The following is a 144179-nucleotide window of genomic DNA, read 5'->3' as shown; positions in this document are numbered from 1 at the left end:
ATTGTCACTCTATGGGAAAAGACAAGCAGGATTTTCAAGAACGCATGCCACACTGCTTTGCATTCTGCCTGCCTTTGGCCTTCTTCCTGCCACAGTGTAACTGGAGAGTCTAAACCAGGTAAAGCAAATCCTTATGGATGCAAAGGCAGTGCCTCTTCCTCCCACGTGTAAAAGTCATCATGGCGAGTTGACTCAAATATATTTACACTGGCAAATGCTTGTGCCTGGGCCGTGGCCACACCCTCCAGCATACCTCCCCGGTGAGCTCAGGATTACGGTGTTATCCTGGATATTTCCCTTTGCCCGTTCCTGCTTCTAACTCTGATACGAATTCTGTAGGTGCAGAGAACAGGCAATAGATTCTGTAAGGCTACAAGACTCTCAAAGGTGAGAAATTAGAATCAGTGGCGCTCCCTAGCCCTCCCATGCCTGGGCCCTACATACTGGCTTCCCTCTACTTGGCAAAACAATTAAAAAGGGCTTTTGCTTGAGGATCTAAGAGTCGGGACTGCAATAATATCTCACTCTAGCTGACTGACATTTTACTGCTATGCTGATAACTCCGAGCTACTCAGGAATTTAACTTATAGATGGGACTGAGAAAGGAGGGTAACCTCTGTTTACTGGCCCAAGGAGCTCCGATTAAGAATTTTATAAGTATTTTGGTTCGTGTGATGTCATGCCTGAGAATAACTACTACAATAGACTGGATGATAGCTTTGTACCTCAGGCCCACATCTCATAAGACACATGGGCACAAAATTATATTAACAAATGCAATCAACAAAAACTACAAAATCTAACATTAACTAAGCAGGTGTTTCAGGAAGGTGATATAGCCCCTCAACTGCCACCCCACTGGGGAGTGCATCTGGCTTTGTGGGTGAGCTGCCACTCCAGGGAAAGCTGGGGATCAGGGAGGTTCTCACACAGGCCACCTTCCTGGATCTCTCCCTTCTATGGGTCTGCAGGCCACCCAGCAGCTCCCACTACCTGCTGGCCACCTGCCAACTCTCAAAAGCCCAGAGCCACCTCTGGCTTCACCAGATCCTTTCTTTTTTAAATTTATTTGAGAGAGAGAGAGAGAGAGCAAGCGAGCGCACCCAGGAGGGGCAGAGAGAGAGAGGGAGAGGGAGAATCCCAAGCAGGCTCCACACTGCCAGCACAGAGCCCGACACAGGGCTCGAACTCTCAAACCGTGAGATCATGACCTGAGCTGAAACCACGAGTCAGACGCTTAACCAACTGAGCCACCCAGGTGCCCTTTCCCAAGAGCCTTTTACTTTCTTTTAGGTATTCCCTCAGCATCTGAGTCCGTTAATTTATAAAATAAGAATAATACTCCCAACCCCATACAATTCTTTTGAGGTTTTTTTTTTTTTGAGATAACATATACCAAGCACTTAAAGTACCTGGCACATTAGCAGATCCTCAATAAATCATAATCTAAGAGAAACAGAAGGGTGGGATGTACAGGTTACTAGTCGAAATCTAGTAACACGCTTTCATTGGTGTTCCTCCTCTGGGCTTGCTAGAATCCCAGAAGCTAAAGCAGAAAGGGGGCCTCTTCTTGCTGCATACCAGAGGCTGCATGTGGGTAAAGGCCTGTGTACTGAACACTTGCAATGAAGATTCCTTTGTATTCACAGCATTGTGGGACTGGAGGCTGAACACAGCCTGGAGAAAGGTGCCAGCTCTTGACCTGCAGAAGCAGGTGAGTCTCTTGGAATAGTAGATCTTCATCAATAATAAAAGGCTTTTTATACAGATAGGGTAAAAGATACATAACCACATTTTTTTTTATCTGCTCCAAAGAAAGGACAAGAAGCAACCTTTAAGGAAGTGCAATCTGACAATAACACAAACAAAAACATTAAGGGAAGAATAACCGTCAGGCTCTTGTCCAAACCCTCATGATGCGTCTCACAGCAGGGAGAGAAACCCAAGCTGTCGGGCTTACATAGCAGAGGGGAAACAATTCAAGTACCTTGTGCAAAAGGAAACAGAGGATCCTGCAGATCAAATGTTCAAGGGTGCCTCTGCTTATTACCTCTGAAAATTGAGTTAGAAAAGCTTCATTAAGGCCTTGGAGTCAGAACCGGCTCTCATTTTGCAAACCTAAATGAAAGTGAAAATTGGAGGAGAAGCCATTCCCCTCAGTGGATCTCGAGCCCCAGTCACAAACCAAACCCAAATGTAAACTGTTACTGTCACTGGGGGAGATAATCCTGGAGTGGACCTGGTCTCCATATTCGGCCCCTAGTTAAGTTTTATAAAAATCGGGGCTCCAGCCAAGGGGAAACACAATGGGCTGAGCATGAGAAAGGCTGATGTCTCTGAGGAGGCTTGGTACAAACCCTGCCCCACCAGTCAGGAGTCTCCCCTTCGCAAGTAACAGAAACCCAGCTCTAAAAAGTGTGAGCAGAATAGGAGATACAAACATTGGATACAAACATTTGTCTTTAAGGTCTGCTTTAGCATTCCATCTCTCAGCTCTGTTTCTCCTTGCACATTGGCTTCATTTACTCCAGAGATACGACTTCCTCCATGACTCTCTATCCTGGAGGAGAGGACTACACACAACTCCAAAATTACCCACCCCGTTGGGTAGCCAGAAGGAAGGCGGAGCAACTCTCCCCTGGCTTCTGTATCAATGCCTGAAGCAGACTCAGATTGGCTGTGCTTGAGTCACGAGCCTAACTCTGTACCAATCACCGTGTCAAACACAAGAGGGCTATTCTCATTGGCCAGGCTGAAGGCAGGTACAGGAAGGGGCCACCTGACCACGTGGAATAGGTTCCTCGAAGAGAAAGTGTGGTTTTATTTCCTGGAGAAGGGAGAGGTAAGCTGGGCAGGCAAAGACAACAAAAGTTCTCCACTTCAGGTCAATAGGAGGGCTCCGTTTGGAATCCAGGTTTCCAGGAAGAGTACTGAACCCTCTCTCCACCCCCACGCCACTTCCCCCGCACCTTGGAAGCACTAGGACCCGGAGTGCTGTGATTGCACTGTTGGGATGGCTTTCGCTCCCCCCCGCCCGGAGTTGGCTTGCAGGTAGCCTGGGCACATCCACATCCCGAAAGAACCAAAACAGCGTAGCAGGCCCAGACAGCCTGACTTACTGACAACGGCCCTTCTCCATTTTGCTTGCAGTGCCTGAATTCCCAGCTCCTGATGCTGTAGGCTCTGTGCCCTCCCTGTGGGTCAGGCAATGTGTGTGTTTACTAAATAGGACTTGGATTCATTCCACTCCCCAGCACAGGCCCAGGCACCAAGGATGTCCTTGATAGAGGTTTGTTGAGGCCCTTTCCTAGCAGTTAAAGTAAATACTTTGGGAAGAATTTGGAGGAAAGGTGACCGGGCCTCCCTATTGGTAGTTTATCCTTCAGCTGTTGAGAGCTTCTTATAGGATGTGGATGGGGTGTTCCAGAAGACACTCACACGTGTAAACAGATACAAACATCCACACCTGTTTCCCAGGTTAGTAGCTGTTAACTGTTGACAGTTCCTTTGGTGTACAAAAGCATTCCAAGCCAAAAGGAAGACGGGTCATTTATTTGCTAACAAGACTGGAGGCAGAATAGCCTTGGAAGATTCCAGCCCTTCAGCAGCAGGGAATAAGCTCAGAGTTTCTGGCAGGTATCTTGTCTGTATCTTGATGCTATAATGGAAAACAGTCAGCAAGGCACCAAATGCTGAGTAAGTCCAGAAAAATATATGTGCTGCTATAGGCTGAATCTACCCAAAATTCATATGGTGAAGTCCTAAACCCAGGACGTCAGAATACGACTATTTGAAGATGGGGTTTAAAATGAGGTCATTAAGATGGGTCCTAATCCAAATAGGACTGCTGTCCCTACAAGAGGAGGAGATTAGGACACAGACAATGGAAAAACCACTTGAAGACACAGAAGGTGGCCGTCTATAAACCAAGAAGGGGTCTCGGAAGAAATCGGTGCTTAATCTGACCCCTTAACCTCAGATTTTCAGCTTCCAGAATTATGAGAAAATAAATTTCTGTTGTTTAAACCACCCAGTCTCTTGTATCTTGTTTTGGCAGCCCTAGTAAAGTGATGCCTATGCTTTGCAATTTACAAAGCTATTTTTCATACCTGAGCTCACTTAGTTTTCACAACAATCCGGTTGAGCAGAGAGTATTCTCATTTTATTGATGAGGAAACTAAAAAATCCTTTTAGCCTGAAGTGTTAATGAGTAGCAGAGCCTTGGCCTGAACCCAAACTTCCTTTCTCCAGGTCCCATGTTCTTTCCAACAGACTTGCTTCCTATTTGCAAAGCACTCAGTGCCCTTGTTGTCATTCATTTCTCTGCCCATCAGTATTTAGAGGCCAGATACAATGGTTCCCCTTAATCTGAAGAGTGGCTGAGCGATTCCCTCTGCTTTACACAATGGGTTGGTGGCAGAAATGGTATTAAAGTGGCTCCTGAAATTCTGGGTCACTGTTAAGTGATGATTTCTTATTTCTCCTGTTTACTCATCAAATCCAAAGTGTCAAGAGCTTTCCAGCCAGCAGCTCTGTTCCAGTGCGGGACAGTAATGGGCCCCACCTCTCATGGCTGCATCAGATGAGCGTGCTGTGGGTGATCCTGGACTTCAGAAGTTCCTGTGTTTCCAGCTACATTGCAAAGGGTGGGATTGATTTGGCCCTTAAGGAGCTGCTTTCATCAGTCACCACCCACTGAGAGGAGAATTGAATAGGCAACCCGGTTCATCTGGGGTTTGCTTTCAACCTAAAATAGTCCTGTCTTTTCCTGAGAATATTGATTGAAAAGTTGATATCAAAATAAGCAAAGGAGACAGACTAACAAATTCCAGTGGTTCAGGTTCTTTTTCCTTTTTTGGGGTGGGATGAGAGTATATGATGAGGGCAGTAAGCAAGATTTTAAAACTACTTTTGTATTTAATAGTGCACAAACAGCAGGAATCGTTATCAGAATACATTTTAAAAAGGGGAAATTGTACCCACGATCTTATCACCCCATTTTTTTTCCTCTTTTGGTGTTCCCACCTGCCCTTGCCCAGATGCACAGATGCACAGATAATTTTTACATTACACTCATGGCAAAGACAAGAATTCATATTTTCATTTAACCTTACAACGTAAGGAATTTTCCAAGTCGCCACGTAATTTTCATGATTATATTAAATGGCTCGCTGTTAAAAAAAAAAAAAAAAAAAAAAGGCTGCCTGTTATCACTACTCAAAGGGACAGAACCATCATCTGCACATTCTTCCCTTAGCCATTTAGGTGGTTTCCAATTTTTTGTTTCAAGCGATATACTCCCTTATAGACTGCAGAAAAACAGCAGATCTTCACCTAGCTGGGAGTTTTCTGGTATCAAGCAGTAGCTTCATTTACAGGTGGGGACACAGGAGGAGCCCCGCAGCCACGGTAACCATTGGAGGGGTCACCCTGGAGCGAAGGCTGAGTGCGAAGGGCACCCTGGGTGCTGCCAGGTGAGAGCAGGGCCATGATCATCCATTTCCTCACCCCCACCTCCAGTCTTTCTGGCCTCGCAGGGACCCCTGGCAGCTACTTCAGCTAGCACGGAGGTAGGAAGCAGCCTGTGAACACAGAGGGTCCCAATTCAGCTCTTGCAAGAAACAGGGCCGTCAACAAGCTTCCTGGGAGTCTCTGTGCCTTTGATTCTTCCCACTCCTCCGAGTGCTGGGTCTTCTGAGACTAAACACACAGGAGCCTTGAGGGACCTAACCGTTAATCCTAGGAGCCCAAGCAGAAGAAAAATGGCATGTTTTGCTCATTTTATCAAGCTGCAGTCTGTCTGACCTGATCCTGGCATATTTTCTGCTCCCCTGCAACTTCTGCCTGAGGGGACAGGAGTCCCAGCGCAAATGCAGCCTGAGCACAGCCCCCCAGTCCTGCTGGAGCCAGAAATTTTTTCTTGGGATTCCTCATCCTGGAGCTTCTTGCCTGATCCCTTTGGGAACCCCCCCCCCCCCCCCCCGTAAATGAGAGAATTGCTGACCGCTCTGGAAGATGAAAATAAGCAGGAAGGCAGAGAACCTTCCCGTTGCATTTAAAGTCAGCTCCATTTGGAGATGATTCAAAATGCAAACGTACTAATGCAGTTACTGTAGGCCAAATTAATTATTGCCTCCTGGTTACAAAATTGGTCCTGCCCCCTTGGGATGAGTCGCATTTTGGGCAGAATCCTAAAAATCTTCATTATCCTCCTCATGGCCAATCTCAGGGCTTGCTGTGACTAGTAATAATAGAAGACAACATTGACAGAATATTTTTTTTAATGTTTATTTATGAGAGACAGAGAGAGAGAGAGCAGGGAAGGGCAGAGAGAGAGAGGGAAACACAGAATCCTAAGTAGGCTCCAGGCTTCGAGCTGTCAGCACAGAGCCCGGCGCAGGGCTCGAACTCACGAACCATGAGATCGTGACCTGAGCCGAAGTCAGACACTCAACCAACTGAGCTACCTAGGCGCCCCAACACTGACAGAATATTTATTGCTAGGTGCTATGCTAACTACCTTACATAAAATATGTCAATCCTCACAACGACCCTATGAAGAAAGAGTTATTATTACCCCCATCCTATAGATGAGAAGACCAAGGCTCAGAAAGGTGAAGTAACCCCAGGTCACAGAGCAGGTGAACAGTATTGATTACGACTCAGGTTCAGGCAGGCTGACTTGAGTGCACAGGCTCCCTGCTGGGAACAACTCCTCCAGCCAGCCTAGCCACACCAAGTCCTAGCTGAACACTTAGGAAATGCCGGGCACTTTGCTAAGGTATTTGCTTGCATCCCCTTAACTCTTGAAGGAGGAAACTGAGAATCAGAGAGGTTAATTCACTTCCCCAAAGTCACACAGTAAGTGAGTATAGCAGAGACTGTTTTTCTCTAAAATCTAGTTTCTCCTTCTTCCAGAACCACAGATTCCCATTACAAGCTGAGCACATGGCCTTCTGGAATTAAGACATTTTCCAGACTCTGTTGAAACGAAGCATGTCCATGTGACTAACTCGTGGGTAACAGGATCTAAACAAAGGCGACTTCCTGGCCTCGTGAGCCTTCTCCCCTTTCCTCCTTCCTGCTGGTGGAATGTAGTTATGAGAGCCAGAGCTGGAGGGGTGCCAGCTTGAGCCATGACATGACAAAGGGTACACAGCAGAGCCACAAGGTAGAAGGAGCCTGGGTCCCCAGAGACTCCGCAGAACTGAGTCAATTCAGCCATCTTGAGGTGACCACCCCGAGACTTTTGACATGAAAGAGAAATGAGAGAAATGAACACCTAACCAGTTTGAGCCACCACTGCTTTGGGTTTTCCGTCCTTTACAGCGAAACCTAATCTTAATTGACATCGTAGTAGAGCTGGAATTTAAACCAGTCGGACTCCAAAGGCCACACACTTCACCACTTGGCATGCTATTTCTACTGTAAGACTTTATGCCCACATTGGTTCATCTTATTATTCCCAACATCTTCCATCCCCTTCATCTGGAGAGTCACTCGATAGATAATTGCCAAGTGCCAAGCTCTGTGCTAGTGAATAAGCCAATAATATAAATAAGAATAAGATTTGGTCAGTGCCCTCAAGGAGTTGGCGGTCCATCTCGAAAGGCAGATGGCTAGGCAAATAAATAAAACACAGTGCAGTGAGTCCTGTAATAGGGGCATGCGCCAAGAGCCGTGGAGCACACAGGGTGTAACTCACTGCCTGAGGGTCAAGAAGGCTTCAGCAGAGCGCAGCAGAGGAGCTGGGCATGACAAGTGGCTGCAAGAAAAGTATGAAGCGTACTTGGTTCTCATACACCAGTATCGCTGAAACCACTGGCCTGTGGTGACCACCTTCGGTCTAGAAACGCAGCCCAACCCTCCTTACCTGGAATTTTCAACGAGTTCTTCAGCACCGAACACCCCTCCAGCGCTTTGGGAATCCAGACTGCTTCTGGTCCCGCGCCCAAGGTCATGGAGAAAAAAGAATGTGGATCCTTAAGGCCAGCAGCCTCACAACGTGGAAGAAAATGGAAGCGGGAAACTGGAAGGCCCCAGTGGCAGGGCTGGATAAATACAGATCCTTCAGCAGAGCTGCAGAAGCCAGAAAGAGTTCTGTCTGTAATTACCCCGTGCTTGAAAACAGTGTTTCCAACGTGACCTTTCTACCTGCAATTCTAACGGTGGGGCTGCTGTCACTGTTAATAAAGCCCAGGCCTGGCTCTCCCTGATTGGAGCCAATTAGAATTACCTGGAGAGGGCAGTCAGGGCAGCTGATGGCTAATGAGGGCAGCTGAGGTGCTGGCGTTGGTTTATTTGCCCGGCGACGAGGGGATGGAAAGCTTACCCCACCAAATGGTCCTCTTCTCCCTCCCCCTGCCCCCCGTGCATCCAATAATTCTCCTCAACCATTCCATGAGCACCAGCTTTAAATTAAAGCAATGGGGGGCGCCTGGGTGGCTCAGCTGGTTAAACGTCCGACTTCGGCTCAGGGCATGATCTCACGGTTCGTGAGTTCGATCCCCACATCAGGCTCTGTGCTGACAGCTCTGAGCCTGGAGCCTGCTTTGAATTCTGTGTCTCCCTCTCTCTCTGCTCCTCCCCCATTCGCACTCTGTCTCTCTCTCTCTCTCTCAAAAATAAATATAAAAACAAATTTAAAAAATTAAGGCAATGAGATCTACTGGGGGAGAAGAATATCTCCTGAATAATAAGGCCAAGCAACACTTTTCCCTCACTCAGCATGTATTTAGTAAAGCAACTACTATGTGCCAGGGGTGGTGCCAGGGGGAGCACATAACAGTGAATAAGATACAGACAGAGACAAACTCACCACGAAGTTAAAGATGCTCAGATTTTAGGGCCTCCCATTGGCACAAGTTCTGAGAGGGGCCTTAGCGGTGTGTTCCCATGGCAACATGTTTTTGTAAACTTTGCAAAAGCAAGCTATTGGATTAGAAGAATAAATATTGTTAAAATGTCAATACTACCCAAAGCAATCTACACCTTCAATACAATCCCAATCAAAATTGCACTGGCATTCTTCTTGAAGCTAGAATAAGCAATCCTAAAATTTGTATGGAACCACAAAAGACCCCGAAGAGCCAAAGTAATATTGAAGAAGAAGACCAAAGCGGGAGGCATCACAATCCCAGACTTTAGCGTCATCTACAAAGCTGTAATCATCAAGACAGCATGGCATTGACACAAAAACAGACACATAGACCAGTGGAATAGAATAGACTCCAGAATTGGACCCACAAAAGTATGGCCAACTAATCTTTGACAAAGCAGGAAAGAATAGCCAATGGAAAAAGACAGTCTAACAAATCGTGCTGGGAGAACTGGACAGCAACATGCAGAAGAACGAAACTAGACCACTTTCTTACACCATTCACAAAAATAAACTCAAAATGGATGGAGGACCCGAATGTGTGACAGGAAACCATCAAAACCCTAGAGGAGAAAGCAGGAAAAAACCTCTCTGACCTCAGCCGCAGCAATTTATTACTCGACACATCTCCAAAGGCAAGGGAATTAAAAGCAAAAATGAACTATTGGAACCTCATGAAGATAAAAAGCTTATGCACTGCAAAGGAAACAATTAACAAAACTAAAAGGCAACTAACGGAATGGGAAAAGATATTTGCAAATGACATATCAGACAAAGGGCTAGTATCCAAAATCTACAAAGAACTCACCAAACTCCACACCCGAAAAACAAATAATTCAGTGAAGAAATGGGCAGAAAACATGAATAGACACTTCTTTAAAGAAGACATCCAGATGGCCAATAGGCACATGAAAAGATGCTCAATGTCACTCCTCATCAGGGAAATACAAATCAAAACCACAATCAGATACCACCTCACGCCAGTCAGAATGGCTAAAATGAACAAATCAGGAGACTATAGATGCTGGAGAGGATGTAGAGAAACAGAAACCCTCTTGCACTGTTGGTGGGAATGCAAACTGATGCAGCCACTCTGGAAAACAGTGTGGAGGTTCCTCAAAAAATTAAAAATAGATGTACCCTATGACCCAGCAATAGCGCTGCTAGGAATTTACCCAAGGGACACAGGAGTGTTAATGCATAGGGGCACTTGCACCCCAATGTTTATAGCAGCACTTTCAATAATAGCCAAATTATGGAAAGAGCCTAAATGTCCATCAACTGACGAATGGATAAAGAAGATGTGGTCTACATATACAATGGAATACTACTTGGCAATGAGAAAGAATGAAACATGGCCTTTTGTAGCAACGTGGATGGAACTGGAGAGTGTTATGCTAAGTGAAATAAGTCATACAGAGAAAGACAGATACCATATGTTTTCACTCTTATGGGGAGCCTGAGAAACTTACCAGAAGACCATGGGGGAGGGGAAGGAAAAAAAAAAGTTAGAGAGGGAGGGAGCCAAACCATAAGAGACTCTTAAAAACTGAGAATAAACTGAGGGTTGATGGGGGGGTGGGTGATGGGCATTGAGGAGGGCACCTGTTGGGATGAGCACTGGGTGTTGTATGGAAACCAATCTGACAATAAATTTCATATTAAAAAAATAAAATTAAAAAAAAAAGCAAGCTATTTCCGCCCACTTGGTTAAGAAGGCTGTCTCCTCCCACTCCGCTTTTCCCTCTGTCATGTTTCCCCTGGTGTAGGGTGGCCCTGAAGTGACCAGGGGCTCTTGTGGGATTTGGCACAGGGGAAGTGAAGTCGGGCATGTATGTGGGTTTGTGTTTCGCGGGCTGTATTTAGGTGGTGGGCAGTCACTTTTGCGTATAATCATTTATGCTGGCCCTCTCAGGGTGGTAACAGCTGCCAGGAATCTTCCTACTGCTCATGGTGCCGACTCACTGGGTGCTGTGGCACAAGGAGCAGGGCCAAAGATCGTAGCAGATTGAAGAGTGTCCTATGGAACCTGGCCACCGGGAAGCATGTGGGTAGTGGGGAGAAACACAGTTTGCATCGTATAGCACCAAACGCTAGTCTAGGGGAATTTCTTCCAATCATCAGATGTGCAAGATTTCGTTCTCACAGCTACCTAGTCATATATACTAGGAATATTCAGTAATACAGTGATACAACTCCATGCTATACCTTTTTCTTTCTCCATGGGAATTATGTCAAATAAGATTTCTCGTTTGTAGAGTACAAACAATCGCAGTCCTACAAGCAACAAGTAGGTCTGGTTGTGAAATCACATGTTTTATGCATCCCAACTATTAATAATAAATACCATTTTTGGCTATTTCAAGGGAAAGACTTCATTTTCTTTCCTATCTCTGTATACAAATCATTACAAAATTGTTGTCATATGAAGAGAACCCAGATAAAAGGGTAGCCAGCAAGGAAGAAAGTCTTATAGCAGTGTGCTAGGCAGTTAATTAATAAAAACATTGTTGGAGTGCCCGGCTGGCTCAGTTGGTGGAGGGTGCAACTCTTGATCTTGGGGTTGTGAGTTCGAGCCCCATGCTGGGTACAGAGAATACCTAAAAACGTAAAATCTTTAAAAATAACAAGAAAAATAAAAGCATTGTGTTATTTTTCTGTATTTTGTGATCTTTTCAGTATTTTCAGCTTTGAAAGCCTTATGATTTAATTGTCCTTTCTTTTCCCCATCCAATAAAGGTCCACTTTCAGGCCTAATTTTTTTTCGTATTTTACTTAACTAGTAAAATTTACTTTCCAGTCCTTATTCCTTGTCACGGTCTAATGGGAGAACCCTATTGCTCCTCTCCCCTCGCCACATATGTGATCAGTGCCCACTGCCTGCCGGGCTGTAAGCTAGAGATGGGCACACTGTGGTGGATGAAGCAGATCTGGCACCTTCCCACGTGAAGAGGGGGACACAGATATCAGATAAAACAAATCAGACAGGATGCTGTTTGGCAGAATAAGAGGGGAGAACTCCTTGTAGGAAATAACATTTCAGCTGAGACCCAAAGGCTAAGAGTCAGTCAGATGAAGAATTAAAAAATACATCAAGCAGAAATAACAGCATAAGTGAAGGCCCTGAGGTGGTAAGAGCGTGAGGCATTACAGGTATTCAATAAATATCTGTTGGATTTTAAAAGTAAATATTATGGTTTGGGCAGGGCCAGGGTGTTATGGGAACATATAGGAGAGGCACTGAAGCCTTGCCAAGGGTAACCAGGAATGAAGGAATGAGGAAGAAGAAAAAGGTTAGAATTGACTTCCTGACTTTCAGGAGACGAAACAGCAGGTGCAACGGCCTGGGGGTCAGAGAGAGATCAAAGAGTAGCTCTGTATCACAGTGGGCTGGATTTGGGGAGAAAGGTTTGGCTGGGGGGAGGTTGAAAATAGACAGGGAGGAGAACTGGGTAGAATTGGCAAGAAATGAGGCCAGACCATGAAAATCTGAATAAGCCATGGTAAGATGCTTGGACTTCATGTTGGCTGCTATGGTGACATAGTCTTAGGACAGGAAATGACAGGCTCAGATCAGCATGTTGAAAGGATCTGGTTGCAGGATAGAGAACGGACTGGATGAGGGGTCAAGGCAGGAAGACCAGTCAGGAAGCTGTTAAGAGAAATGCAGTCATGAGAAGGTGGTGGCCAGGGGCAGAGGCAGTGGGGATGGGAAGAAACAGATCCAGAGAAGAAAATTGTGGTACCATTAGCTAGGCAAGATAAAAGAATCACTCAGGGGCTGGTACCAGGCTGACTTGTAGTTCCTCTTCCATCATGAACCCAGCTGGTCTCAAGGGAGGCAGCGTTCTTGTTTACAACGGACGGTTTCTTTCCAGGAATAGGACTGCCTGCGCCTTTGGCCATGGGTCACCGTGTGCTGTTTACCTTCTGGACCCCTTGACCCTGCTCTGTCCTCTCCCTTTTCTTGCTTTTTTTTGAATTTATAACTTGCATATTTTATATTGCAATAAAAGGAACATTCACAGCAGACATAAATTTTAGTAACAGCATATCATCTTAGAAACAAACTCAGAGTCCCAAACTCCACTATAATGGACACAGATAGGATTAGCTGCCTAGCACCCTTTTTTTTGTTGTTCTCTTCTTAATTTAATTTTATTTTTTAATTTACATCCAAGTTAGTTAGCATATAGTGCAACGATGATTTCAGGAGTAAATTCCTTAATGCCCCTTACCCATTTAGCCCATCCCCCCTCCAGTAACCCTCAGTTTGTTCTCCATATTTATGAGTCTCTTCTGTTTTGTCCCCCTCCCTGTTTTTATATAGCTTTTGTTTCCCTTCCCTTATATTCCTCTGTTTTGTCTCTTAAAGTCCTCATAGGAGTGAAGTCATATGATTTTTTTCTTTCTCTAATTTCACTTAGCATAATACCCTCCAGTTCCATCCACGTAGTTGCAAATGGCAAGATTTCATTCTTTTTGATTGCCGAGTAATACTCCATTGTATATATATATATACCACATCTTTTTTATCCATTCATCCATCAATGGACATCTGGGCTCTTTCCATACTTTGGCTATTGTTGATAGCACTGCTATAAACATTGGGGTGTATGTGTCCCTTTGAAACAGCACACCTGTATCCCTTGGATAAATACCTAGTAGTGCAATTTTTGGGTTGTAGCGTAGTTCTATTTTTAGTTTTTTGAGGAACCTCTGTACTGTTTTCCAGAGTGGCTGTACCAGCTTACATTCCCACCAACAATGCAAAAGAGATCCTCTTTCTCCACATCCTCGCCAACATCTGTTGTTGCCTGAGTTGTTAATGGTAGCCATTCTGACAGGTGTAAAGTGGTATCTCATGATTTGTATTTCCCTGATGATGAGTGATGTTGAGCATTTTTTCATGTGTCGGTTGGCCATCTGGATGTCTTCTTTGGAGAAATGTCTATTCATGTCTTTTGCTCATTTCTGGATTATTTGTTATCTGTCCTCTCCCTTTTCACTGGGTTTGACCAAGGGGGAGCTGACAGAAGACTGGAGAGCAAAGAAGTAAGGTCACAGTATTCTCCATTGCATCCCTGTGAGGATGCCCCAGTATCTCTCAAGACAACCTTCTCACCTCTACCTTTCTCTGTCTGATTCTTCTTCCTGGTTTCCTATCTACTTTCCCACCCTTCACTCTGGGCTGACACAGGAGTGGGATCATCCCAACATCCCTGTGGTTCCCCCACGACTTACCCACGCCTGTGTCAATTCCCCTTCTTCAGTTATTCCAATGAAGATGTCATCTGTTTTCTGTTGGGGCCCTAACCCAGTCACGCATGTCCCCGCCCTTCTCCATAACACCGCCTTGTTCTTTTAAACCAGGCCACACCCCCACACGCCTGGCAGCCAATGAGGCAAAGACCACGCCCATCAGCCCTCTCCTAGTAGCCAACCAGGATTTTCTGTGCCCCTCCTCTCGGGTCCCGCCCCACTCCACCCCTAGACTGGAGTTTGGCTCCACTTCCCTGGCTCTGACCCTTGGGTTTTTCCTAGTGTTTAGCTTCACCCTTGGTCAGCCCCTCGGGGCTTTCCTCCAGCCCTGGTGAGACCTGGGAAACCAGTCATCAAGTGACCAGTGATCAAGATCCTGCCTGTCCCTCCTCAGAGGGCTGGATAAACCTGCTGAACTGTTCTCAGACTCACGGTCTCTCTAGGCTCCCTCGCTGACCTGTAACCATCTTCTTGATGCCTGTCTGGATACACACGTGTGTGACCTATGACTGTAGCATTTTTTCCTGTTTCCTCCTCCCCACCCTGAGAGCAGGGACACCACCTTGTTCATGCTGTATCCCAGCGCCCAGCCCAGTGCCTGGAACATAGTAATTAACTATTTGTCAGCTAACAGACTGACCAACTGGCTTCCCATCATCTGTTACAGTCTTCCCCCAAACAAGATAAAGCACCATTAATTAGGCTTTAGGTTTCCTAACTAGTTTTTTCCAGTCTTGCCTCCTAAGACCAACCTCTTTGGCAATGGGAACTATTTCTAGCAACTGCTCAGTCATACATGTATAGGATTCTTCTGGGACACTCCCAGGGCCCAATTAATGGCTTTATCAGCCCTAATCCCTGATAAATTCACAGGGACTCCTGTCACATGAAATTCAAAATAAAATTTTATCTTTTTGATCTAACAATAAACATTAATTTGTGTTAAAATTTAAAAAACAACAACTTTCTAGAATTTGCAAAATCATGCCTGCAAAATTGTGAGTAAGCTCAATGCAGCTGAACTGACCCTTCTTTCTGGCTGGGGCCCCGTGCCATGTGTTTGAGTCTGTCCATTGGGCCCTAGTTACCATGATACAAGGGTGATTCCATTCACTCTGTGTGGGTTTTACTAGTGTGACTTGGCAAAGTCAAGCCAAGGTGGGGTTGGGGGGAGGAGGATCCCGTTTTTCAATTTCTTGGGAGGATGGAGGTGGCAAGGAGGAGTCAATTATCACATGTGTTTTTCAACCTTGGTGCTACTGTCAGGACGATTCTTTGCATGAGACTAACCTCGTCACTGCAAGATATTTATCATTTCTGATTTCCAGGCACTAAATGCTAATAGCACTCCTCAGTCATTGTGACAGCTCACCAAAAAAACCCTCCACAATCTCCCTAGGGGAGCAAGGTAAAAAAACGTGAAGAAGTGTTGTGACCTATATGGTTGAATACAGGTGGAAAGAATGTTCTCTGAATGGTCTTGTCTTCCCCTATTCTTGTCTGAAATGAACACCCTTTTCTGCCCCTCCCTACTGAACTTGCTGACCCACGTTCTGCAGGACCTTCCTGGGCAAGAGCGTGCCCAGCTTCCCCCCCCCACCGCTTCTCCCCCCAGTCCCCTCCCCATTAGCAATGGTATTGGCAATACCACTCATTTACCATTCTGTCGTGTGGTGTGACTCTTGTTATATCAGCACCTTTAATTTTAATTAAGTCTCAGGGTTTGTTACAGAACATTTCAGGGGCGCCTGGGTGGCTCAGTCGGTTAAGCGTCCAACTTCAGCTCAGGTCATGATCTCACGGGTTTGTGAGTTGGAGCCCTGCGTCGGGCTCTGTGCTGACAGCTCAGAGCCTGGAGCCTCCTTCGGATTCTGTGTCTCCCTCTCTCTCTCTGCCCCTGCCCTGCTCACATTCTCCCTCTTTCCCTCTGTCTCTCTCTCCCTCAAAAATGAATAAACTTAAAAAGAATTAAAAAAAAAAAAAAAGAATATTTCGGAACTGGCACATGTATCTCTCTGACCAAATTATAAGCTCCCAGAGGGCAGAGCCCACGTTTCATGCCCCTTTCCTTGCGGGACGAGGGTTTAGGTGGAAGGTGACCCAGGCGGAAGCATCTGGCAAGCTACTTGGACTGCAGGACTGCAGGCCGAGGACAACAGGGAGCTTGGAGCTGCCCACAGGGATAGCTGACAATGTGGTAGAAGAAGGCATGTCATTGGCCCAAAGACACTGCTTGGAGGAATGACCACCTTCAAGGTGTGGGAGGAAAAATAAAGCCCATAAAAGGAAAAGCGTTGTGGGAGGTGACAGGAATGTTGTGGAGTCACAAAAGTCACCAGAGAAGGGACTGGTCATCAGTACCAGAGGAGGCAGGAGGAAAGCTACGAAGTTCACGGTGGCCTTCTGGCCCCTCACAGTGCAGTGGAGAGGGTGGGCCATCCTGTAAGGGCCCAGCAAGTGAGGAAACTAAGGCAGAGATGGCAGGCTTCTGGAAGGGAAGGGAAGGGAGGGCAACCACACGAAAGGACAACTTGGCACAGGTGGACATTCCATAAACGTGTCCATTTATATAAATGTGTAATCGATCTGTGTGTTTATTTTTGTAACTGGGTCTGAATATTATAGGAAAGATAGAAACAGTGTTTGTGAGCAGAGTTGGAAGAACCATTTGCAGTGGAGGCTATGCAGATTGAGCCAACTCTGGGAGGGAGAGCATGGGGTCCAGACAGCATGGGGGCCTCAGCCTTGGGAAGGAAAAGGACATTCCTGGGAAACAGGGATGACGACACGCAGGGAAGTTTATTTTAAAAGTGGGTACTTTAGGGGCGCCTGGGTGGCTCAGTCGGTTGAGCTTCCGACTTCGGCTCAGGTCATGATCTCACAGTTTGTGAGTTCGAGCCCCGTGTCAGGCTCTGTGCTGACAGCTCAGAGCTCAGAGCCTGGAGCCTGTTTCGGATCCTCTGTCCCCCCCATCTCTCTCTCTGCCCCTCCCCCGATCTCTCTCTCCCCATCTCTCTCTTTCTCAAAAATAAATAAACATTTTTAATGGGTATTTTGAAGTGAATGGGTTGTTTTCCTGGTAATTTTACCAAAAACATGAAGTAACTGACCCTTTCTTATTTATGCAGAGACATTTTGGTGAATTGCAGCAGCCCCTAAGCCTTACAGAATGCAGAATTTCTGTCATTGGATTTAAAATGCTTTTTCTTAGTACATCATAGCTCTAGCTTGGATAGGTCATGTGAGGGCAAGCTCAGAAAAAGGAGGTAACATTACCAAAGTGTCCAGAAAACGAAAATGCTTCCTTCATTCCAAGCACGGAGGTCAGTAATAAAAAAGCGCTTATCATAGATTAATCCACAGCCTGAATGCAAAGGTTTGTTGGGGGAGCAGGCGGGGGGGGGGTGCGAAGCAACCCTAAACTATATGACATGCACTCTGCCTTTTTACAACCTTGGCAAAAACAAGCAGGAAACAAATCCCATTTACAAGGACAGCAAAAGCCCAGTCTCCTCTCTGACCCAGGCCCTCTCCATGCATCATAAATATTTCCATAGTCATAAATATCGCTGATGAGGAAGCAGAAGGCTCTTAATTGGCTTCAACTCATTTCATGGTGGAGGAAGCTAGGAAGAATGCACTGAATAAGAATAAGACAGGGTGAGAGATCTCCCAGGAGGAAACTAAAATCGATTCTTCCATCAACATGATGCTCTCTATGTGCACTGACTTCAGCCAGGAAAGAACCGGCTGTTGTGAGGGGTGCCTTCTCCTGCCGGCCCAGGGCCTTCCTGTCCCAGAGGTGCCAAACCCCTTCAGGTCGAGTTTTGTGGTGGTTAATGTTGCTGATGACAAGCTGATCGTAAGGAAAGAAGGGAGATAACTAGCATTTATTAAAAATTAATAGGAGCATAATGGATAAACAAATGGGGGTGTATTCATCCAATGGAATCCCATCCAGCAATAAAAAAGATGAACCACTAATCACACAACAGCATGGATGAGCTTACATAGAGTACAGACTATATGATTCCATGTATATGACTTTCTGTAATGGGTGATCAGGGCCGAGAAAAAAAAAATCCAAACAATGGTTCCTTCTATCAGTGGGTGAGGGATGAACTGGAAAAGGGTTTGAGGGAACTTTTGTAGGGATGGAAAAGTTCTGTATATGTCGACGGGGGTGGGGGTGGGGGGGAGCGGGCTGGATTACACAGGTGTTTGCATTTGTAAAAACTCAGTAAGTGTACAATTAAGATTCATGCATTTCATTACAATTAAATTCTACAGCAAATGAAAAACTAAACAAATCTCGAACCCTACTTAATGATATTCATGCTGAAGTATTTAGGGGGAAGTGTCCTGATGTCTGCAATTTCCTGTGAAATGCATCACTAAAATAAAATAGATTCATGGCTGGATAGAGGGATAGAGAGATGGACTGATATGTGAAGAAGCAGTTTTAGATGTCAATGGTGGGATCTACGTGGTTAGTAGACAGCTGTTTGTTGTACAGTTCTTTCTACTTGGTTGCGTGTGTGAAATTTCTCACAACGAAATGGAAGAAATAAGGATGTTGCAATAAAAGACAAGAAAAGAAAACAAACATCTATGAGTACCTAGGTGTACCAAGTGCCGTAGGTACATTTCCCCAATCCCCATATGGGCTTGATTTTGCAGACCAGCAGGTTGACATTCAGAGAAACACAGCCTCAGGATGGAGGGATGTTTCTTCTTTCACAAGCGCCCTCCAGAGGTGGGATCTGGCACTTGTACTTTGGGTAGCAGACAGTCTCGTCCACGGCTGCTCCCCCTCAGCCTTCCTCTCAGCGCTGGCTTCTGATTAACTTCACAAGCGAAGAGCCAGCTTCAACCACCAGCTAATCAATGACTCCACAACTATTAATTGAACACCTACTATGTGGAGGGGATTCCAAGAGCTGTAAAACACAGTCTCTGCCTTCAAGAAGCAACCAGAGTATTAAACCCAGCCTGGAGATCTGGCCCCTAGATGTGACTTGGGCATTAATTATCCGTGGGACCATGAGCAAGTTACACCAGCCCTCAAGCTTCCACCTCCTCATCTATGAAATCAGGGCTTGAACTAGACCATCTCTCAGGTTCCTGGCACCCCTCATGTTTCTGTGACTTTTGATCCGTCAGAATTTTGAGGGTCAATGGCTGGTCCAGGGAGTGTATGCTAAAGGAACACTGAGGAGGAGAAGTCGCCTTGGACAGGGTGTCGCCTCATAGGAAGTGGGGTCTAAGTGTGCCTGGTGGATGGGGGGAGGAGATGGGGTTCCAGGTGGAAGAAATGCAAACACAGGGCCTAGAGGCAGGGGGACACATGGGGACAGTAAGGAGAAAGTGACTGGAGAGGGGGCTCCGTGTTCAGGCAGTGGAGATGACACTGAGAAAGACACTTTGACTTTAGCTTCTGAGAGAGAGGCAGCCTCCCGTGAGGAACATTAAGCACGGGAACTGTAGACGAGATGGTGTCTGAGGAAGATTCATCTAGTTATTTGCAGTCATGGAGGAAAACGGCAGGGCAAACGTTCACAAATGACAGATTATTAAAACAGTGTGGCAGACTCTGGAACATCCTCAATCTGTGGTTCCCCAGCTATGATCTTCGGAATGTTAGGTTTCCTGGGAAGGGCCTTAGGGACAGTAAGGGGGGGGGGGGGTGGCGAGGGCAAGCGGAGGGAAGGCCGGGCCCAGCACCCTCTCTCATCCTGGCCTTGACCTCACCAGCACAACTTGGATTGGATTGATACCTGGAAGCTCCAGATCAAATTTATTTTCAAACGAGAATTCAACAGACCTCAACTGAACCGTATCAACTCATTACAGAAATAAGTAGCCAAACAAACGTGGGGGCTGTTTGAGGAGAATTTGCTGGGCATGCGCCTCGCACTGCTACTTGAGATGATTGCACATTTTCACCAGTGAGATGCCAGCTCTGACAAAGGCGGGGAGTCTCAGGAAGAAGGCAGATTCGGAGGACGGCTGTGCCTGGGCCCCAGGAAGTTACTGAAATGGTCTCATTCTGGGCATCACCCAGATGCAATGGGCTTTCAGCTGTGAGGCCCTGCAGGCCTGCCTCTCGGTAGTCCTGACTTAATTCCCTCAGCAGGGTCTCCCCACCCCCACCCCCACTCGGTTCCCCTCCTGGTGGGCCCCACCATTGGGTGGGACAGAATCTCTCCCCGAATCTTTGTTGTTTGTCGTCCTAAACAGATATTCAACAGCATCTCACCCCATAAAACTGAACCAGGAGAAAACAAAAGCCGCCAACTTGGAGAAGTTACACAGGTTCTAGATTCTTACAGATATATTTTGGTTGAATCCCCTGGCTCCTGGCTCCTTCACAGGAGACAATAACTGATAAATTCTGCCCTCCACATTTATTCTTAAATAATCTCATTAACGGTCTCTTCTTACCGACCTGCTCCTAGATGCCCACAGGGCAGAGCATTTGCCCTCCCCTTACCTCAGGTGTCCCTCGCCCTCCGTTCCACATGGCAGGGCCACAGTTGAGCACTTCCTCATGGCTGTGCTCCCACCCGCAGTAGCTACTGCGTGCCTGACCTTCTGCGAGGCGTTCTGGTTATCTGTCACCGCCTAACAGATCACCCAACACTCAATGGCTCAAAAAAACCAGCCTCTATTATCTCTCATGGTTCCTGTTAGTTAGGAATCTGGGAAGGATTCAGCTGGGTAATTCCGGCCCAGGGTCAGTTTGCAGTCATGTGTTAGCAGGGACAGGAGGATCTACTTCCAAGGTGGCTCACTGACAGGACTGGCAAATTGTCGCTGGCTCTTGTTGGGGGGCCTGAGATCCTGTCCACGTGGGCCTCGCCACATCGCTGCTTGAGAGTCCCCGTGGCATGGCAGCTGGCTTCTCTGGGAAGCCAAGAGGCCAAGCCAGGTGCTGTGATGACTTCAGGGCCTATCTTGAGGCTCATACATTACGCCTTCTACTTCATTTTACTGGTCACACAGGGCAAGCCCTGACTCGATGTGAAAGGAGGTGACACAAGAAGGCAAGGGTCTTTGGAGGCTGTCCCACCACACGACAGAAGGGTCAGAAGAAGAGGGATCCCTGTTTGAGCCATTAAGTAGTTTGCAACTTATTTGCAGGGAGAAACCTTACATACTTATACCTATAATACTAAAGGGATTAAAGAAAAGAAGAGTAATAATGACAAGGCAGACAGCACACGTCCTGGAATGCAACCTAGGTATTGAGTGAGCAAGATCGATACAGACTCTGCCCTCTGGACGCTTGGAATCTACTGGGAATGACAGGTTTCACATGCAGAATTGCACTTGGAATAAAACCCTATCACCTTAACCTTACCTTTCTCCATTCTTTTCTTCTACTACTCATCTCCTTTTTCACTGAGCTCCAACCACTTAACCTGTTCTCCATTCCTCCAACAGATTAAGCTCCTCCCTCCCTCGGGACTTTGCACTTGCTGTCCCCCTCCCCCCCCCCCCCCCCCCACCAACCCCGACTGTCCTCCAGGTCTTTGCACAACCAGCTCTTTCTCACCACCCAGGTCTCTGCGTTTAGTTGCCACCTGATCTTGTCCTCCACTTCCCCCAACTAGAATGCATGAGAACAGAGACTGTGAAACCTCCCTCACTGCTGTGTCTCCAGACAGACCTGGCCGGCACTTGTTCCATAATAAGTGACGAATATATACTACAGTGAGTGAATGAAGTACCCCCTTTCGGACCATGTTCTAAAACCGTATAAAATCCTCTCTTTAGGATATCAAAAGCTTAAGCTCCAGACCTGTCACTTGGCCATCTCGTAATCCAAACCAAGGTCGGTCAATTGTCTACGTGGTGGTGAGCAAACAGCATATGCCACACCTGCCTTTTCCCCCACTTCTGGTTTCAGCGGATCCGGCCCAGGCTAACCGTGTTATTTGTACTTCTCCTCCGGGACGGTCCTCAGTCTCTCACTGCCTTTGGTTGGCTTCCCAAAAGCGTCCCTCTCCTCCAGGGGAAGGGCAACTCCAGCCTTGTTTTGCTGCACTGGCACTCGGGGGTTCGGCTTTCCTGGGCAAGAAAAATATTGAAAACGGTTGTTCATTAACATCCCAGCTTTCCCGCTTTTCGGGAGAAACCACATGACAAACGGAGACCCCACACGTATTTATTTTGAAAATACGTTTTTTAATTTGAAAGCAAATGGACGCTGCTGGTCTGCAGGTCATTTCACCTGCTGTGGCATGTGATTAGCGAGGCCTTTTCTCGCTGGGTGGTGGTGCCGGCTAATGGACTCACGCTCCCTCTGTATGTTTATCTTCAGTTAATTAAAATTTTGCCAAGTCTTCCTCGCAGCCCCTGTGCACAGCAAGGCTGAGCCTTGGCTTGTGGCACCGATCTGGGCTGGCAGGCTGGGAGGGGGGCGGTCATCCTATTAAATATTAATCCGAAAGGGCAATCGGGCCTGTGGGCTTCCACCCCTGAGGTTCTCTCAGTGGGAAGGCACAGATCGATGCCAAAACCCAGTGCCTGTGACAACTCTCCCTGCCAGGCCTGAGTCAGCATCAGATGCAATTTTTCAGAACTGTTATTCGACAATAAATCTGAGCAGAATTCTGGGAGAGCTCTCTTAAAAACTGGAATGAATTACACGCACATCCACCTTTGAAGGGAATGTTAGCCATCCTGCGAAACTGTGCCTTATAAATGATGAACAGGTCAATTTGCCAGATGAATTTTGAAGTTACGGGTCAGGTTAAGACTAGCGCTTCAGATGTTAGTGTTGAAAATCTGCCTTTGCCAGGAAGAGGGGAAGATAGGAAAGACTGAGCTGGCACTCAGCCTTCCGTTGCCCCATTTTTGAAAATGCAGAAGCTGCTCCCCACAAGTCCACCTTCCCACCCCCATCCCTTCCTTCCATCACTGCTAGCTAGGTACTACCTACTGAATCACTTCAGCAAACACCTTTGCCAGGAAACTTGGAACAGCACCCTGTTGGGGCGCCTGGGTAGCTCAGTACGTTAAGAGTCTGACTTCAGCTCGGGTCACAATCTCACGGTTCCTGGGTTGGAGCCCCGCATTGGGCTCTGTGCCGACAGCTCGGAGCCTGGAGCCTGCTTCGGATTCTGTGTCTCCCTCTCTCTACCTTTCCCCCACTCGCTCTCTGTCTTTCTCTCTCTCAAAAATAAATAAGCATTAAAAAAAATTAAATAAGGAAGAGCACTCTGTTGTGGGTTCAATTGTGTCTCTCGGAACAGTAAGTTGAAGTCCTAATCCCCAAGACCTGTGAATGTGACCTTTGGGGGGGCTCAGTCAGTCAAGAGTCTGACTTTGGCTCGGGTCATGATCTCAAGTTTCATGAGTTCGAGCCCTGAGTCAGACTCTAAGCTGACAGCGTAGAGCCTGCTTCAGATCCTCTGCCTCCCTCTCTCTCTGCTCCTCTCCTGCTCACATGCACGTGCGCACACGCGCTTTCTTTCTCTCTCAAAAATAAATAAACATTAAAAGGAAGAAGAAGAAGAAGAAGAAGAAGAAGAAGAAGAAGAAGAAGAAGAAGAAAGAAAGAAAATAGAATCTTTGCAGGTGTGATTACTTAAGGTGAGGTCATCCTAGCTTGGGTGGGCCTGATCCAATGATCGGTGTCCTTATAAGAAGAGATAACAGAGATACAGAGACACACAGGGAGACCACAATGTGACATTAGAGGCAGAGGTTGAAGCGATGTGTCTACCAGACGAGGGACACCAAGGATTCCTGTCACCACCGGAAAGTAGGAAGAGGCAAGGAAGGATCCTCCCCCAGCACCTTCAGAGAGAGCATGGCCCTGGCAGTGCCTTGGTTTTTTTTTACTTCCAGCCTCTAGAAATGCGAAGAGGAACGTGTGTTGCTTTAAGGCACCACGTCCGTGGTACTTTGCTGCAGCAGATCTAGGAAACTGATATACACTCTCCTCCGGGTCCTACTGCTGACCGTCTTCCCTGGCTTGCCTCTCTGCCAACGCCATGGATAGGCTTGCTCATTCTGATTCCCTTCCCTTCCCTTTATCTACAATGAAGTCCCAACTTGCTGGGAGGCTTAGGAAGTGGGACATCAGGCCAAGAAGAAAACCTTATCACGTCCCACATCTTGCAGATGAGTTTTGAAACATCTCAGTCTACGTTCTTGCCTGAGCAGAAGTCAACGTACATAATAAGATGGCTCTTTGATGATGGAGGATATCACTCTGCCTCAGGGGTCATCACTCTAAGTTCAGGTCTCCCTGGCTGGCATCACAGATACACAGAGAGCAAGACTTTGGCGTGAATTTGTACTGACCCCAGCATATACTCTGAAGACTGTCTTTGTCTCTTCTGAAAATTGAATGTAACAACAACAGAACTAGGAATCAAGATTCTACAATATTCTGTTGTCTTGAAATACCTGTGGGCAGGCATGTTGCACTTGAGGTCAGAAAGCTTGGACCTGAATTCCAGCTCTACCCATCCTCACAATGCATTTGCACAGTAAGTATTATCATCCCCCATTTACGTGTGGCAGGTTGGACAGAGGTCACCTCATCCCACCTGTGGAGAGACACAGTCAAGGACAGGAACTTCTGCTTGGTCTTTGTTTTGCTGAGTGGGCCACACCAGCTGAGGGTAGAGATGAACTGCTCTGGATGACAGAAGGGGTTTAAAGAAGTCATAGAGGTGAAGGGAAGGAAAGAGAAAACCACTGGTAAGAAAGAGGAATTTGGGAAATCTGATGGAGAATTTGACTTAATTTTTATTGTGTGGTATGATCTGTATCTTCTCCCCCGTATCTGCCCAAAAAGATTTCTGGTTAATACATTATGGAATTGGATCCGGTTTGGGAGATGGGCATCAGATAAGAAACAAAGACCACTCACAAGGATCCAATCATCCCAAGGCTGATTAGGAGCTGAAGCTCAGAAACATCGAGTGCCCTGCTCAGGGTTACACAGCCTTAGGTTCTGAAGTCAGATCTGTCTGACTCCACACCTATGTTCCTCCCTCTAACATATGGGTTACTCTCATGGTGGACTTGCCAAACTATTTCAGGCCTAGGAGGTAGTCCAGATTGAAAAGAAAAATATTCCAAAATTATTTGTATAAATGCCGTGGCCAAAAAGCAATAATAACTTACTGATTGTAGTTTTCATATGGCTAGAGCTTTGCAGTCTGGAAAACTGCCTTCTGTTTACTGAGCATTTAATAAATGCCAAGCTCTTTTCATGTGCATGATGTGATCTAATCTTCTGAGTAGGACTGAGAGGCAGACACTTTTATCCTCATTTTACAAATGAGGAAACATTAAAGAGTGGCTAGCCCAGGTCACTGTTGGGAAGCAGCAGACGCGTGACCTAAATGCCAACAATCATTTAGTTTATTTACTTTCTGAGTAGGTAAGACACACACATACTACGATGTTTAGCAAGGAAAGGGCCAGCAGTGAAAAGTGTCTGTTTCTTCCTCCCCCTCAGTGGCCAGCCTCCCTTCCCTGGCACCCTCAGATCACCGTCTATGACCAGTGTCCTTCAAAGATATACTTGGTATTTACAAATATGACCATGTTCTTCTGATACCACAGTTGCCTCCCTCGGGGAAAAAGAACATTTGAAGTTAACCTGAGGAGACAGTGCCTTCCCTCAGCCTTCCTGGTAAGCTTCTGTTTAAACTTTTAGAGCTGAAGTACCGAAGGAGTAAATATCCTCTTTTTTTAATGTTTATTTATTTTTGAGAGAGACAGAGAGAGACAGAGTGTGAGAGGCGGAGGGGCAGAGAGAGAAGGAGTCACAGTCCGAAGCAGGCTCCAGGCTCTGAGCTGTCAGCACAGAGCCCGACGCGGGGCTCGAACTCACAGACTGTGAGATCATGACCTGAGCTGAAGTCGGATGCTTAACCGACTGAGCCACCCAGCGCCCCTGGAGTAAATATCTTTTTATGTTTTTCTGGGAGCTGGCGGGGGTTGGGGGTGTACTGAAAAGAGCATGGGGTCTGGAATCTCATGGCACTAAGTTCAAGTTCATACCCAGAGGTGACTTCACCTCTTGGAACCATTTCTGCATCTGAGAAATGGAGGCAAACCTCCCTACCTACCTGCTGTGAGGACAATCGAAGGGAAGAAAGTAAAACGCATCTGGCGCCCTCCTTCCTTCTCCCCCTGAAGGAGAGCCTACCATTTCCCTGGGCTTCTTTAAGAACACAGAGACAAGGAAAAAGCAAACTCCCCAAATCTACACACTGTTTAATGATCAGCTTTGACCTAATTCTACTTCAAAGCGTTTCCGTCTCCTTCCTACCTCCCACTACCTCCCACCCAGCTGCCAAGTATAGAGAACACATGAAAACTTAGGCCAAATGGGAACCTGGAATGTTAAAGCCTTTGAGAAAACAGCTGTTTGTTTGTTCATTTATTGCCCTGTTTTTGGCCCTGTCTTGTTTGATTACAAGGGCCTGTGGGGAAGAAGAATCCTTTGCACTTTCGTCTACGCGGTACTCGTACACCCTTCGTTTCACTCCACAACAGTTCTTGTGAGAAAAAGCCAAACTGTGGTTCAGAGGTTAATGCTTTGGTAGGAGGCACAAGGCAGAAACGGGGCTAGAACCCAGGTCTTCCCTCTGATTTCCTCACCTTTCACTGTCTCCATATGTAATTGTTTCTGCCTCAGTTAGGGTGCCTTTGGCTGCCAGCAACAGACCATCCAAGTAACTCTCGCTCATGTACCTGGAAATCAGGCACATGGATAGCTTCAGAATCAGCTTAGGACAGTGGCTTGGCACTCTTTCTCTGCTCCCTTCTTGCTTCCCCCCCCCCCCCCCCCCCCCGTCCTCTGTGTATTGGCTTCATTTTCAGGCTGGCTTCCCTCATGCCAAAGTGATTTATTGCTCTCCAGACTCCACATCAACACATCACAATGTCCGGAGAAAAGAGTCTCCTCTTGTGTCCCTTTTATGAATAAAGAGGATCCTTTATAAGAAGTCCCAACAAACAACCCCCTTGTGCCTCATTTTCTCAAACTGGAACAAATCTTGTGGTAGGCATCTGTCATGCTTGCGGTCACCCTGGCTCTTTTGAACACTCATCCTTTGTTACGACAAGTTCAAAATTATAAGTTCCACCTCTCCAAGGTAGAAGCCAGATTTTGTTCTCCCTTTGTTAGGACAAGTTTGAAATTATAAGTCCCACCTCCCCAAAGTAGAAACTAGATGATTCTGCTCTCCCGCTACAGCCTGCCACACACACACACACACACACACACACACACACACACACACACATACACACAGCAGAGGCATTTGTGGCTGCAGAGTAAAGTCAAGCTCCTGGCACAGATGCATCTAGAATAGTCTGTAGTGCCTTCATCCAGAGCTTGGTGTTGGTGGCACCTGTCAGCTGTGACCTGTGGAATGGTTTGGGCCAGTTTTCCCAGCAGCCTGGCTTTCCAGCTCTCCCTATGATCTTGTGAGCCACCCACTGTCCTTTCTATAAACTTTCCAAGTGCTGAATCACCCAGATGGGCTTCTGCTATTGCAGCTAAGAACCTGATTGATGCATATACCCATTCCTGAGCACATGGCTGGGGCCAGCCCTGTGCCCTCTGTTGACCGGCTTACACCTGAGTTCCTGAGCCAATGGGTGGCAAGAGACTTGGGATTTCCCTTATGCCAGTCACAACTGGCTCTGAAGTTCAGGGTGTGGTCAGCTTCCCAGGGAGCACAGGAGGACATATGGGAAACCTAAATAAAAACTGGTGTAAGAAACGGGGGAATCGATGCTTTGTGGGCAGCCAAAAACGTTACCAAGCCCTGCTGTGTGAGAGGCTCTGCGCCTAACCACGTTCACCCTCAAGCAACTCTATCCCACCTTAAAGACGTGGAAACAGACCCGAGACATTAAGTAACAAGATGATAGAATTAAAAAGCTGGAATTCAAACGAGGCATGTTTGACTCCAAAGTCACTTACACGTTTATACACTGATGTTTCTGCCTCACAGTTCTGTGGATCATCTGTGGCTCTTTCGGGTTGGGCTCCAGGTACAGGTTGGGTTTGGGTTGACTCCATGAACCTCCTCGTTTTTCTTGGACTGGTGGCTACTCAGCGGCTACCCAGATTCTCAAGGTGACAATGGAAAGTTCTAAAATTGGATTGCGCTGTTGGTTACACAACTCTATGAACTTCCTAAAACCCACTAAATTAGACACTTTTAAAAGGTTGCATTTTATGGTATGTGAGTTCCATCTCAATAAAACTTTTAATAACAACAACAACAACAAAAAAGAACCCTAAGGAAAGTACCTTCTAGTGTAGGTTGCCCAACGAAGTGAGAGAGCCCTGGCTGCTCAGAGGAGCACCACCTGGAGCTCCGAGGATCTGGTTCAAGTCCCAGGTCTGTTTCTTGACCTCAGTTTCTTCGCTACTAATATAAAGAGGCTTATTAGATCAATGTTCCTCAAATTTTAGTCATTTGTGAACCCCCTTTATGATTTTTCTTCTATCACTGTGCCAGATGAACAAGCATTTACCTATTTTTTAAAATTAACTCACCTTTTGGGGCACCTGGGTGGCTCAGTCAGTTGAGCATCCAATTTTGGTTCAGGTCATGATGTCACGGTTTGTGGGTTCGAGCCCCGCGTCGGGCTCTGTGCTGATGGCTCAGAGCCTGGAGCCTGCTTCGGATTCTGTGTCTCCCTCTCTCCCCGCCTCTCCCCCACTCATGCTCTCCCTCTCTCTCTCAAAAATAAACAGTAGCAAAATTTTTAAAATAAAAATTAAAAAAAAACAAAATTCTTTTTAAAAACCTAACATCATTCTAAACAAAAATATTCATACAATCTTGAGTTTGCTATGCTACTTGTATTTTCCCAAAACACATCAAAATCACTGATAGATTGCAAAATCAGAAATGTTCATCCACTCCCCATGTCACCAGTGTTACCCCTACCATATGGGAACCCTGACCTAGGGTCGCTAAGGCTTGTCTACAAACTAGCCCATCAGGGAGAGGACAAGCTTCTGCCTTTGCTTGTCCCTCAACCAACATGGACATTTAATCATTGCTTCTTAGGACACAGCCTTGTCTGTGGCCTAACCTTGCTCTGGCTGTGGGGCTTTCTGGTCTCATAGAAGAGGAGGGCTGTCCCAAGGCTGACTTTGTTTAGTAACTCAACTTCCAGTCCCAAGAGGTACCCGCTGAGTCACTAAACAGAGTCAACCTTGCTGGGGATGGTTATTGTTATTCAAATTTTACAGACGGGGAAGTTTCTCTCAGAGACATTAACATACCAGAAGAGGAAGAGGAAGAGGCAGAATTCAAAACCAGATCTTTTCTAAATTCCCATAGTTTTGTAACTGTATCCTACTAGGCCCTGGACCTGGACGTTTTTGGGGTGGATGCATTTGTAGTCTCCATGAAATCAGGCCATGCACATAACTCCCACCTTTGCCTATGGGCGACCTCAGCATTGAGGAATGGGACACAAGTGTGGCTTCTAAGATAAAAATTGTATCCATTGGGAGCAACTGGGTCTCAGCAGATTAAGCGTCTGACTCTTGATTTCACCTCAGGTCATGATCTCACAGCGTGTGAGTTCAAGCCCCACATCATGGTGTGGAGCCTGCTTGGGATTGTCTTTCTCTTTCCCTCTCTGCCTCTCTCTCTCTCTTTCTCAAAAATAAAATAAATAAGCATTAAAAAAAATTGTATCCATTGAATTTCTAGTATTTCTATGTATCAGCAGCAAACAGTGACAATCTCCCCTGTACTTGTTCTTTCATTACACGCATCCCCCTTGTAGTTGCTAGTGCAAAATCTCTACTCCCGCTAGTCAGGGACCATGGCTTTCTCATTAATTGCTGTGTCTGCAACACTCAGCCCAGTATTTGGCACAGAGCAGCTCCCTAATAACTCTGAGTGTAATTCACTAATAGCCCCTGGCCTCCAAGATCCTCTAGCCCAGGGAGGTGGAATGGGGTAGGCAGACTCAAGCCCGCAGACAAGGGGCAGGACTCAGCACTGTGTCCAGGTGCCCGCACAGCAGGCAGGAAGACACTGGTAAGCCGTCAGCCATGTATCCCATACAATCGACATGTATCCCGCATCCTCTGGCCTGGAGCAGACTGCTGCCACCACCTGAGTCCATCTGTGGAGATGGCTTCGATCTGTCCAGACAGGGGAGCAGAGCGGAGAGCAGTGATGCATTTATTCCATCCAACAAGTAACTATTGACAACCAGCCCCATGCAAAGCCCCGTGCCAGGCACCACAGAGGAGACAAATGTAACTCAGGCCTGCAGTGAGCCCCACGCAGGGCTTCTGAGTACACAAACCAGCAGCCTCGGCCTGCCAATTCCTTGTGCAGTGTTCTTTCCACAAGAGCACCGCCTTCCAAAAGAGATGCCCTAGCTGCCAGAATCAGGAGCTTTCTTCTAGCAGTGTGCTCCAGGAGGCTGCAAGGGAGATTTCTGTATTCGCACAAAAGAAACAGGACTCCTCCTGCTTCAGGGAGCTTCAGTATCTAGATGAGATGCGGGGGTAAGAGGGATCTGCTCCCGGAGACCTGCCAGGCAGATGTGGGGTTCAGTGCCTGGGATGCTGGGAGAAAGGAAGCCACAGGCAGAGTGCGGGGGCGAGGACCAGGTGTGCAGGGACACACAGAGCACTCTGTGTGGGGCATCAGTTACCTGGGGTTCTCCGGCCGGCCCTTGTCATGGGATGGGGCGCTGCTCCCCATGTAACAAGCCCAGCAGCTCCTTCTGCAGCCCCTGCCCCTCTTTGGACCTGCAATAACAATGGACATGAAGGCTTTCCGGGTTTCGCTTCCTGCCTTCAGAAATCGTTTCCTGTGAGGTCTGCGCTCTTTGGGCTACGTGAACACCTGCATGCGTCCCCTGGAATGCCTGCACTCCCTGACCTGTCAGCATGTGTCGCTCTGGCTACAATCGCCCACCCTATCCTGAGGCATTTTCAGTTAAACAGGCAGATCAAGGACAGAGAACCTGGCTAAAGCGCTTTGCGGAAGCCCAAGGAGATGATATACACTAATGGCTGCTCTACACAGGGTTCCTCAGCCTCAGCACTATTAACTTCTGCGCCAGACCATTCTTTGTTGTGGGGGCTGGCCTGTGCACTGGAGGATGTTTCGCAAGGTCCCTGGGCTCTACTCACTACATAATAGAAGCCACTCTCCAGTTGTGACAATCAAAAATGTCTCCAGGGGCACCTGAGTGGCTCAGTTGGTTAAGCGTCCCACTTTGGCTCAGGTCATGATCTCGCCATCTGTGAGTTCGAGCCCCACGTCGGGCTCTGTGCTGACAGCTCAGAGCCTGGAGCCTGCTTCAGCTTCTGTGTCTTCCTCTCTCTCTGCCCTTCCTCCTCTCATGCTCTCTCTCTCTCTCAAAAATAAACATTAAAAAAAATTGTTTTTAAATGTCTCCAGACATTTCCTATATTCCCTGGAGGTAAAAGTTACCCCTCATTAAGAACCACTGGAGTAGTGGGGCACCTGGCTGGCTCAGTCGGTTAAGTGTCCAACTCTTGATTTCGGTTCAGGTCATGATCTCACAGTTTTGAGTCCAAGTTCTACATCAGGCTCTTTGCAGTGTGGAGCCTGCTTGGGGTTCTCTCTCTCCCTCTCTCTTTGCCCCTCCCACTCTCACTCTCTCTCTCAAAATATATAAATAAACTTAAAAAAAAAAAAGGAACACTGGTGTACTGTCTTTCAGTTTGCATCCTGGCTCTACCATTTGTTAGCTATGTGAGACAGCAAGTTATTTAACTAATCTGTGCCTCAGTTTTCCTATCTGTAAAGTGGGGATGATAATAATAATCACCTCATAAGATTGTTGTGTTGTTTTCTGCCCTGCTTATTTCTGGTAAACTATTTGAGGCAACTTAAAATAGAAGCACATACACTAACGGGAAATTAAAAAAAAAAATTTACAACACAAAGGTAAATAATTTTAATACTTGAAGAATTCATACACATTAGTGAACCACTAATTTCACCTAGATAAGAAAGACAGGAGATAAACATAAAAGTTTATAGGAGAAAATAGCTTAACATGGAAAAATGCCCAACAAAGACATAAGAATTTAAATAGCCACCAAAAACAACCTATTAAAAATGTCAGATTAGCAGATAAGAGGGCAATGAAACAGACACTCTCATATGTTATAGTTAGAAACATGGCAAATTAGGGGCATCTGGGTGACTTGTGTGGCTCACTTGGTTGAGTGACTGACTCTTGATATCGGTTCAGGTCATGATCTCACAGTCGTGGGACTGGGCCCGTGTCGGGCTGATCATAGAGATTGCTTGGGATTCTCTCTCTCTCCTTCTGCCCTTAGCCCACTTGCATGCACGTGTGCACACTTTGTCTCCATCAAAATAAATAAGTAAAATTGAAAGAAAAAGAAACATGGCAAATTAAAATTAGTTCAGAGGTTAAATAACCATTAAAACTGGAGGAAAAACTATAGGGAGGAAGCTAATTTTGTCACCAACTCAAAATCAGATGGAGCATTCACTTAAGCAACAAAGAGAATCCTGAACTTCCTAGCAGCCACTGCAAAAATAAGAACACAGCTAAGAGAACTCACCACCGGCACCTCCAGGAGAGAGAAATTGTGTTCACTAGGCCCAAAAGGAAACATGTGAGTTCTAACACAGGGGCATGACTCACAGAATTAGACAAGGTCTCAACAGTGATACAACATGTGCCTCAGCTGTAATAAAGCTTATCTAAAGCGCCACACACAACTCCCCTCTGCTCTAGCCAAGAATGTGCCCCTACCCAGCCACTCCCCACCGAAGAATGGATTCCCCGACAAGGGAATGTGGCAGCAAGGGGGGGCCGGCAGGAGAAGCGGCCTCTCTCTCCTACCTGCCTGGCTGAGCTGCAGTCCCCTCCAGGCTCACTGGCCTCAGTAAAGGGAGGTCTATAGTGGAGCTTGGCACCGGGGGAGATGCTGTGGCCAAACCACCCACCTCCCCCAGCTCAGTTCTGAGTGGCTCCCTGGGCTGACGATGAGGGCGGTGTGGAGGGGAAGGAACCAGCTCTAAATGTGTGGAATAAAGGAAGTAGAGGCTCAGAGTGGCCCAAGGAAGGGAAACAATCACCTGAACGTGACATGGTCAAAGTAGCTCCTTGCCCTCTTAGCTTCCCTGTGCCTCGGTTTCCTCTTCTCTAAAATAGGGAAAATATTCACCTCATGGGTTAATGTGAGGATTAAAAGAGTTCGACATGTAAAGTGCTTGGAGCAATGCCTGGCACACAGTAAATGTTAGCTGCTATTATCATTATTATTGTTATTACCCTCAACATGCTTCTGTGTATGTCCTAGACCTAAGCAACATGTCTCCTGGAGGACCGCACAGTGTGGGCGATAGGAGAACCGTGTGAACCATTTAATCGCTGTATAGCTCTCAGCCTAGAGCCAAGCAATGGGACCAAGTACTGGTCCATGATGTGCCAGAGGAGGCCTGAGCCTGGGGATTAGTCCCAGCCCTGCCACTAACTGGTGCCCTTGTGCAAGGGCCTTGGGCAAACCCTGGCTCCAATGTGGGCCTCAGTTCACTCACCTGTCAAATGTAAGGACGGGACTAAATATTTCCTAAATTTGATATCAGAACCACTTCAGGACATCGTAAAATGCAGATTCCCAGTCTCTACCAATTGAATCCAAGTCTCTAGAAATGGAGATGAGAATCTGAATTTCAATGAGTTCTTTGGAGGATCTTTTTTTAAATTTTTTTTTCAAGTTTATTTACTTATTCTGAGAGAGAGAGAGAGGGAGAGAGAGAATCCCAAACAGGCTCTGCACCATCAGCTCAGAGCCCCATATGGGTCTCAAACCCACAAACCGTGAGATCATGACCTGAGCCAAAACCAAGAGTCAGACGCTCAACTCAATGAGCCCCCGAGGCGCCCCTCTATGGAGGATCTTGAGGTTCAGTCAGATTTGAAAGCCTCTGACCAGCTGAGCTCTAAGGCCCCTCAGACATTCACGTGCTAATAGTAATTACAGACTCTCCGGGAGCAGGATGGGGCCGGTGAGAGAGCTCCACAAGAGTCAAGCTAGTGCCCTTGGGGCTCTTCCAGGGTTTAACCGGCTCTAGCAGCAAGAAGTTTTACTTTCTGCCTAATCAAACACTCCATCTCAGCATTCTACCTCCCACTCTGTGGGGTTCACTCTCATGATTACAGGAAAGTTCTGGTCAGTGTCCTTGAGCACACGCCTCATGAACTTGAGGGCTACTTGAAGCCAGCCTGGTCCTGCCAATACCACCGGTGAGATGGCTCTTGACTCTGGCCCTCCCTTTCCATTCCCATCGCTACTGCCCTCGGTCAGCGTGTTAAAACCTCTTGTTTGGACCATGTAACAGTTTCTTAGCTCTCCTTTCTTCAATCTTTTCTTCACAGTATCAGCAGTTATTTCCCTAACCCCAACTTTGATTGCACTATGTCTCTAGCACACAACCGTCCACATCTCCAACCAAAACCTAACGCCTCAGACTGTCTCAAGGCCTTTCAGAGCCGAAACCAACAGACATTTTTGCTTTCATAGCTTATTACGTTTCTCTTCTATAACCTCCCCTGGCCAAGAGCCACCTTGGGCTACAGTTAACTCCTTAAAATTTTCTTGATAGGGGTTTCCCAAACTTGTATACCGTGGAACTCTCTCTCTGTACCCCTGCTTATTTTTCAAGGCAAAAGACCCATAACAGCTCATGGACAGTAAGTGATTCATGGTCCTCCATTTGAGAGACACTGTCTATGCTTTTCCATCTGCTTGTCAATGACTTGACTCTCTAGTCTAGAATCTGCTCAGGTCTTGAACTCCAACTCAGAACATCTCTCCACCTGACCGTTTTTGAATACTGTCAGGGTTCTACAGAGGCAGGGAAACCAGAACACTAGTCTGTCCCCACCCTTATTCCTTCTTTGCCTTCCTTCCTGAGATGGTACCACATTTCCCCCCAAAAGTTGAATTGCTCGACGTCTATCTTGATTTACTTAAATGAGCATATTTGACCATTCAACCATCTTTGTTTTCCCAACTTCCAAATAAACAGCCTCCACTTCTCATTAGCAACCCAAGCAGGTAAGTATCTACCTCTCCTGGGGCCACTCCCTTTCCTGCATCTCTGACAGACATTGTTGATTGATCACAGCACTTGGTCCTAAGCCCCAGGTGTGATGGTGTAGATTCAGAATCCCTCTCCAACGCAATTCCCCAGGCAGATATCATCCATCAATCAGAGTTGGCATGCCAGTTGAGACAGTCCTACTTACCATCAACGACCTAGCTGATTAAATAGCGAGGGTGTTTACTAGAAAAGCTCTGTTGAGTTTCAATTTCAAGTCCCTCACGGAACCTCAAACTAGAGTAGTCTCTAGTTACACTCCATCTACTCTAAGCCTTTCAGGCTAGAGGATCTGTGTTGTGGGTGAGGATCTATTAGGAGTCTAATTTGGCCTAAGAATTGGAATAAGATTGCCAAGGTCAGAAAGCCTTCCACTGAAGAATTGTCCTGAAGCATTGTCCACCTCCCATCTCTTTCTCTTGCCAAACCCCACAGAGGTGTCTGGTGAGCTGGCTGGTCTCTAGACATAAAGAAGGGCACCAGAGAGGCTAGGCTACCAGACAAAGGACAAACTACCCCTAGAAAAACAACTCTCTGAGGCAGACAGCAATTGGAGATGCCCTCCATGTCCCAGAGCGGCAGAAAGGGTTTCATCTTGGCCTGAGCTGATGCAACCATCAGCAATGGAACCATGTACAGTGGAAAGACTGGTATCTTCGGTCAGATAACAGGCCGCTCCAGTTTCTCCTCTCTCGTCCCCCGCCCTCCTTCTCTGCCAAGCTGATCACATTTCTTTGGTGATTTTCATGCTTAGTCAGTAGGTCTTAGGGGACAAGTGTGAATTCCATAGGGACCTTGTCTGTATAAAGCACTCTGTGCAAATATTATTCTCTGTATCTTCCTTCCTTCCTTTCTTCCTTCCTTCCTGCCATAAGCATTTATGAAACACCTACTATGTGCTATGTGGTGAGCACTGCTGTAGAAAAGAAAGCACTTGAACTCTGACTGGAGCCACCAGGAGAGGCTGTACATTAAACAAAGATAATGCCACTGCTCCGATCAGCAGAAAAATGCATTTCAAGTTGTTTCTTCTCTTCTTTAGACCTCCAAAGAGCTGTAACTGTGTGGGAGAAAATTGAGAGCCTGGAAGCTAAAAAGCAGGAATTCCAAGGAATGCTACAAAATCATGAAGAGCTCCCAGAGGGTGAACACAAGCCAGTTCTCAAATCCAGGATGCTATAGAGAGATCAGTGGAACACTTCCTAGAGCCTTTAATTATTGCCAGGTACTGTTTTAATTGTTATAATACATATCAGTTCCCTAAATCCCTAAAGTAGCTGTATGAATCAAATACTCTTAGGGGCGCCTGAGTGGCTGAGTCGGTTTAATGTCCAACTTAGGCTCAGGTCATGATCTTGTAGTTCGTGGGTTTGAGCCCCGCATCGGGCTCTGTGCTGATAGCTCAGAGCCTGGATCCTGCTTCAGATTCTGTGTCTCCCTCTCTCTCTGCCCCTTACCTGCTCTCTCTCTCTCAAAAATAAATAAACATCTTTTAAAAGGTTAAAAAAAAATACTATCATCACTTAAAAGATGAGAAATCGAGGGACAAAGAGGTTCCTGTCTTGCCCAAGGCCAACAGCTAAAAAGTGGGGGGAGCTAGGATTTAAATCTATGTAGTCTCCTTGCAGAGTCCTAAGCTACCTGAAATATGTACATTTAAATAAACAACAGAGTGCTAATTCATGGGTTGGAGTCAGGTAGAGTGGACATCTGGATGAACTTTTTACCCCCCAGACTGTCTAGCAGTTAAAGACAGCAAGGTTTTGATAGCTGGGAGCACGGGGTACCTACCATCCCTCCCCCGTACTTTTGAGGAAGGCTTCTTAAAGGCTGGCCCCGCCCCCAGACCCACTCATATCCCAAGTCCATCTGACAGACAGCAAACTGGAGCCCTGGCGCCTGACCCAGAGTACAGCTCTCATGTTCTTGAGTGCTGGACATGAAGACAGGTCTGCATGGGTCCCTTTATGTACTAGCAAACTCTACGGCTGACTGAAAAACCAATGTCATTAGCACCAAGTACAACCGTGTCTCTGGTCCCAGAAGCCTGAAGCTCTGACTTCTACACTGGACTCTACCATGTATTGTCCCTGGACTAGGTTTTTTTCATCCGTAAATATTTATTCATTCAGGGGCACCTGAGTGACTCAGTCGGTTAAGCGTCTGACTTTGGCTCAGGTCACGATCTCACAGTTTGTGGGTTCAAGCCCCGCATTCAGCTCTGTGCTGACAGCTCGGAGTCCGGAGCCTGCTTCAGATTCTGTGTCTCCCTCTCTCTCTGCCCTCCCCCCTGCTCACACTCTGTCTCTCTCTCAGAAATAAACAAACATTAAAAAAATTAAACATATATATTTATTCATTCAGTAAACAATTTTGAACACCTCCAGCGTGCCAAGCACCTAGCACTAAGCCCTGAAACCACCACATTGAATTCAGTAGTTGCCCCCAGGGAACTTGAGATTTGCTGGGAGAGACAGACCAGGAAGGGGATCTTCATGATGTACTGTGTCCTCCCAGGGCTCCTGAGAGCAAGGGAGGGCCCCACCCTGTCCCTCCTCCTGGCGAATTTGTGAGCAGCAAATGAGATCACACAAGAAAAAGTGCTTTGTAAATAGGAGAGGGCGAGAATGAGGTGTGTGGGGGAGCAGAGGGAGAGGATTTAAACCCAGGTGCTATCTACCACGTCTGCAGATCTTGGGCAGGCTGCCGGCCAATCTAAGCACCTCGTCTGGGGCTGTGAGCCTGGGCAAGGCCTCCTGGATGTAAGAAGACGCAGCCTGAAGCTCTGGGCTCGTTATCCCAGCAGGCCAAGCCCAAACCTTGCTGCCCTGGCCAAGCTGCTCTGGGCTCCGGCCCGGCCGGAGCCTAAACCTATGTATGTTCCTTTACTTGGAGCCAGGAGCTTTTGCAGGCCCCTGCGCCCCCTGACCTTTTCAGGGTCCTAGCATGAACAGTGACAAAGGCCAGACCTTCCCTGTATCGTGCAGCTAGAGAAGCCTGATTTCCGTGAATCCCCCTTATATAAGGATATCGCCGGAGGTGCTGCCAGCAGCTGCCGTTCGCTGTACTGAAGCGCCCCCTGGAGGCCAGTTCTGGTTCAAACGAATGTGTAGGTGTTTCACAATCTGCCTCAGCAGGATAAACGGAAAAAAAAGATGCTCAGAGGATTAAAAGGCAAGAAATGGCAGCGGACCCTGAAGAGGACCCCATCAGTCCCTTTACCAGCCTCCCATGGTTTACTGATGAGACAGTCAAGGGCTGAGATGTCTTGGCTTGTCACTGGGACGGGATTTCCTCTGTGGCCAGGGACCTGTGTGACGCCGCTGTTCCTGACATATTCTAAAATCTGGATCTCAAGAGCAAACATGCAAGAAACCCCTCCAGTTTTCCCTGCAGCCCCACCCTGCAGGTGAAAACCCATCTGATCCTCTTCTCCTATCCTAAACCTCAGACTCTCTGGCTAGCTTGGGAAAGGGGATTTTCGGTGGATAAAGCCTCCTTCTGGGGAGAGTTTGCTGATTCTCCTTACATTTCTGAAATGAGCTGCCCTACACCAAGCAAGGACACACATTTCATTGTGAGCCATTTATTCAGTCATAGCTGGGGCGCCTGGGTGGCTCAGTCAGTTAAGCCTCTGACTTTGGCTCAGGTCATGATCTCATGGTTCATGGGTTTGAGCCCTATGTCGGGATCTCTGCTATCAGCACAGAGCCCACTTCAGATCCTCTGTCCTCCTCTCCCTCTGCGCCACCCCCCCCCCACCTTGGCTAATGCTCTCTCTCTCTCAAAAATAAACATTAAAATAAAATACTTATTCAGTAGTAGCTGGATGAGTCTATAAAGACATCAATAATAAACCAATAGTTCAAAATCAGCATGGAGTTATTTTTGCCTGAAGAAAATCCAAGCCAGATGGTAGCAGAGTATCAGGAAAAGTAAGCCAAGCTCCCAAACTGAGCAAGGAGATTTAAAAAAAAAAAAAAAAAATCCTCTTACTTTAGGTTTTTCTGCTCAATCCTTTGCCAGACCAGTAACTTAGCTTCCTACCAACTGCGTTTGTTGAATTCTTGAGTATCACTGGAAAACAAGATACATAAAGTTTTCAAGCTCTCATTGTCGACAAAGCCACAGTTCATGCTACTGGGGGCAGCAGCTGCGTGCAGTATCCAGGGAGGGCCCTCAGAGGACAACAAGTCTTTGCCTACAAGCTGTTGCTGGGCCCTCTTCAGCCCAAAGACCATTCAAACAAGGGGCACCCTTTAGAGTCAACCCTGAGGAGCCTTGGGTAAACTAGAATGGTGTTTGAATCTATTAAAAAAGCTACATCTGTCCCTCATGGAACAAGTGAAGTCCACTGACTGGCCAAAGGGCTCAGAAGAAGCCATACTCCAAAATAAGTCAGAATGACTGAAACTGAAGTGTTTGCTTCTCCACAGTATAAACGATTCCACTTGGTGCTCACAACAGTCTTGATGTGAGATCTTGAGGTGAGTATTATTATCACTGCTGTCTTGCAGAGAAGGAAGCGGAGACCTAAAGAAATTGAGTGATTTTCCTGTAAGCAAAGTAGCCAAGATTTGAACCAAGGGTTCTGCTTCTAGTTTTCCCTATGGCATCATCTACCTTGGCATGAGGCCAACATATTAAGTAGCGAAGAGAATATTCTGAAAAGCAATTCAGTTTGCCACAGATTGCTGGGAGAGAATTCTTACATAATCATTAGAATAACGTTACAGGGTGGAATCTGTGGTCCGAGGAAGACCCTGATTGAGGAATAGTGCTCATTGGAGGTCAGTTCACACAATATACTTTCTGGGAGGCTCAAAACTTCTCGATTAAACAATAAGATTTCTCCTTTGTTCCCCACTTCCTTCATTTAAACCACACGGGCACTTTGTCCCCTATAAAGTCCCATGCAAGTGTTTGTGGTTATTATTCTTCGGATAAAGTAAGTTCCCTCTTGGAAGAGTTAAGAAGAACCACTAACAATTGGAAGAAACAAATACACAATGGGGACAGTGGTGAGGGTGGGTTTATGCACCTGGAAAAACTACAGTAAAACTCAGAGCTGGAAGGGGCCTCTTGAGAGCACCTGTTTTGGTGGATGACATTAAGACCCAGCGGTCAAGTGACTTCCCAAGATCATGTGGTCAGCGAGTGGCAGAGCCAGTCAGAATCCCGGTCCAATGGACTCCTGGCTCAGGGCACTTTTCACTTGATCATCATTTGAAGAGACTGTGTCTGGTTTCTAAATAAAATCCAGCTAGCAATCCACATCTCCAGGGCTACCCTTGACATGACTCTTTGAGGAAACTGTTGTGCTGTTCTGGATAGGGAAAGGAAGGAAGGGAAAATGGAGCTCTCCATCCCAAGTCCCCATAACAATAGCTAACAGCCGCCAAAACTTACTGAGTGCAGTGCTGGGCACTGTGCTTAGTACTTTATATGTATTAACTCATCTAATCCTCTCAACAACGGTATCAGGTAGGCGTGATTATTTCTACTTTACAGATAAGGAGAAACTGGTTTCACAAACAACCTAAGGAACTCACTTAAGCTCCCACAAGTGGTCAGAGTGGTAGGGATTGGAAGATTGTAGTCCAACTCTGTTCTACGTCAAAGCCAGTGCTCCTAACCACTGACTTCTAAAACCATATGGTAAATGCAGGAGCGCCCAGGGAAACTCAAATTAAATTTTGGCTGACCACAGGGAATCCTCATGCCCTGGCCAGCTGTCCCAGCAGAAAACTGCAGCCCCTGCCTAGCTAAAAGAGGGGATTTCCACCACAGTGGCAGCTTCCAGACTTCAGTTCCTAGCTTCTTCTGCCCTGACTCTCTCACTGGGAGTGGGGGAAGGGTAAGACCAGCAATAAGGGAGGAAACATTCAGAACTGGAGGTTTTAGTAGAGACAGAAAGAAAACAGACAGGTTTGTTTTCTAAAGCAAAGGTATCCTAAAGCCACACCCTGCCTTCAAGGGCTACACAAGAAATTCTACGCCTTTCGTAAATTCTCCCGCCACCCTCAGGAACCATTTCAACAGGTCTTGGCATCCACAACTTAGGACACAAGAAAGGACTTCAGGGCAAAATGAATCAGTCCTCTTTCAATTGGAATTTCCCTTTATAAAAAATCCCTTCCCCGGAGGGAAGAAAGTAATGTGCCCAGCCAGCTCCTAGGGTCTTCTCTAAATTAAGGCTGCCCAAAGGAAGGAACACTGACACTTTCCACAAGGGAAGAAGATCAAGAGGTGCTTTTCAAACTTCTTACCTCGCTGGGTATTAGTCTTTCAAGCTCAAGGGACCTTTAGGAAATAGCACACATTTGGCAGGTGAGATAGGCAACTAAGGTCTAGACAAGCTGTGGGAAAAAACTGGTGCTTAGGAGGAGTGGGGTCCAGTAGGCAAAAGTCCTGCCAGCACGATGCATTGCTTTTTCTCCGGGTCTGCTGTTTATTGTTATTTTGCGCTTCTCCAAAATTCTCAGCACCGCACACTTGAATCTTAACCTTGAAGTTCCTTTCCAGTGAAAGCATACATGTGTGGTCCCTGAGTCACCCTCAGGTTCCATGTATAAAGAACAGGGTCCCGGAAGCAACAGTAATTCACTGTTTGACAATTGTACTGCCTCTCTACACGGTTTCTGGCATAGAATATACACTTGTGCACTTGTCTCTGGAGCTTGCCCAAAAGAATAAATAATTTGCGCTAGCCTAGATCACTGCTGACCTTAACCGCAAGCCTATTGTTTTTGAGACGGAGGAATTTGCACTGGTTTTGATGGAGCATTTAAAAGGGACATGGAATTAAACTACTTGAGCTGGCAAAGAACTCAAGAGCAGCCGGTCATCCCACACACGGGATTCTACTTCTTGATTTAAAAACCTGGTTTCTTGTGAGAGAAGAATAAAATAGGAGCTTAAAGGCACTTACTCTTGAATGCTTCAAATACCTGCCTCTTTGTTCCCAGATGCACTCTACTTGCACTTACGCTGTAAACACACGTCCGTTTCCAGCATTCTGGCAAGCACTGTTCGGAGCTGCAGTCGCCTTTTGTTTGAATTTCGGTGAGGCTAGTGATGTGTGCACGTTGCATTGCATCAGAACTACAAGCACGCCAACCAGTGTTCCTCGGTTTCATTTCCAGTTTCTCTACAGGGCTTTTCAGTATATAAAGCACCAACTGGGGTCAGAGGACAATGTGGTCCAGTATAAAGAACATGGGCTCTTGGGAAGCCTGAGTGGCTCATTTGGTTAAGTGTCCAACTTTGGCTCAGGTCATGATGTCACAGTTCATAGATTTGAGCCCCGCGTCGGGTTCTGTGCTGACAGCTCAGAGCCTGGAGCCTACTTCGGATCCTGTGTCTCCCTCTCTCTCTGCCCCTCGCCTGCTCTCTCTCACTCTCTCAAAATTAAACATTAAAAAAAAAAAAAAAAAAAAAATCTGGGCTCTGGAGTTTGTGACCACAGGCAAATCACATAGCCTGAGTTACAACAAAATTCTGCCGACCTGCTTGGGTTACTGAAGACTATTAGTTTGCTCGGGCTGGCATAACAAGGTACCCCACACTTGGTGGTTGAAACAAGTTGATTTTTTTCACAGTTCTAGGGGCTAGAAGTTCAAGATCAGTGTGTCAGCAGCTTTGATTTCTTCTGAGTTCTCTCTTGTTGGCCTGCGGATGGCTGCCTTCTTGCTACGTCCTCACACGGTCTTTCCTCGGTGAACATGCATGTCTGGTGATCACATTTTTTCCCTTTTATTTTCCTTTAATGTTTACTTATTTTTGATGGGGGGATGCAGAGAGAGAGGGAGAGAATCCCAAGCAGGCTCCATGCTGTCAGCACAAACCATGAGATCATGATCTGAGCCAAAATCAATAGCCGGACACTTAACCAACTCAGGTGCCCCTACATTTCTTCTTAGAAGGACACCAGTCGTACTGGATTAGCACTGGCACCGATCCTAAAGGTCTCAAGGTCCTATCTTAACCTCATTACCTTTTTAAGAGATTGTCCAGTCACATTCTGAGGTACTAGAGATTGAGGGCTGCAACATATGAATTTGGGGGACACACAGTTCAGCCTCTAACAAAGACTAAATGACAAAGGTGATAAAAGCTCACATTTTCCCTGTCTTTGGCATAAGGAAAAAATGTGTGCTTTGGAATCATGCAGTGTTAATTTCAGCTCCTGGTTCTGTTGCTTGCTAATTAGATAAATTTGGACAAGTTTCTTGTTGGACAAGTTGTAAAATGGGAGTAAGAATATCTCCCTCAAAGGGACAGTTGTGAAGATCAAGGGCCAAAGCACTTAACAGTATCTGGAAAGGGTAGCAGACAGAATGTATTTGCTATTATTGCATTATTTCCTGCTGGCAATAATTGTGATCAATGCTTCCTATTTGCCTCTTTTTGTCAAAGTGCAACTAGTCTTGGTGATGGTCGGTGAACTAAATAAAGTGAGAACCTTCTGTCCTGGGGATTTCAAGAAATATTTCTTGGTTGGCTGAACACCTCCAATAGCAGCTGAAACTTCCCCAGTGGAGCCTTACTATCGCGATTACCCAAGTCCACATCAGATCCCCTGTGTCGGACCATGTCCCTCCCAGCATGATGCACTTCCTCTTCCCTTAGCCTTATGATGACCCATGCACTTCCTTTTCCCCTTAACCTATCTTGTGACAGTTTCCCTTATAACAAAAGTCACAAGCAGCCCAGCCGGAGCGCGTTGGCCAGAAAGACAGCAGGACTGGAAAACAAGCAGGATGCTACCAAAAACTCCACCATGCAGGGTGCCTGGGTGGCTCAGTTGGTTAAGCATCCTGACTTTGGTTCAGGTCATGATCTCACCGTTCATTGAGTTCGAGCCCCACGTCGGGCTTTGTGCTAACAGCTCAGAGCCTGGAGCCTGCTTCAGATTCCATTGTCTCCCTCTCTCTCTCTGCCCCTCCCTTGCTTGCGCTGCCTCTCAAAAATAAACATTAAAAAAAAAAATTAAAAAGCAAAACAAACAAAACACTCCATCATGCAAGCAAGCAGCTTTAGGGCAGGGGTTGCTGGCTGAGCTGAAAAGGTGTTTTAAATCGCTGCTTCCAGTCAGGAAGGCCTCAAGGGACAGAAGCCCAGTCCTCAGTTTCAAACTAGTAAGAATAAAAGGAATCTCCAGAAATGAGGGAGACCAATCCCCATCATGACTCATAACCATGTCATTACGTGGTTACAGCACTGTTCCTGTAAAAGTGGTCTGCAGATCAGTGCCTATCCATAAACTATTTGCTACTGGTCCATGACAAAGCACAGAAATCAAGAGTAACATTTAGAAACTTTAACAGCAGTTTGACAGAGTGATTTTATGTCCGTTAAATCTGTAATTTAATAAAATTATTAATAAAATTAATAAAATTAATAAAACAATGTAATAAAAATGTTATGGTTGTCTATCTTGTTTCGTTTTTCTAGAAATTCATTCTTCCTGTACTTTACACAAGTGTTGGTCCATGGCCACTAGCCCAGCAGCACAGGCAGCTTAAGCACTGGGTTAGAAGCTTCTAAACAGCCGAGTGTGAACAAGTCTCTCGCATAACTCAGCAGGATGCAGCTACTTGGGCTCCAGTACATCCCCTTCCAAAACAAAAAATACTGAAGAAACTATAGCATTTTCCTTCATTCCACCTTGTCAGAGAAGAAATTGAGTGTTTTCTTAATCAGGAATATTGTAAAAATCAGCTTCCAGTATACATCCCAGTCCAAACTTCACCATATTGGAAATTATCGATGTCCAGAGGGCTTTGTATTCAAATAGTTCTGAAGACTACAGACACAGTATCTGTCCCGAGCTAGAAGGTATCAGTGGGGCAAATGCTGAATGTGTATCAGAAAATCTGGATTCAAGTCCTGGCTTTACTGCCCCAAAGCATTTTGACGTGTGTAAATGATCATCTCAAGCCAATTTCCTTAACTACAAAAAAATGGAGATTAAAATGATCTATCCAATCTACATTTTAGAGAAGCTTTGTGAGATTCGAATAGATGATGTCTGTGGAGCGTGCCCCATAAAGTGCAGCAGAAGTGCACGATGGGTCCAGCCCTCAAGGAATAAAAGAGGGGCTTCTGACAGTCTCAAAAGAAATAGCCCCTAACACAGTACAGTGAGGAAGCTGACCAGAAAACAGACCTTCTTCAAGTATTTTGCTAATTTTGAATTCGAAAATGCTGCCTTCAAATCCTTCCTTATGTAGGAAGCATTCTTATTTTTTAATGAACTATGAAGTGTGTGTGTTTCCATTCTGCCAGGCATCGCTAGATGCCAGGGTGGACAATAGGAAGGAGGCAGAGAGCCCCGGCCCTTGGGCAGCTCATGGGTGCAGAGTGTTCCAGAGGCAGGCTCAAGAAAGTCTGTGACTCAAACACAGCAGAAATTAGACATTGGCAATAACTTGCACAACTATTTGGAGACCCTCTCAAAGGACCAAAAACTGAAAAATGCACCATTTCCCCCCTTATACTTCAGGCAAGAGAAGACCAGAAAATGATAATGTATTTTAGCTTTATTGAAGACATATTACAGTAGACAAACAGGTAGACAAACAAACACATGCTTTATAAAATATACATTCTCATGTGTGAGAAAATATAAATAGATACTAGGAAAGGATCACACTGAACACCAACTTGGCTTTTAACTCTCTTTAGGTACATCTAGTACCAGGGCTACTAGGACTGATGTCCTCCGGTGGGATAAAGGGGGAAAAGGAGAGGGTAGAAATAGTCTTACTATGGATCAAGAGGCCACTTTAAGCAGCCAAGAGATACTCCAAGAGCACTTGACCACCTGATGATCAATTTCTCTTTCAAGACAGTTACAGTTGATAAAAGATCACTTTACTCTTTGTATCTAAAAACAGGCTCAAATCAAGATGATTTTTCACCTTCACCCCACTCATTGGTGGAGATTATTAGGATTGCTAAAACACACTCAACACACAACCTTGAGGGAGCAGGTCCAAAGATTACTACACACACACACACACACACACACACACACACACACACACACACACCCTGACCTCTTATCACTCACAGAATCTCCAGATGATTCATGGGCTCAAGGGTGTTGTTTTGTGAAGAGCAGCTTGTAATACATCTCTTAATTCAGAACCTGTTATTTTTGTCAACAAACCAGGCAGGTGTCCAAAAAAGAAAAAAAAAAATTAAGGCTAACTGATGGTGGTTTAGACTGCACTCTATACAAAAAAGTTCTAAGTTAGAAGCAGGAGGGAAAAACATCTGCCAGACTGGAAAGAGGCCATGTCACAGAAGAATGAGACATTCCCTACAGGTTGCCAAAAATCTCAGCACAACCTCGTAAGGCCCAACTGCTTCACAATTACCCCTGTAATCTGCACTGAGGAGCAAACTCAGAAATGGAGCACGTAGCATGAAATGGCAGTAAATTTACCTCTGTGGCTCCATTACCTTCTAGCATTTCTGTGGATATTAAAATTATTTTGGAAAAGGCTGTAACACACTTGGGTAAAATACTGGGTGTGAACACCACAATTCCAACCCCATTCCAATCGGAGTCCTGCTGGTAAGAAGAAACAGGAATAAAATTAAAGAGTAAAAAGGACGGTTATAATATTATATAGACTTTTAAAGTTTTTATTATGGTAATGCCATTTGTGTTAGTAACTAGTTATAGATTTCTGCAGAATAAGCCCAGAGTTTCATGGTTTCAGCCATTAGCACAGAACAGGCTCCTTATGTCAACCCAAAACCAAAACTCTTTAGTTGAAAAAAATGTCTTTAGTGCTCTATACTTACTGTATATAAAAGACTTTGAAGGAAAAAGTTTTAAGACTGTCAGATTGCTTCTGGAAATTTCCAATGATAAAACTGAGAGAGATCTAACAGTCATCTCGCCCATATTCCCATTCTCAATGTAGAAATTTCTTCAATGCTACGAACTGATGATTATTTGGCTTCTGAGTGTACTTTCCCCACAAAACGCTGATTATTCCAATTACTGGACGAATTTGTTAGAGAATTAGTTAATACAGAATTACTGGCAAGTGTATACTGCACTTCCCTGTAACTTCTGCCCCACAAAATGGGGGCAGATACGACCCCGGTCCTCAGGAATAAAAAGAATGAATTTAATCCTATTTCATGGCAAAACTTTAAGTAATTAAAGACTTATCGCATCTCCCATCTCTTAGGAAAATGGGTAAGAGTCTAAGTTGCTCAATATCTTAATGTTCCTTTTACAACCCACCAACAGGCAGTGTGAAGGCAACTCTTTTTAAATATTAAAGTTACCTTTCAGAAAAATACACATAAAACACTCTGAGATGGCACATTAGAGGGTTTCTGATACTTTGTATCCCATAGAGTAACTTGCACACTAGGGAAAGCACTTTAGAAGCTGCTGAATGACAGAAAGCCAATGGCTTAGGTGTAGACCATGTGCCAGGAAGGCATGGAGTTAAAGAAAGATGCTATTTCTTCTTCCAGATAGACTTAAAGAATCAGTCTAAGAGGGGCACAAATTAAGAGGACTTAGGCATCCCTACTGATACAGGGTGATAACTGGGTGAAGGGCAAGAGAGTATTTCTCTCCGCATTTTGACTTGCTTGGCTTTGCAACATCCCTGATTCAAGAGGCATTAGGCAGACCTTACATGCTGGGAGGAAACACTGATGAGCCACTAACTCTGTCTACGGGTAAGGGTTAAATCACTTCTTGGTCAAAAGCATATGCAATAATGAAAAATTTCAGGAATTTCTTTTCCTAAGATTAGAATTTATTAAATTATTATTTTTTAAGACCATGGGTAAGGCTCTTGATATTTAAACAAATTCTTGACTCGTTTTTTTTTTTTTTTTTTTTTTTGGTTATTTAGGCAAGCTAGGAGTATCTAGGAGGACATCTCAGCTGTTTGAGGTGATGTAAGGGTGAACCTGGCTGTTCAGGAGACCAGACCAGTCCTAGAAGTAGTAGGACCACTGCCAGGGCAGAGGCAGCGCTCTTGTCTTCGAAGTTTTCTAGAACACTGGTTCCCAGCCTGTTTGTTGGCCCTGTCACCCTTAACAGTCTTGCTATAACTACACCTTTACACTCAAGAAAGTCTGCCAGATTCTGAGTGGGAGTTCAGGGTAGTGACAGGGTAACCTTGAATACACTGGAAAGGTGAGGGAGTCACGAACTAGCCACAAATCAGCCACAGTGCGGCCTCAATAGACTCTGACGCTGTGGTGTGCTGGGGCACTAGCCTTCAGAGCTGCTGCTCGAGAGAGCAGTTGGTGGCTTCCATCGAGTCAAGACTCTTTGTTTGCTGAGACTGGTTCAAAGCAGAGTGTTTCTTCTAGTTGTATTTCTTACACTGTCACCCCTGCTATGGAGGAAGGGAGTCTGGCTCAAGTCAGAGGAAGCAGCACCACCCCTGTTACTCTAACAAACGTCCCATGAAAGCAGCTTTTTATTGGAGTAGCCTAATCCTCCTTGGCTCCTGGAGGGATCACAAATTCACAGGACGTTACAGCTGGAAAGGGCTTTGGACTAGCTAGCAGAATGCCCTCATTTCATAAGCGAGAAAATCAGGCTGGAAGTGAAGAGACTCGCCCCCGACTGCACAGCCAGTAAGGAGCAGAGCTGGGAACAAAATCTAGGTCCTGACTCAAAGTCAGTCCCGTACAGATCACAGTGCACGCTGGTAAGGAAGAAGAGGAGTCACAAACTGGAAGGAGAGAAAAATGGTGATATTTAAGAAGTTCAAAGTAAAAATGAACAGAGGTTGACAGTTTAAAAAGGAAAGAGAGAAAGGCTTGGCAGGAGAAACAGCTAAAGAGGTGCTGCTGTCTATGGGAGAAAAAATCTGAGGATTGAAAACCAGTGTGCAATTCAACTTTCTGGCAAAAAGCGAAGATATTATGTGAGTTTAGAACCCTTGAAATGCGCAGTAACTTAGAAACAGAGATTTGCATTTCAGTGATGGAAGTTATCCAGGATGTAACTAGTGCTCACTAGGTTTAGAGGACAGGATCTGACAGCCTAGGTAAGAAAATCTGAAAGCACAGACAAAAAAAGAACTTTGGTCCGTTACATTCCATTAGAGTGTGAAGACCTTTGTTCACAGAAAGTTTTTTGCTATCACAGAAATTCAAGAGAACTTTTTGGCTTAAATAATCACTTGTACAAAACAAGGACCACTCTAAAGCTTTATAGTGTAAGAATCTGTGCACATTCAATGACTCCTAAAAGCACTCTTCCCTTCTTAAGATATACTGTGCATTGGTAGAAGAGATATTATTTAAAAAAAAACAAACAAATAGAAAAGAAGCAATCTTTGGTTTCCTCGTCAACAACGTACTTTGCTGAAAGAAGATATTCCCAAAAGAAAATTTCCTTTGTCTATGTGCACACGGCTATAACAAGACTGCTAGTCTTTTGAGTCTTTTTATGCTTAGAAAGGTAGTATTACCCGGCACTTGTAAACAGATGGCAAATGACTAGATGTATGAACTTTTAGGTATGAAGAAAGTGGTTAATTACACCAAGATCGTGTTTGTGTGTACGCAATCACTAGGTACCCTGCCTCTGTACATATACTTCTTAACAAATACATTTTTAAAACTTTAAGCAAAGTCTTTAGGTTCGCTAAACCGAGTTATACAAAATCTGTGGTCTGAGAAGCTGCTGTCAATATTATAACTGGATATTATATATAATTTTGGCATATCAAAAATATTTACAATACAGCCAACACATATGGTCAATGAATACAAAAATTATTTATAAATGCACATGTATTTACAATAAGATCCCTGGGCGATAGGGACAAAAAAAAAAAAAAAAAAAGATTCACAAGAATACAACACCCACTGACATGGTAACAGTTGGTCATGCCTGGGATTCTTATCAAAGACCTTGAATATCAAAGCCCAGTCTCAACTATATGCTTAAAACCACTGAAGAATCCCAGACACACTTCCCAGAGGGCTCTAAAGTTATTTGTATTCCTTGGAAGACAAAACAGAACAGTGATGTTTTCTTAGAATCATTCCGCAGGTTGAGACAATCCAGCATGTTAAGCAGCAATGAGACTCTTCCTAATAGGCAATGCACAGCTGGGCACATCCCCGTGGAACCATCAGGAGGCACATTTGTCCTGTATTTTCCTCTGCCCGTGCTGCATGTGTTTTATTAGATGTACCCATTTCTGTCAGCCATTACCCCTTCTTCATCAGGTATAAGCCCAAACAAATGCCCGGCCCACCTTGGTGTGGTCAGATGTAACTGCAGATAGGGAAAGCAAATGCTGACTTCGGGGTTTCTTCTGAACTCTGAGGTAGTAAATACAAAATTAATTACCTTGAGTCTTTGCCCAGATTTCATCCTGGAGTGGGTTTCATGTGCCCTCACAACCGTCTTGAATGTTCCGAGTCCTACTAAAGTCAAAAGCGTGGTTGTGCAACCTGTGACAGGGCATGGAGGATGTGGAACAGTCTGGACCACTCTCCGCCAGACCCTCGCTCTGATGGAGTTGCGGTGACTCAATTACCGGCTGCTGGGAAAAGGGAGGATGAGGCAGGCCTCGTTCTTTGCTTGCACTCCACAGAGGCCGCTGCAATGTTTCTGACAATGAAAGACAATAATTAGTGGCAAACGGAAGTTCAAAACGAATGGTCTAAAACTTAATTTTCTTCTACCCAAATCCTCCAAAAAAAGATGCTCAATATTCCTGAATAAGGACACTGAGAGCAAATGTATACTTGCCATCTTCTTAGCAACAATTAACAAAAGAAAACAAAATAGAAACGGGAACCATGGTCTTTCAAGCCCTTCTACCCAACAAACTTCACCAATTATTTACTGAAACCAGGAGCTATGTCCTCTCCTTTCATCTATTATTAGTGGTTCTGCCGCTACAAAAATTTAAAAATAAAATGCTTTAGACACATGGAAACAGACTAAAATAGCATCCATATTGTCGTGAAAGTTGCATGACACACAGACAAAAATCGCTCATTCAATGCAGCCATTACATCTTTAAATAACAAATGCCCACGTTAAAAAAAATTCTTTTAAAAATAAACAACCACTTCCCTCCAGCTTCTAGCATGCCAATAATTCTAACAACAAAATAATAACCCAAAGCAGCAATTTTAAATCAGATTATCTGTACTTTGTGGTTTCAAAAATATGCATTTCTCATTCACCTTATCTACTGCAGTGGTGAACTCTTTCCCCAAATATCAGTTGCTGAAAGTTATATTAACTTCATGGGGATGCATTTTGGAAAAAGTTAGCAAAACATTCTGGAAACAAACACTCAGAAACAAAAACAAAACCCAAGGGAAAAGTAGACCAGCACAGGGCTTTTAAAGCTTTAATATGCATACAAATAACCTGGGGATCTTGTTAAAATAAAGACTCTGGTTCACTGGGTCTGGGGTGGGAACCTCGGTCTGCATTTCTAAAAGCTCCTAGGTGATGCCGAAGCTGACACCACACTTTGAGTGGGAAGGAGCTAGAACACCCCACTTAGGAATGAGCAGGGCACCAGAGCATTCATTTGCACACTTCCTCACTTACAGACCAGCTTAACAATAAGATGTCCCCAAAGTTAGGAAAAAGATGCACTGCATTTTTGCTTTTACTAAAATTTTTTCGTATGTGTGTACCTCTTTCAAGACACAGGAACATGGATTTACCGTTGGCACACTTCTAACATGGGCACTGAACTTCAGTGACAATATACTCTTCTCTGACTTGTATTCTCTTTAGAAATCTTTGGAGAGGCTTTCTTAATTAATTATTATATATTTATTCAAAATTCAGGGGCTCCTGGGTGGCTCAGTCGGTTAAGCGTCCTACTCTTGACTTTGGCTCAGGTCATGATCTCCTGGTTCGTGAGATCGAGATTTGCTTCAGGCTCTGTGCTGACAATGCAGAGCCTGCTTGAGATTCTTTCTCTCCCTCTCTCTGCCACGCCCTTCCCTCTCAAAATAAATAAACTTAAGAAAAAATGTACTGCTAAAAATAAGAACTTAAATAAAAAAAAAAAAAAAAAAAAGAACAGAGCATGTATCTTAAAAGTCCCATGTCAGATCATTTACTCCCACCAGACCCACCCCAGGATGCACCTATAGTCCTCCCCCTCCCCAATTTCCTGTGCTCTTCCATTTCAGGTTGACAAGAGGGTGACAGTTGATGAAAAGCCTGGAGGGACAAGAAGACATGCTAAGGAGGGCCCTTCATGGTCTAGAAAGAGTTGTCAGCAAATGCCTCATCTGCACAATGTAACATATACTTCTTTTCCCAGGCCATGTGGGCCAGCAGACACTATCCCAAAACTGCCTCCTCACTTATGGCCCTGGATCGTAACACCCCACAGCACCAGCTAAGTGATCCTGGCATTCGATGTTTACCTGAGAGAACAGTGACCAAAACATTTTTAAATTTTCTCCATAAAAACCTCCACCGAATTATGCCCAGATTATATCCTTAGCATTTCCAATCTCCATTATTTACATAAAGATGGAAGAAACAATTAACACCCATATGACCCCTTTTAGAAGCTTTCTCTGTACGGCTTCTGAAGCTTTAGGAGTGTGACCTTGATACTCCCACAAAAGCTGTTTCCACCCTACAGATACAGACTTCTTTGTAACCCTTATCCCTAAAAATCTCTGGCTCCAGTTTACACCAGCTAATAGTAGCTCGTTACTACATTATACCAATTGGCTTGCTTCCTGTCAAATCAGAAGGAAAAAACAAGTAGGGGAGGGTAAAAACAAAGCAAAATAAACAAAAAACGCTGTGCCCTTTACCACTGTTCATCTGTGTGGAGGGAAGTTTCTTCTCATTTATTCTCTCATGGTTGGCGGGAAAGGCGGCCAACTCTCTGTCTGCTGATGACACCAGGCTCTCCAAGATAGGGGCATCTTGGGGAGCATGTGCCAAATATGTTTCTTTGGGCATCTGGACCATGAGGCCGGACAGCGTGTGATCCAGAACATCCTCCTCGGCAATATAGGTGTACGGACAGTATTCTCGGGTCCTGGAGTAGATGTTGGCATTGTCGTAACAATCAGAGCAAATAACCCGGGTGCCAGTGCCACCTGACGACAACAAAGGAAAGAATCCTTCAGTTAAGGAATCAGCTTTGCCAATAACCAGTTTCCTTCACCAGCCGCCATCATTATCATCATAGTTGGCACTGATTCAGCACTTATTCAATACACCGTTTCATGGTCTTTCTGTGAATTAACTAATTTAATCCTCACAACCTCCCTATGAGGTAGGTACTATGGTTATCCCCATTTAACAGATGGGGTAACTGTAACACAGAGAAATGAGGTAACTTGCTCATAGATGCCTCCACCTTGTTATGGTAAGGAGGTGAAATCTGAACTCAGGCACTCTGGCTCCAGAGCCCATGCTCTTGAATGCTAGGTTAAACCATCTCTGTCCAGCCTGTACAGGTCAGGCCCAAATCAAGGGCCAAGATAAGGCTGCACTGTGCTATAAGTCACATGTTTGAGTTAAGCAAACTAAAGCAGAGAACAAGGAGTTATGATGACTTCACAAAAACCCGCATCCCTTTCGTGCCATCAGGGAGTTAAGCAACACTCATTACTAACAGTACCCCTCGAGAAGGCTTCTGATGGTCAAGAGTCCTGCCTGATACACACGTGTTTGGCAGAAGTAAAGTTTAATAATGAGCTCCCTGGCCAGTTATGTGTTTTGAAAACTGATGAAAGACAGGAAAGAGAGTGAGAAATAAAGAACAAGTAATTGTTCTTGACCAGGCAACAGTGTTAGAACTGGAAGAGACCTAGAAGTAATTTAGTTTAGCCCAGAAAGCAGTGTTACTGCCCACCAATTTCAAAGAGTAGAGACATTTAAAGATGCTTTTAAATGCTAGCAGTAGCCCCCTTTCCATGGAAAGCCAAAACAAAATCCAATTTATCGATTAAACCGAGAAATTCTGTTAACCCTTGGCCTAAACAATCTCTGTACAAATAGAATAGGCCTTTCATTTGAACAATACTTGAAGAACTACACAGATTTGTTGAAAGGATCTATGAAAGTCTTGAGAGAAGTGCTTTATAAGATATTGCTTATTTATTTTAAAAATGAGAAAGTTACAAAGCTCAGATTTAAGTAACTTGTTCGTGGTCCCAGAGCTGGAAAGAGAAACTAGGAATCAAACCCAATTCCTCTATCCCTTAATTCATCTCCCTGAGCTCTGTCACTCCCTGCAGGAAGGGTGGAGCGAGGGAGAGAAGTAGTATTGGGAAGTGGGATTCATTTAACTAGGGAACATGTTGTATCTCTCTGCTGTTCTCCAACATATGCTGATAATCATCACTGCCCTAAAAACTTTAGTATCAACCTGCCAGCAGGAGACCCAAACCTCCCTGGATATGGTCTGAAGAGTGCTCATGCCTTAAAGGATCAGACACCTGAGAAAAGTTTCTAGAGCATCTCCTACTTTGGTTTGGGAGCTTTTGCTGTGTACACCAATCCCTTGATTTGGGATGTGTTTCTCCTTTCTGTCAGATGGTTTTCTTCTCTGTTAAGATTTCCATCCAATCAATTTCCAGTCAATTTCCATCCTATTTTGCATGCAGCCAAATGTTTTCCGTGAGTATCTTACTTTTAAAATGTTGCCTCGGGTTAATGGGGAAAACGGTACACTGAAAACTAAACTCAACAGAATAAGCTGAAATTGTAAGCATATACAACAAAGAGTCATTACCATCAGTGCCTTTGTGCAAATATCCACTGGTGGGAGGCATAAGTTGCTGATGACTGCCTGCCTCAGAGTTACTGTAGCCTTCCTGTGGCTCCGACAGTGTTCCTTGGGAAGACAAGTAGCTGGGAATGTCTGCAGGCAGATTAAGCTCCTCTGTAAAAGAGACATCTATAACTCTCAAATAAAGTTAGGTGACTGAAGCCAACACTCAGAAGACACTGTGCAAATGTGTTCACTTTGATACTCTTGGCCAGGAAAATGCTATGTACCTAGGAACTCGACAGCTCTTAGAATTTTCCCCTAAACTATTTCTCACTAAAATTCTTTTCAAAGCTTCATTTTAAGGGGCGCCTTGGTGGCTCAGTCAATTAAGCATCCTACTCCTGATTTCAGCTCAAGTCATGAGATCATAGTTCGTGGGATCGAGCCCTACATTGGGCTCTGCACTGAGAGTGCAGAGCCTGCATGGATTCTCTCTCTCTGCCCCTTCCCCGCTCATGTGTGCACGCGCTCTCTCTCTCAAAATAAATAAACATTAAAAAAAAAAAGTATTACTAAAAGAAGCAGAACCTGAAGTCTGAAATCTTATCCATAGGCAAACTTTCACGATCTATCTGACTGAGCCTCTTCTCTTTCAGGATTTCCGGGGGAGGGGTATGAAAGGCTGATCCCAGTCATAAGAGCTCCACTCTTTCCCAAAGGGAAGCTATGATGGAAATGAGCCCTTGGCATTAAAGAAAGAAGGTGTACCTGTAATGTGTTTATGAGAGCAAAGTCTTGGGGGAGTATCTACAAATTCTTAAAATTATTAATCAGAAAGGTTCTATTATATGGAGGAAGTGGACACTTTAAGAAAGAAACTCTTCCTTCTACCACATGTAAAGTATCAAAGCTCCATAGCTTTTTATATTTTACGACAAATCCTACATTATGTTCCTGACTCAAGTACAAGCCATTGGTGTTAACTGGTACCACTCACCTGTGTTTGTGATACTATAGTCTTCATTCTTCCTTCTCATGTGGTAAATAACAATGACCCAGATCAAAGAGGTGCCCACAACACAGCAGACCACAACAATGATGACAATGCCAACTGTGGTCCAGCCATCGTCTTCATGCCCAATGCTACTCTGGGAAGAGTCACAATTGGGGGATGAAATGACATTGAGGTAAATGTGACCACGTTCTGTTCCAAGGGTGTTAGACATGATGCAGGTATATTTTCCAGCATCTTCCAGGCCAGCATCTACAATGATGAGAAGCTGGTTGGCTGCAGCAAAGAAGTGCCGTTCTGTCACCAGCAGTGGCCCATCATCTTTGGTCCAGTTGAGGCGAGGAGCAGGACTTCCTCCCGCTATGCACTGTAATACCGCAGTTTCACCTCGGGTTACTGTCTTGTCCTCCAGGGGTCTGATAAATGAGGGTGTCTCTTACAGAAAGATGTACAAAAGAATCATGTTAAACAATTTTATTTATTGATTTCTACTGAATTAGACAAATGAGGTGTTAATGAAGTAAGTAAGCACTTTCATATGCCCGTAGGAGGATTGAAGTTCATGTTCCAGAAAAGCAAAAGCCTCAAAAATCACTAATTCTACCTTGGGCAAGCTATCCTAAGCAAGGAAGTCAAAGATTTATACACAAAGATGTTTATTATGACATTGGTGCAATTTTTAAACATAAAAGAAAGAGATCTTTTAAAAAAAAATTTTTTTTTAATGTTTATTTTTGAGAGAGAGACAGAGTGTGAGCTGGGGAGGGGCAGAGAAACAGGGAGACACAGAATCTGAAGCAGGCTCCATGCAGGCTCTGAGCTGTCAGCGCAGAGCCTGATGTGGGGCTTGAACTCACAAACTGTGAGATCATGACCCAAGCCGAGGTCGGACGCTCAACCGACTGAGCCACCCAGGCGCCCCAAAAGAAAAAGATCTTTAAATCTAGCGGGAAAATGAGTGAGTATAGTATAGCCACATGGTATTCTTTCAAGACTTAATGACAGAGTAACCCTTTTGACACAATATTTAAGAGGAAAGAAGTAGGTATACATAACTACGTGAAAATGTATTAAAAAAAAAAAAAAAAAAAAAAAAAAAGGTCCAGAACACGCCAAAATCTTTAACAGTGTTTTGGTGACTTTCCCTTTTTCTAATCTTCTGTATATTCTAAATTTTTAAAACAACAAACTTATTTTTCTGATTATGCGAGTAAATAACACAAAGCAACAAACTTAAAAAAACCTAACATCTAGGGGAATAGAAAACTAGAAAGCAGACTCTGCCCATGATTTGAGTCCCATGAAGAAAAGTATTCTCATAAGGAAAAAAAAAAAAAACAGGCTTGTCAAGGGAACTCTTTAGGGAAAAGACAATTTACCAGAACACAGGAAGAAGAGGGACACAATGGAAGGAAAACAGGACATCTAACCAAAAGACAGGTCATTTTTGGTGCATTTAATTAAAAAAAAAAAATGAACTAAGGGATGCACTGTATGTTAGCTAACTTGACATTATATTAAAAAATAATAAAATATGGGAAAAACAATTACATTGCCCTGAGTTCACTATGAAGCAGTATAAAACAACTGCCAACTCACTGCTGAACAGGTGAAAAAACATATATATGAAGTAGAAACCTTCCAGAGGGACAGGATAAAGGGATCCGAATTTTCAATTCATGTCATGAAGATCTCTAATTCTGCCTTCATTACTTTCGCAGATTTCAGTTATCTGATCCACAGATATCCTAGGCTGACATAACCCCATGTGTATTGGCAAAATACAGTGACAGAGATACAAGGATCACAATTAAAATCTGAAACTTAGACTTTTTTTTCACCATGAAGATCAGAGCAGGCCCCCTATAAAAAGGTTCCAAGCAAAGCAGGGACCCACAGGGCAGCACACATACCCAATACTGTGAGTGAGGCATTTGCTGAGAGGCCTCCTGCTCTGTTTTGTGCCATGCAGCTATAGATTCCCATGTCTTCTATTTTCACGTTGGCAATGAAGAAGACGTCATCTTCGGGCATGACATGCATGCGCCTTTCTCGAGCCGCAGGAAAGTCAGTACCACCATCTTTCTGCCAGGAAATCTGAGGTGCAGGGTGCCCCTCTGCAGCACACTCTAATCTGGCCATGGCACCAGTGCGAATGGTTAGATCCATTGGAGTTTTCAGGAAAGATGGCATCTCTGTTCCAAGAAAAGATTACCGAAAAAAGTGGGTGGGTGGGGAAATACACATACACATGTTTACATACACACATAAATGAGACAATCTGTTAGGCACAATACCAACTGTTGTAAATACTCTATTTCTTTGAGAAGACATGTTCTCTGGATGAACAGTAAATACAAGTTCAGAGGGCATCTCTTCTCCCAAAACCTCAGAATACTTGGAGTACAGTGATGACTAAATTCTTCCAGAATGCATGCCACATCCACCTGATGTCTCTGATGGGGACAAGGAAGGCAGAAGGCCACAAACCTTTCTGGGCTCCATTATTTTAGAACTCACTATTTGCTATGTTTACTTAAGATACTAAATGGTGCTTTCCAAACTAACATCTACACAGCTGGCATGGCAAATGCATGATAAGAAAAAATTTATGCTTTCAAAAATCTCATAAAACAACACAGAAGTAACACACAAATACATCCTGGGGCACCTCAGGTGGTTAAGTGTTCAACTTTGGCTCAGGTCATGATCTCACAGTTTGTGAGTTCGAGCCTCACGTCAAGCTCTGTGCTAACAGCTCAGAGCCTGGAAACTGCTTCAGATGGATTCTGTGTCTCCCTCTCTCTCTGCACCTCCCCGGCTCGCATTCTGTCTCTTTCTCTCAAAAACAAACTTTAAAAAAAATTTTTTTTTAAATCTTTAGAAAAAAAAAAAAGAGAAAGACACAAATACATCTTTTGGTTGTACAAAACCCAAAATATTTTAATTATTCAATCTGATAGGGGACAGATTAAACTATTTTGGAGAAGTTTTATTTTCTTTAATTAATTTATTAATTTATTTTTAAAACCACAGTGAAAAAGAGCATTAATTTAAAAAATGATTCTGTGTGACTACACTCAGACAATGATAATGATACTGTACCTAGAAATGCCCTAAATACTCCCAATTATTAGAAAGCCCTGTGAACAGTGTCAGGAATAAATTTCATAGTTTTCAGAGCCAAATTATGGTTCTAGAAAGAATAGAGAATTTCCAAAGAATTTTTTCAAAAGCATAAATAACAATAAATGTAGCCTATTTCCTGGGGCCATGGAATTGCCCCTTATCCTCAACCAAAGAGCAGTTAGGGACAGTAAGTAGGCAAAATGGTAATCCAGTCTATATATTATCACAACCCTAAAGACAAAACAGTAAAATGCCCCCTTAAATGTCAGGTCTAGCCTCATTTTCTTGGTTAGGTGGTTCAAAAATTGAACATGAAAAACACTTCTAACTATAAAACTATCAGGGAGCAGAATTCCTTACCATTCACAGTCAGTTTGGCTTTAAGAGAATAATTAGAACCAAAGTGGTTAGTAACAATGCACTGATATTTTCCTTCATCTGTGAAATTCACGTTGAAAAGATGTAGGACACTCGTATACTCCAGAGCTTCTCCAGCTTGCTGCTGGTAACGAACAAAATTCTCAACATCGACATCATACAAGATTTCACTGTCTTTGCGCCACACAGTAGACGTGGGCGAATCGCTGTTGCTCACTGCGGTGCATGTCAGAGTCGCGTTCGTGCCTCTTAGAGCAACTGTAGTTTCAGGATGCATTCTTATCTGTGGCTTGAGAAAATCATCTAAGAGAAAAAAAATGGGGCAGGAGCCAAGTCACTTACTTATTTTTGCTTCCACAGCTTTTGAAACAAATAATGTAAAATTGTGCATTGTTTACAAAATGGCATATTAAGACAGAGACTACAGAACTAGCATCCAATTCTTTGGTTTAAGGATGAGGAAAATGAGGCCCAGAGAGGGTCAAACAACTTATTCAGAGACATGTGCTGAACCGGAACCCAGGTTTTCAGACTTTAGGGCTTAGCATCATTTTTTACTATCCCTTACAGTCACGTATGCTTAGAATGTCCTTCCTTAAGTATTACCAGTTACAGGGAAAAAAGAAAAACCCAGATTCAAATTTCAAGACAAGTTCTAATCCTATTAGCTCTTGTGTATACACAGAGCTTACATATGAAAATATGTATATAACAACACTCATTCTTTTCCGTGCCAATATAGAAAATAGGAATTATGATTCTATTATATTTTATGGGGAGTAACAAACATAATATACTTTGTATGTGGGTAACTCTCACCTAAAATAGTGAGAAATATCAAACATGTTAAATGTCCAACTGAAGACAGTCTTAGGACTGGCTAATATACTATGATTCATAAATAATATGTCATTAATATGTAAAAAAAAAAAATAAGCATTTTGTGGGCCTGAACTTCCAAGTGTCCTCAGTATTTTTAAGGAGATTATAAAAACAGATCTGGCCATACATGGGTATCTAAATGATCAGATACTAGAGACATGCAACACAAACACATTGATCTAAAAGTTCTGCTGCCAAGGCTAAGAACCAGTTATTCCACTTTAAACGAAATGTAAGTGTAAAGGAAAAATGTCCAAGCTTGAGAAAAGAACAATATAGATATATACTTGAAATTATGAGTGTCAGAATCATGACAACTTTTCCATGACTGTCCGCCATTCCCCTCCCAAAAATTCCAACACCTTAGTCTTAAGAAACTGCATGAAAAACAGAAACAACATGAACCTGGTATATTCATACATTGCTGGTGACAACATAAACAAGTGCTATCTTTCTGTAAAATACCTGGTAGCACTTTTTAAGATCTACTTTAAAAAAAAAATCATTACTTTTTTGTTTCAGGAATCTTACTACTGGAAATTTATTTTTTTTTTTTAATTAATTTTTTTTTTCAACATTTATTTATTTTTGGGACAGAGAGAGACAGAGCATGAACGGGGGAGGGGCAGAGAGAGAGGGAGACACAGAATCGGAAACAGGCTCCAGGCTCTGAGCCATCAGCCCAGAGCCCGACGCGGGGCTCGAACTCACGGACTGCGAGATCGTGACCTGGCTGAAGTCGGACGCTTAACCGACTGCGCCACCCAGGCGCCCCTGGAAATTTATTTTAAGGTTAACAACTCCCTAAAAGTGAAAGGCCTACATTCATAAAGATGCTATTATACTGACATTAAAAATGATCACTGAAGAACACACAGAGGAAAAAAACTACTTATGATATACTAAGTCAAAGAACACAAAATTTAACCTACGATTAACAACAAGATAAAAATTTCAGAGAAGAACACAGAGAAATGGAAATAGATATGCTAGTGAGAAAGCATTCTGGTTTAATTTCTTTTTTTTTACTTGTTATTAAGACAGTGTGTACTATGCATCTTTTCTGACCACAACGCTATGAAATTAGAAATCAACCACAAGAAAAAATCTGGAAAGAGCACAATACATGGGGGTTAAATAACATGCCATTAAAACAACGAATGGGGGGCACCTGGGTGGCTCAGTCGGTTGAGCATCCAACTCCAGATTTCAGCTCAGGTCATGATCCCAGGGTCATGGGATTGAGCCCCGTGTCAGGCTCCATGCTGAGCATGGAGCCTGCTTAGGAATCAATCTCTCTCTCTCTCTCTCTCTCTCTCTCTCTCTCTCAATCTCTCTCTGTCTCCCCACCTTCTCTCTGTCCCTCTCCCCCTGTCCCCTACTTGTGCTTTCTCTCTCTAAAATTAAAAGAAACAAAGACAAAACAAAACAAAAACAATGAATGTGTCAGGCCACATGGCTGGCTCAGTTGTAGAGCATGCAACTCTTGTCCTCAGGGTCGTTAAGTTTTAGCCCCACCCTGGGTGTAGAGATTACTTAAAAATAAAATCTTTATGCAAATGAATGAATGAATGAATGAATGAGTTAACGAAGAAATAAAAAATTACATAAAAACAAATTAAAATGAAAACATAAGCGTCCAAAATCTTTGGGATGCAGCAAAAGTGGTTCTAAGAGGGAAGTTTATAGCAATACAAGCCTACCTCAAGAAGCAAGAAAAATTTCAAATAAACAACCTAACCTTACATCTAAAGGAACTAGAAAAAGAAGAAAACCAAAACCTAGCAAAAGGAAGGAAGGAAATAGTGCCAATTAGAGCAGAAATAAATGACATACAAACTAAAAAAACAATAGAACAGATCAATGAAACCAGGAGCTGGTTCTTTGAAAACCAATAAATTGATAAACCTCTAGGCAAGACTCATTAAAAAAAAGAAGACCCAAATAAACAAAATTACTAATTAAATAGAAATAACAACACCACAGAAATACAAATAACTATAAAAGAATATTATGAAAATCCGTATGCCAACAAATTAGACAACTTAGAAGAAATAGATAAATTTCCAGAAATATATAATCTACCAAAACCAAAGCAGGAAGAAATACAAAATTTGTACAGACTAATTATCAGCAATGAAATTGAATCAATAATCAAAAACCTCCCCAAAAACAAAAGTGCAAGACTAGACAGCCTCACAGATGAATTGCAGCAAACATTTAAAGAGGGGTTAATACCTATCTTTCTCAAACTATTCCAAAAAATACAAGAGGAAGGAAAACTTCCAAATTCATTCTACAAGGCCAGTATCACCCTGATACCAAGTAAAGACACTATAAAAAAAGAGAACTACAGACCACTATCTCTCATGAATATAGACGTAGAAATCCTCAACAAAATATTAGCAAACCAAATCCAAAAATATATTTAAAAAAATCATATACCACAACCAAGAGGGATTTATTCCTGGGATGCAAGCATGGTTTAATATTCACAAAACAATCAATGTGATGCATCACATCAATAAGAGAAAGGAAAGCAATCATATGATCATTTCAATAGATGCAGAAAAACCATTTGACAAAGTACAACATCCATTCATGACAAAAACCCTCTGTAAAGTAGGTTTAGAGGGAATATATCTCAACATAATAAAAACCTTATATGAAAAACCCCACTCAGCATCATACTCAATGGTGAAAAACTGGAAGCTTTTCCCCCAAGGTCAGGAACAAGACACGGACGTCCACTCTCACCACTTTTATTCAACAGACTACTGGAAGTCCTAGCCACAGTAACCAGACAATATAGAGAAGTAAAAGGCATCCAAATTGGTAAGGAAGAAGTAAAACTTTCACTATTTGTGGATGACATGATACTACATATAGAAAACCCTAAGGACTCAACCAAAAAACTACTAGAACTGATAAATGAATACAGTAAGTTTGCAGGATACAAAACCAATGTACAGATATCTGTTCCATTCCTATACGCTAATAATGAAGCAGCAGAAAGTGAAATTAAGAAAACAATCTCATTTACTATAGTACCAAAAATAATAAAACATCTAGGAATAAACTTAACCAAAGAGGTGAAAGACCCGTACTTTGAAAAGTGTAAAACACTGGTGAAAGATATTCAAAGAAATGGAAAGACATTCCATGCTCATGTGTTAGAAAAATATTGTTAAAATATCTATACTACCCAAAGCAATCTACACACTTAATGCAATCCCTATGAAAATACCAAGAGCACTTTTCACAGAACTAGAACAAACAATCCTGAAGTTTGAATGGGACTGCAAAAGACCTCAAGTAGCCAAAGCAATCTTAACAAAGAGAAACAAAACTGGAGTATCACACTGCAGATTTCAAGTTATATTACAAAGTGGTAGTAATTAATATGGTACTGACATAAAAACAGACCTATAAATCAATGGAATAGAACAGAAAACCTAGAAACAACCCCACAACTATATGGTCAATTAATCTTTGACAAAGGAGGAATGAATACACCATGGGAAACAGTCTCTTCAACCAATGGTGTTGGAAAAACTGGACAGCTACATACAAAAGAATGAAATTGAAAATCGAATCACTTCTGATACCATACACAAACATAAACTCAAAATGGATTAAAGACCTAAAACGTGAGACCTGAAACCATAAAAATCCTTGAATAGAGCACAGGGAGTAACCTCTTTGACATTGGCCACAGCAACATTTTTTCTAGATATGTCTCCTGAGGCAAGGGAAACAAAAGCAAAAATAAACTATTGGAACTACATCAAAATAAAAAATTTTTGCAGAGCAAAGGAAACCATCAACAAAACTAAAAGGCAACCTACTGAATGGGAGAAGATATTTGCAAATGACATATCTGACAAAGGGTTAATATCCAAAATATATGAAGAATTGATACAAGGGCATACTCCCAAAACAAATAATCCAATTAAAAAATGGGCAGAAGACATGAAAAGACATTTCTCCAAAGACACACAGATGGCCAACAGACACATGAAAAGATGCTCAACAGCAGTCATCATCAGGTAAATGCAAACCAAAACCACAATGAGATATCACCCCTACACATGTCAGAATGGCCAAAATCAAAAACACAAGACATAACAAATGTTGGCGAGGATGTGGGAATTGCACTGTTACACTGTTGAGGAAGTGCAAACTGGTGCAGCCATTGTGGAAGAAGACAGTATGGAGGTTCCTCAAAATATTAAAAACAGAACTACTCTACAATCCAGAAACCACACTACTAGGTATCTACCCAAAGAATACAAAAACACGAACTGAAAGGGATACATGCACCCCTATGTTTACTGCAGCATTATTTACCACAGCCAAATTATGGAAGTAGCACAAGTGTCCATTTAGAATGAATGAATAAAGAAGATGTGATACATATACACAATGGGATATTATTCAACCATGCAAAACAATGAACTCTTGCCATCTGCAATGACATGGATGGAGCTAGAGAGTATAATGCTAAGTGAAATAAGTCAGTCAGAGAAAGACGATTACCATATGATTTCACTCATATGTGGAATTTAAGAAACACAACAAGCGAGCAAAGTTTAAAGAATAAGAGAGAGAGAGAGAGAGAGAGAGAGAGAGAGAGAGAGAGAGAAACCAAGAAACAGATTCTTAGCTATAGAGAACAAACTGATGGTTACCAGAGGTGGGGCTCGAGAGGTAGGGGAGAGAGGGGAAATAGCGGATGGAGATTAAAAAGTATACCTATCATGATGAAAATATAACAATAATAAAATAAAATAATAAAAAAGACAGTAGATGTATAGTATACAAAATTTTAAAACAAAAATACAAACCGCAGACAAAATCTTTCAGATCCACATTCAGGATGCTCTGCCCTGCTAGCCATTCAGGGTGTGCACAGCTTACATTCACAGAATGTTGGAAGTTATTATCAACCAGCCACTGAAGCAACCACTTCAAATGACAGTCACAGAGTAAGCTGCTTGTGTTCAGAATCCTGCAGAAACAAAGCAGAAAACAAGTACTTTTTACTTTTCATTCTCAGTTTCTTGACTACTGAGACCTTACTGCGCACCTATGCATTTTTCTCACCAAAAAATGTTTAACCTGAATTGAACCACAAGAAAAACTCAAACTGTCAGCCTCGATTCCTCAAATACGTCGGTGTCATGAAAGACATTAAGAAAAAGGTAAAACAAGGGTAAAGGACCTATGTTAGATTAAAGGAGACTAACAAGTCATTACAACCAAATATGGTACATGATTCTTGATTGGAAAAAATATCTATAAGAACACTTTTTGACATTGGGGAAATCTGAGTATGGACTGCAGGTCAATTAATATTACTTTATCAATGTTAATTTCACTAACAGTGCTGTGGCTATATATAGGAAAACACCCTTGTTCTTGGGAAATACATACTGAGATATTTAGGGGTAAATTACGATATCTGCAACTTACTATCAAATGGCTAAGTAAAACAACAGTGTGTGTCAAGAGGAGAGAGAGACAAAGATAGAAAGAGATGGAGAGGGAAGGGAGCAGGGAAAGAGAGAAACAGATCACAAATTTAGCAAAAAGTTAACAAGTGGTAAAAAGGGAATATGGCTGTTAACTGTACCTTCTTTTCAATTTTTGAGGTTTAAACTTTTTCCCAGGAAAGTTTGGAGAAAAGTTTACCATATACACTGGAACACAGAGCATGTCTGTTGTGGAGAGGACAGAACTCTTTTCAAATTATTTCATCAAGACTGAAAACACTTCACCCTGTGACAATGTGTACTGCAAACTCAAACTAAGAGGCAGTGAAATTTTGTTTGTTGTCTGTATATAATAGGCCTATAAAACACATCTGAAAAATCAGATAGCTTTTCTCTTACTGACCCATGAATGTCCCATCCACTTGGCAGCAGTGAGAGCAAATGATTTTGAGAACACTGTAACTTGCTTTGTGTGCATCACCAAGATCCTCATCTAGTTTTAAAGTATCTAAGATTTGATTCCAAAGAAGTTTCAATCAGTCTTCAATGGTATCTCAAAAGCCTTATTTAACTAAGGGTAATTTTACTTAATCAGGCCAAAAGTTACCTTTCAAATGTAATAGGATTCTTAGGTTATATTCATTCACAGACACAGAAATACTTGAGTCTACTATATGTGAGGCACTGTTCTGCGCTGTGGGGATACAGGCCTCACAGAACTTACATTATTCATTAGCGCCAAGCAATAAACAAATAAAGGCAAGGTACAGTGTCAGAAAGTAAGTGCCAGCAAGAAAAACAAAGCTAAGGCAAAGATACAGACACGGTAGCTACTGGTTTAGATAAAGTTGTCAGGGTAAGATTCTTTGAAGAGAGGGCATTTGGGCAAAGACCTGAAAGGAGCAAGACCGTAAATCACACGAAGACCTGAGGTTAAGAGTGTCGGAGATACAGGAAATTGTGTGCAAAGGCTTTGGGGCAGACATGCCTAGGGTGCTCAAGGCAAAGCAAGGAGGACACTGAGCCTAGAGCACAGTGAGGGAGGGGACAGCGACAGGAACAAGGTCAGAGAGCAGGGCAAGGAGGACCAAGCCATGCAAGTGCTTTGCAAACTGAGAAAAGAACTTAAGGTGTTTCCTCCCTATATGTGATGGGAAGCCAATGGAAGGTTAAGAATAGAGAAGTCACATGGTCTGATCTATGCTTTCTTAGGTATAAGCTGGGCTCATGACACCTGGACTCAATCCTAATTCTGCTACTTACCTCAGGCAAAATACTTAATGTCTCCAAAATCTCAATTTCTATTTCTGGAAAATGGGTTTGAGAATGCCTACCTCAAAAAAAAATTTAAATATAGCATTTAGCATAGTGCCTGGACACAGATACCACTGAATTCACATTACTTCCCTTTACTTCTGTTTCTTTTGCATCTTTCCCCCCTCACACACTAACCAACCTGCCCCCAAGTACCTAACAGAGTACCCTGTTAAAACCTCTCAAAAAGATACACACCAAAATATTAATAGTGGTTGTCTTTAAGTAGTGGGCATCTGGGGACTTGGCTCTCCTTGGTTTAACTGTACTTTCTAATGTTTCTACCATGACTACAGAAGTTTAATGCAAAATATTTTTAATTTACATACAACTCTCCCATCTCCACCTAATATTTATGCAAAGCACTGAAGGATACCAAGAAGCATACAGATATATTTTAATAAATGTTGATGTAACAGTATTGTAAATATGACTTAGATTTAAATCAACCAAAAGCAACCAAAATGTCTCAGTAAAAAAGGTACATTAGAGTCTCCTCCACTAGCATTTTGTTCAAACCAATTCTCAAACTACCAAATGACTAAAGAATGAAACTACACTATTTGCTCTCGCCTACTGTCTAAATTACATTTTATACTGAGTTCTCATGACAAGAGTTAAAACTTCATTGGTGGCCCTCAGATTCTCAAGGGCAAAAAAAAAGGTAATACTAATATATGCACTAGGTTGTACCCTTAAAAATTAAGCCTAGGAGAAATATCTCAAATATCTCAACAGACTCCACCCCTCAAAAAAAAGAGCTACCTGAAAGTCTGGCAGAAAATAACTAATGGTTATTTCCATAACATTTTTATTTTTATTATTAATATTATTCAACTTTTACTGTGTGCCATGCCAGGCTCTGTACTGAGCATCTTCTCAAAACCCTCCAAAGTTTCCTGAGACATTTAGAGGAAAAAAAATCCAAACTTCTCATAACTCATTGAGCCCTACTTGGTCTGGTTCCTGCTTAAATCTCTGACCTCATCTCCTAAGCACTCTTCCTCTCGCTCTCTTCCAACCACACTAGTGTCTCTGCTGTTCTTCAAGCACAAGAAACAAGATTCTACCTCAGGGCCTTTGCACTTGCTGTTCTCTGTGCAGAATGCTCTTCAACTAGTATTCAATGCTTTGCCACTCACTAACTCAAATTCTGTTATCTTCAAAAAGGCCTTTCATCACTGCTTTATCTAAATAACAATCCCAGGGGCACCTGGGTGGCTCAGTTGGTTGAGCATCTGACCTCGGCTCAGGTCATAATCTTGTGGTTCATAAATCTGAGCCCCACATTGGGCTTGCTGCTGTCAGCACAGAGACCATTTTGGATTCTGTCTCCGGCTCTCTCTGCCCATCCCCCGCTTGTACTCTCTCTCAAAAATAAACAAACATTTAAAAAAAATAAAAACTAAAATAGCAATCCCCATGACTCTCCATACCTCTGACCCGCCTTTATTTTCCTTCAGAACTCTTATTACTTGATGAGAGATATTATGTATCTACTGATTTATTCTTTGACTTCCTTACCAGAATTTATTGTACTATGCTATGAGAACAGAGACTTTGTCTTGTTCACCACTGTGTTTTTACCACCTAAAACAGTACCTTACATAGCAGATGACAATACATATTTCTTGAATGAACAAATTACCTCATTTTATCCTCACATAACTCTAAGAGAGGTACAATGCCCATTCTCAAAAGGGAAATTGAGTTTTAGGCTAAATGTTCCCAATGTCCCATAGCTGTAAAGAATGGGGCAGAATTTGAAATCTAGGCAGTTTGAACTCACACACTTCCAGTGCATCTCAAACTACCTGTGATGAAGAACCACTTTTTAAAATTTCCAATCTGTTGTAGATTAATACTTCCATAAAATTCAACAAAAGTATCACAGTAATGTCAAACTGCTCTAAAAGCTTCTGAATGCTTCCTATGAACTTCTAGCCTTATCTCATGATGCACCAGTTTGGGACCACAGTCCTTCCTCTGAGTAGCTTTCAGGCAAGGCAAGATAAATTGCTTTAGTCTACTGATTCTTAACACTGGCTGAATATTCAAATCACCAAAGGTTAAAATGAATACCAATGCCCAACTAACCACCCCTCCCCCTGGGAAAACCCTAAACATAATTTTTTTAAAAACCATGAATGAAAAAGGGTATAAAGTGTGTTTTTCCACTACAACTATTTAACAGTGTTTGACCATTTTAGTAGCTTGAACACCCATATCAGAAACATCCCCTCTGATCATTATACTGAAAGTGCTAGATTATATGCAACAAATTACCTAATACCTGAACTGTGATCCACCCTAAGGGGACTGGGAACACATTTTTCCAATAATCCAAAAATAAATGGGAGGTCAGGGGGAATAAGGAACAGGAAGATATACAACAAGCACAAGGAGCAGTGCTAAGGTCTCTTCAACTATAAGCATTAGCAGCACAGGCAAAACAGAAGGTCTTGGTGGCACAAACTCTGGGCTTTTCAATCTTGGGTTATTTAAAAATTATATCCAGCCACTACAGTAACTGAATATTAACACTTTCTTTTTTTTTTTTTTCCTGCCTGAATCGTGTGCTTTTGGAAACATATAGGTCACATTCATCATGTTTAGAAACAAGCATGGATAATGATCTAATGATTGGTGACAAAAAGACTGAAGTTACGTACAGTTCTTTCAAGCGAGTCTGAGAGAAAGCATTTTCTTGGATAGACATTATAGCATTGTTGTTCAAATCTCTGAAATGAAGAGAAATGAAACATTACCGGTCACATTTCTACAATTAAGTTATATAAACACTTTAAATGGTCATGAGAACCTCTGCTAATAGCAAAGATTATTTATATACGGAGCAAAATAGATGCAAAATACTTACAGATGCTCAAGGGATTCAAGACCAATGAATGCTTTCTTTGTAATTGACTTAATTTGATTTCCTTGTAAGATCCTAAAATACAAACAGACCTTTCTAATAAAGCCTCCACTAAGCAAAATTTAATTCATTAAAGCAAACATTTACCTATAAAAAGTGAAAATAAGTTTAACATACATTTTTAAGAAAGTTGTGAACCTTTATTACCAACCAATGCAAAACACAGAATGAAGGCTTCTATTAACAGGTTGAAGCTCAACGAGGTGCCTGTGAACAGCCATCTGGACCACTGATGGGCTGCTAGTTTTCATATAATAAACTGGATTATAGTCCCAGTTTCTCCCTTCTTAGCAAAAGATCAGGTCAAAGAAATTCAGACAAGTGTAAAGCCTTGGAGAAATTCTCAGGAGAGAAGACCTAAAATCTTACTTGAGAGAATTCCTCTCTCGCTAGATAAATTACCCATAAATCTCTTACGATTAAGAATATAGGGGTGCCTGGGTGGCTCAGTTGGTTAAGCATCCGACTTGTGCTCAGGTCATGATCTTACGGTTCAGGAGTTCAAGCCCCACATCAAGCTCACGGCTGTCAGTGCAGAGCCTACTTCAGATCCTCTGTCTCCCCCCTCTCTGCCTTTTCCTCCTCTCTCTCTCTCCCTCTCTCAAAAATAAATATTAAAAAAAAATAAAAGAGGAAGAAGAATAATACTGGTTCAACTCTGGAAGAGCAATTCTAGTTCCATGAATAACTTCTCTTTGAGTGCCCATAAGAAAGCTCTTTCAGTAGAAAGTGTCCCACCAAGGAGCACCTGGGTGGCTCAATCGGTTGAGTGTCTGACTCTTGATTTTGGCCCAGGTCAAGATCTCACAGTTCATGGGTTTGAGCCCTGCACTGGGCTCTGTGCTGGCAGTGTGGGAGCCTGCCTGGGATCCTCTCTCCCTCTCTCTCTCTGCCCCCTCCTCCAGCTCATGCATGCACATGCATGCTCTCGCTAAAATAAATAAACTTAAAAAAAAAAGTGTCTTGCCACTAAATAAATAAATAAAATTTAAAACCACTGATAAACAAAAAACTTGATAAACAACAGTTTCTTCCTTTAGTGGATGAGTCAAGAGGCTGACTTTCCAGACACAGCAAAAAGACAATCCAATCACATATACAACTGCTTCTTAAAAACACACCTTTGTAAACATACATAAATAGTATAAATACATACAATTTAGTGAGACTTGTGAGTCCTGCAAACGCTTCACTAGCATCTTCTATGGCCCATGAAATTTCATTGTTTCTTAAGTTTCTACAAAAATGTTAGGGAAAGACAGATTAGGTTAGTTAACATGACCATTATAGCACTGGGCATCATCCTGGCATGGCGATGCTAATTTTCATCCTTATTTTAACAGTTATTTATGACAAAGACTTGACTACGGTTTTTAAAGAATGTCTGCAATAAGCAAGCAAGAACTGATTCTCATAAGCAAAGAATTAAGCTGGCCTTGATAAATAAATTAAGCAACGTGGTAAGAGTATTAATCTTCCCAGCTAACAGCCCCTGATTGTGTTAGCATATTTAAAATTATAGTCAGGGTCCTGCAAAAAGCAGGAGGATTTCAAGATGCAGGGGATATGCCTTACAAATGTGATTTTAGACTAATGGGATTTCTGGGTGACCCAATCCTTCCCGCAGGCCCTTAAACCTAAAATGGCTGACAAAGAATTATGTCAGTAGAGAGCTTCATAGCTTGACAGCAATTAAACATGCCCCCTGGGAAGTGACACTGATACACCCATGCGCTAGAGTGATCACTGTTATTTTTAAAAGGAAAAGTATGGATCTTTTAAAATCCACTGTTGCGTCCTCAGAGGAAATGCAATTGTACTACACAATGCCCCGCTGGAAGAAGTACCAGTTATAGATAATCGCTTTTGCTTCCTTAAGTCATCTCATAATAAACACAAAGCTCTTTTCTTAATGAGACATTTAAAGTTGTGTCAGTAACAGGAGATAGGAGATCACGCTTCCTATTAAGCTATATCTTTACTTGAAGTGAAAGCCAACGGGTTCATTTTATTTTACTAAGCGATAAACACTGAAACAACTGATGACTCAACTCTTCAAGACTTTCCTCCATAGCACAGCATAAATACAACTCACTGGACAAAATGAGTAAGTACTCCGGCAGGAGTATTGATCTAAAGCCAAAATTTCTCAGATCTTATTCTAATTCTGCCTTAACCGTCTCTGTGGCATTAGACAATCATTTACTTCTGCGATTATTTTCCTCAACTTTAATATTAAAAGTAATAATCTGTGGTACTGAAAGAACCTGACTGCCAGTCTTTGAAATGCCAAAAGGCTGCAGCTGCATCTAAGTTCCTGGGTTTAAGCTGGTCTAGGTTCACCTCTAATAATGTAGAAAAAAGAACAACAACAAAAAAATCACTTTTAACTTTCCAGGGCCAAATCTGAAGGAAAAAATACCTCATTAAGCTAAAAAAAAAAAAAAAAATTCCAATAAACTTGTGCAGGTATATACACACCTTCACAAAACTATCACGCTAACTTTCTCGCTGATGGCTAGGTCTCCAATTTGGGAGCCTGCCTCTTTTCTGAGATCATTTATCAACCCTGAATATGATGACCAAAAAGTCCCCTATTCAGGAACTTTACAATCTACAAATTCTACTAATTAGCCTTTTTCTCTTATTCTGCTCTGTTTGAAATCACTGTATTTCGTTAAAATACCTCTTCTTTCAATTACATTTCATGACAGAGTAAAACATCCAACTTACAGAAACCCAGAATTTTAGAGTGGAAATTGCCTATAGCAACCATTTACTCCTATGCCCCTCCTCCACTGGAGGAAGACAAAAAGAAAATGACACAGAAGGTTAAGTGATTTTGTTTTTCAGGCAGTATGGTAAAAAGCCAGTGTCAAACAGACCTGGCTCATTGACAAGCTGTGTGACTTTCCCCTGAACGCACCTGATTCTGTCTGGTCTCTGAAACTAAGCAGGGTCAGGCCTGCTTAGTACTTGGATGAAAGACCACTTGGGAATACAAGTTGTATAACTTTAAGCAAATCATTTTAACCTCTCTGAACCTCAGCCTCCTAATATGGAAAAGAGCAATAATATCCTGTTATTCTGAAAGCACCTAGCACACATGAGCTCATTGATAAATTTAAGGTTTTTTGTCCAAAGTCATGCAGGAAATTAGCAGCACTGAACAGGGCTCCTGCCATAGCTGTTCCCACTACACAGCCTGTATCCTTCTGAACGAGTAGCAGTTTTGAAAGTAGTTCAAGGTCGGAGGAACAAGAAAATGTGCATTCTTGACTAGCAACCGTGTTTTATTCCATGGTAACTGAAACAAGAGATGCTCCGTTGTTCAGTTGATTAAATTCGAAATTAAAGTACAAACTGAACTGGCTAGAGACAAGTAAGATTTATGTGTGAGGACAGAGACAAATAAGACTGTCTTGCCCCTAAGTCTAAGATAGAAGAACTGCAAAATGTTAACATAAACATAAATGTGCAGCTTATGATTAGTTATTTTAATTTGCTTTACTGTTTTATAAAAATTAGCAAAAAAGAAAAGACAGATGTACTTACAGTGTCTGAAGATTGGAAAGAAACCTAAATACACCATCAGCAATGTGAGTGACTCTGTTGTCCCCTAAATTCAGTTTCTCCAGTAAGCTCAGACCCACAAAGGCAGATTCATCCAGGCGGGTCAACTGGTTATAGGACAAATCACTAAAAACCGGAAACATGGAAGGTAAGGAATTCATTGTATTTTAATTCAATTTTCCTATTCTCATTCTATTTACATGATAAATTTAGAGCTTTCAACAAACTTCTAATAAAGCAGGATGTTCCATCTCATTATTGGCCATGGGAGTGACTTATCCCAACCTACTCTAGTCTCACAGCCTCCAGCCAAATGCCATCCAGCACTCACAGTTCAGACAGTCTTTGGCAGAACTCCCATGCGTCAGGGCTGATTCTTTCAACAGCATTCTGGCTCACATAGAGCTGTTGTAACATTCGCAAGCCATACAACCACCCCTTGTTCACTTCTGTAAGGTTATTATGCTCTAGTTCTCTGCAGAATTAGAGAAAGAAAGGAGAAAATATGGTTCAGAACAAGACACTGCAATGAGAAGATTCCAAAACTCTTCAAGAGGTCCTGCTCCGTGAGGCCTCTACCTTTGCTAAACCCAAGTAAGTCAACCAATTCTACCCACCCTTCGTGGGTTCGAGCCCTGCGCCGGGCTCTGTGCTGACAGCTCGGAGCCTGGAGCCTGCTTCAGATTCTGTGTCTCCGTCTCTCTCTGTCCCTCCCCTGCTTGGACTCTCTCTGTCTCCCAAAAATAAATAAATACTAAAAACAACAACAACGAAGCTTAAAGAGCTCTGTGTATACTTACTTCACATCAGAGAAGCGAGAAAGAACTAATGTACCTGGGTGTAATTAAAGCAACGATCTTAGCCATTGGGCACTGACAAGTCTCAGTCAGACTCCTTTCCTAACAAGATTCTATTCCAGTTCACAGTACTTACAATTCTTCCATGTTATCCAAGCCAAAAAAAGCTCCATCCTTAAGTTTGCTAATACCATTCCGCTGCATCTTCAAAGACCTTAAGGAGTCAAGCCCTTGGAATGTCAGACCTTCTATCACCTTAATCTTGTTTCTTTTAAGTTCCCTTTAATAAAAAGTGTGTAAAAGTCAGACCTTTGGTTTGCTGATTTGCTCTAATAATAATTAAAATAATTTAAAAGAAAAGACAACCTTCTTAAAACCCATCTATTTAGTTACTCACAAGAACTGGAGGTGAGGTAGCTTGAAGATCTTGGGTGGAATCATGCTGATTCTGTTCCTGTTTAACTTTACCACTAGTAAGGAGCTAGATAAATTATCAAAGCAACCAGCCTCCAAGATGGTTATCCTATTATTACTCAAATTCCTAAAATAAACAAGAGAACAAAAAAATTTAGTGCAATGGAACATTCTACCACCTGACAGCTACCTGAAGTCTATGACTGACAACCAGCTCTACCACTTAGCAACTATACACAACTTTACAAATCATTTAACTGCTTTGTTTATGCAAGTGCAAAATAAGAATACCAACTTCATTTAGGTTCAAATGGTATGTATGAATACGCTTTGTAAAGTGTAAAACACTATCGCACACGTTAATTATCATTGTATAGGATAAACCACTATTTAACAAACCACTATTTACCTTTTGTAAAACTGTTTAGTAAAACACAATCCAGAATTAAATCTCAAAAATTAACCTGCATACTTAATATTTCCTGATAAGAGAAATAACAACAACCTCAAAAAACTGCCCCTAGGTTTGTTTCACATAAGCATATCAAAATCACAATAAATAACAGACATCTCTGGGAAGATAACTATCAATACATAAACATGCACTTTAAAATAAATCTACTTACAGGTATTTAAGCTGCATTCGAGGAAATGAAGATGTCTTGATTTCTGATATTATATTTGAACTGAGATCTAAATTCTCGAGAGCAGGGTAAAACTGAAACGCCTCTGCATTTATTTCTGGGATTAAATTATGGATTCTATTAAAAAAAAAAAAAAAAAAGACTGTAATGAAGCGACTGACAGAGACCTACCCCAGACCACAAGGATGTTAAATAATGACAAAACAAAAAATAACGACAAAAAGCCTACCTAAAACAAACATTCTAAAACTGTACTATTCATAATTTAAAAGATCTGAAATCTTACTTACAATGAGAGTTGAGTAATATTAGAGGTTGGTTCTCCAAAATATGGGATTTCTGTTAGCTCATTATAATTCATTTTCCTAGGCAAGGGGGAAAAACAGATTTAAAAGTTTAGAGAGGGAAATGTTGCCTGTTGAGTTCTGGTTTCTGCCTAATAATTATTCTTTAGGATAGGTGCCAAATTTAAAAAGGCCTATGACTCAGAATGAGATAGACTAAATGCATTATGCTGAGAAACTAAAGATTTTAATAAGAAATGTTTTTTCATGGTGTAGCTCTATGATTGATACCAATATTTTGCACATGAAGTATTTTTAATCCCAGCAACGTCCTTGAATTACATTTCTGACAGCTAATTTCAGTCTTCCTTAAAGAAGAAATAACTAAACCATCTATATCTTTTTATACATCTATTTATAAGATAAAAGTTTTAATTAAGTAAATTTCTTAAATACACACACACGTTTTTTGATATTACTCACAGTTAGAGAGGGTTGCTTGGGACCATGGATGAATCTGCCCACTGAGATATGGACCCTATCATTCATTAATTTTACAGATGACGTGACATGTCACGATCTGGTCCTAGCAGCTCTTTAAACATATGGTCTCGCATGTTTTAGTACATATCTGATATAATCACATTACATTAATCTGGTTTTCAGTCACTGAACAACCTCAATAATCTAGAATACAAAGAAACCAGAAGTAAAAGGCCTCCAAGAAACAAGGTGAAGTTACAAAGTCCATGTAATAAAGCTCATGCATTTCCCATTGACGCGTTTTCAGGACTTTCTTCAGGGTCTATTCTTTCAGCTCATAAGCTTGTCAACTGTTTATTCAGTGCACAGCAGATCAGAACCAGTCAACTGGGGCGGGGAAGCAGAGAATGCAAGGACAATGACAGCATGAACAAGTTATCCCAGTCAGAAACAAATTAAACTGATAATTAATATCATTTTAGAAAATTCCCTCCAAAAAGTACATAATAATACATTTCAATATTAAAGGAAAAACTTCAGTGAAGTAGAAAATGAAACTATCATTAAGAGACTCTTGGATACTGAGGAACAAACTGAGGGTAGATGTGGGTGGGAGAGAGGGGAAAGTGGGTGATGGGCATTGAGGAGGGCACCTGTTGGCATAAGCAATGGATATTGTATGGAAACCAATCTGTCAATAAATCATATTTTAAAAAAAGAAAATGAAACTATATTAACCACCACATTACAGACAACAAAAAAAAATACTGTATTTCACGTAAATCTACTTTAGACATGATGCCTCCATCTTGGACAAGTCAAGACATAAAAAAGTTTACACAATAGAGCGTTTCACTGGCTCAAATTGGCAAAAAAACAAGCAAAACATATTTACTCCGAAGAGGGAAAAAAAATCTTATTTTTGGTCCCAAGAAAGTAGATAGAATAATATTTCTACACAGTTTGCAACTAATCACCAACCTCTGGCACGATGTCCAGAGTCAGAAATAGTAGCAAAGCCAAAGACAACAGTTTAGGTTTTTAAACAATGTCTTTTAAATTTTTTCCCTCAATTTTTTGATAGCATTTCTGGATTGAACATCCTCAAATGCATAATTTACCATCAAATCTAAGAGTTTAATAAATATTTAAACAAATAAAAATAACTTACACTTCTTGTAATGTTTGAGACTCCAAGCTGATGTTCCAGTTAGACAACCGATTATGACTCAAATCCCTAATGGAGGACAAAAGATCATTCTTAGTTTAGTGTTGGAAAACAGACTTCAAGGGGCGGGGACTAAAACAACCTAAAAGCCCTATCAAATGTGAATTTTAATACGAAAAAAAAAAATGTTTCTAAGGGATGAATAAATATCTAGATTTCAAAACAGCTATTTTACATTTCATTTTTATGAGCTTTTTATTTATTTTATTTTTTAAAGTTTATTTAGAGAGACAGAGCATGAATGGGAGAGGGGCAGAAAGAGAGACACACACACACACAGAGAATCTGAAGCAGGCTCCAGCCTCTGAGTTGTCAGCACAGAGCCTGACATGGGGCTCGAACTCATGAACCGTGAGATCATGACCTGAGCCAAAGTTGGATGCCCAACTGTCATTTTTATGAGTTTTTTAATAAGTAACTAGGGAATACATTCACATGGTTCAATAATCAAAAAGTATAAAAGGAAATACAGTAAGTCTCCCACCCTGTCATCAGCCATACGATTTTCCTCCCCAACAGCAACAAATGAAAATATACCATTTCTTGTGCAGCCTGTCAAATATTCTATGCACGTACTAGCAAAATTTTATAAAACTGGTGGAATAATTTATACAGTAATGTGCCCTTACTTATTTCTCATAACAATGTATCTTGTAGATAGATCATTCCACAGCAGTATTATAGAGTCCCTTCATCCCTTTTAGTGATTATCTTCTACTTTCTTATAATGGACTATACTTTATATATTTTTGAAAGAAAAAATATGCTTTCTTTAAAGTAACATAATATGAATATATAATTTGCATAATAAATATTATAATACATAATAATATACTACATTATACTTTAGGTGTAAATAAAAGAAGATTGACTTTACAAACAAGATAGTGAGCCTCTATATGAGAATTGAGGTTGGTCATATCCTTGATAGAGATACGGTCTTCCTAAAAAAAAAGCAATCTAACTTCAGGGAATAAAAATTCATCTCTAAATTATGTTGATGACGATGACTGTTAGTGGTGGCAGTGGCTAACATTTATTAAGTGGTAGGCACTCTCCTACGTATTTTATACATGTTAACTGCCTAAAAATCCACACAACAACCTTATGAGGCAAATCCTTTTACAATTCTCACTTGCCCTAGACAGAAACAGGCAGATAAATAATTTGTCAATCCAAGGTCATACAACTAATCAGTGAGGAAGCCATAAACTTGAGATTCCATCTCACTTCTAGCACGTGGTTTGTTAGATATAGCGGAGATTTCACTGAAATTAGTCAGGAGTCTAAATATTTAAATAGGCTTTAAAAATTCACCTTGATGCTTCCTGGCATCTTTACAGGGCTGAAGTGGAATCCAGCCCACTCAAGCTGTCTGCCCAAGAGATGTATTATACATTACAATATGGCTAGCAATAGGGACACACTAGAGAAACATTACAGATCACTTTATCTCACTGTGCCACCACAGGGAGTTGACAGATGCATGCAGGTTTGAATGATGTCTCTATCACAGCAGAACAATTGGTTCACAGCTAGATCCGTGTCTGTCCATATGTAAAATTTCAGCCACTTCCACTTAGGAGCTTAATTCACACATAACATAACTAAGCCTAGATGAAGCCATCACTTTTCCACAACAGTTCTAAAACCTTTACTCCAAGGTATCTGGCTGGCATCAGATATCAGCTCAAGGACACTCATGACTAGAGGTGTGTGCTGGGAAACGTGAGAGAGAAAAATAGGAATTTGCTCCACATAAAAATCTTGTATTTGGATACTTTCATCCAATTCACACTTGCGACTGAACAACAAACACTGAATTTTACACAAAAGATATTTACTGTGGCATTTCAACTAAAGAAGAAATTCAGCTCTTCTAATTTAAGTTAGATAGTCCACTTTCTGCTTCAACATGGTTGGTCTGGCAAGTAGAGAGCGAGTACCATCTGTGTAGCAGGCTAGCACAGTGTGATTTAATTCCATATCTCATGCTTGCTGAAATTTAATTTTTTCCCTTTCATAGATTAAGAGCTTTCATTTTATTTTTGACACAGAGAGAGGCAGAGAATGAGCAGGGGAGAGGCAGAGAGAGAGGGAGACACAGAATCCAAAGCAGGCTCCAGGCTCCAAGCTGTCAGCACAGAGCCTGACATGAGGCTTGAACTCACAGACCACGAGATCACGACCTGAGCTGAGGTCGGATGCTCAACCGACTGAGCCACCCAAGTGCCCCAAGAGCTTTCATTTTAACCATACCAGTGCTTCCAAGGCCTTCCCAAACCCTAATCTCTCTGGCAATGTAACTCTTGACTGTATTCATCTCCTGCAGTTCTCTCATGGAAGTCAATGACAAGCAGATAATCGCTTTTAAAGGAAACCATAATTTAAAAAATCTAAAGCAACCGAGTTAACCCAACTTACACATGGCATAAACTATTTTGTATTAAGTATCAGTGAAAACTGTCCAGTGTCTCTAATGGGGGAAAGATTAATTTTCTCTATCTCTTTGAAAAACTTCTAAAGGCTTTAAAAAAATTTTTTTAATGTTTTATTTGTTTTTGAGAGAGAGAGCGAGCAAGCACGAGACGGGGAGGGGCAGAGAGAAAGGGAGACACAGAATTGAAAGCAGTCTTTAGGCTCCGAGCTGCCAGCACAGAGCCTGATGCGGGGCTCAAACCCACCAACCGTGAGATCATGACCTGAGCCAAAGTCGATCAGTCAACCAACTGGGCCACCCAGGTGCCCCAACCTCTAAAGGCTTTTTGATAGAATCCAAAGGATACCTGAAATACTCTGGAGCCTCCCTAGAGGACAATGCTATCTTAAGAATATATACCTCAGATGCCGCAAGTGCACTGGCATGGCGCTCACTAGGGGTGTCGCCTTACAGAACAGATTGCCTGGGCCCGCAAAAGGATTAATATGCCTTTCTTTGGCTAGAGATTTACAACACTGGCCCTCAATGGAGGAAAAGAAAAAAGAAAGAAACAGCTAATTCAAAACCCAAACTCCTATTTTATGGATGTCTGAGCCATGTTCAGACCGTGGTTCTTTGTGTAGGCTGTTCAACTGTGTTGTGCCAGCCAACAGGAGGAAAGGCCAGACTCACAGAAGGGTGTTCATTTAGAAGAAAGCAACACTAATGATCCACAAAACCTCCTGAACTTGTGTTATATCGCCAAAAGCCTAATCAGTTCAGTATTTCCAGTTAATCTACCAAAACAGTGTTTTAATTCTGTGAGATATACACTAGTGATATCCTATTTTGGTGTCAGTTTTTCAATAAAGTTTTGATTATGGATAAAAAAAAAGAATATATGCCTCAGAGGTCAGAACCCCATAATGAGGCTCTGTGGACCCCTTCTGTGACAAATCCACATTAGGTGGAAGTTTAAAAACACTAACAGTGAACTACAATACACTCCTAAAATAGTGCTAGCATTGAAAACAACTACAGTAGTTCCCCCAACCCCCTTATCCACAGTGTGGCTTTCTGTGACTTCAGGTGTTCACAGTCACCCAGGATCTGGAAGCAGATGATCCTAACACTATGCTGCAAATGCCTGCATCGTTCACCTCACTTCATTTCATCATGCAGGCATTTTACCATCCCACAGCATCATAAGAAGGGTGAGTACAGCACAGTGTTTTGAGAGAGACTGCATTCATTTGACTCTTATTATAGTATATTGTTATAACTGTTTTGTTATTATTGCTGTTAATGCCTTACTGTGCCTAATTTATAAATTTTACCATAGGTGTGTATGTGTCAGAAAAAACATGGTAATATATATAAGGTTCAGTGCTATCCATGGTTTCAGGCAACCACTGGGGGTCTTGGAATGTATCTCCTGTGAATAAGGGGGGAGGGGGACTACTATAGTATGAATCAGTATAACTTTAAGTTATCAAAATACCAGCTGTCTGACTAGAATTATATGGATTGATCTGCTCATCAGGTACCATGTGCCAGGCACTGTGCTAAATGCTAGGGTTACAAGCTGTCAACTTTAGTAACCTTTTTGTCTTTTTTGAAAGCTACATTGATAGTACTCAGGTGCAGTCACTGGAGAACTAAAGATAGATTCAACATCAACTTAACCCTTCCCCCTCTTCCCTGGAAATGGGCAAATTCTTTTATACCTAAATTTCACTCTGGAATTTAATCATGACATGTGAATATGGGAGTGCATAGACACATGCTTTCCATAACCATGCCTTTCCTATTTCTTTTTGTAAAGTACTCCAGGGGTGCTTGGGTGGTTCAGTTGGTTACGTGTCCAACTTCAGCTCAGGTCATGATCTCACGGTTCATGGGTTCGAGCCCCAGGTTGGGCTCTGTGCTGACAGCTCAGAGCCTGGACCCTGCTTTGGATTCTGTGTCTCCCTCTTTCTGTGCCCTCCCCCACTCAAGCTCTGTCTCTGTCTCAAAAATAAATGCTTTTTAAAAATTAAAAAAAATAATAAAGTACTCCAAAACAGCTGAAGAAGACTAAAATTGGGAGACTTCTATTATCAGATATAAAACTCCTAGATTAAGAATTTGAATGATTTTTTAAAGTCTCTCATCATCATTCCCAGTGGCCAATCATTAATTCCATTTAGTGTGGATAATAAGCTAATGCTAGTGTTAGGCTTTTTTTTTTTTTTTAAAGTGGTAGTCCTGAAATGAAGAAGTATCTTTTAAAAATTTTCACTTTGAATATCCCTAAGATGTACTTAAGAACCTGAAGTAATCTAATGCTTGATAAATATAACCTAAAGAGTCTAGCTTTGTAATAGCCAATTATCTTTCCTTTATTTTTAAACACCACTAATATCTGAATATTTATGGATACGATGTTTGGAGAGTAAAGGTCTCACAGAAGGCCTTATCTCAATGTTGTCAACTCAGCTCCCACTCATGCCAATTTACAGGGATGTAAGCTATAATAAGTGATGAATTATTAAAGTTCTTGATATCATGTGGAGCCAGAGGTGCCATTAATGTAGTCGTTTAGTACCATCAGGGTGTAAATAATTTATAGAATGTACAGAGCAATCACAATGCTCTGAGGAGGAAATTAAGGTCTGCAAGGCAATTGCAAAAAATTCCTGCAGCATCAGAGATGCACAGGTTCTCTTCTGCCCGGTCACATGTGTACACTTCTGAGTCATCATCAATCTTTTTTGTTTTTGAGAATCTGCAGCACTAATAGGCTATGCTGTGAACTTCAGCAACAACAATGCTTTAAAAGTGAAAAGGGCCCTTCACTGAAGTTAAAAGGATACATCATATCCACTAGTTTGGGTATGACAATGCTACACGGATTTTATCCAGCAAAATTTGCCCTTTTGTGAATGGAAACCCCTGTCTTGTTAATTAAAGTGTATCTAGCATAATTTATTTTTAAAAATAATACTCAGGATTAACATTACAATCAATCACCATACTGGTTTTAAACAAGTTGATGGCCTTGAGTACTCCTGGAGTATACGAAAGACAAGGATTCCAAAACAACACTTAAAATTCTGTCTGCTTGTAGGTTTTTCTTCTACTACTACCAGCATTACACCAAAAGCTATTCCTTCTTGGAACTGTCGGCTTTCTTGTCTGTAACGGTGCTACCTGTGGTTTTTCTAATTCATTGCTTCTAATCAACTGTCATAGGTAGGAAACCCCAGTGCATGTTAGAAATATCTGAAATGGGAGTAAATGAGATCTGAGTGAGAGTCTGAGCAGCTCCGTTTATGAAGAAATGCTTCCTGGAAGCATTTTTGTTTTTTGGTTGAACCAGAGATGGCTAGAGATGTTGGGTAAATTATCTCTAGCATAAATGAGATTTTATTATAGCATGAAGCATAATGCAATTCCAAATTAAATAGTCTATCCTTCACTTACATCACTTATTCGTAATATAATGTATATGAGTCCAAAAAGTTGGAGGTGGTTAAGAAGATGGCAGCATTCAAGAATCAGAGGCATGTTTTGTTTTCTTCCATTATCTTTTGCTGGATTCTTAATGACTGAAAATGTCGCTTCACTGGAAGGAATACAATTTTAGTATATGTGCTACCGAAGCAAGCACCCATTGGAAGGAATACAACAAAAAACCAGGAAATATGAATTCTACAGCAACCTGACAAGATTTTGATTATATAAGCAAGACATAATAGTGATTTTGCAAACAGATATGTGAAAAATAAAAATGTAAGAGAAACCCAAAGCTAAGAAGTATTGTTACACATTTATTTATGCCACACTTCACTGATGTTGCACTATTTATGGTTTAACTTTAAAACTGCTAATCACCATTAGTTATTCTGATAGTTATTCCTACAGTTAAGTTTGCCACAAATGACATAAGTTCTTTCTGGGGGAAAAACTGGGGAAGGACAAGGGAAGGAGAAAGGTAAAAAAAAAAAAAAAAAAAAAAGCATGCACTTTAAAAAAAAAAAAGGCTTACAGCAAGGTAAAACTTGTATTAACTATTCTGCTCCTCTGGTTTTTGTCCCAAACATAAAATTAAAAATTTAGATGGGATCTAGTTACTTAAATTGATTTTTTATTTGCATGAGCTGAACATCTTAACATTTTTGATGACTGGAATATTACAGAATAAACCAGGTAAGTCACTTACTTTGGCATGGAAAAGAAAATAGTGCATAAGAATGCTGCATAAGATTCCAGATTTTTTAAAAAATATTTTTGTTACACTTTTAATAGGATGTGTTTTCTCTGCTAAATGCCAGTTTTCCATTAGTATTTAAGGACCTTTAAAACATAAAATGTACCATATAAAATGTCATGGACCAAAGATGAGGGAAGTGTATTTTCTAGCATCAGGATTCTTTGAATATCCATGTGCAGACTATATATGTTGTGTATTAAGAAAAGCAAAATATTTTTAATATATTAAAACATAAGCAGGACAATATTCCCTATAAAAATGTAAGTGTCCTCCAAAGCATAAAGGACTTCTAAAGAATTAAGCACAGATCTCAATTAACATTCAATAAGCAACAACTGCCCATGGTTCAGTACTTCTCTACCACTGCTGCAGCATCATCAGAGAAGACCCTAACATACTGATGCTACGGTCTCACCCCAGACCAATCAAATCAGAATCACTGGGATGTGGGGCTCAAGTAACAGTATTTTGTAAAAGCTCTCCAAGTGACAGTCAGCCCTGAGAACGATTGCACTCATCCAGAAATCTAATACACCAAAGTCTGTGGCCAGAGGATGCTCTGTTGAGATTCTTTCAATTCTTTCCCTTTTCTTGGGCCTATAATAAACCTGTCAACAAAGATTTGACACCTACCATTTGCCAGGCAACATGCTAAGCAAACATGAACAAAACAGACATTTTGGGAGTTTATATGATCCCTCTTGGAGTTTACAGGATCACCTTGAAGTCTCACTGACACCCAGATGCCACTAAATTATATTTACTATCAAGATGAAATTCCTATAAAATAAATTCCTATTTGTAACACAGGAAGGAAGGATAAAAGGGGTAAAGGAAGTTATGGATGCTTTTATTTCTATTTAATACATTTGTTTTGCTTTTTTTTTTTTTAATTGACATCCAAGTTAGTTAACATATAGTGTAATAACAATTTCAGGAATAGAACTTAGTGATTCATCACTTAACACATCACCCAGAGCTAATCCCAACAAGTGTACTCCTTAATGCCCCTAGCCCATTTAACCCATCCCCCCCACCCAACATGCCACCAGCAACCCTCAGGTTGTTCTCCATATTTAAGAGTCTCTTATGGTTTGTCTCCCTCTTGTTTTTATCTTATTTTTGCTTCCCTTCCCTATGTTCATCTATTTTGTTTCTTAAATTCCACATATGAGTGAAGTCATATTAGTCTTTCTCTGACTTATTTTGCTTGGCATAATACCCTCTAGTTCCATCCACATTGTTGCAAATCGCAAGTATTCATTCTTTTTGATCGCCAAGTAATATTCCAATGTGTGTGTGTAGACACACGCGCGCACGCACACACACACACACACACACATCACATCATCTTCATCCAGTCATCAGTCGATGGACATTTGGGCTCTTTTTATACTTTGGCTATTGTCGACAGCACTGCTCTAAACATTGGGGTGCATATGTCCCTTCAAATCAGCATTTTTGTATCCTTTGGACAAATACCCACTAGTGCAATTGCTGGGTTGTAGGGTAGTTCTATTTTTAATTTTTTGAGGAACCTCCATACTGTTTTCCAAAATGGCTGCAGTTCCACTTCAGAGTGGCTGCAGTGTTTTCCTGTTTACATCCCCATCGGCAGTGCAAAAGAGATCCTCTTTCTCTGCATCCTTACCATTATCTGTTGTTGCCTGAGTTGTTAATGTTAGCCATTCTGACAAGTGTGAGGTGGTATCTCATTGTGGTTTTGATTTGTTTTTCCCTGATGATGAGTGATGTGGAGCTTCTTTTCATGTGTGTGTTAGCCATCTGGATGTCTTCTTTGGAAAAGTGTCTATTCATGTCTTTCACCCATTTCCTCACTGGATTATTTGTTTTTTGAGTGTTTAGGTTGATAAGGTCTTTATAGATTTTGGCTACTAGCCCTTTTCTTGATATGTCACTTGCAAATAACTTCTCCTTTCCCATTGGTTGCGTTTTAGTTTTGCTGACTGTTTCCCTCTCTGTGCAGAAGATTTTACCTCAATCCCAATAGTTCATTTTTGCTTTTGTTTCTCTTGCCTCCAGAGACATGTCAAGTAAGAAATTGCTGCAGCTGAGGTCAAAGAGGTTGTTGCCTGCTTTCTCCTTAAGGATTTTGATGGCTTCCTGTCTTACGTTTAGGTCTTTCATCCATTGAGTTTACTTTTGTGTATAGTGTAAGAGAGTAGTCCAGGTTCATTCTTCTGCATGTCGCTGTCCAGTTTTCTCAGCACCATTTGCTGAAGAGACTCTTTTTTTCCTGGATATTCTTTCCTGCTTTGTCAAAGATTAGTTGGCTATACATTTGTGGGTCTATTTCTGGGTTCTCTATTCTGTTCCATTGACATAAGTGTCTGTTTTTGTGCCAGTACCACACTGTTTTGATGATTACGGCTTTGTAATACAGCCTGAAGTCTGGAATTGTAATGCCTCCAGGTTTTCTTTTTCAGGATTGCTTTGGCTATTCAGGGTCTTTTCTGGTCCCATACAAATTTTATAATTGTTTATTCTAGCTCTGTGAAGAATGCTGGTATTATTTTGATAGGGACTGCACATTTGTTTTGCTTTTTAAAAAATGAGTATATATGCCCTTTTATAATTTATGTATGCTTTTAAAAACATTTTTATTTTGAGAGAGCGAGAAAGAAAGCAAGAATGTGTGTGAGCAGGGGAGAAGGGCCAGGGGGAGGGGGCAGAGGAAGAGAAGCTCCATGCTCAGCACTGAGCCTGATGCGGGGCTCAATCCCATGATCCTGAACTGAGATCATGACCTGAGCCGAAATCAAGAGTCAGACACTCAACTGAATGAGCGACCCAGACGCCCCTATGTAAGCTTTTTAAAATAAGATTTTTTTTTTTCAAGATTTTACTTTTAGGTAATCTCTACACCCAACATGGGGCTCAAATTTACAACCCTAAGATCAAGAGTCACAAGCTCCACCAACTGAGCCAGCCAGGTACCCCAAATAAGATATTAAATTTATTCACTTATTTGGAGAGAGCGCACACACATGAGCGCAAGCAGGAGAGACAGAGAGAGAGAGAAAGAGAGAGAATCCCAAGCAGGTTTTGCACCATCAGGGCAGAGCCCAAACTCGATGCTGGGCTCAAACTCATGAATCATGAGATGATGTCCTGAGCCAAAACCAAGAGCCAGATGTTCAACAGACTAAGCCATCCAGGTGCCCCACCCCCACCCAAACCAGGATTTTCAAAATCAATTTGTAGTTACATGCAGCAAGAAATATTAGTTAATTCTTGGATAATCCTTGGCTACATAATTTCACTGGGGAGGACTGAGATTTGGGCTTGGGTATGAGAGCCCATAGCAAAGCTAATGACCCTAGGTTTCTTTCCTTTTTGCAGTAAAGAAGTAAATCCCTTAACTATTGTTTCCATGCTCAGCAAGATCTTATCTGAAAGGGCAAAGGTTGAAGGTAAAAATCCTTAGGGGTTTACTAAGCACACTATCACTCTTCTTTCCAAGTGGTTCTGACATCGAAAATTAAGTGCCACTCAGGGCAAGGCAAGCATTGGAAGCAAAGTTAATTAAGAGAAACAGACTGCACAAAGAAAAGTAATTAAAGCAATACCACTTTCCCCCTACCAAGTTATCAAAAACAAAACTTTTAATAATAATCAATGCTAGGTAAAGTGTGTTAAGACAGGCACTTTCAGGGGGACCTGGGTGGCTCAGTCGGTTAAGTGTCCGACTTCGGCTCAGGTCATGATCTCGTGGTTTGTGAGTTTGAGCCCTGCATCTGTGCTGTCAGCACAGAGCCTGGAGCCTGCTTTGGATTCTGTGTCTCCCCCTCTCTCTGCCCCTCCCATGCTCATGCTCTGTGTCTGTCTCTAAATAATAAATGTTAAAAAAAAAAAAAAAAAAAAAAAAAGACAGGCACTTTCATAGTGCCAAAACAAGTTTAAATTATGCTGGGCTCAATGTAAAATATCAAGATAATTCAGGGTAGACCTGTGTTAACAACCAGGCCTAAATGATCTGTATCAGATATATATTAGTTCAGATATAAGGTTCTCTCATTGTAGGCTTTCTCACTTGGTATCTTCTGAACTAATAAAAATGCCTTGAAGATCGCAAAAGATTTCATGGGATCACATCTGTTTGCCACTTCCCCAGACAGACCACGATAAAAATGAAATATGTTAAATCTTTAGTACAATGAAAGAAAAGCATATTGTATAAGCTTTGAAATGATTTCTGGAAGTCAAACAATTCATTATAACAGTAGTATGCAAGCCAAGGACAATATATATTTGATTCTGGAAACACTATAGTAGTATATTCCCATCCCCCCAAAACGTACTTTAGGAATTTTCCAGCACGTCTGTTTCTTTTGAAGAATAAAACTGGTGTTTCTCCTAGCGCCTAGAAAGACAGGGCATGTGAAAGACAAAATGCCTTTTGAAGTACCCCAACTCTAGAAACAGATAGCTGCTGTACAGGTAGGAATGAGGTTGTACAGGCTATTAAAAACTCCTCAAACCACAGCTGTAAACCATGACACTCTATGTGCTACTGATTATTCATTAATATTTAGTAAATATCTAATAGATGCTACAAAGTCCTATAAAAACAAAAATTATTTGTGCATGGAAAAAAGTTTTTCTGAATTTTAGTACACTTACACAAAACACCTCAGACAGAGTAGGATGGGAGCTACAGTTAGTAGTAACTTAATGTGCCTATATTTAGAATTTTTCTTTTTTGGTAAAAAAACAAAAAAGAAAAAAGAAAAAAAAAAGATGATGTTAAAATACAAATAATTAGCTAATACCCTGATTCATTCACAATGTTTCCTATGGAAAATGAGATGCCTTAAAAAGAAATCATCTAATAAGATATATAAAAGACTAGAGAAGCAAATGAGTAGACTGCTTTGAATTTATCCTGATCTACCTTCTCAGAAGGCAAAATCACACACTTTAATTCAATTACTTACTACATTCATTCAACAAATGTTTTTGAGTACCTACTACTGCTGATCACTGTTCATCTACAGCAACGAACAAAAATCCACACCCTCATAATATTTACAATCTACTGAAAAGAAGACAAAGTAAAATATGTAGCATGTCAGAAGATGATGCCTGCAAAAGGCAAAAAGAGGGCCAAGGGAGTTGGGGCTGTCTCTGGGAGAGGAGAGATGACCTGAAGGTCCTGAGATTGTGGAGACTGGTGTAAACAAGAATCAAGGGCATAATGAGACTGGTGGTGATGGTCTCCTGGCAGACACTAGTTGGTGGTGAGAATGTGACAGGTAAGGGGAATGATGGGGTAGGGAATCTTTCCAGTTCTTTACTCCGAAGTGTAGACTTGGAACAGAGTGATATTATCCACAGCAAAAAGAGTTTCCTCTGATTTCTGACCTATGGAAGCCTAGAGGCCAAGAGAAGGAAGTTCTATCTGGGTTTGATCAGAGTAAACCAGGCTTCTTAAACCACTGCAGGCGGGGCGCCTGGGTGCCTCGGTCAGGCATCCCATTTCGGCTCAGGTTGTGATCTCAAGCCCCATGTCAGTCTCTGTGCTGACAGCTCAGAGCCTGGAGCCTACTTTGGATTCTCCCCCATTTACATTCTGTCTCTCTCCCAAAAATAAATAAACATTAAAAAAAAAATTAAACCACGGCAGGCTCAGTTTCATGACCTCTGTGTAAGCAGGCTCAGGCTCAGCCCTCTGTGTAAGAAGTACAGTGAGGGGCGCCTGGGTGGCTCATTCAGTTGAGCGTCTAACTTTGGCTCAGGTCATGATCTCACAGTACGGGGTTGGAGCCCCGCATCAGTCTCTGTGCTGACAGCTCAGAGCCTGGAGCCTGCTTCAGATTCTGTGTCTCCCTATCTCTGCCCCTCCCCTGCTTGTTCACTCTCTCTCTCTCGCTCTCTCTCTCTCTCTCAGAAATAAACATAAAAAATTAAAAAAAAAATAGTATGGTGAAAAGTATCATGGACACAACAAAATGGATGGAGGAAGTGGAAAATAACAGTTGATTGTAATAAATGAGGTAAATGAAGGACCTCAGAAGAAAGGAAATCACACCTTTTTAAAAGGACTCATTTTCAGTTCACCACCTTGTGGTTTAAAGCAATTAAAGTTCTTTTCACATTCCAGCTAGATTATACAACCAAAGAGTATCAAGTTATGTCAAAGTTATGGTCCTGCCTCTCATAGTTTTCTTCATAACATACAATGGAAGGCCGATAGTTCATTTTCAGAAAACATATGTACATCTGAAATGAGCTTAGGAGGCCCTCAAATCAACTCCCCTAACATATCACTTTCTAAAACCTAAAAATGTTTTCCAAAGAGTATCTTAATCCTTACCAGTATCACTATAAATGCAGAACAGAAGGATATTACAGATTACCTGCCCCTTTAGAAAGGAAGTATGAAGTACAGACAAAGCTATGCAGTTTTTCCTTGACATCACACAAGTTACTGATAGTGAGCTCAGGACCTTTGAAGGGATAAAGGATGGCTCCACCTGTTAACTAACAGTGAAAACATTTTGCCAATGTCACTTAACAGCAAGACACTGACCTTTGTGTAAATTTGGACTTCCTAGAATTATTCTACATAAGTTAATGTCCTCTTTGTATGCTAAAGAACTCAACTCACAACTATTCTCAAAGAACAAATGCAAACAAATCTTTTTTTTTTTTTAATGTTTATTTTTGAGAGAGAGAGAGAGAGAGCACTGACACCAGTGCAACTGGCGGTGGGGGGGGGTGTCGGGGGGGGGGGTGGGAACAGAGGATTCGAAGCTGGCTCTGCACTGACAGCAGTGAGCCCAATGTAGGGCTCGACTCGCGAACTGAGATCATGACCTGAGCTGAAGTCGGATGCTCAACCAACTGAGCCACCCAGGCGCCCCACACACAAATCTTAAAGTTGCTATAATGAGAACAGAAAAGAAAGAAACTATAATTAACTAAATACGTATGAAAACTCATTAATCTAATACGGCAGTGATTCCCTAATTCCCTAATACATGATAAAAGTTTTTACCAGTCCACAGTGAAATGAAAACTGTAAGGACAAGGTTACAAGTTTTCCATAAAGCTAAATAGATTTAATGTACAGACTTGTCCTTATTTCTAAAATTATGTGATCCCTAATTTTGGGGGGGGGTGTCATGAAATGACCATGACAACAAATAACTGGAAGAGAGGAGGATTTTTTTGTGTGTACTTTGTTGTTTTTTTGTTTTGTTTTGGTTTTTTTGAGACTGTGCACCCACAAGCAGGGGAAGGGCAGAGGGGGAGGTCAAGGGCGAAGGGTGAGGAGCAAGGGAGAGGGAGAGGGAATCTTTAAGCAGGCTTCACGCCCAGTACAGAGCCCAATGTGGAGCTTGATCTCACAACTGTGAGATCATGACCTGAGCCAAAATCAAGAGTCAGATGCTCAGCTGACTGAGCCACCCAGGCACCCACAGGAAAGGGGTTCTAATGGTGTCACTTGGCAAAACAGAAGTTGAGTAATACATCTGGTCCTCCAGTGTGTGTGTGTGTGTGTGTGTGTGTGTAAAATCGGAACAATGTAATACAGAGCTGAGCACCCATGGACAATCCAGTCAAATTTTATATTAACCAATAAAATTTGAAAGTTTTTTTTTTAAGAGTTTCTGATATAGAGAAGCATAAAGACAGTATCTAAATAGGTTTCTGTCTCAGAAAAACTCCATTCCTTTCTTTGTCACACAGACAATACTCCTGACACCAGATGTAGGATTTTTTTTCCCCACACCAACCAATTTTCCAACACCAACTGAATGTCCCACAATTCAGTTCTGACATTCATGGGAGTTAGAGAAGACCCTACAAAAGTTCAGTCCCACAAGACTGCCCCCCACTTCAACCCCACAGCCAATCTTACTTCTCTGTAAGAAGTGTGGTGAAGGGGCGCCTGGGTGGCGCAGTCGGTTAAGCGTCCGACTTCAGCCAGGTCACGATCTCGCGGTCCCTGAGTTCGAGCCCCGCGTCAGGCTCTGGGCTGATGGCTCAGAGCCTGGAGCCTGTTTCCGATTCTGTGTCTCCCTCTCTCTCTGCCCCTCCCCCGTTCATGCTCTGTCTCTCTCTGTCCCAAAAATAAATAAACGTTGAAAAAAAAATTAAAAAAAAAAAAAAAAAAAGAAGTGTGGTGAAAATATCACAGATACAAACTCTAAGTACAAGTAGTAGATCCCCATAACTTCTATCCAGTTTGACTACAAATCCAAGGCTCCCATGATCCCATCTTTGGATACAACCATCTGCTAGAACAGCTTACAGAACTCAAGGAAGCAGGTTTACTGATTTATTATACAATACAGAATGTAGTAAAGAACACAGATTAACAGCCAGATAAAGAGATCCATAGGGTGAGATCCGGAAGGGTCGGTCTGGTGCAGGAGCTTCTGTCCCTGTGGAGCTGAGGTCTGGCACCCTCCCGGCACATAGATATATATGTTCACCACCCTAGAAGCTCTTCAAGCTCATACTTTTAGAATTTTTATGGCATATTCATCGCATGGGTATCACCAATTATTAACTCAACCTCTAGCCCTTCTTCCTTTCTAGGAGAATGGGAGTGGGGCTGAAAGTTCCAAGCTTCTAATCATGGCTTCTTGGTCTTTCTGATGACTGGCCCCCATACTGAAGTTATCCAAGAGCCCACCAAGAGTTGCCTCTCGATCAAAAGATACTCATATCACCCAGGAAATTCCAAGGGATTAACGAGCTCTGTGTCCAGAATCAGGGTCAAAGACCACGTATTAGAACACAAGATGCTCCCAGTGCTCTCATCACTTAGGAAAGGTTTTCAGGAGCTCTGTACCACCAACCAGAGTGAGAGACCAATATATATGTTTTCTATTATTTCACAGCCCACCTTGGTCTCTGGCCACAGACCACCTTACAAGCAAAAAGATATACAACTCAAAAGATTGAGACACATTAGAATCCCATTTAGTCATTAATAATTGCACTAGTCCAGCATCATTATCATATGAAAATGCTTTCCAGGCAAGGCCAGTCTGGCTTGCAAGCTTCCAATCTTGTCAGGTAACAAAAGCAGCAGTGGTGTTAGTTTCACCCTTTCAGGCATCTGGTATAACTGAGCTAAGAGATGATATTGTCTCTCACCCTGAGCCCCTTCTGAGGTGTTAACACTGGATTTTCCTCATTATACAATCCACTGATTCATTCCTTTACTCTCAGATACTACTGCCCCTTCTCTCCATTTATACTCAAACTCTTCTACCTTTGGAAGGGACACGAGGTTCAGCTACTGTGCTGATCTAGATTGCCAAGAGCAATAAGATTCTAGCAGGTACCTCCCCCTCAGTCCACGCATTCAGTTATGAAAGGTTACACAGATGTAGAACCACTGGGCTATTTTTACCACCAAGCAATATAGTGGCATTCACCGTTAACCTCAATTTCGCCAGATGAGGCGAAGGCACAACCCACCCTACCAGGCCCTTAGGAATTCTAACCCAAGTTTAGGAATACAGTTTCTTGCTTAGGAATCATCACTTATTTTCAGAACTTTGTAACACTGGTCCTATGACCAGTGTATCATGCACAAAAGAAAAAAGCTGAGGTGATGTGAGGAAGAAAGGAAAAGTAGAGACATTACACGAGGACACTCCTCTGTCGGTAAGAACTGCATACTCATCCTGGCATCCTTCACCACCCTCTCATCCCTTCAGATCTACCAGAAAAAGAGGACTCGATCCGGTGGTGCCGCTCCATCAGCCCTACCTCGTGTTGAGCGAAAGCACAATCTCAGGAACTTACGTAAGCCATACGTTCAGGTCTTTATCTCCCATTTTAAACAACCAATGTTTTAACTGACCATTCAATTCTCTATTAAAGTAGTACTCTGAAAAGGATCTCTCTCTGCCCATTTGTTGAACATTATGGGTTGTGTATTCCTCGGTCTGAAGAAATCATGGTTAGCCATCCAAACTGTTACAATTATCTTCTGTTCCTGTTCTTTTATAGTATCGTGAGCATTTGCATCTACTGTCAGAGAAGCCAAGCCCAGTCCAGAGTCTGTTCTACTCCTGGGTTACAGCATCAGTCTCATTTTCTGGCTATATTCAAGGCCTTCCCAACAGGGAACCTGCCACCTAGCCATCTAACAGTCTCTATTGTGCTTGCAGGTATAAAGTTCTTACCGGCATTTTGTGCCTCAGAAGGTACAAGGGGATTAGGTCTAGATTCATTTGTCTTTGCATTACTGCATACCCCATATCCACTTATGTCATGGCCCCAGGTGGTCACCTCAAGCTAGCGCACAGGGATATTTGCTTGTTGATTCCAGTCGCCTTACAAACCTGAAAGAGGGTTCTTCTGATGAGCATCAACATGTCCTACTTTTTTTAAATTTTTTTTTTCAACGTTTTTATTTATTTTTGGGACAGAGAGAGACAGAGCATGAACGGGGGAGGGGCAGAGAGAGAGGGAGACACAGAATCGGAAACAGGCTCCAGGCTCTGAGCCATCAGCCCAGAGCCTGACGCGGGGCTCGAACTCACGGACCGCGAGATCGTGACCTGGCTGAAGTCGGACGCTTAACCGACTGCACCACCCAGGCGCCCCATCATGTCCTACTTTAATGCACGCTTCAAATTCCCACAGCGATTTCCAGAAGGCTGTGCCCCATATGGGCAGTCCTTTAAGAGGCCAGGTTTCTATTGTTCTTCTGCCTAGCCATATGACCAAGCCTTTGGCTACTGCCTGTCAGTAAAAACCTAAACATAGGGGCTTTTGCCACTGGTCAATTTTTCCATTACTGCTAAGAAAACAGGATGCAATTCAGCCCACCAAGCTAATTTGTCTTTACCTTTTCCATCAGAGTGGTGGCCTTCCAAACAGGATGGTGTCTGTTCACCTTGGAAATGCCACCCACAAACCAAGCAGCTCTTTGTTGGTCAGTTATAAGCTTATAGGACACTTGCCCAAGTGACAATAAAATCCAGCAGCTCCTCACACAGTTCCACAATCAGTCCTAGGGGGAAAGAGGCTCCCTACTCTTGAGTATCTCCTCCTTGCATTTCCATTTTGTTACAGAACTCTTCTGGGCACTGCCCTACCTACTGAAGTGTTTACCCAACATTATGCAAGACATCATGAGTATTTCAGTTTTCAAGATTATTTTTATGACTTCTAGTCACAGTGGCGGTTTTTTTTTTTAATTTTTTTTTTCAACCTTTATTTATTTTTGGGACAGAGAGAGACAGAGCATGAACGGGGGACGGGCAGAGAGAGAGGGAGACACAGAATCGGAAACAGGCTCCAGGCTCTGAGCCATCAGCCCAGAGCCTGACGCGGGGCTCGAACACACGGACCGCGAGATCGTGACCTGGCTGAAGTCGGACGCTTAACCGACTGCGCCACCCAGGCGCCCCTTCACAGTGGCTGTTTCAATTACTGTCCAATGGTAAGCCAATAATTGCCCTTAAAGTGGGAATTTTCTAGTCCAAAGTCCAGTAAGCCACTGCTGGGAGGCACTCACAGGCTTTTGCCATAAGCCCCAGTCTATGGTACACTACAAAACACTATACACAGAGAATTTGCCCATACCAGCACTTCAACTTCTATTCTACATTGTGTGGCCTTGGGCAATCTTACTGGCTCCCATTTAACATATCCAAATTAATATTGAAGGGTGGATTTACACGACTTGTTTTACAGTAATAGATAGAAGAAACACCTGCCAGGCATATCTCCCTAATACAATCAGGAAAAACCCTGTTCAAACACACCAATCAATTCTCTCACAAACTTTTACCTGACATTCCTACCTATAGTCTCCATTAGGACCTTATTAATGGGTTTTGGTTTTACAATACTAGGAAAAGTGTTTCCCAAGCCAGACATAACCCATTCCCATAAAACATTCAGGTAAAGGAGACACAACTTCTTTACAAAAAGCCTTGTTTAAACTTCCCAACTTCCATAATCCTATCAACCCTTGCATGGTTTTGTTCTCTCAACAGCATCAAGGCTTTATCAATGGGTTTTGGTATTTGGTACCACAGTACAAGAAGTTCCCGTATCAAGGTATCCTGGGAACTTTTCTTCTCCACCTCCTGATCATTTTACTCACTCTTGTGCAAAAGGCGTTGGGTCTCGCCCAGGGGTTAAGCCAAAAGACCCTGACCCTTTGTCAATTTAATCTATCTAACCAATGCCCCAAGCAATTGCTGGTCACGTTACTCACTGTAATCTCTGAATTCAGATTTTTAAATTTCTCCAAACTGGGGAAAACAGAATAGACTTGTTTGGGGCCCTTTAATGTTGGGGGGACCAGAAAGATGTCCCTTTAGGACTTTAGCTAGTGTTGTACTAAAAACTTTGTTTTAACCCCATCAATTGTCTGTTTTATTAATCCCACTTTTTTAAAGATTTAACTAATTTCTACACCCAACATGGGACTCAAACTCACAATCCTGAGATCAAGAATTGCACACTCTTTCTACTGAGCCAGCCAGGCACCCCCATCCCATTTCTTAATAACCATCTAAAGCTTTCCATTCTGATGGATTGAGTCTGTGATTCTTCCCTTTCTTTTTCCTTTGTTTTGCTCCAAATGGTATTTGCTTTATTCACCTTCTTTCTTAAAAACTATTTAAAATTTTCCACCTTGGGGGTGTGTGGATGGCTCAGTCAGTTAAACGTCCAACTCTCAATCTCAGCTCAGGTTTCAATCTCAGGGTCATGAGTTCAAGCCCTGCACTGAGCTCCATGAGGACCATGGGGTCTACTTAACAATAAGATAAAATTTTCCACCTTGCTAAGACCAGTCAGTCCCTCAGCTCTCTCCTTTGCCTTTCCTCGTTCTTTTGTTAATTAACCTAATGCTTTTTTAACATCTATAAAACCTGAGAGGGGAAGCTGAAAGAGCAAATACACAAGGCTTCCTCAAGTGTCCCTAGGTTTTGCAGCAGTTAAGGTGATATGGGGTGTTCATGTAAGAGTTCTCCAGGGCACCTAGGTGATTATCAGTTGAGTTTCTGACTGCTGACTTCAGCTCAGGTCATGATGCCAGGATCGTGGGATATAGGCCCGCACTGGGCTCCACACTGAGCATGAAGCCTGCTTAAGATTCTCTCTCCCTCTGCCCCTCTCACCCACTCACGTGCTTGCTCAAAAAAAAAAAAAAAAAAAAAAAAAGAGAGAGAGACAGAGAGACTTTCCCTTAGCCACAACATTCACTATCAACTGAGTGACAGACATATTCAGCAGATGAATTATCCCAATTACTATAAAGATAATCCCACATAGCTTGTATATGAAACATACCATCTGCTTCATAGGGGATGTTCCACTTGGCATTTACAAGGCAAGGTGGGCAGTCCCCCATTCTCAGGATAAATAAGACATTACACTAGCTTTTATCCTGTCCACCAAGCTGGCTGTTCCCTCGGGAATAACCTCCTTTGTGTCTGGATCACAAATACCTATCTGTGATTGTTCCATAGTGAGCTGTAGATCCTGTCCTGAACCCAAACATGGTCTTCCACACTGCAGCATTTAAAACCAGAAACTACACCTAAGTTAATTACACTCACAATCCACTTTAATAAAGGTTCTTCAGGAAGCTAGTGTTACTGATCCACAAAATAAAAACAACTCCTCATACAATATTCCCTGGTTTCAATAGTTTCCTGGTTTTGCCCTCCCCCTACACCAACAGCCTTCTTGGTGACCAGAGGTCTTAGAGGTACTTTTTGTTGTCTTTGCATAATTTTTCCCCTGGGGGACAGCTTTGAGGCTAGTAACCAAAACTCATACTCGCTGAAATCTGACCTCGGTTTAGCATCAAGGTCTGACCCAGAATTCTAATTTCATTCTAGCTATTACAAATAACCATAACCAAAGGACTAAACATTTCACTTTTTCCTTATTAGCATCTATTTCCTTACACATCCAGTGAGCCAAAGTGCTGGGAAATGGATCTATCTCTAAATTCCATTTGTAACTTTTACTTTGAGTATCTGGGAGCAGCACAACCTCTGCTCCATACCACAGGTGGACACAAAGCCACCTGGGAATCAACGGTTCTACATTCCCCATCCTTTTGCCCTTTCTCTTCCCAAACCAGATTTCCATAAGCCAGGGCCATTCTAGTAAATCTCACTTCTGTGACACCAATGTCTAAGAAGAACTCACTGTGTTAAAAGGCAAAAATATTCAACGAGACACTTGTTAACACCTCGTGAGGAAGACTTTATTCAAGGTGGTGCAGGTTATCTCTTCAGGTAGAGGGACTACTGCAATGACATTTTACAGTGACAGGAGACTGGGCTCAACTCCAAATACTGCATGGGCAAGTGGGAATTTATAGCTAAGGAGCAGGGTAGTCGGCCATTATCAGTGGATGGAAAGTCACTAAGAGGAAAAACAGGGATAAGGTAGGTGCTGGATAAATAGACCTAACTGCTTATTGCTGAAGATAAGCCAGGGAGATGAGACATCACCTGGAGGATGTCAGAAGATAAGGAACCTTATCACGTATCAAGGATAATCAGGTATCAAGGGTGAGGGCTTCTTGCTAAAATGACTTAGCAGGGCTCTTGCTAAAACTGCATTTTACAAGGACATAAACAAATGAGCCCAGAAGGTGGTTCAGGAGTCTAAAATTTGGCCAAGCAAAGAATCTCTGTCCCCTCTCTTGTTCAAGGAAAGAGGCATTCTCTCTTTCCTCTGAACAACAGAAGTCTATTTTTTTATTCAGTAGCCTTTTGTTCATTAAGGAACAAGTGAAGTTTCTGTTGGGACCTGGAATTAGACGGTATCTATCTGCTCAATGATGCTAGTAGTCAGGCATTTAATGAGGGGAGTTTTCTACGAAAACACAGAAAAACAAAAAAATAATAGATTAGAAACCTAGTTTCTGAGTCCAGAGGTTAGCGAGTTGAGATTTTCCCACTTGAGCTCGAAGCAATTTTAAATGGAAGAGTGAGGGTGGCAATAACCATCTGAAGAATTTTCCTAGTTTGCAGTCTGAATGTCTCTGATGATGGCATTTGGTGTTCTGGTGAACCTTTGAATGGTCCGTACAGCAGGAGGCACAGAAGTTGCCCACGTATGATATGCAGTAGTAATTCTTTTTTTTTTTTTTTAAGTTTATTTCAAGGACCCAGCTTCAGCTTGCAGGATTTCAGGAACAGGGCAGTTTTAGTTCTCAGTGATACCAAGTCAGGAGGGTGGGAGAAAAACTGGAAACATTAGTTTGGAAAATTATAGCCAGATACTGCAGGAAACCAGAGTTGAGTATTTGGTAAGGACTTGCAAAATGTGCAAGACAGAACCAACAAGGGGTTTTGCACTGAATCAAAGAAAAAAAAAATTTCTATGGTCAACCTTTTAATTCTTCCTTACCTAAGAATTCTGGTCTCATTAGATTTGTCCTGATTATTTTACATAGGTGCACCAAGAATAGTGACTGACCACGCAGCCTCTTTCTGAGTTTGCTTCGCTGGAACTTTTCATAAGGAAATCTCAGATTAAACATTTAAAAGCCTCTCGAGGTTAGGAAGCCAATCCAGGAAGTAGCCACCAGACTTTATCTTCCCATACCTATAGACAGGAGTAAATTCCTCTTTCCTCGAGGTCCCCAAGATATCTTGAGACTCTTCGGCCTGCAAGGAAGTGACCGTTCTTACTCACCTGTAAGACTGGGCACCCTGTAAGCCAGGTACCAGGCCAGTCTTCCCAAGAGCACTGGCTCCATGAAGACAACCTTAGTCCCTTAAACCAGATTCTATGCATGTAACTCTCAAATATAATATTCCAGTCAAAACCTTGGTAATAAAACCAATGTTTCCAATTATACCCTGTTACAAGAACAAATTCTTATTCACCTTACACAAGTAACTACAGTATCGTGAAAGTAAGAGTATTCACTACAAGTTTCCAAATTCCAGAGGAATAAGGAGAAAAAGTAATTGTTTCATCTTTGTTCACAAAGGTATAATCAGATTGTTGTAAGCTGCAGACAGCTTAAGAGGAAAAAAAGTTCTTTAAATCTGAAAAACATTACGAAGTAGTACTGTTTCAAAGAGTCATAATAACCATCTTCATCAGGTCATTCAGTCCCACGTAATTCTTATTCTGCTTGATCTTGGGTTAGCAGTTTTATGACTCCATCAGCTTCTTCCCTGGTTCTGGAAACTCTCAGTGCAATACATGATCTTAAAATTATTCAACCGATACCATTATGGAGCATTCTTGCCTGTCGCCTATTGGAAGTGCTCTCAGAGAGGAAGGAGAGTAAAACAACAACTTGTCACACAGGATTTTAACATACTAACTGGACACCAACTGTGAACTTCAAACATTCCTGGAATGCCAATATTAGTAACATGGATCCATACACAAATAACCTAAGAAGGTTTGTCATCATTTCTTATTTGACAATGCTTCCCATGTAATCATCTAACATTGCAAATAAACCTAATTAGTTTAAATCTCTCTTTTACAGGGTGAGCAACAAATCCCTTGAAAATTTTCAGAGACCTCTGGAATATCTCAAAGTTAGTTTGAGATCAAAGAAAAGTCCATTTGGGGGGCCTGTGAATGGCTCAGTCGGTTGAGAGTCCGACTTCGGCTCAGGTCATGATCTCACAGTTTCATGAGTTCGAGACCCATATCAGGCTCTCTGCTGTTGGCATGGACCATGCTTCAGATCCTCTTTCTCCCTTTCTCTCCGCCCCTCCCCTGTCTCTCCCCGTCTCTCTCTCTCTCTCTCTCTCTCTCTCTCTCTCTCTCTCTCTCAAAAATAAACAAATATTTTTTTAAATTCCACTTAGAATTTGATTTGGGGAAGTTGTCAAAAATGTCAAATGTTTTGAACACTTTAGATAACAGGTCACTGTGAATAATACTTATTCACTTAAAGTGGTAATTAAAAGATTTCAAAGGCAAATATAGGAAGCTACATAGTTGGAAAAAAATTTTTAGTTTTTGTAATACTGATAAGTCTCAATTTTTTAAAGTAATCAAAAACCTGATAAGCACAAGAAGCACAGAAAATAATTTTAATTGGACTTTAATTGGATTTTTAATTAAAATCTTTGTTTCCTAGGCAAATTACATAATAGGTGAAGGAAAATCTTTTTATAGTTTATTAATAAAAGTAGATCAATAATCCAAGAAAACTTTGACATTCTAGTTTTACATAAGTAATAAATCTATTTTATTTAACCTTAGCAACTTGAGCACACATAAAATTCCTGTTCTGCAAATCTATAACCATTTTTCTAATATCCATTCAGCTTTTGTCCTATATTTTTGCTTCTTTCTTACTGTGGAACAACCAGTCTGCCTTAGAATAAAATTACTTTTTTTCCCTAAACAAAAACACATTCTTCATACCTTGCATACTCTGCATACAAAGTTGTTTTGCTTTATTCTTACAGTTTCTAGTAGTTCTACCTACATGTACTGATCACAAGTTTTAACCATTAATAATCTTTCTTTTACAGAGAAAACTATGAAGTAGACAAGTACGGTCATGTATCAGTATTCTGTAGATTAGAAAATTTATGAATATACAATTTCACAATTGCTACAAGCATGATTCCTCACAATATAATTTTTCAATGTGGCAAGCAACAGGTTTACTAAGAGATCCAAGTATCTTAGTTTCTACACCACATAGAAACAAGATACCAAAAATACAAACCCAAACTTAGGTTCAGTAATGAATGTCTCAACAGTTTATCTTACTTAGAAATGACCTACATTTATTTTAGGCAGATAGTAACACCAAACTAAACTAGCCATCATCTCAAGCTATTTCCCTATTAACTATTTTTATAACATATGCATGGAAGGCAAGCATCACAAAAGTAAAAAACCGAGAAAGATTAAATATACAGTCTGTCCCCCCAACTTTTTTTTTTTTAACTGCAGTGCTTAACATATATCAAGCACTTCATTTTTATTGTATGTTTTATTCTTAGTTTGGAATTATAATTTTATAATCTTAAATACCTAGTAGAGATTACATAAGCTTGACTAGTAAGCTTAGGTAGAAGACAAATTATTTTATGTATTATATTTAATGCTGACAACTCTGAAGACATGCCTGTTTTTACTTTACCAACGATTTTCAAAATAGCTTTATTTACAAAAAAAAATTATCCCAAATCATGTGAACTTAATTCAGGAATACTTAATTTATATAAGTGCCTATTTATCTCTAAGGCAGCTTGAATAGAGCTCCTTTTTAAGGGATTTTATAAAGTAATTTGGTAATACCATCCAAAGGTGTAAAAAATACAACACATCTACAAGATACATACATATATACATGTAAACACACATACATACGGACACAAATAGAGAGCTATTGTTTTCAATCTAAAATTTTAGCCATGCGTTAGTAAAACAGAGTAATACAAATTCACTAGTTTATATAAAATAATTAGTTCTTGCCTTTTCTCCACTATTTTTTTTTTAATTTTTTTGTTTATTTTTGAGAGAGAGAGGGAGAGAGAGTGCACTCATGCGGGAGTGAGGGGCAGAGAGAGAGGGAGACACAGGATCCGAAGCAGGCTCTAGGCTCTGAGCTGTCAGCACAGAGCCTGACGCAGGGCTCGAACTCATAAACCGTGAGATCATGACCTAAGCCATGCTCAGATGCTTAACCAACTGAGCAACTCAGGTGCCCACCACTTTCTATTTTTATACAAATTGTGTTTCTGGAAAATGTCAGGCCATATTAATGTTACTTGTTTACCAATTGTGTAAAGACCACCTTTAACATTCCCTTGCAGGCACCTGGGTGGCTCAGTGAGTTAAACATCCAACTTTGGCTCAGGTCATGACCTCATGTTTGTGAGTTTAAGCCCCTCATCAGGCTCTGCGCTGAAGCTTGGAGCCTGCTTTGGACTTTCTGTCTCTCTCTCTCTCTCTATGCCATACCCCTGCAAGTGCATGCTCTCTCTCAAAAATAAATAAATAAACATTTTAAAAGAAAAAAAAAAAAAAAAAAAGACCTTCCCTTGCACTGATATGTAATTTTATGGAGGCTGTGGACCAAATTTCAAGTGGGTGACCAAGGAAGACGTCTAGCAGCTGTCTGGATATCTCCAAAACCCATCCAACTGGCCAATTTCCAGTCTATTTCCAATTAGTCTTTTTCCTTTTCAGCTCAAGTAGTTGCTTTTGGGGGCCCCTAAGTCCCCTGAGAGTCCCCAGTGGAGGGCAAGGGGCCCAAAATTCAAGTGACTATAAAGACTGAAGTGGAAAAAGTTCTGACGGGGGTAGAGAGGAGGAAGGAATTTGGAAGGGGATCTAAGAAAGGATTCAACGGAACTGGAGGGAAGACTGAAGGTGGTAAAAGGAAGAAGGAGGAGCAACAATGGGAAGGGAGAGCTCTTTGAAAAGCCATTCTGGGGCCCAAAAGAGGCCAATGAAGTTCTGTATTATTCTCAGCAAAAGCATGCCAACAGGAATGGAAGTAGACAGCACTGGCAGAAAACATAGTTAGTAGGGGTTCAAGAAGAGTATTTGAGTCAACTGAGAAGTTCCCACAGAAGAGGCATGATCCAACAAAGAAAATTATGAGGTGTTATAGAGAGCCAGGAAGACAGACTTCCAGTGCAAGGAGTTAAGGAAAAGAAAAAAAAAGAAGAGATTTCCAGCCTAGAGAATCAGAGAATAATCCTCATTCAGGGAAAAAAGAGCCAGGAATAAGAGATTTACAGACTGATAGGCAGCTTTCAAACGAAGAAGCCTAGGACTCTAACCTAGCTTCTTACAAACAACTGTTTGCCTGGTACTCTAACTGAGCCTCTTACAGGGGACAAACATGGGACTTCTAACCCAGTCTCCAGCCTGTGTTTATCTGGGACTCCATCCCATTTTCTAGGGTATACTCAGACTGTTAACAATCAAAATCTGTCCTTACCAGCTTCCACGGACATTTGTCCGGAGCAATGGTTCAGGAGTCGGACTCACCAATGGATCCCCGAACAATCAGTCAGGAGTGAAGATAAAGCTTTCAAAGGTACACACTTAGGGTCCTGGGTGAGAGGTCTGGGGGTCCAATGATGAATCTGATCCTATCCAGTTTGTGGCACCAAAACTGTTAAAAGGAAAAAAATATTCAATGATACTTGTTGAAGCATGGTAAGGAAGACTTTGGGGGATGGTGAGGCTATGAAATTTTGTAGTAGGGGAAGGAGATTGGACTCAACCCTGAACACTGCATGGGCAAGAGGGATCTTATAGCTAAGGTGAAGGGTGGAGTCAATGAATGGAAAACTATTAAGAGGAAACATGAGGGGCTGGGGGGCTCCAACAGGATTCTTGCTGAAGATAGGCCAGGGCAATCAGACATCACCTTTACGATGGTGTAGAAGGAGGAACCCAATTAGGTATCAAGGGGGAGTGCTTCTTGCTAAACTGACTTAGCAAGGTTCTTGCTAAAACCGCATTTTACAAGGATGTGTACATATGGCCTAGGAAAGGTTCAGAAGCCTGATTAAAGCCTCAAGTGAAGAGCTTTTGTCACCTGTTTCTTCCTTTTATTCCACACATAATACTCCTGACACCAGACATGTGGGGGTTTTTTCTCCCACACCAACCAATTCTAGACACCAGCTGCAATTCAGTTGAATTCTGACACTAACCGGAGTTACAGACCTCATGACCTAAGAGCTCAGTCTCATAAGACTGTCCCCCACTTCAGACACCAATCACAAGAAGTGGGTCTCCATGTTACCTACAACTTGTCTGACTTGGTTACAATTGGGAGGTTCCCAAGACCCCCTCACTGATTGAATCACTTGCTAGAACAGTTCACAGAACTTCGGAAAACACTTACTTACGTTTACTGGTTTATTACATAAGACAGGATATGGTAAAGAACACAGATGAACAGCCAGACGAAGAGATACATAAGGTGAGATCTGGAAGGGTCTGGCACAGGAGTTTCTGTCCCTGTAAAGTTGGGGTGTGCCACTCTCTCAGCATGTAGACATGTTCACCATCCTTGGCTCTTCAAAGTCCACACTTTTGGGATTTTACGAAGGCTTAATCATACAGGCACAAGCAATTATTAAGCCCCTCTCCCCTTCCAGGAGAATGGGGACAGGGCTGAAAGTTCCAAGCTTCTAATCATGGCTTGGTCTTTCTGGGGACTGACCCCATCTATCCAGGAACTTACCAAGAATCACCTGATTAAGCCAAAAGACACTCCTATCACCCAGGAAATACCAAGGGATTTAGGAGCCCTGTGTCAGGAATTAGTCAAAGACCTAAGGGTTAGAACAGAAGATGCTTGTAGAGCTCTTGTCATTTAGGAAATTACAAGAGTTTCAGGAACTCTGTACTAGGAACCAGGGACAGATACATGCATATTTCAAAAACCAAGATTAATGGATTTCATCTATAATCTTTTTGATGATGGCCACAAGTTTCAGCATTTGAGTCTGAATCACTTATGTATTTACAGCATTATGTCTACTTTGAACACTCAAAATTACATTAAAAAAAAACCCCATGTGTACCTGGTGGTTTTATAGCTGAAAGCAATTACTGAAGATGTTACATTTCTCGGTTTAAAACAGCACAATGCCATCTTTTAATATTCCAAGAGTTGTTCTGCTAATGTAAGACTTCCATCCAATTATACTTCTACAACAGAATTGCTCTCCAAGGCATTTTACTTCAACTGAAAATGTCAATTTCATTATAGGACATTTAAAATTTGGGGATGTCATTTGGCTTTAGGAAATTTGTCTAGATTACACAGAAATCAAACCCAAACTAATTGTACGTTACATAAAACTATTCCCAATTATTGTTTACCTACCAATGGAGGATCTTAAAAGTAAGCCACATTTTTTTCAATTACAGCTAAATAAACTTGTGTTGGTTTTAAACCTGCACCAGATAATCAGGTAGCTGTTCCAAGAATTTCTTAGAAAGAGGCACTTGCCACATTACAAAAATGTTGTGCTAGGTTCAATTCAGATTATGCTGCTCACCGATATCAATTTTTAAATTTAATCTGGGTCAACAGAACCAGAATTAGCTACAGATGCCACTATCATAAAAACAACAGAAACATCTTATTTTATGACAGATCTATGCTACTACGACACTTGGTTATTTAAGTTACCTTAGTTTTCTCAAAGAATTCCTGAAATAGCTTTCCTTCCTATCTATCTTAACCTATTTGTAAATGTCTAATTACTTTAAACAGCAGCAGAGAGATCTATTTGTATTCTACTTCCAAGGAAAATCCAAATAGTCCCTCATATTTTAATTGCACCTCAAACTATACTTTTTTGTGACACTTCTTTTAGAGAAGACTGTATTAGAAGTCTGTCAATTGATAAATTCGGTGCTCAGTTAGCAGCAGAGAAATAACTGTATGTTAGTGGTTTAAAAACCCCATAATTGCAGCATTTAATACCTACTGTTGCTCCTAATGCCACCAGGCTGACTCAGACTAATGAGCTCTCCAGGTGCCACTGTCTAACACAGGCCTGTCAAGATGAGCACACAGCAGTGGAGTCTCCAGAAGAATTAATCCAATCACTGTACTTGTTTGTCACGCATAAACAAAGAGAACTGATTTTTAGGTTCTTTGCCACAAAGAAATGCACTGAAAACAATTAAAGTAACACATGATTTGGGAAAGAATACTCCTTCCCTTCTTTACAGTGAGTCCTGAATTAGATTTTTAAAACGCTACTTATAAAGGTATTTGCTCAAAGCGTTGGATCTCCTAAGCCATGATGTTTTAATCCTGTTAAGCATCAAAACTATGGCACCAAATGTGCAAATGCGAACTAGGGACAAAAGGACCGTTCTTATGTCATTGGCGATCGTGGTTATCAAATCACGTACCTGGGGAGCATTCAAGTTGAGTTACACACTGGATGATGCAGCCCAAAGTGGGCGAGGATCCCCAACCATCCAGAGTCAAGGTCGGTGCCCAGGTCCAGTGAGCCCTTCACAATATCCCCTTTCCAACTCCTCCCCACTGCAGGAATCACAAACTCCCTGGCCCCAAGAATCTTAATTAACCCTGGTTTTCGTGCTAATTTTCACAACCTTAACTCCAGGGTTTTTAGGCTCCCACCCCACCTCAAAAAAGTTCACAACAGTATAATGGCATTTTTCTTCAGTACTTCAATTCGCAACCGCGACCTTCATCCAACTGTGTCTCCCTCCTGTCCCCTTGGAGAGGGAGCTCCCTTTCCTTTGGATCCCCGCCCGGCAACTCTACTCACAGGCTGGCAGTGTCGGGGGGCAGCGGGCTCGACAGCGCCCTCCAGCTCGGCGCTGGTAGTTTCCTGCGACTGCAGTCCAGCAGAGGGATGCGGCAGGAGCAGGGCGCGGGGCAGAGACCTGCCCGAGCGGCCGGCAGCAAGAGGAAGACAGCCTGGGCGAGGAAGAGGAGCCGGGAAAGTGGTCCGGACCGACAACCCAGCAGCGGCTCCTCCCGGACGCCTTGGGGCGCCGGCGCCATTTTCCCCCCGACCTGGACCCAGCCGAGAAGAACCGCCAGCTAGAAGAGACAGCTTGGCGGAGACGTTTGGTGGCTACGCTGCCACCCCAGGGCCCGGCTGTCGCCTGTACCCTCTAAAGGGAAAAGAGGGGCGGATACGGCGCAGCAGTGGGGGCGGCGGCCGAGGACACACGGCTGAAGCCCTACGGACAACGCTCCTCCGCCCCGCCCCGCGACGCAACGTCTTCACGCACAAGAGCCAACCAATCGGTGCCACACAAAGAGGTCGCGTCGGGGGCGGGACTCCGCGAGGAGGTGGAGCCAGTGACAGGGAGTTTCTTAAGGACGACTTTAAGGTGTCCGTCACTTTGCAGCGCCTCACTGGGGTTCCGCCGCTGGTCCTCCACTGGAGGGCGTAGTGGCTCCTTAAGAGAAACAGCGGCTAAAGCTCTGCGAGTCCCAAGTCCTGATTTGAGGGATATATACTATGGTAATAGAAAAGGATCTTTTTTCTGGACTCCAAGGGGAATGATAGAAGGGCTACCTTCCAACTTGCGAGCACTGAAAGGGCCCTGGAACTTCCACCTGGCATTGGCCTCCAGAGCCCAGCTGGGGCCACCGCTGCCCGCTCCTGCTTGTCTGCAGCTCCTGCAGTCCTGCAAGTGGGCGGCAACTCCTTTTAACTCGAAGCGTGTTATCACTACTGGTTGCTGGACCCCTAAGCTCCCGAAGGCAGAGGCCCTGTTTATTCATCTGTGTACCTCCAGCTTCTGTTTAGCTTGGAGTTTAAGAAATGTTGATGGGACTGCACCTGCAAGGCATGTCTCTAAGGAAGATACTCTTCTGTTTCAGCGAAGCTGTCCTATATCCTCACATTCAGAAAAGCAAGTCTGTGTGTCTATGTGTGCCTCTCTCTCCCTGCCTCTCCCCCACTCGTGCTTGCTCTCTTTCTCTCTCAAAAATAAATAAATGTTAAAAAAAAAAAAAAGGAAAAATTCAACTGAGTAAATTTGAAGGTCTAGTTGGCTTTATACAACATTCATGAACGAGGATGCATCCCACCTAGCAAGTTAAAAAGAGCTCTGAGAAGCTGTACAAAATGGAAGGCTTTGTAGGCAGAAGTTAGCAGAAAAAAGAAGTTTCTAGCAAAAGGTCACCCTCCTTTGGGGGGAGAGTGGGATCTAACAGGCACATTACCTCACTAGTGCTGACCAGGTAATTCCAGACTGACTGATTAAAAGTCACAGTCCTGGGGCGCCTGGGTGGCGCAGTCGGTTAAGCGTCCGACTTCAGCCAGGTCACGATCTCGCGGTCCGTGAGTTCGAGCCCCGCGTCGGGCTCTGGGCTGATGGCTCAGAGCCTGGAGCCTGTTTCCGATTCTGTGTCTCCCTCTCTCTCTGCCCCTCCCCCGTTCATGCTCTGTCTCTCTCTGTCCCAAAAATAAATAAACGTTGAAAAAAAAAAAAATTAAAAGTCACAGTCCTGGGAGAGGTTGAAACTGAAATTAGGCTAGGTATTTAATCTTAGTTTGCTGATATGGGGCTTAGCACAAGTGACTCCATTTTGGATTTGTTATTTCTATTTCAACACCAGTTACCTGGAGACAGAGGCAGGCTGGCATTATTATAGGTTTTCTGACTTTTCGAATTAAAAGACTGAGCAGGTTAAAAAAAAAAAAAGTCAGAATGCCTAGGTCATACTGTTGCCCTAGAAAGTAACTGAAATCAATCTTTCCATGGCAGGTTTGGAGTCACAACTATGCTTTTAAAACCCTTTTTCCATTTTTAAAATTGAAATATTTCTTGGAATCAAAGACATATCCAATGCTCCAATCTAAACTAAACTTTTAAAACCAAGACAGCAGGGTGAAACTCACTCTTAGTCTCCCTTCCCATCCCTGTCTGTTGAACATGCTTCACAACCTCCACTAAGAAATTGGGCATAGGCAGGAGTATCTTAGTACCTCTCTGGATTATAGTTTCAGAGCTTCTCTTTGGGCATGATAGAAAATCATGCTCTCTATCCTGTGTCCTCTCCAATAAATTGTACAGGTTACACCATCCAGGAGTCCCTCCCAGCCCTTAATTCCTCCTGCACATTATTTTTTACCAATCTTATATAGCACATATGTGCATCTTATATACCTCTGTATTCCCCATACAGGCTAGCACAGTACCTGGCATATAATAGACATTCAATAAATGTATGATATGTGAATAGATGATGACATTATTTTACTCCCTACTTGATAAAATGACCTAAATTTTTTTCTTTTTAAACTTTTAGTATGGAGGCGCCAGGGTGGCTCGGTTGGGTGAGCGTCCAACTCTTGACTTCAGCTCAGGTCATGATCTCATGGTTGGTGAGTTTGAGTCCCACATCGGGCTCTGTGCTGATGGTGTGGAGCCTGCTTGGGATTCTCTTTCTCCCCCTCTCTCCTGCCCCTTCTCCACTCTCTCTCTCTCTCTTTCAAAATAAATAAACTTAAAAAAAGCTTTTAGTATGAATTTTTACTTTACAACAATAAAAAGAATCATAGAATAAGCCCATATGCCCAACTTTACTAAATATGTGTTTTTAATAAAGTTTAGTGACCTGTTTCCCATTAACAATGGAGTAAAGAGTTTTTATATTTATTGTCCTAAAACTGTCTAATTAATCCTTGGGTGCCAAGTACCTGAGCAGAGTTTTTAGAATTCAGTGTGCCCATAAGCTAAGAATACCCCAACTCCAGACTCCTAAAGCAAATGGCTCACTTTGTATCCCTTGTTGCAGATGTTTCTATAAACACCAGACTTTTGTATAAACAGCATCCCTTAAAATTTAGCTGCCCCATCTCCCCTTATCTCAGGACTTTGCTCTTTGCTAAGTCATAGCTAACTAATCTGGCCAATTCTGTTCTCCTAAACTAGAGATCCCAAAGTTACTCACACTTTCCCCTCTTTCTTTCCTCCCACATCCAGTCAGTCACTGGGCTCTATTGATTTCTCCTAAGCAGTGTCTGAGATCTTTCCCCACCTCTCCATCCACACTACTCTTGTCTCTATTCAGACTTTCCTCTCTCTATGGGTATTAATGCAATAACTTCTGAACTCATCTCCTGTCCTCCGTTTCTCCCCTCTGTCAGAACTATTTTTTCCAAAGAATACTGATATAGGTATGTTGTTAGCTTCTCCCTACATAGAAACATTTGATCCTGGCTGGCTCAGTTAGTAAAGCATGTGACTCCTGATCTTGGGGTTGTGAGTTCACATTGCGTATAGAGATTACTTAAAAATAAAATCTTAAAAAAAATTTTTTTATGTCCCCAGTGGTTTTTATTTTGTTTTTGATGTTTTCCCCCAATGTTTTATAATGAAAATGGATTATTTCAGAAAACAGGAAAAAATATTTTTTTAATTAATGACTTCCCATTGACTGTAATATCGAATTCCAAATTCTTGTTTCTACCATTGAAGATTCCACAGTTAGGGCCCAGACTAGCTACCTCCCACATTTCCCATTACCTCCTCACCATCTTCTCCATATTCCAGCCACAGGAAATTATTTTCCTTTCATAAATTGGGCCACGCATGTCTATACTTACTTGTACATGCTGTTCCTTCTACAGGTTGTCCTTTCCCACTTTCTCTGGCCAGACATTTCTTACTCTCCTTCTATGTTCTCCCTCTTTAAAGATTTCTCTGACTATTCTAGACATTTAGTGGTTTCCACTTCCATTTGTCAACCACAGCCCATGGCATTCCTCTATATATTCATATATATTAATTACATCCCATTGTGCTGAAAGTAACTTTTTCTGGTTGTCCTCCCGCTAAGTAAGAAATCCCCATACTCATTTTATCTCCCTGGTGCTAAGTGCAGTGTCAGGAATATAAGAGATTGTAAATGAATATTTGTTACTGAATAAATTATTGTTAACTTCACTACTTCTCATTATCTACAATAGCCAAATTATGGAAGCAGCCCAAGTGTCCATCTGGAGATGACTGGATGAATAAAATATGATGTGATATTATCATATGATACACACACACATATATATATATATACATACATAATGTTATTCATCCATAAAAAAGAATGAAATCTTGCCATTTGCAACAACATGGATGGAGCTGGAGAGTATAATGCTAAGCAAACAAATACCATATGATTTCATTCAAATGTGGAATTTAAGAAACAAAACAAATGAGCAAATGAAAAAAAAGAGAGAAAGGCAAACTAAGAAGCAGACTCTTAACTACAGAGAACAAACTGATGGTTACCAGAGGAGAGGGGGGAGGGGAATGGGTTAAATACATGATGCGGATTAAGGAGTGCACTTGCTGTGATGAGCACCGGGTGTTGCTTGGAAGTATTGAATCATTATATTGTACACCTAAAACTAACATTACATTGTACGTTAAATATACTGGGATTAAAATTAAAAGCTTAATTTTTAAAAAATGAAATAAAAAACTTCACTGCTTCTCTTACTGAATAAGCACAAATCTATTTAGAATGCATTTGTCTCCTTCCATCTCTTCCTTCCTCTATCTCCTTTTCCTGCAAAAGCAAAGAAGAAATAATAATAATTACTCATTGATGCAAAATATAAAGCCAGAAAAAAAAGATAAATTGAGCTTCATCAACATTAAAAACTTTTGTGTAGCAAAGGATCCTAGCAACAGAGTGAAAAGACAATGTTTGGGATGGGAGAAAGTATTTGTAAATCATGTATCTCATAAAGGGTTAATATCCAGAATGTATAAAGAACTCCTGCAATGCAATAATGCAAAAAAAATTTTTTTTGAAAAATGGGCAAAGGACTTAGATACTTCTCCAAAGAAGATATACAGAGCACCTGGGTGGCTCAGTCGGTTGTGCATCCAACTTCAGCTCAGGTCATAATCTCACAAGTTTGGGGGTTTGAGCTCCGTGTCTGGACTCTGTGCTGACAGCTGAGAGCCTGGAGCCTGCTTCAGATTCTGTGTCTCCCTTTCTCTCTGACCCTCCCACGCTCACGCTCTGTCTCTCTCAAAAATAAAATAAACATTAAAAAAAAAAATTTTTTAAAGAAGATATACAATGGTCAATAAGCACATGAAAAAATGCTCAACATTCCTAATCATTAAGGAAATGCAAATCAAAACACAGTGAGATACCACCTCATACCCATCAGGATGGCTATTATAGAGTAAATAATAAATAAAATAACATAAAATAACATAAAATAAAATAATAAAATAAATAAAGAGTGATATGAAATTGGAACTCTTGTGCACTGTTGGTGGGAATGTAAAATGGTGCAGCTACTATGGAAAATGGTATGGCATTTCCTCAAAAATATAAACAATAGGGGCACTTGGGTGGCTCAGTCGGTTAAGCATCTGACTTTTGATTTTAGCTCAGGTAATGATCTTGCAATTCATGGGTTCAAGCCCCGCGATGGGCTCTGTGCTAACAGCTTGGAGTCCGCTTGGAATTCTCTGTCTCCCTCTCTCTCTGCCCCTTCCCTGCTCTCTCTCTCTCTCTCTCTCTCTGTCTCAAAAATAAATGAATATTTTTCTGGGTGCCTGGGTGGCTCAGTCAATTAAGCATCTGACTTCGGCTCAGGTCATGATCTCACGGCTTGGGAGTTCGAGCCCCGTGTCAGGCTCTGTGCCAACAGCTAAGAGCTTGGAGCCTGCTTCGGATTCTGTGTCTCCCTCTTCCTTTGTCCCTCCCCCACTCATGCTCTGTCTCTCTCTGTCTCTCAAAAATAAATAAACATTTAAAAGAAATTTTTTTAATAAATAAATAAGTATTTTTAAAAGAAAAAAGATTATTCTTTAAAAAACAAAAAAATCAAGGACTTGAAGACATATTTGCACACCCATGGTCATAGCAGCATTATTCACAGTAACCAAAAGGTGGAAGCAACCCAAGTGACCATCAACAGATGAATGGATAAAGAAAATGTATTATATACACTCAATGCAATATTATTCAGCCTTGAAAAGGAAGGGAATTCTGACACATGCTACAACATGGATGAAACTTGAAGACATTATACTAAGTGAAATAAAAACCAGTCACAAAAAAAATAAATATCATTAATTCCATTTACATGAGGTACCTAAAGTAGTCAAATTCATAGGGACAGAAAATAAAATGGTGGTTGTCAGAGGCTGCGGGGGAGGAGGAGATAGGGAGTTCTTGTTTAATAGATACTAAGTTTCAGTTGGGATGATGAAAAACTTCTGGAGATGGGTAGTGCTGATGGTCCCAAAACAACAAAAATGTACCTAATGACACTGAACTGTGACTTACAAATGGTTGAAATGGTCAATTTTATGTTATGTATATTTTACCACAATTTTTTTTAATCTAAAACCAGAAATTTAAGACTTCTCTTTGAGTCTTCCCTTTCCCTTTATTCTCCATCTGCTCCCAACTCTTACCCCATATCCAGTCCATCAGCAAATCTAAAATATACCTTAAAACTGACTGCTTCTTAGGAAAGAATATCCAATGGAAAAAAGACAGTCTCTTCAACAATGGTGTTGGGAAAACTGGACTGTGACATGCAGAAGAATGAAACTGGACCACTTTCTTACACCATATACAAAAATAAATTCAAAATAGATGAAAGACCTAAATGTGAGACAGGAAACCACCAGAATCCCAGAGGAGAACACAGGCAGCAACCTCTTTGACCTCAGCTGTAGTAACTTCTTACTAGACATGCCTCTGGAGACAAGGGAAACAAAAGCAAAAGTGAACTATTGGAACTTCTGTGCAGTAAAGGAAACGATCAACAAAACTAAAAGGCAACGTACGGAATGGACGAAGATATTTGCAAATGACACATTGGATAAAGGGCTAGTATCCAAAATCTATAAAGAACTTATCAAACTCAACACCCAAAAAATGAATAATCCTATTAAGAAATGGGCAGAAGATGGGGCACCTGGGTGACTCAGTTGGTTAAGTGTCTGCCTTCAGCTCAGGTCACAGTCTCACAGTTCGTGAGTTCAAGTTCAGCATTGGGCTCTCTGCTGTCCATGCAGAGCTCGCTTCAGATCCTCTGTCTTCCTCTCTCTCTGCCCCTCCCCCACTTGCTCACTCTCTCTCTCTATCTCTCTCTTTCTCTCTCAAAAAGAAAAAAAAAATGGGCAGAAGACATTAACAGACATTTCTCCAGAGAAGACATGCAAATGGTTAACAAACACATGAAAAAATGTTCAACATCACTCATCATCAGGGAAATACAAATCAAAACCACAATAAGATACCACCTGACATTTGTCAGGATGACTAAAATTAACAACTCAGGAAACAACAGACGCTGTTGAGGATGTGAGGAAAGGGGAATCCTCTTACACTGTTGGTGGGAATGCCAACTGGTATAGCCACTCTGGAAAACTGTATGGAGATTCCTGAATAAACTAAAAATAAAACTACTCTACAACCCAGCAATTGCACCACTAAGTATTTATACAAAGGATGCAACAATACAGATTCAAAGGAGCGCATGCATTCCTATGTTTAGAGCAGCACTATCAACAATAGACAAGTTATGGGAAGAGTCCAGATGTCCATCCACCGATGAATGGGTAAAGAAGATGTGGTATATATACACAATGGAGTATTACTCAGCCTTCATGAAGAATGAATCTTACCATTTGCAATGACATGGATGGAACTATAGGGTATTATGCTAAGTGAAATAAGTCAGAGAAAGAAAAGTACCATATATAGAATTTAAGAAACGAGACAGAAGAACATAGGGGAAGGGAAGGAAAAATAAAGTAAGATAAAAACAGAGAGGGAGACAAACCATAAAAGACTCTTAACTATAGAGAACTAATTGAGGGATGCTGGAGGGGAGGTGGGGGGGGATGAGTTAAATGGGTGATGGGCATTAATGAGGGCACTTGTTCTGATGAACACTGTGTGTTATATGTAAGTGATTAATAACTAAATTCTATTCCTGAAACCAATACTACATTATATGTTTACTAACTTGAAATTTTTAAAAAATGTTTTAATGTTTGTTTATTTTTGAGAGAGAGAGAAAGAGAGACAGTGTGAGTGGGTGAAGGGCAGAGAGAGGAAGACACAGAATCCAAAGTAGGCTCCAGGCTCTGAGCTGTCAGCACAGAGCCCAATGTGGGCTCAAACTCATGAACCACAAGATCATGACCTGAGACGAAGTCAGATGCTTAACCGACTGAGCCACCCAGGCACCTCTTAACTAACTTGAATTTAAATAAAATCTTGGAAGAAAAAAAACCTGACTGCTTTTCTCCATCTCTGTTATCGCCACACCAGCTCAAGGCACAAGCATGTCTGACCTATGCCACTTCAGTAGCCTCCTAACTGAACTCTTTTTTCCAACCTTATTCCCCTCAAAACCATCTGCACAGCAAACAGCATGAATGCACTCCTTAATAAGTAAATCAGAGTGCCAGCAACTTACTACATTATCAGATATAGTATGTATGTACATACATGTTATATGTATTACATATATCTTATAAATATAATGTATATCATATATTTTTTCATTTACTAAAATACCTGTATGGTTTTTCTTCTTTAACACATATATACACTATATGATATATAATATAGATCACATATGCCATAAGATATATGTAAATACCTACTATATGAGATATATCATATATCATATATGTGTGTTAGACATAATATTCCGGACATATTACAGACATATTATAAATACTCTTTTCCAACTTGAGACACAATGAACTTCCTTAAGCTGATAAAAGATATTTACCAAAACCTGCAGCAAACATCATACTTAATATTAACATTAAAAATAAAATATAATTGGGGCACTGGGTGGCTCAATCAGTTAAGTGTCTGACTCAGTTTCAGTTCAGGTCATGATCTCACAGTTCCGGAGTTCAAACCCCACATCGGGCTCCATGCTGATGGTGTGAGAATCCCCCTGCTTGGGATTCTCTCTCTCTCTCTCTCTCTCTCTCTCTCTCAAAATAAATAAATAAACTTTATTTAAAAAATACAAAATACAATATCCTAGGGGTGCCTGGCTGACTCAGTCGATAGAGTGTTCAATTCTTGGTTTCGGGGTTATGAGTTTGAGCCCCATGTTAGGTGTAGAGAATACTTTTTAAAAAGCTCTTTAAAAATGAAATATAATAGGGCTCAGTCAGTTGAGTGACCAACTCTTGATTTGGGCTCAGGTCATGATCTCACAGTTCATGACTTTGAGCCTGGCATTGGGCTCTCTCAAAATAAATAAATAAACTTTTAAAAAATTCAATATTAAAAAAATGCAATATAATATAAACATTAAAAATATTCATTATACTGGGACACTTGGGTGGTTTGGTCGGTTAAGCATCTGACTCTAGATCTCTGCTCAGGTCTTGATCTCAGGGTCATGAGTTCAAGCCCCATGTTGGGCTCCATGCTAGGTGTGTAGTCTACTTTTAAAAAAGATAATTAGGGGTACCTAGGTAGCTGTATCTCAGTCCATTGAGCAACCAACTTCAGATCAGGTCATGATCTCACAGTTTGTGGGTTCCAGCCCCACACTGGGCTCTCTGCTGTCGGTGCAGAGCTCGCTTGAGATCCTCTGACCCCTCTCTCTCTGTCCCTCCCTTGCTCTCTCTCTTTCTCTCTCTCAAAAATAAGTAAACATTAAAAAAAATCTTTTTTTTTTTTAATTTTTTTTTTCAACGTTTATTTATTTTTGGGACAGAGAGAGACAGAGCATGAACGGAGGAGGGGCAGAGAGAGAGGGAGACACAGAATCGGAAACAGGCTCCAGGCTCTGAGCCATCAGCCCAGAGCCCGACGCGGGGCTCGAACTCACGGAGTGCGAGATCGTGACCTGGCTGAAGTCGGACGCTTAACCGACTGCGCCACCCAGGCGCCCCTAAAAAAATCTTTTTAAGCTAATTAAATATTTTTTAAATGTTTGTTTATTTATTTTGAGAGAGAGTATGCACACATGCACACACAAGCCAAGGAGGGGCAGAAAGACAGAATCCCAAGCAGGCTTCAGGAGCTCCACACAAGGCTCCTTCTCATGAACCATGAGATCATGACCTGAGCCAAAATCAAGAGCCAGACACTTAACTGACTGAGCCACCCAGGCACCCCACTAATTAAATATTTCTTAAAATTCTCATTTTACATTTAGGTTAAAGACAAAGATGTCTATTACTGCTTCCATACAACAGAGTACTAGAGGTTGTAACAAGTGCAGAAGGAGGTCCTAACCAGTGCAAGCAAAGTTATCAAAGGTTTAAGGATTTTAAGAGAAGATACAAAACTACCCTTACTCATACAGGATATGATTGAAGAAAAGCATCCAAAAGAATCTTCAAGTAAACTACTGGAATTATTAAAAAGACTTAACAAATCTCTGACTACAGGATCCACAAACTAAAATCAATTGTTAATGTAATAAATCAGCAATTATAAAATATAATTTTTAAAAGACAGCATGTGCAATAGCAATAAAAATTACAAGACATCTAGGATAGAACTAAAAGATACCGCGATCAAACAAAGAAGTGCTAGAGAAAAAGCGTATGGAGAACATAATACAACATTATTGAGGGTCTCTTGGGTGGCTCAGTCGATTAAGCACCCAATTCTTGATTTTGGCTCAGGTCATGATCTCATGGTTTGTGAGTTCAAGCGGGCCCTGTGCTGACAGTGCAGGGCCTGCTTAAGATTCTGTCTCTTTTTCTCCCGCTGCCCCTCCCCTCCTTCTCTCTCTCTCAAAAATAAATAAATAAGCATTAAAAAAAAAAAAAAACATTATTGAAAAGTATTTCTTAAAATGCCTAAGTAGCTGGAGAGTTATACTCTGCTTTTAGATTGGAAAAGTCATTACCATAAAGATATCAATTCTCCCAGATTGATTGTAGACTTAATGCAATCCTAGTAAAAATCCCAAATGTACATGGTATTGCAAGGGAAAAATACCAGCAGGAAATGTAGAAAAATTTGCTTTACCAGGTATCAAGTTAGATGTTAAGGGGCCACCTGGCTGTCTCAGTCAGAAGAAAGTGCAAGTCTTTACCTGGGGGTGATGAGTTTGAGTCCCACGTTGGGTGTAGAGATTACTAAAAAAATAAATAAATGTAAGAAAGAAAGAAAGAAAGAAAGAAAGAAAGAAAGAAAGAAAGAAAGAAAGAAAGAAAAAAGATAAGCATTAAAACTATAGTGATTACGGGGCGCCTGGGTGCCCCAGTCAGTTAAGTGTCCGACTTTGGCTCAGGTCATGATCTTATGGTTCGTGGGTTCAAGCCCCGTGTCAGGCTCTGTGCTGACAGCTGGGGGCCTGGACCCTGCTTCAGATTCTGTGTCTCCCTCTCTCTCTCTGTCCTTCCCCTGCTCATGCTCTGTCTCCCTCTTTAAAAAATAAATAAACATTAAAAAAATTTAATGAAAATAAAATAAAACTATAATGGTAGTATGTAGTACTGCCACAGGGAAATTTAGGTAGATTTTTGGTACATTTCAGAGACTTAGCCATACATTTGATTTTTTGACCCAGGTAGAACTTCAGATCATTGGAGAAAGGATAGACTTTTTAATAAATGGAACAGAGGTCATTAGATAATCATACAGGAAAAAAAATGAAACCGGATTCCTTCTCACACCATGTACAAAAATCAATTCAAGGCCTAATAATGAAAAGTAAAACCATGAAGCTTTCAGAAGAGAACAGTAAAGACTATCTTTTTCATTTTGGAATAGGGAAGGAGGGGCGCCTGGGTGGCGCAGTCGGTTAAGCGTCCGACTTCAACCAGGTCACGATCTCACGGTCCGTGAGTTCGAGCCCCGCGTCGGGCTCTGGGCTGATGGCTCAGAGCCTGGAGCCTGTTTCCGATTCTGTGTCTCCCTCTCTCTCTGCCTCTCGCCCGTTCATGCTCTGTCTCTCTCTGTCCCAAAAATAAATAAATAAATAAATAAATAAATAAATAAATAAATAAACGTTGGAATAGGGAAGGATATCTTAAAACAAACAAAAATCATTCACCATAAAAGAAAACAATGATAAATATGAATACATCAAAATAAACTTCACAAAACATACATAAAAAAGATATTTACAACATAAATAACCAACAAACTATCCTGAATTTGCAAAGAATAACTGAGATAAGGCAAACAATCCAAAAGAAAAATGGGCGTAAAATTTTAAGGTGCACTTCAAAACAAACAAACAAACAAATAGCCAAAAAGCACGTGAAATACTGTCTGAGCTCTTTATGTGTCAGGGAAGTGGAATATTAAAACCACAATGAAATAGCATTACACTTATCAGACTGATGAAAATTATAAAACCCGACAATCCCGAGTGTTGGTAAGAAAATGGAGCAATGACAGGAGCCTGGGTGGCTCAGTTGGTTGAGCAACCGACTTTGGTTCAGGTCATGATCTTGTGGTTCGCAAGTTTGAGCCCCACATCTAGCTCACTGCTGTCAGCAGAGCCCACTTGGGATCCTCTGTACCCCTCTTACTTCCTTCCCCCACTTGCACTCGCTTGCTCGCTCTCTCTCTCACTCTCTCAACAATAAATAAATAAACATTTAAATTTTTTCAAAAAAAAAAAGCAGAAAAGAAAATAGAGCAATGAGGTGTCTCATCAAAGACTAATGGGAATGGGAATTAGCACCATCACTTCAGAAAACAGCATGGGATTATCTAATAAAGCTGAAATGTACATGTATCATAAGGCAGCAATTCCACTTTTAGGTATACACTTTAGAGATAGGCATGCTTATGTACCTGGGCACATGCACCAAAATGTAGATGGCAGCCTTATTATAATTGCTCAACACTGGAAACAACCCAAACATAATATTGAGCCAATGATCCAAATTACTTTTTTAATATAAAGCTTACAAAGGAAATGTTATTGAGAGATGCATACATGGACAGTAAACTATAAAGAAAAGGTAATTATTCCTAGAAAAGCTAAGGGTGGTGACCTCTAATGCAGGAGGAGAATGATTGTGATTGGTAAGCAACATACAGGGAACTTCTGGAGTTCCAGCAATATTCTGTTTCTTGACCTGGAAGGTGGTTACATCGGTTTTGCTTGACAACCAAAATGTAGATTTCTATTTTTTACACTTTTACATATGTTACAGTGTGTCATAGAAAGGTTAAGACTGACAAATCTGTCAAAATGAATCCATACGTGCAGCACAATTCCAAGAAAGAATTTTATGAAACTTGACAAGTTGATTCTAAAATTATAAAGAGCAAAGGTCCAAGAAGAACCAAGACTATCTTTATAAAAAAAACAGCTAAGTCAAGGAGCTGATTCTTCCAAACAATAAGACTTATAAAATACTACTCTAGTGATTAAGAAAGTGGGGAAGAGGTAGAGGGATAAACAGCAAGAAGAGAATACAGAGTCCAGAAATCAAGTCACGCCCACAGGGAGATTGATATAAGACACAGGTCACAATACAAACAACAAATATGCTGGAATGTAAAAAAATAAAAGAGATCCCTAGCTCACATTATAACAAACATAAAACCCTAATGGAATAAAGACCTTGGGTAGAGAAGGTAGACAGAAACTACTCTTTGCTCACCAAATCTACTCTCCTATTCTTCCATAATAATCACATTGCAGATAGGTCTCATAATGAAATCAATTTCTTACAATGGGATATAAGCAGAAATGCTGACTGCCAATTACAGCTCTGGAACTTGACATTAGGTATGCCTCCACCACGCCCTCCTTCCCTTTCCTGCTGGTTGGAATTTGAATATGGCAGCAATTCAACTTTGATTATAACCATGGTGATATGCCCAAGGGGATGGCAGACTCACCAGATGGCATGAACCCGGGTCCCTGAATGTCTATGTTCAGCAAAGCCACCTCAGCAATCTTCGGGACTGTTTTGTGAAAGAATAAATGTATCTGTTCTTTAATGCACAGCATTTTGGGGTCTCTTTGTTATGGCATCTCAGCCTTCACTGACACAGAAATCTTTTGTAACCATGACTCAAAGAGCACCAACTAGATGGAAAAATGTCGATAAATCTGACTATATTAAAATGAAAAACATCCAAACCACAAAACACCATAAATCATGTGAAAATAGTAGCTATGAATGAAAGAAGAAATTTATAATGCCTACCCAGAGTATGTAAAAAATTTCTCAGGGCTCCTGAGTGGCTCAGTCAGTTAAGCATCCAGCTCTTGATTTCGGCTCAGGTCGTGATCTCACAGTTTGTGAGATCTGAGATCGAGCCCCGTATTAGGCTCTGTACTGACAAAAGCATGGAGTCTGCTTGGGCTTCTCTCCCTCCCTCTCTCTCTTCCTCTCCCTGCTTGTGCTCTATCTTAAAAATAAATAAACATTAAAAAAAAAAATCCTCACTTCACTAGAGAAAAGATAAACAACCCAATAGAAAAATAAAGGAAAGGGGCGCCTGGGTGGCGCAGTCGGTTAAGCGTCCGACTTCAGCCAGGTCACGATCTCGCGGTCCGGGAGTTCGAGCCCCGCGTCAGGCTCTGGGCTGACGGCTCAGAGCCTGGAGCCTGTTTCCGATTCTGTGTCTCCCTCTCTCTCTGCCCCTCCCCCATTCATGCTCTGTCTCTCTCTGTCCCCAAAATAAATAAACGTTGAAAAAAAAAATTTTTTTAAAAAAAGAAAAACGAAGGAAAGAAATAAACATGAAATCACAGAATTAACCAAATGGCCAAATAAACATTATAAAAAATATTCAACTTTAATATTAATCAGATGAATGCAAATTAAAACTACCCCCCAAAAAATACCATTCACATCTAAAAATTGACAAATGTAACATAAATATTAAAGTCTAACAATACCAAATGTTGGCCATTAGCAACAGGAACTCTTATACCTTATTATTGCAGCAGCATAAATTAATATAACCACTTCAAAGAATAATTTGGATCTAGCAAAGTTGAAGATTCACACTACTATAATCCAGTAATTCCATTCATAGGTATATACCCTAGAGAAACTCTTTTTTAATTTATTTATTATTTAGTTTACATCCAAGTTAGTTAGCGTATAGTACAACAATGATTTCAGGAGTAGATTCCTTAATGTCCCTTACCCATTTAGCCTATCCTCCCTCCCACAACCCCTCCAGCAACCCTCTGTTTGTTCTCTATATTTAAGAGTCTCTTATGTTTTGTCTCCCTCCTTGTTTTTATATTTTTTTGCTTCCCTTCCCTTATGCTCATATGTTTAGTATCTTAAATTCCTCATATGAGTAAAGTCATATGATATTTGTCTTTCTCTAATTTCACTTAGCATAATACCCTCCAGTTCCAACCAGGTAGTTGGAAATGGCAAGATTTCATTCTTTTTGATTGTTGAGTAACACTCCATTGTATATATACACCACATCTTTATCCATTCATCTGTCGACGGACATTTGGGCTCTTTCCGTACTTTGGCTATTGTCGATAGTGCGCTATAAACATGGGGGTTCATGTGTCCCTTTGAAACAGTACACCTGTATCCCTTGGATAAATGCCTAGTAGTGCAATTGCTGGGTCATAGGGTAGTTCTATTTTGAGTTTGTTGAGGACCTGCATACTGTTTTCCAGAGTGACTGCACCAGTTTGCATTCCCACCAACAGTGTAAAAAAGATCCTCTTTCTCCACATCCTCACCAACGTAGGTTGTTGCCTGAGTTGTTAATGTTAGCCATTCCGACTGGTGTGAGGTGGTATCTCCATGTGGTTTTGATTTGTATTTCCCTGATGATGAGTGATGTTGGGCATTTTTTCATGTGTTCACCATCTGGCTGTCTTCTTTGGAGAAGTGTTTATTCATGTCTTTTGCCCATTTCCTCACTGGATTATTTGTTTTTTGGGTATTGAGTTTGGTAAGTTCTGTATAGATTTTGGATACTAACCCTTTATCTGATATGTCATTTGTAAATATCTTCTCCCATTCTGTTGGTTGCCTTTTAGTTTTGCTGATTGTTTTCTTCGCTGTGCAGAAGCTTTTTATTTTGCTGAGGTCCCAGTAGTTCATTTTTGCTTTTGTTTCCCTTTCCTCCGGAGATGTGTTGAGTAAGAAGTTGCTGTGGTCAAAGTGGTCAAAGTGGTTTTGTCTGCTTTCTCCTGGAGGATTTTGATGGCTTCCTGTCTTACGTTTAGGTCTTACATCCATTTTGAGTTTATTTTTGTGTATGATGTAAGAAAGTGGTCCAGGTTCATTCTTCTGCATGTCGCTCTCCAGTTTTCCCAGCACCACTTGCTGAAGAGACTGTCTTTATCCCATTGGACATTCTTTCCTACTTTGTCAAAGATTAGTTGGCCATACGTTTGTGGGACCATTTCTGGGTTCTCTATTCTGTTCCATTGATCTGAGTGTCTGTTTTTGTGCCAGTACCATACTGTCTTGATGATTACAGCTTTGTATTACGTCTTGAAGTCCGGGAGTGTGATGCCTCTGGCTTCAGTTTTCTTTTTCAAGATTTCTTTGGCTATTCAGGGTCTTTTCTGGTTCCATACAAATTTTAGGATTGTTTGTCCTAGCTTTGTGAAGAATGCTGGTGTTATTTTGATAGGGATTGCTATCCTAGAGAAACTCTTACACATCGACATACTTGAGTGTTAATTGCAGGATTATTTATAATAGTTGAAAGTTGAATGTTAACTAACTATAATTTAGTTTTTAATGTCTATTTTTGAGAGAGAGAGAGAGTGGGGAGGGGGAAAGAGAGAGGGGGACAGAGGATCTGAAGCAGGCTCCACACCAATAGCAGCGAGCCCAATGCGGGGCTCAGTTCTCACAAACCGTGAAATCATGACCTGAGCTGAAGGCGGATGCTCAGTTGACTGAGCCACCCAGGCACCCCTTAACTAACTAGAATTCAAATAAAAATTTGGGGGAAAAAAGGAAATTGGATCAATCTAAAAGTCCACCAACAAAAAAATAGATGTAGTAGCACCTAAAATAAATCTCAAAACTTAATGACGAATGAAAAAAGCAAACTGCCAGCAGATATGTCTGGTATGTCCAAAATACACAAAGTTTAAAATATGCAAAAAATTATATGTAGTAAATATGTAATAAAAGCATGCATGTAAATGGTAAACACCAAATTCAAGAATGTTGTGGCCTCTGTAGAGAAAAGGTAGGGAATGGGTTCTCTTGTGTGTGTGTGTGTGTGTGTGCATGCGCGTGTGTGCATGTGTGTGTGTGTGGTATGTGTGTGAGCACATGCTTAGGATTGTTTTTATATGGGAAGAAATCAACCTCTTCATGTGGGCCTCCAGAGAGGGAAGCAAAACTCCATGAAAGCCCCTTTTTATATTCCTATGGGCTTGTAAACAGTCCTATTTACAATTCTGCTTGAATTTAGTCTCCTTCCCTATACTGTGATTTTTTTCAAGGTATCTTCAAACATACAGTAATGGTCCTTAAATTTCAGCAGGTATCAGAATCGCTTGAAGGGCTTGTTAATAAACAAATTGTTGGGCGGCTCCCAGAATTTCTAATTCTGTAGGCCTGGGGTAATGCTGAAGAATCTGTATTTCTAACAAGTTCCCAGGTGATGATGATGCAGCTGGCCCATGGACTATATTTTGAGAACCACACTCGGAGACCTACCGTGAAGTCTATTATACACAGCACGTGTGTTTTTGTGGTTGTGGGGAATTAGACAAAGAAGTGAAAGAAAACGTATCCCTCTCCACATTCAGCTTGGGCTAAGGCCAGCATGGAAGCTCATAATTCTGGGTGGCAAATAGAAGTGCTGATAGGGCAGCAGGTGAGAGCCAGGTGTCAGCACAATGACTTTGATAGGAACCCCGTTTCCCCTAAATGTATGCCTGAACAGGTATGAATGATATAACTGGCTGGGGAAATAACTTCCCATCAAACCATGCCCCCTACCCTCCCCTGTCCTCAGCATAAACTCCAATTTCACACCATAGGATGTCAGGGAGGAGGCTGTGAATGCTGACTCCATTGTGTACCTAGCAAACCAACCTGTCCCCGGGCTGCTGGAGCTTCTGAGCTAACCCAATAGTCCCATCTTCTTGTTTTCAGCTAGCTGGGCCACTCCCCAGGCCTGGTCCTTTATCTTTCCAAGGCTGGGGAGGTGGGGGACTGCTCTCACTAGGGATGAGACACTTGTGATGGTTTAATGGGCTCTTGGGAACCTCAGGGCTTGGTTATTCTCAGCAATCAGCAGGAGCAGTCGTGCGTTTCTGGGCCCTCCAGCATCAGCTTCACTCGGCTCACCAGCCTTCCAGGACTGGAATGTACCCACAAACTCTTTAGCTTACTAAAAGCCCAAGGAAATTGTGTGCGTGCCTGCATTGTGTGTGTGTGTGTGTGTGTGTGTGTGTGTGTACACGTTCAAGGGGGAGCTGAAGGCCAGTGCGTGGAAAGCCAGAGGCCTCAGGCCAGAACCTTCCAGCCCATAAATGGGACCCTGGTGATGTGCCAAACAGCCAGACTCTCATTCTGGATAATGAAGTTCTCACTGATTATCCTGTTGATGTTCTACGAGACTGGGGCCCAGGGAGGTCCATCTCCTGCCAACCCCAGGTCCTTGTTCCACTCCCCTGTGGAAATGAGGGTGCCCCACAATTCACTTCCCCAGCATAATGGCGCATCCACAAGGGACGCGGGTCCTGGGGCTGAACTGAAGTGACAGCAACAGTTTATTAATTGGACTAATGAGAGGCCTAGGCAGGGAGACAAGGAGAAGCTGGAAGAGCGAGAAAGGAGATGAAGACGGAACACCTTACAGGACAGGATTTCAGGAGTAGATATGGGATTAGAACCTGTTCATTCTCTGAGCCTTTGGGGACTGGGCAGCCAGGGGTTTAGAACTGGTTTTGCAAAACTCCTATGTTTTACAGGAAACATGCCAATTTTTCATCAGCAAACTGTAAACGCCCCCATTTCCTGAATGCCTGTGTCCAGGCACCTTACTGTTTTGTGTGCATGATGCCAGCTCATCTTTACAAGATTCCATATGAGATGGGAATCCTTATATCCATTTTGCCTGGGAGAAAACGGAAGCCCAATGAGGTTTGCTCAAAGTTACACGTGTAATAAATAACAGAGCCCAAATTCTGAACCACTGCCATTGTGGGATGTGAGTGCTAATGAGACCCATACAGGTCACACTGACTGACCCTTCCTCTTTCCAAACGGACAGTACAAAGCCCTTTATAAGTCGCAGCACCTCCAACCCTATAAGGCACCAAGTTTATTTTCCCTGTCTTACAGATGAGGAAGTTTAGGTTCAGAGAGGTGAAGTAATTTCCCTATGGCCACACAGCCAGGAAGTGTCAGAGCAGGGATTTGCTATCATCTACCAGGAACTCTCACCTTATTTCCTTGCCTTCCTTAATCTCTCTTTTCCCTGAGCTCTTTCCAGCATCCTGCATAAGAGAAGGCAAGCTGCCCGAATGGTGGGGAGGTTTATTTTGCTGTAGAGGAGGCTCCAGTTTCACGGAGGGGGTCAGGATCGTCATGAGATTACGTAGCCAAAGCCGTAAGCAAGTGTGGAGGACAAGTCATCAGGACCTGGGACTGGAGGCTTGTAAAGGCTTGGTAATGCAGGCAAGTGCAAAGGTTCCTCCAGGGCAACCTAAAGCTGGCTTGTTCCCCTCTCCAGGAAGAGGCTTGAGGAGTTATTAATAGCATGAAGTTCTCCTCAATGTTGTAAGATTTAAAAATTTTTTTTTTTTCTGTCAATGAGGCCAATGAGGGAAGCTGCTTCACAGGCTGCTGTGTCCTTCCTGTTTGTCGTCAGGAAGCAGTTCCAGCTGACCAGCCACCAGGAACCTGCTGCTTAAGCAGCTGGTAATGGACTGCGAAGCAGCACAGCACGAGGAGGGCCAGCACGAGGAGGGCCTGCCAGGCAAGGGTCAGCACCCTCCCGGGTCCGCTGGGCCTGCCTGCAGAGAGGAGCCAAGGATTAAGAACACAGGAGCACGGCTGATGTGTGCACATCTAGCTATCCTCTGCATTTCTCTCTCTGTCTCTCTCTCTCTCTCTCTCTCTCTCTTTTTGCAAAAAATGCCTGTAGGCAAAAGTTCAAATCACCCAGAAGAATATAAAGTAAAAAGCGAAACTTCGCCTCCCAGACACTGCCACCCGCCAGGGATAACCACTGCTATTCGTTATCTATCTTTTCTATCTTTTTCTGCTAAATCTTAGTATAAATATGAGCTTACATTTTTAAATTTTGTATTTATCACAAAATGGGATCGCTATGGGGAGCCTGGGTGGCTCTGTTGGCTAAGCGTCTGACTTCAGCTCAGGTCATGATCTGGCAGTCTGTGAGTCTGAGCCCTGAGTCGCACTCTGTGCTGACAGCTCAGAGCCTGGAGCCTGCTTCGGATTCTGTCTCCCTCTCTCTGCCCCTCCCCCACTCGCTCTCCCTCTCTCTCCAAAATAAATAAACATTTTAAAAAAATGGGATTGCTAGACTGATCTCCAATGTAAGGAGTAGGTCTCCAAAATGTTAGTGCAATTTACATCTCAACTGTGTATAAAAAGGCCCATTTCCTTCCATCTGAGCCAACGGTGACTTCCTTTATAGTAAAACAACATGGCACTATGTAAATTGTAAAACTCATAAAAATGCCTCTCCCACTGTTTCCCTTTCCTCTGTCCTTTCCTCTGCTTTCTATTAAATTTACGACCTCTGATCCATGCATATTATACAGAATCCAAAGGTTTGTCAGTAGATGAGAAAGCAAGGGGAGGGGGACCTCACGGCTCATCACTGGGAGACACAGAAACTCAGTATTACTCTGTAAAAGACGATGCCAACCCATCATATGTATTTACAGCTCATTAGCCAGCAAAATATGTACGCCCAAGACTCCTTGCTGCATTTGGGATCCCATTTGATCCTCAGATAATCATGCAGTTAGAAAAAGCAAGCATTGGGGCACCTGGGTGGCTCCGTCAGTTAAGTGTCCGACTTCGGCTCAGGTCATGATCTCACGGTTTGTGAGTTCGATGACGGGCTCTGTGCTGACAGCTCAGAGCCTGGAGCCTGCTTCAGATTCTGTGTCTCCCTCTCTCTCTGACCCTTCCCCCCTCACGTTGTGTCTTTCTCTCTCTCTCTCTCTCTCTCTCAAAAATAAATAAACATTAAAAAAATTAAGAAAAGAAAAGCAAGCATCATTTTCCCATTTTAGAGATGAGAAAAAGGAATTAAAAAATTTAGGTTGATTTGCCTAAAGACACAGTGCTAGTCCTGTTCTCTCCCTTACACAATATCGACTTTTATATGTGTATGAAATATAGGTGTGTGTACAGATATAAACACCAAATGCACAGTGTGTAATTTGTGAACACATATTTAGGTCACACCCCATTTTATACCTACAGATATACACTGGGTGTAATCTGTGTGTGTGTAATACAAGGTATATAAAATGTGGTAGGTGGCATAAGAGACACTAAGAGGTGGCTTAAAAATAAAACCCACCCAAATGTCACCTGGCAGGGTCTGACAAAAAAATGTATCAGGGCCTAAAAACGGTTGGGAAATGAACCATAAATGAGATCTCTCATACTCATGGCTCCAAACAATGTATAACAGGTTAAGTGCATGGAACTGTGGAGTCCGATCTACCTGGGTTCAAGTCCTATTTTAACCACATCCTAGATGCAGGACCTTGGACAACTAAGCTAAGTTCTCTGGGTCTCAGTTTTCTCACCTGTGAAAAAGAGATACTATTCTCTATCTCGATAAGATGGTTGAGTGGATACAATGAGATAATGCATGTAAAACACCTTGCAATGTGCAAGGAACATGTAAATCTGAATTAGTGTTAGTTATTACTAATTTTTATTATGTTTGCCTATATTCTTCTTATTTGTTTAGATTCACCCCACTTCAGCTGTACATAAAACCGAACCTGAGACTGGAGAAGTGGCCTTAATAAAAGATAACAGCAGTGGTTCTCAGCTCTGGCTGTCCACTAGAATCATCTGGTGAGCTGAAAACACAATACTGATGTCTCGGCCAATGAACTCAGAATCTCTGAGGGTGTTAGGAATCACTGGATTAAATAGAGGTTGCCGGGAGTATGAAGTTTGGGGGGGGGGGCCACTAACAACGATGAAGGAGGTTATGTGAAAACCAAGGCTTTAACTGAGCGAGTCCTCTGAACCTCTAATACCTGACTGCCGAAGATGGCTGTTCATTGACCCCTTTTCACTTTTCCAGTAGTCCTGTTTTATTTACGTTTGGAAGTCTGTGTGGCCCTAGGGAAGACAACTCTTTTCCTGACTTCAGAGGTCAAGCAGTAGACCCCTGAAAGCTAAGGTAATCACTGCATTTTATCCACTGCCACTATGATTGATTTAAAGGGTGCATGTGACCAAAGCTGTTGTAATCAGGGTGACTCTCGGACAAAGACAAAGATGCTCTCTTTCCTGCTGAGTGTGAATGAGAAAGCAGGTAGCCCTGGGAGCTGTGTTAAGTCATCCTGGGACCCCAAAGGGAGTCAGCTTTCTTAAGAAGAGAGCAGGGAAGAAGAGAAAGGCATTGTTTTTGCTGCTAGATCGAGCCTCACCTGAAACTAGCCGCCTCTGGACTTTCTAACATCATGAGCTGATAAATTCCTTATGCAACTCGATTTTTCTCTCAGTTGCAGCTAAAGGCATCCCAACAGAGTACCTCTCATGTGGGTAGCAATAACAATGGACAAGCGAGCCTACGTGGTGTTCTTTCTATTTCACAGGAAAATAGCTAGTATTTTGCTAGGGCCGCTTCCTGCCCCTTCTAGAACCAACAGCCCAAGCAAAAACAAATCAACAATAAACAGAGCTAGGCAGAACCAGTTTGAGCTCAGGGGTTTTTGAAACTGTGGCAAAAGTCTCAGGCTCTCCTCATTAACTTGTCGAGGTGAGTTAAACCAGAATGGTTGCCATAGCCCTGACCCTGTTACTCTGCTCACCCACCTCCTGTGGCACCTCAGCTCCTGGCAAAGCCTCTCAAAGCTGCTTCCACTCTCACCTCCTGCTGCACCACCCTTTTCTCATTTCAAACTATTGCTTTTCTCCAAACCCGATATGCCTTCAGGTTTCATTTTCCATTGCCTTTTGTGCCTGCAGTTCCCTTTACCTGCCATACTCTTTCCCCCTTCTCTCCGTGGAGGATCCCACCTATCCCTCAAGGTCCAGCTTAAATGCCACTTTGCCTATTTTCCCCAAGGCAAGGCAGGGAGCCTTCCTTAGTCCTTTCGTGGTACCTCATACGCACCTTCGTTATAGTGCTTTTCACATGCTGGAGTCAATGGTCTCTGTGCCAATCTCCTCCACCAGATCATGGGTGCTTCAAGAGCAGGGACTCTACCTCTTTCATTTCAGTATCCTTAGAGAGGCAGTATAAAGTCATGGTTAAGTACACTGGTTCTGGAGGAAGGCTGCCTAGATTAAAATCCTAGCTCTACTACTTATTAACTCTATTACCTTGGGTAACAGATTCAGTTTGACTCAATGTCCTTACCCATAAAATGACGGTTAAAAATAATATTCGTATCCTAGATGGCTGTGAGGACTAAAGGAGATACTGTATCTAAAGTCCTCAGGCAGAATGCTTTGCACAGGTTAGCGGAGACAGTGGGGCTTATAACCGACAACATAGACGATTAGTACCCATCCTGGTGGCTTTCGTGTTTTAAGTACTAAGTACGTGTTGTTAACAGTGAACAATAACCAGATTTCTTAACCTAAAGACCTCTCATTTAATCCCAGGGCGGCAGAATGTTATTCTCTGATTACTGCTGAGTCCCAAAGACTTTGACCCCAAGGAAAGAGGAACGTGAGGAATGCTCTTGAGAGGACTTACAGCTCAGCCTTTAAGGTTCTCAGTAACGAGGTCACCCCTGCACAGCTTCTTAAAGCAGCCTGTTTTGTTCCGTACGCAAGAATTTTGAGCAGTTTTTCCAAACCCATTAATTTCTAGGCTCAAAATGGCCTGGATTTTTTGTTTGTGTGAACAGTTTTATCTTTAACACGTTTTGTTTCAGGGGCGCCTGGCTGGCTCAGTAGGTGGAGCATGTGACTCTTGATCTCGGGGTCATGGCTTTGAGCCCCATGTTGGGTATAGAGATTACTTGAAAATAAAAAAATCTTAAAAAAAAATAAAAATAAACATTTTGTTTTGCTTTTTTTTTTCATAAAATTTGAACAGCACGCAAAGGAAAAACAAACTCATCCCTTCCCCAATCCTAACCTTAGAGCTAATTGCCGCTTCCAGTTTCCTGTATGTCCTTCCATGCAGTTTCTTCTTTTCATGTCAGCTTTATTGAGGTATAACAGACATATCACAAAATGCCTATGTTTAAAGTGTATATAGCCTGGTGAGTTGTGACACGTGTGCAACCACCACCACGACCAAGAGAATGTATGTCATTACTCCCGAAAGCCTCCACACACTCCTTTGTAATCCGCCCCTCCCTCCACCACGCTCCAGCCCTATCCACAGGCAGCCACTGATCTGTCTTGTCACTAGAGATTAGTTTACATATTCTAGAATTTTATATAAATTAAATAGCATATAGCACAACAGGGACTCTTTCTTTGTCTACCTTCTTCCAACTTTCAAGAACCATCATACTTTTGTGTGTATGCACATTTCATTCTTTTTTATTACTGTGTAATACTCCATGTTATTATGTTTATCCATTCATTACTGCTGGACATTTGAGCCATTTCCAGTTTTTATCTTTTACAAATAAAACTGCTCTGAATGTTTGCAGACAGGTCTGTGAAGACATATCATGCAGTCTGATTTGAATAATTATTGAAACAATAGCAACAGCTATGAGTGACTAAGGAGGGACAAAATGGAATGAGCGGCTCAAAAAAAGAAAAAAAGAAAGTGTGCACACGCGTGTGCCTGTGTGCATGTGTGTGTGTGCTCTGAGTGCTGTATGTGTATGTGTCTGTGCTCTGGGTGCTGGAATATAGGGGTGACCAAAGTTTCTGTCCTCAGAAATGATAGTGGTAACGTGAGCTGTTTCTTTCAAGTATGTGTAGCTAACAGTTGTATAAAATCTTAAATATCAAATCACCCAAATATTTACAAATAGGAATCATTGAGTTTATTGCAAACTTAGATTTACCAGTCCAAATTCCCACCTAGTACAGACCCGACTCAAATGTCATCACCTCTGGACAGGAATCCAGAGAGTCACCAGCTATCTCGAAAACATTTTGCAAAAATCTGAAACACTGAGAAGAACTTCTTGAGGACAGAAACTTTGGTCAGTGCCATATTCCAGCACCCAGAGCACGGACACACACACACATACGCACACACACACGCACACGTGTGCGCACACACTTTTTCTTTCTTTCTTTTTTTCTTTCTTTCTTTCTTTCTTTCTTTCTTTCTTTCTTTCTTTCTTTCTTTCTTTTGAGCAGCTCATTCCATTTTGGACAATTCTAATGATTACAAAGTCTTTCTTTATGTGAAGCAGATACTGATCAAACTTTTTGTCCTAATTATGCTCTCTAGAATCACATTTTCCATACAAAATAAAAAAATATTTGAAAATGCAGACCCGGAATCTTTAACCACTTGTGTTTAGGCACAGTTTAAGTTAGGATCATACTGACTTGGTCATTCTTCTGGAAGGTAGCATCCATAGTGGCTAAGCATAAGGGCGGAGAAGTCTGCCAGACTGTGTTCAAAACTTAATTATAGCTGTATGATTTGGGGCAAATCTTATTATGTCCCAGTTCCCCATTTGTGAAATGAGAGTAGTAATAGCTATCATACAAGACTATTTCAAGAATAATTGAGAAAATGTATACTGAAGCCCCTTGAACAGTGTTATCATCATTGAATATCCCCCTGGTTTTTTAAGGATCCTTCCATAGAATGGCATAGCTCACCGAATTATATACAGATGTAACCACCCAGGCAAGAGTTTTTTAAGTTTTTGTTTTTGTTTGTTTGTTCATTTGTTTTTAGCAGTTATAGTAAAAATAATGAAGACCACCTTGCCAGCCCATAGTTTTTCATAGGATATTCTTTTGAGCCATTATCCAAAAGCTCATACCTGTTCAATCTAGCCCTAGACTTGATTGTAGGATTAAATAATATTCTTGTTGGTTTGAGGTAATGATTCCAAAATAAGAAGATCATTATTAATCTTGACTCTGTTATTTAACTCATTAAATATTGCTCCCAAATTTGTCATCTAGAAATTTAATAAAAATGCTTGCTTAAGTCCTCGACACCATGCAGGACAGTTTTAAAGGCCCTGAATCAGTTCACATTGACATGAGTGATTTAACCCATGTAACCCAGCAAACCATATAAGAATCTTGTCACATTTTTCATCATTTCTATAGTGACATCAACTGACTTTGTAAACATCTTGCTAAAACCAGGATAAGGTTAACTATTACTTATCCTTAATTTACGTATCTGGTAATTTTATCATAAAATAAAATATAATTTGACATGAAACATTCCGAGAAAACTCAAACTCATTCCAGGTGTCAACAACTTTCTTTATGAAGTATCCACAGAACATTTAATACACTATTTAATATACTACTAATGTATTTAATATACTATTTTGGGATTTTTTTTTTTCCTGTGAACAACATCCTACTTCCTGGTATGAGTTTCTGGAATCTGCCCTTCTCCCATTTATGAAATGTATGATGTTTTCCATCCTCCTGACACCCTTTTATTTTCACCACAATGTCTCAAGAATATTTAAAGTTAAAACATGTATATCTTTATGCTTAAAGATAGAAAATTGCTGGTAGATTCATGATCCCATCCACAAATCATTTTACTACTATGGAGTATAACTCTCTGGGCCCAGAGATTTGAAGGGAAGTATGTATGTATGTATGTATGTATGTATGTATGTATGTATGTGTTTTTTTTTATTTTAAGTAGGCTCTATACCCAACATGGGGATTGAACTTACTATCCTAAGATCAAGAGTCACATGCCCTATGGACTGAGCCAGACTGGTGCCCCTTGGGAGGCATTTTTAAAAAGTTCATTTACCATCTCCTTACTCTCCCCGACTCCAATTTCTTCTTAGCATTGACCTTCAAGTCTTTTACTTGCTATGTTAATGCCCTTTTACTCTGCAGTGACCAGAGTTTTGTCCTCAGGGCTTCTTTAGTTTGCAAAAGAAAAATAGAAAACAAACAAATAAAAATCAGTCCTGGCACACATTCCTTTTTGTTGTATCTCTCTATATAACAAATTTGATCATTTAAAATTTATTCACCAGGTATTTCATGTATAACTTTTTGTAACTTTGAATAACTGGAATTTAAATTAAAAATAGCATATTAATATCTAGTGATGTTTCAAAATATATTAACCATGAGTGACTATAGGAAAATTATTTGCCCTCTCTCTATCTCAGTTTCTTCATCCATAACAACGGAATAATGACCCTCACGCACTATCGGTAGAAATGTAAGTTGTGGGGGCGCCTGGGTGGCTCAGTTGGTGAAGTGTCCAACTCTTGATCTCAGCTCAGGTCGTGATATCTCAAGGTTCATGAGATCGAGCCCTGCACTGGGCTCTGTGCTGATAGGGCGGAGCCTTCTTGAGATTCTCATTCTCCCTCTCTCTCTCTCTCTCTCTCTGCCCTTCTCCTACTCATTCACAATCCCTCTCTCAAAATAAATAAATAAACATTAAAAAAAAGAAATGTAAATTGGTTCATCCACTATGGAAAACAGTATGAAGCTTCCTCAAAAAATTAAGAGTAGGAATACTATACAATCCAGTAATCCCACTTCTGAGTATTTACCTGAAGAAAACAAAAATGCTAATGCAAAGAGACATATGTACTCCTCTGTTTATTGCAGCATTATTTACAATAGCCAAGATGTGGAAGCAATCCAGCTATTCATCGGTAGATGAATGAATAAGAAGATGTGATATACAAAAATAGACACATAGATCAATGTAACAGAATAGACAGCTTAGAAAAAAACCCAGGATTACATGGTCAATTAATCTACAACAAAGGAGGCAAGAGTATACAATGGGAAAAAAATCTTTTCAACAAATGGTGCTGGGAAAACTGGACAGCTGCATGCAAAAGAATGACACTGGGCTACCTGCTTACAGCATATCCAAAAATAAACTCAAAATGGATTGAAGACCTAAATGTGGGATCTGAAATCATAAAATTCCTAAAGAAAATACAAGCAGTAATCTCTTTAACGTCAGCCATATAAACATTTTTCTATATGCCTCCTTTGGGAAAGGAAACAAAAGTGAGAATAAACTATTGGGACTTCATCAAAATAAAAAGCCTTTGCACAGCAAAGGAAACCATCAACAAAACAAAAGGCAACCTACCAAGTGGGAGAAGATATTTGCAAATGATATATTGGATAAGGGGTCCATATCGAAAATAAAGAAGTTATATGACTCAACACCAAAACCACACAAATAATCCCATTAAAAATGGGCAGAAGACATGAACAGACATTTTTCCAAAGAAGACATACAGATGGCCAACAGACACATGAAAAGATGTTCAATATCACTCATCATCAGAGAAATGTAAGTCAAAACTACAATGAGATATCACATCACCTCACACCTGTCAGAATAGCTAAAATAAAAATCACAAGAAATAAGAAGTGTTGGTGTGGATGTGGATAAAAAGAACCCTTGTGTAGTGTTGCTGGGAATGGAAGCTGGTGCAACCACTGTGGAAAACAGTAGGGAGGTTCTCTCCAAAATTACTATAGAATTACCATATGATGCAGTAATTCTACTACTGAGTATTTACCCAAAGAAAATTAAAACACTAATTAAAAAAGATATATGCACTCTTATGTTTATTGCCACATTATTTACAATAGCCAAGATATAGAAGCAGCCCAAGTATCCATCCAGAGACGAATGGGTAAAGATGTGGTGTGTGTGTGTGTGTGTGTGTGTGTGTGTGTGTAGCTATAAATATAGATATGCAATGGAATATTACTCCGCCATAAAAAAATGAAATCTTGCCATTTGCAACAACATGGATGGATCTAGAGGGTATAATGATAAGTGAAATTAGTCAGTCAGAGAAAGACAAGTATAATATGACATCACTCATATGTGGAATCTAAAAAACAAAACAAAGGCACCGGGGTGGCTCAGTTGGTTAAATGGCTGACTTTAGCTCAGGTCATGATCTCACAGTTCACTAGGTCGAGTCCTGTGTTGGGCTCTGTGCTGACAGCTCAGAGCCTGGACACTGCTTCAGATTCTATGTCTCCTTCTCTCTCTGCCCCTCCCCTGCTCACGCTCTCTCTCTCTCTCTCTCTCTCTCTCTCTCTCTCTCTCTCAAAAATAAATAAATAAATAAATAAGCAAACAAATAAATAAACATTAAAAAACAAAACAAATGAACAAAACAGAAACAGACTCATAAATAGAGAACAAACATGTTTATGAAAGGGGAGTAGGAGAGGGTGGCAGACTAAATAGGTGAAGGGGATTAAAGGGTAGGAACTTCCAGTTATAAAATAAATAAGTCGTGGAGAAGAAAAATACAGCACAGGGAATATAATCAATAATATTGTAATAGCGTTGTATGGTGACAGATGGTAACTACACTTATCGTGGAGACCATTTTGTAATGTATATAAATGTCAAGTCACTATGTTTTAACCTGAAACTTGTACGTCAACTATGCTTCAATTTTAAAAAATGGAACAATAGTACCAACTTCATAATTTTATTATGAAGATTAAATAAATTTGTGTCTGTAAAGTTCTCACAATAGCATATGATACATAGTAAGTATTATGTGTTGTTTGTTCATTGTTAGCCCAAGGCACCTGTGTGTGCAACACACTTTACTGAAGATTTGGGGACAGGAAGAGATTTACTTTACAGAAAAACAACACAAACTGAATTTGATCATCATTTCTTCCCGAAAGCCTCTTTGTTTATTTAATTTTCAGGCGTCCCCTTCCTTTGGTCTCTGGGAAATTCACCCTATTATGCAAAACAACTGACCTCTTCGCCCACTACTCAACCCCAGGTCTTCTCTGCAGACTGACCTCCTCTAACCTGCAAGCATTTTTCTCAGAGCCAACTCCTCAGGACCACTTGGAAATCTTTTCCTTTCTCCTTCCTCAATAGCTCCTGGGAGGACTAAGGACCAAGAGAGAGATTTATTTCCATATCAAAGTGCATTCCATCACCTCCCTAAGCAGGAAGCAACAGCAACAATCAATTCTTGTCTTAAATGGCAATTTTAGTCATTGAAACTTAGAAATAAACATTTCATGGGCAAAAGACATGAATAGACACTTTTCCAAAGAAAACATCCAGATGGCTAACAGACACGTGAAAAAATGCTCAACATCACTCATCTTCAGGGAAATACAAATCAAAACAATGAGATACCACCTTACACCTGTCAGAATGGCTAACATTAACAACTCAGGCAACAACAGATGTTGGCCAGGATGTGGAGAAAGAGGATCTGTTTTGCACTGCTGGTGGGAATGCAAACCGGTGCAGCCACTCTGGAAAACAGTATGGAGTTCCTCAAAAACTAAAAATAGAACTACCCTATGACCCAGCAATTGCACTACTAGGTATTTAACCAAAGGATACAGGTGTGCTGTTTTGAAGGGACACATGCACCCCAATGTTTATAGCAGCACTATCAACAATAGCCAAAGTATGGAAAGAGCCCAAATGTCCATTGACAGATGAATGGGATAAGAAGATGTGGTGTATATATATATAATGGAGTATTACTCAGCAATCATAAAGAATGAAATCTTGCCATTTGCAACAACGTGGATTGAACTAGAGGGTATTATGATACGTGATATTAGTCAGAAAAAGACAAATATCATATGACTTCACTTACATGTAGAAGTTAAGATACAAAACAGATGAACATAGGGGAAGGGGAGCAAAAATAATATAAAAACAGGGAGAGGGACAAAACATAAGAGACTCTTAAATATAGAGAACAAACACGGGGTTGGTTGCTGGAGGGGTTGGGGTGGGGGATGGGCTAAATAGGCAAGGGGCATTGAGGAATGGGCTAAATGTTGGGATGAGCACTGGGTGTCATATATAGGGGATGAACCACTGGATTCTTCTCCTGAAACCATTATGGCAGTATATGCTAACTAACTTGGATGTAAATTTAAAAAATAAAAATAAATAATAAATAAATATTATTTCGTATACCTTTTGGGAAAAAAAAGAATCAAACATTTCAAATACATATTTTAAACACATTTTAAAATACACATTTTAAACATATTTAAATCTATTTCGTTATCTTCCTAAATATTAAATTTCATCAGTGTGATGCCTAGGTCTTGATATTTTAATGACTGGATAAAATGACTCACTATGAACAGTGAGATTTGAATACTAAGCAGGGTTTCCTAATTCTGAGAAAGAAGTCAGGAAGGATGTCCTTAGGTCATTCATGCACAAATATAGCACTGATTCTGCCCAGGAGGGGAAGGAAATAAAGTAGAACTTGAGTGGAGCTGCTTTCTCAACCTCGGTTAACACTCGGTATCATCTCTTCCTCCACTCTCTGAGCTACTGGTTATGGCTGTTTCCTCCTCCCAGACAAGGACCTGGCCAGACCTACAGAAGCCCCCTCCCTGTTCTTTAACAACTCACAAGGATAATGGTAAGGTCTCCAGGGAGATGTTGGGCTTCTTGCCACTAAAGGCAGTTGTGGGGGGTTGGGGTGGGGTTGGGGGGAGAAGAGTGCACCTGGCTGGCTTAGTAGGTAGAGCATGTGACTCTTGATCTCAGGGTTGTGAGTTCAAGCCCCACATTGGGCATAGAGATTACCTTAAAAATAATTTTTTGGAAAAATAATGAAGACAGTTGGCAGGCTCAAGTGATTAATGAAAACTTAAAAGATAAGACTATATTTATACCCCAAGCCACAAAACATGTCATACCAGTTATGCCTGATTATATAAACAACCCAGTGTCCCAAGACTTCATTAGCCCAAGACTACAGAATCAGGTCTCATTTCTTCAATAGACACATTTCAATGACTCCAAGTTGTCTCCTCTGGAATATGAGAAGCATTGTGATTCTCATTGGATTTCCCCTTTTGTTTGTTTGTGGAAGAAAGCCAACATAATCTTGGCCTTTGGAGGATTTCCCCCTAAGTACATTTGCCACACTTGGTGCTTCTCCACAGCTCTGGGGCCACCCGAAGCCATCTGGGGATTCGCTCCTCCCAGACTACTGCTGCTCTCCCCCAGCTGTGTCTCCCCCAACTTGAGCACAGGCTCTATCCTCCCCTCCCCAAAGTACAGCTAGGGCCAGCAAGTGGTGTTGAAAAAAGACTGCCAGATGTCTTGAGGATCGCATAAATGGAGGGAAACTTAAACTGGACGAGACATATCACTTCTCCTTAAATTTGTTTTCCACACGCTCCCTACAGGATCCTCTACCAGAGCTGTCTCCATGGGCCATGTGCAATCACACAGGCCCTGTGCTTACAAGGGCCCCATACTTAATAATCTGCTGTTGCCATCTTGGAATTCTTAATACTTTTTTTTTTTTTTAATTTTTTTTTTCAATGTTTATTTATTTTGGGGACAGAGAGAGACAGAGCATGAACGGGGCAGGGGCAGAGAGACAGGGAGACACAGAATCGGAAACAGGCTCCAGGCTCTGAGCCATCAGCCCAGAGCCCGACGCGGGGCTCGAACTCACGGACCGCGAGATCGTGACCTGGCTAAAGTCGGACGCTTAACCGACTGCGCCACCCAGGCGCCCCTGAATTCTTAATACTTTTTAACAAGAAGCCCTCTGTTTTCATTTTGTATTGAGCACAGCAAATTACGTAGCTACTCACACCCTCTTTTCTTTTATTGAGATATAATCAACATACAATATTATATTAGTTTCAGGTATACAACATAACAATTTGATATTTGTATATATTGCAAAATGAACACTACAGTAAGTCTAATTAACATCTGCCACCATACCTTGTCACAATCACACCCTCTATTAAATACCATCCTTCTCCTTAACCCTTAGCTTGCCTGTGTTTGCAGCCTACGTACCTATGATTATGCCCCTTCTTCTTGGAGTTCTGATCCAACTCCAGGCACAAAATGGCTCCAGAGATGCAACCCTGCTCACAATGAAGGCTACCAAGTAGATGAGTTACAAGAGATGAAATTGTCTTTCAAGTATCATAACCACAAGGCAGTGAAAAGGTGCTTTGATTAAAAAAAAAAATTTTTTTTAATTGAAGTGTAGTTGAGACATAATATTATATTGGTTTCATGTGTGCAACTTAGTAATTCAACATTTATATACATTAGGAACTGATCACCACAATAAATCTAGCTACCATCTGTCATCATACAAAGTTATCACCTATTATTAACTATATTCTCTATGCTGTACATTGTATCTCCAGGTCTTATTTATTTTATAACTATAAGGGTGCTTTGATTTTTTTAAGGTTTATTTTTGAAAGAGAGAGCACTAGCGGAGGAGGTTCAGAGGGAGAGGAGGTCAGAGTACCGAAGAGGGCTCTGCACTGACAGTCGCAAGCCCTGATGCGGGGCTCAAACTCACGAACCACAAGATCATGACCTGAGCCAAAGTTAGACACTCAACCGACCAGGCACCATCCAACTTTGATTGTAATACAAATACACAACAGGCATATATACCTGTGGTCATATAAATAAAATTATCTAAATGTGCTTATCTAAAGATCCAGATATTCGGTCCCATGTAGACCAAAAACCAAGCAAACAACCAAACTTTTATCTAAAGATAACTGTTTTGGTTGAGGGGCTTGGCAACACAGATAGACTTATTCTGTACATGAGGATATTTTGGGAAGAGACTAGAGTATTTCATGACACCAGAACACTCTGAAAAATTTGACCTCCACTCTCATCTCTACCGCTCTCTCTTCATCTCCCCCATCTCCGACCCTCTCCTCCCCTCCCTTCTTCAACTCCATCCCAGCCCTTTTGGGGCAGTTATTTTCCAGACCTGGCTCTAAAGGTATCTCCCCAGCAGGGGTCTTACACTCTGCAGAAGTCCCAGGACAGAGGGTACAGGCATGACTGCCCGCCAGGGGCCAGCCCCAGTCAGAGCTGAAAAGGGGCAAAAGCAAGAACTAGGAGGAAATGGGTCACTGCCCCGCGGTTGGCAGGAGCATCTGCTGTGCCTGAACTTTTATTCTGGGAACAAATCTTTGCTCTCTTCACCAGTGACCCACATGAACCATAATTCCCAACAGCAATAAAGTGGGGCAATAAAGAAGGTCTGACTCCACAGCTGCGGGGTAAGAGTTCCCTGGCAAGAGAATAAAGACAGAGAGACCTAGAGACAGAAGAAACAAAGAGATCCCGAAAAGGAGATTTTTTAAAAAGTCTGAGCCTTGGCTAACTGCCTCTAGATGCTTCCATAGCAAAAAATTCCATCTTTCTTTTGTCTTCCTCTGATTTTAAACACCCTTTCTTTTCAAGGTGAGAGAAGGGTGAGGAAGAAGGGGGAGAGTGCAGAGCCAAATCAAGCTGGGAGCTTGGAATCATGGGAGCCAGTGTAGGGCTTGGCAGAACCCCACTGTTGGATGGATCCTGGAAACACCCACTGAATTGGCAACATTTTCCTTCCCTGCAAACAAGATCCTAACAAGATTCTTCCAGCCCAAAGTGGTGACTTTGTGACCTGTTGGCCTTAGTCACGTCCTCTCTCCCACCTCAGCCCCAGAGACTCTTTTCTCTGGCAGTTCCCGAGTCCCAGAGTGTTATTTATTGGTAGGCAGCAGAGGGCGATCTGGCTCTGGAGAATGACCGGGTCAACTCCTGCCATGTGCCTGGATTGCTAATGACTTGCAGCTTCATCAACATAAAGCTAACTCTTGACAAAGGAACATTGTCACTAAGCATTTTCCATTTCATTCTTGAAAGCTCCACTGCCTTAGCTAACCCCTGGCCCCTCCCTCCTGCCTTCATTCTCACTCTCTTTCCTCTCCCAACCTCTTGGAAGCAGCAGGAAATGAACAAGGTCCACAGTGGAGAAAAACAAATCCCAGGGCCCTGCCGGGGAAAACCACAGGGAAAAGACCAAGTGGCATTAGCAGCTGCAGGAGCTAGAGGCAGCGCTCTGTGTGTGTGGTGTGTATGTGTGTGTACTTTCGTATACAGAAAAACGACCTTGAGAGATTGTTAAAACACAGTTTCCTGGGCCTCACCCAGGAGTTCTGATTTAGTAGGTCTGGAGTGGGGCCCAAGAATTTGCATTCTTAACACTCCCAAGCTATTTTAATGCTATCACTGGTGGACCACGTTTTCAGTAGCCCTGTTGTACACCAAATGCAGTGAATAGGTTTATAAATCTGGGTCAGGGGCTTGCTTGGATAAAATCCTGATAAGATGAATTTCCCCTAGAATAGTAAGTCCAGATCCTTCTAAATCTAGGCCAGAAGATCTCATGGATCAGCCTGCTGCTGTTCCCTCCCCTTGGAAAAGGAGCAGAGAATGTATCAACCAGAGCATTGTTTGGAGGGGGCTGAGTTCAGATAATAAGATGGTTCTCCATTGACTGTTTTTCATCCCAACTGGCAGGAGAATTACAGTAGGCCCCTCCTTCACCCCTGGGCAGGAGATGGAAACTCTATCTACAGAACCCTGCTGTGTGTAACAGCTTTTGTCCAAAGGCCTCTGTCCCCTCCTCAGCACCCTCCAAACTCTAGAACCTCTAGATCCCCGGGCTCAGTGGGATGAGCTGGTTATCTTCAAGAGAGGTGAGCACCCAAAGGCACTTTGGGTGATCATTTCTGTCCATGCACCAGAACATGACAGAACAAAGTATCAACGGATCATCCCCGCCTCATCCCTCGCCTCATCCCCGTTTATGGCATAGGCCAAAATTATTGTCCTTTCTCCCCCCTCTAAGTTTGTCTAAATGGCGTGACATTCAATTCAACAAACATCCTTTGAGCACCTACTCTGTCCACACCCCATGTCAGACTCTGGGGACACATAGTCTCTGATAAAGCTGGACCTAGCTCTCAAGGAGCCCACAGTTTAGAGAGAAAGACTAACAAATATGTAAGAGATATGTACCAGGATAGTAAGTGCCCTCTAAGAACTGTGAGCTAGAGGTGCTTCCCCTGCCAAGACCCTTCATCCCAGGGAGAGACACTGGGGGAGGGTGGGGACACTTCTCCCTCTGAAGGGCCACTGTTTGAGCCAGAAGAAGCCTATGGGTGTGGGGTCTGAAGCTTAATTTCCTCAAGTGCAACTGTCTACACTAGATCTGGCAGCTAAGGGGTGAGCAGCTCTGTTGCGCAGAAGATAGGTCAAAATGGGCAGAAGCCATAGAAAAACCAAGAAGACCAGCTTGTGGGCACAAGAAAGCCACCCCAACGGCTCCAGAATGACTCAGGAA

The 144179-nt window shown here is 42.0% G+C and overlaps 1 protein-coding gene, 3 long non-coding RNA genes and 1 pseudogene across 8 annotated transcripts; 1 reads left to right on the top strand and 4 right to left on the bottom strand.

Moving 5' to 3' along the window:
• Positions 1 to 6040: 6040 nt before the first annotated feature.
• LOC147578259 (uncharacterized) lies at positions 6041 to 28358 on the bottom strand. Its single transcript, XR_015254994.1, has 5 exons — positions 28110 to 28358; positions 26777 to 26869; positions 22073 to 22213; positions 7874 to 8079; positions 6041 to 7246 (listed from the first exon to the last, which is right to left on the bottom strand). It is a non-coding gene; the product is annotated as an uncharacterized LOC147578259 (long non-coding RNA).
• A 17463-nt stretch (positions 28359 to 45821) lies between these two features.
• LRIG2 (leucine rich repeats and immunoglobulin like domains 2) lies at positions 45822 to 108008 on the bottom strand. 5 transcript variants are annotated; one of them, XM_086717865.1, is made up of 19 exons: positions 107538 to 107671; positions 104201 to 104377; positions 77546 to 77611; positions 75898 to 75972; positions 75590 to 75724; positions 74947 to 75090; positions 74686 to 74829; positions 74084 to 74227; positions 73735 to 73878; positions 71336 to 71416; positions 70123 to 70194; positions 69917 to 69985; positions 65283 to 65446; positions 59536 to 59856; positions 57960 to 58241; positions 56032 to 56481; positions 55056 to 55205; positions 53122 to 53412; positions 45822 to 50923 (listed from the first exon to the last, which is right to left on the bottom strand). In XM_086717865.1, the coding sequence occupies exons 4-19, from the start codon at positions 75966 to 75968 to the stop codon at positions 50697 to 50699; spliced, it is 2889 nt and encodes a 962-aa protein (XP_086573991.1). In that variant the 5' UTR covers positions 75969 to 75972; positions 77546 to 77611; positions 104201 to 104377; positions 107538 to 107671; the 3' UTR covers positions 45822 to 50696. The 5 variants fall into 5 exon arrangements, with proteins under 5 accessions (XP_086573991.1, XP_086573993.1, XP_086573992.1 ...); XM_086717867.1 differs by having other exon boundaries at positions 104251 to 104377; XM_086717866.1 differs by lacking the exon at positions 107538 to 107671 and adding an exon at positions 107152 to 107514.
• On the top strand, positions 80466 to 80748 carry LOC147578258 (small ribosomal subunit protein eS27-like pseudogene; annotated as a pseudogene).
• A 3791-nt stretch (positions 108009 to 111799) lies between the features above and the next one.
• LOC147578257 (uncharacterized) lies at positions 111800 to 114387 on the bottom strand. Its single transcript, XR_015254993.1, has 2 exons — positions 112602 to 114387; positions 111800 to 112303 (listed from the first exon to the last, which is right to left on the bottom strand). It is a non-coding gene; the product is annotated as an uncharacterized LOC147578257 (long non-coding RNA).
• Positions 114388 to 122465: 8078 nt separating this feature from the next.
• On the bottom strand, positions 122466 to 128151 carry LOC147578256 (uncharacterized). The gene is made up of 2 exons (XR_015254995.1): positions 127093 to 128151; positions 122466 to 124279 (listed from the first exon to the last, which is right to left on the bottom strand). It is a non-coding gene; the product is annotated as an uncharacterized LOC147578256 (long non-coding RNA).
• Between the last annotated feature and the right edge of the window lie 16028 nt (positions 128152 to 144179).

Source organism: Puma concolor, chromosome C1 (assembly GCF_028749965.1).
Source record: "Puma concolor isolate L17-30 chromosome C1, mPumCon1.1.hap2, whole genome shotgun sequence".
NCBI lineage: Eukaryota > Metazoa > Chordata > Mammalia > Carnivora > Felidae > Puma > Puma concolor.
This window is presented reverse-complemented; position numbering and strand designations above follow the sequence as displayed.

Coding starts and splice junctions, on each gene's coding strand:
- LRIG2 (XM_025935102.2), bottom strand. CDS start 107,776: ATGGCGCCGGCGCCCCAAGGCGTCCGGGAGGAGCCGCTGCTGGGTTGT. Junction 70,195..71,335: donor CTCACAAGTCTCACTAAATT/GTATGTATTTAT, acceptor TTTGTATTTTAG/GATCTTACAAGGAAATCAAA. Junction 58,242..59,535: donor AGCCAAACTGACTGTGAATG/GTAAGGAATTCT, acceptor TTCTTGGAACAG/AGATGCCATCTTTCCTGAAA.